The 120,252-nt window shown below is 52.7% G+C and overlaps 2 protein-coding genes across 3 annotated transcripts; both read right to left on the minus strand.

The window, feature by feature from the left end:
- Nucleotides 1-13,716: 13,716 nt before the first annotated feature.
- Nucleotides 13,717-31,035, minus strand: CACNG3 (calcium voltage-gated channel auxiliary subunit gamma 3). Its single transcript, XM_065733039.1, has 4 exons — nucleotides 30,634-31,035; nucleotides 16,669-16,752; nucleotides 15,735-15,875; nucleotides 13,717-15,075 (listed from the first exon to the last, which is right to left on the minus strand). Exons 1-4 carry the CDS (start codon nucleotides 30,842-30,844, stop codon nucleotides 14,564-14,566), a joined length of 948 nt encoding a protein of 315 aa, XP_065589111.1. The 5' UTR covers nucleotides 30,845-31,035; the 3' UTR covers nucleotides 13,717-14,563.
- A 6,369-nt stretch (nucleotides 31,036-37,404) lies between these two features.
- PRKCB (protein kinase C beta) lies at nucleotides 37,405-111,483 on the minus strand. 2 transcript variants are annotated; one of them, XM_065732736.1, is made up of 17 exons: nucleotides 111,241-111,483; nucleotides 111,057-111,088; nucleotides 79,416-79,498; nucleotides 72,671-72,782; nucleotides 71,778-71,906; nucleotides 68,422-68,578; nucleotides 68,052-68,186; nucleotides 66,565-66,661; nucleotides 62,569-62,715; nucleotides 57,560-57,733; nucleotides 55,983-56,074; nucleotides 55,279-55,341; nucleotides 53,550-53,688; nucleotides 52,445-52,525; nucleotides 51,992-52,099; nucleotides 47,921-48,061; nucleotides 37,405-38,913 (listed from the first exon to the last, which is right to left on the minus strand). In XM_065732736.1, exons 1-17 carry the CDS (start codon nucleotides 111,408-111,410, stop codon nucleotides 38,761-38,763), a joined length of 2,013 nt encoding a protein of 670 aa, XP_065588808.1. In that variant the 5' UTR covers nucleotides 111,411-111,483; the 3' UTR covers nucleotides 37,405-38,760. The 2 variants fall into 2 exon arrangements, with proteins under 2 accessions (XP_065588808.1, XP_065588807.1); XM_065732735.1 differs by lacking the exon at nucleotides 37,405-38,913 and adding an exon at nucleotides 41,387-42,743 and having other exon boundaries at nucleotides 111,241-111,482.
- Between the last annotated feature and the right edge of the window lie 8,769 nt (nucleotides 111,484-120,252).

Here is a 120,252-nt window from a genome sequence, read left to right on the forward strand (position 1 = left end):
AGATTACCTTCAGACATGTCATGCAGTCCAAGGGAAGGGACCTGCATGCAAAAAGGGGACTGCAAACTACATAGGCTATATGCAAAACAGTCTCCACTAAATTGCCTATTAGTTTTCAATAATTCCATTTAAGAGTGCCAGGCCTTCATGCTGCAGATCACCTGCCAGATAAATTGGTTGTGAAGCAAACATAAGAAGGACCGTACTCATTTTGGGTCACCCATGATACTGTTTTATGCTGCCCTTTGGCTTCTTGCTGGCTGTGGGAAGGCAGGTGATATCTGATCTGGACAAGGTATGCTGGGGCAAACTCACCTCTTCCATAAACTCTAGAGGAAATTTGAATCAGCAGAGTGTGTACTGGGTCAGTGCATTGCATCACGTTTTCCTGGCCCCCTGATCTGGTATTTGGTGTCCCAAAAGGAATGCAATGTCTCCAGCCAGGAGATACGTATCACAAATGGATGAAAGCACTCCCGGCTGCTCCCCAGTGCTGCCCTGCCCAGGCTGCTGCCCCTCCAGAGTCCAGCACAGCTTGTATGGCTGCTCCCTCAGCACATCTGACAGAACAGACTGAGTTGGTGAAAATCTGCAGCTCAGAGTGCTCGTTAGCAGGGCCTTCTTGGAGCAAAGCAGGATGAGGACTGCTCCCACGGGGAGGCTGCGAGGTCAGAGGAGAACCCTGAGGCAGACAGGTGAGACAGTCACAGCCACACTGCTGCACCCAGGAGATCTGCAACCAGATCTGTCTGTGTGTGCCGGTGCCACTGTGCTGTTACCTAGACAAACTCACCTTGCACAGAAGAGCTGACATGTCTGTTAAATGATGCTTACCAAACTCTACAGAAATATTCATGTCATAACAAACGATTAGCTTGTTGTGGCAGCACATGAGCAAGCATTCTCAGCTACTCATTTATAACTTCAAAAAACGTCATCCTAGGAGGATGAGAAAACACCGTGTGGCTTTCAGAGGGAGCTGGTTTAGGTTCTGAAAGGATGTGTATCTGAAAGTCTATATGCAAACTCAAGAGCAGTGTTAGGACTTGGTGTTCTCTGCACACCTGTTGGCATCTGGACTATTTCTGCAGCTTTAAGTTACTTCTGTCTTTTATAACCCTTGCTCTCAGATATGTTCAGCAGCCACTTGTCCTCTTAAGTTCTGCAAAGCAACCTACAGTGTTAGTTATATAAGTTTTGCTGTCATTGTCTGAGATCAGACTCACGGATTAGTTTTAAAAAGAGCAAGAACGTGTTCAATTTAAAGTGTAGTTTCAGTGTACTTTAAATTTAGCTGTGACTTCCGTGAAAGAGAAGAGGAACTTGCCTCACCACGAGCTCCTGGGGCTCCCAGCCCCCAAAGCACCACCCGTGAGCCCACAGGGCCAGTCCTGCTGGAATAACCACATGGCTCTGCAATGTCACAGTTTCACAGCTCAGTGTCATCAGCGCTGCTTTCGAGGTAACACAGCTGCTGTGAGCAGGCACTGGTGAGTGCTAAGCTTTAGTTAAGAGTGACACTCTCATTAGTGCACTAAAAATAACAACAAAATAACAACAACAACAAAAAAAAAACAACCAGTGAATGAACTCCCCACTGCCCACCCTGCTGGCTCAGTCCTAGGACAGTCCCTTATCTTTACCATTGTGAATAGAAGGAGCTTTGTGAGAAACAGAGCAGAGCTAATCAGAGCACATCCTCCTGTTTTTAATAAATGTCCTGTTTCATTGTTCTGAGTCCAAGACTGAAAAATGGTGATTTGGGCACTGTGTGACGAATGCATGAGACATGTGCTGGACTGATAGCCCAGCTGGGAGCTGTGAATCCTCCAGTTCTTCCCAGGACAATACGGGATGACTGTGGGATGAAGCAGCAGAAGTCTCTTGTTTTGTGCTTTGCCCACATCCCTAGCTGAATCACTGACACTTCTGCTGGCACAGATATGGAGGAGCTTTGTGATGACATTTGTAACTGTGCCTGGGAACTCCATAAAAATGGCAAATTCATTCATATAGTATCCCTACCTGTCTTGATATAAAACAGTCCCCCCAAAGGTGGAAGTTGGTAAAGCTCCCAGGAGTCTGTTAGAGTCTGCCTGCTCCCCTGTGAGCTGTCAAGTTACTTTTCCATTAAAAAATCCATCAGAGATCTGGGACAGTTCACTGAAGACTAGAGGCAACTCACTAAAGATAAGGACCCACATGACCACTGCACCCCATCATCACCACTTGTTTCCCCACAGTCATCACTGCTGCTGGACAGTGCCTGGAGTCAGGAAGAATGGGCTCCAGACAGACACAGGAGGGATTATTATCTTTAGTGCTAATAAATAATACAGAGGGCTGTAACAAATGTCCTGCAGTATGAAGTGAAAGGAAGGAAAAATAATTAACAGACAAAGGAGAGAGAGCTAAAGATACTGAGGGCAGTTTGACTTCACTAGAGGAACACTTCTAGGTTTTTTGCAATGCCACATATATTACATAGGATTTAACACCCCTAAAGATGTTAACTGCTCTTACACTGGTCTAAGTCACCAAAAGTGCTCAGAGGTCTTGGAACCACTTGTCCCTGTAGTTCCTTTGCAAAGCAGCATGTGACCAGCAGTGCTGCCATCCAGAATCCCTGGCAACAAGGAAGAAAACTGCGTGTGGCTTTTGTCCTGCTGCAGAGGCTCCCGGGCAGCAGTCTCTCCATCAGCTGTTCCTGCCAGGACTCAGCCCTGCTCAAGAACCCCTGCAACAGACACTTGTTTTCTAGCGAGTGAATACCTCCAGGAAACAGCAAAGCAACATTATAGGTCAGGCCTCTTCATAACCAACATACTTCTTGGGATTGTCGAATATATGCAGTTTTCCTCCATAACCTGCTTCTCAAACATTAATTAAGCCCAGAAGAGTGCTAGCAACAGGAAGGGCTGTAGCTGCAGTGTGAGATCACACAGACACACAGCCCAGAGAGCTCCCAGGATCCAAACATGATGGCAATCCCAAGGCCCACACTGCTGGACAGCTTTTCTTCCTGCTTTTGCTCCTTAAGCTTCAGCTCCTTACCAGAGCCCACGATTACTGCTCATTCTTGCCTATTCGTGCCCCAGCTTGAGCAAATTTGCAGAGAAAACTGTCAGGTGATGTGCACTGCAGCCCTGGTTACTCTCCTGGCCCCAGGAAGGGGTGGAGGGAGAAAAAATCCTATAAATATACCATAGCACACCCCAAATCTGCCTGACAGAGGAAACTTGACCACAACACCTCTGGGCGTGCGTGCCCTAGGAAGCGGAGGAATTCTTTCAGAGTGAGTCTGCAGGTGCCAGCACAGTTCATCTGCTTGTTTTCCAAAATCGATATCCGAGCTCCTCACCCAGTTTGCAATCCCGCTTCACATCTGGTGATGTTTTACCGTTCCCTCGGCCTTGAGGGACTTAGAGTTGGGGGAAAACACGCGAAAACCACGCCAAAACTCTGGGAACAAATCCACAACGCCGCTCCTACGTAGCGAGGAGCGATGAGCTCGAAGCTCAGCCTGCAGTTTGCAGCAGGGCCGGCAGGTGCCGGGCCCGCTCCCCGCACCTCGCTCCGTGAGCTCCGCTCTCAGCGCTGCGGGGCCGAGGTCGGGGCTGCGGGAGGGAGCCCGCCTGTTCCGGCAGTACAGCTCCTCACCGGGCTGTAGCAAAGGCATCAAAGCCGTAGGTGTGTGCCACGCTGCACACTCGCGTGAGCAGCTGCTGCGGCCATGAGTAGTTGTACGAGTATGGGAGAGCAGCCTGTGGCTGCTCCTGCTGCAAAGGGCAGGAAGCACGCGGTCTTTAACACACAAGGTCACCTTCAGCGGTATCATCAGTAACAGTTTTAGACAACTCAGCCCTGTACAAGTAGCTTTCCCCAGCTCAAGGCTGCTCGAAGGACAGAAAATTCCCCTCAGCTTAGAGCAGCCTTCTTTCTGAGCACCAGAGCCCTTTGCACAGACAGCAGTCGCTGTCCAGGTCTGGAACTGCATCTCCTACACCATTCTCAGTGTTCTTCCCCTTTGGGGATTCCAAGGGTAGCACCCAACTGCCTGTCCTGCTCAGTCTCCCCTCTGCATGCAGCCCCAGCTGCTCTGCAGCCTTTGCCCCCCCGCAGTCTCCTGTCCACATCCCCATGCACACATCAAAGCGGACCCAGCTTTCTCCTAATGCTCAGCTTCATAATGCATTTTAAATCAAAGTTAATTACGGGGATCAAAGGCCCCTTCTTTGCATCCTCCAGGGCCTTCCTCTCACAGCCCCGGCCGGGCTCTGCTGCTGTGCATGGCACTATCACATTGAACAGGCAGGGAGTTCCAGTGCCAAAACCAAGCACTTCTCCTCTGCAAGGTCCCCATGCAGTGCACTAATTACTCCAGAGATCGTGCTGGGTTGTGGAATTGGCTGACTGTGGGGCTGTGGCAGCTGACTTTATTCCTCGGATGCTGCCATTCTTTGAGTCATCTCAGTTCTGAGTCACTAGCAGCCACAAATTGCTGGGAGATAGCATCCTCAGCTAGTCCCTTCTGCACAGGAATAAATGCAGTTCATGATGAGTTCCTGCTTGGAGCTGTCCTGGACATGCTGCAGAGCCATTTCTGCACACTACACAGGTGGCCATGTGCTGCCAGGTGCCTGCCATATCCCCAAAGCCTTCTATAGAGCCACCATTTCTAGGCCACACTCCCACCTATGCCGGTGTGTGTGGCACTGCTCCCAAAACACTCATGTCCTATTTTCTTGTACCTGTGGTTACACACAAAGCATCCTGCTGTTTCCAGGAGAAGCATTGCCTTCCTCTCTCATCCAAGACACAGATGGAACAGAAGAGGCCATGTCCTCTTTCAATAAGGTACAACTGAGCACAGGGTGCTGCTGGACCCAAAACATCCAAGCTGCAGAGCTCTGCAGCCCCAGCAGGCTGGAGTGGGGCTGGGAGGTGCTGCCCTATATGGATGCCATACTTCATGGAGGTGCTGTTCTGCACGGCACTCAGCTGGGCTGCATCAGCCTCATCCTCTCCTTGCGATGCCTTCCTCCCCATGCATCATCTTCTGGTCCGGGGGGGGAAGAGCCACATTTGTATGCAAAGTGCAAGAGCTCCTCAGCAATTAAATTGAATTCTAATTATCATATATCACATATTAGCAATTTCTACCAAGATAATATTAATTGCTAACAAGATGATAAAGCATATCAAGTAGTTATGATAGAGCATTGCCTCTGCTTGCCTGGCAGAGACATGTGGCACTGAGGCATTGGGTATCTGGTGCAGAATCTGCTGTGGAAGTGAATGGCTGATGGCTGAAGGTGCAGGTTTCCCCTGCCCTGGGGTGTCTCCGCAGCTCCCATTGCACGTATAGAAAGCCCAGCTTATGAGACTGGCTCTGAACTCACCCAGCAGTGCAGGGGTGACCTAAAGATCCAGCTCACAGAAATGTGATGGTGTCCCAGGGGTTGTTTGTCTGTCTTCTGAAAAAAAAGTCCTATGTGAATCAGAGAGTCTGCACTATGAGCAGTGATACATTACAATTGGACATATGCTAAATGACATTTACCAATAAATTTATGCAGATTTCTCCTGTAATCCTTCTCCTCCATCAAAAGTAGTAATACTTTCTCTAATGCAAATGCACTGCTAAAGCCTCACCACATCAAACAGGAGCTGTGCAGAATTGTAAAGGAATCTGAATGATAATCTTCACTGTGCTCATGAATAGTCATTGGCTATAGATGATTATTTAACAATGCTTGGGAGAGCCCAGCAGCACATGCCCGGCTTCCTTCGAGGTGCGGCCCTTCCAGCTGCCCAGCTCTGACGAACCTTGCAATCAGATTTCATGCTCATTCCCATCTGGGTTCATGCATTGGTTGTGTGGCACAGGGCTCTGCTAATGAGCCCTGCAAGGGAGTGGCACCTCCTGGCTCTGCTGTGGGGCATGAACACCTCCATCCCTAAAGTTACTGAGGTCTGTGGGTGGGCAGAGCACAGGCCATGATGAAGCCCAGGTGCTGGAAGCGTGAGGCCCTCTGCCATGTTGGCCTCCATGAGTTTTGTTGGCCAGGCTTATGGCTTTAATCATTTTAAAAGATGATTACATTTTGAGCAGCTATGATCTAAGCTAATGAGCAGCCTGCCACATTGTGGCTCGGCAGGAAAAGTCGCATTGCTGGAGTCTTTTTTTCCCCTTGCAATCCAAAACACAGGCATTACGGAAATAAATGATTTCTTTTCACAGTTGTTTAATATAATTTTCTCTGTGCTGTGCTTTACGAGATGCTGCAGCTCATTAAAATAATGATCAGATCCAGGAGCAGAACACAGGCAATGAGCAGCAGCTGCGGCACGTCCTGCATTTGTCATGTCCCTTTTACAGGAAGACTTTGGCTCTCTCTGTGCTCGGTGTTACCACAACACTGCTGGCCCCCAACTGGTGTTGGGCACCGGCTCCATCCCCCTCAGTGCAATTGAAACAGAGAGGGATGAGCAGGAAGCCAGGCAGTGGTGGCTGTGAAGAGACAACAACGAGCTGGATGAATGGAAAACATGGATGAAGAAGAGCAAACGGTCACTGTGCTGAGGCCTGAAGCCAATTAGTGGGTGTCAGTGTTTGGAGAGTGAAAGAGCAGAACGAGCTGTAGTTCTGGCAGTGGAAGGAAGCAGGATGCTCGTGTTCCTTTGGTCTGCTTCTTGTCTTGTTTCCCTGGGAAACTGCTCTTTGTGGGAGAGTTCAGGGACCCACAGGCAGCAGTGTTCTGGACGGATGTTTGCCAGTGCCCTGAAGGGGAGCCTTAACAGAGTAATTAAAAGAAAAACATCAGAGATGGGCAGGCTGCAAAATGGCAGCTAGAAGAGCACTGTCAGGCTGTTGGTTGGTGGCCGTAAAGACATGGCCCATTATAGTCCATAGTACTTTTGGAGCTGGTACCTGTTGCCAGCAGAGCTCAAGCAGCACCTGTGGGGTAGGTGCACCTGCACCCCACTCCAGGCTGGGCCCCACTGGAGCTACTTGGGCCAGCTCCATCCGCTGCCCCCGCCCTGCTGCAGCCTGAATGCACCCGGTGCTGTTGACCAACTCCATGAGCAGGGCCAGGGGACACAGGGCTGTGAATCATGGAATCACTGAGGCTCAAAAAGCCCTCTCAGATCAGCAAGCAGAACCCCATCCCATCATGACCACCATGTCCCTTAGTGCCACATATCCAAGGTTCTTGAACATCTCCAGGGACAGCAACTCCATCATCTCTCCAGGCAGAAGTTCCAGTGCCTGACCACTCTTCCAGAGAGGAAATTGTTCCTAATATAATATCCAACTTGAACCTCTCCCAGTGTGACCTGAGGCCAGGGAGCTTAGGACATCGCAGTGCTGAGCAGTGATATCCCGCAGAGGGAACTGCAGCTCTCCCAGAGTGGGATAGAGGGGACAAGAGAAGACAGAGAATTCAAGGACAAAATCATTGCCACACATTCCAGGTGCTGCCTCAGATTAAGCAGTGCTGGAGGCAGAGGAGCAGGGTGATGTGTGGGCTGTGAGCAATGGAACTGCAGCCAGCACTGCACTGAATGCCCAATGGGCGACTGTCAGAGTGTGAGCCAGAGGAAGATCCGTGCATCTGACAAGGGCTTCTCATCAGGCCAAGCACTAAGTATGCCTGCCCAAACGTGCATTGTCACAGAGCAAACAGTGTCAGTACACCCCATGCAAGGAATTGGCCTCATGTTCAAAAAGAGAGTAAGGCAAGGACGTGATGCAAGAAGAATCACTGTTACTGCTGCAAACAGGGCCCAGTTCCTGCACGGTGCTGTGGCAATGCTGGGGTACATCATGACCATCCTGGACCTGGGGCTGAGGGCAGTGCCCTGGCATGGTCTAGGAAAAGAGAAGTGATGGGATGGTGTCCCCAAAGCCACCCGGAGCCCCCCACTTGCCCCACAGCAGTGCTCTGCAGAGCCAGACATGGAGTTCTGCCACAGGTATGAGGGCCATGATGGGGCCATGAGTGGGGCCCTCTCACCCTGCTGCCCTGTATACCCGGCAAGGTGGGGAACTAGCAATGAAAATCCAAAGGCAGCAAAAGGAGAATAATTACAAAAACAAACAAACAAACAAAAAAACCCAACAAAAAACCCAGAAGATAAAAATGCAGTGAAAGCAGCAAGACAGAATGCCTGCACAGGGGGAGAAGTACCGCAGTGAGTTCACAGAGAAGCAGAGCTTGCACAAATCAAAGCGGCACTCAGAGCACTTTGAGCCCTCCAAGTTCATGTTGTTGGCCTTCAGCCTGGCTCTGCCTCCCCTGGGACTCGTGGGACTGCTGCACTCACTGGGTGCTGTGTGACAATCCCCCGCTGTCCATTTCCTGCTGTTCACATGAGAGTTCCCTGGGTGCCCTCAAACATCCTGGCACTGGGCCCTGCCTGAGGCTGAGCTGCCCATCCCCAGTGTCCTCCTGGCTTTTAGAGAGACTTTGGGAGACTTGTGCAGCTCCACATTGGTGGGAGGAAGGTGTGACCCAGGGACATGTCAGCATCCCTCTAGAACGGGACACTGTTGCCCGTGGGTGATTTCTGTTTCCTAAAAGTAGGTTTGTAAAGATGCAGGCTCTGAAACCTTGGCCTTTATATAAACATTTCAATTTCAGAGCACAACCGCGCAGTGCGGATAGCAGCACAAAGCAATGAGCTGGCTGCACAGTGCTGACAAGAGGCAGGAAATAGAGGCTAATTAAGGCTGGGAAACAGAAGGAATCACCTATATACTTTGAGCTCCAGGACAAGAAAACGAAGGTCCACATTCATAAAAAAGTAAAAGCCTTCAGTATTAAGTATTTGCTATTTTCATTGAGGTTATGGGACACTCGTTAGGCTTCTCAATTATTTGTGCTGACTTGCTGCTAGGTGAACTGGTTTGAAACTCTCTGTGAAGATATACAGCACCTTGAAAGGCTCTGAGAAGCCACATGCCTGCACTGGGGGGAGCACAGTCCTTGCTCCTGGCCCCGTGATGGCACCATTTGCTGTGCTTGCTCCTTCTCCATTATTTTATAGTCTCAAATAGCAACAATTTACCTGCTGCCAATTCTTGCTTTCCCATTTTCTGTAAGCCTGAAAGAGACAAACGGAGCAGTTTTTGCTCAGCAACGTCCCTGGTGCCAGCAGCACTTGCAGAGCTCTCGGCAGCAATGGGCTCACCTGGCAATGGGAACAGCAGTTCCTGACACCCCGAGGATGCAGTGAGCTCCACCCAGCCCTGCAAGAGTGGAACAGACCACACAACCCCTGCCATGCTTGGTGCCCCTCAGCTCTCCACACCTTGGTGCGGCTGCAATCAGTGCCACCTCAATTAGCCCTGGTATAGCTGTGCTTTGTGCTCAGTGGCTCCTTGGAGAGCTCTTGTAGTGTCACGGTTTGGGGACAAGGGACAGAGAGTGCCATCACCTGGGGTCCCAGTGAGGTGGCCCCAGCCCTGCGATCCTTTGTCTTCTGCCACTTGAGTGCTGGGGTCTCTGCAGGAAACTTGCTGAGCATCGCAACTGCTGCACCATAAGAGCAGCATTTGGCCTAATTTTTTTTTTCCTTTGCTGTTGTTCCTCTCCTTCTCTCTTCAAATCTTCCTTTGAAACCAAAACTTCCTGTTGTCTGAAATGGACAATCAGAGCTCCAGCAGCTGCAGCCTGAGAGCTTTGGCTCTTGGCAGCAGGATGAGAACTGCAAAACTATTTCTTTGAGGCAAATTATGCATTCATCTTGCTCATTTAAAACAAAATATGATTTGCAATTTAACTTTCCATAATGAGCTCCTGCTATTATACGGTTTCCATAATGGCTGGTTTCATTGGAACAGATTGTTGGTGCACATGGTTTACAAAACATTTTCAATGCAAGCCCCGTTTTTTCTTATTTTAAATAGCAACAGCTGCTAAGCATGATAATTATTGTATTTCATCAAAATAAACGTACCAAGTTGCTTCTTAACACTACTTGGTGCAGTTTTCCAGCAGACCTGGTGGTTACTAAAGATGGGGAAAGTTGTGATGGAGCGACAGGAGATCGTCAGCAAGGAGATGTCACTGAGAAGGCAGGATGAGGGTTTGCTGCTCAGGCATTTCCTGGGGAAATTTAAGAGCTGGGCTTAGTGGCCATGGCTAGGCAAAGATTTATGGTTCACAGCACTCCCGGCAGCTGATAACAGTGCTGGAGGAGCTCTTGCAGCTGCTGAATGAAGGCTGCCCTTTGGAGCACCTCAGTGCTTGGATTTAGATGACATATAGTAATGGCACTGCAGAAGCCATTACTGTCCATCAAGGAAATAATAAACACGCACTATGAATTGCTTGGCCCTACCTGGGCTTTTGAGAGCTATTTCAAAAGGTAGAAAAAGAACAACAAACAAATCAAAGCAAGAGAGGTCAAAGTACAAAGTCAGGAAAGGAGCAGCCAAGGAGGCAGCTGCTGGGGCTGAGGAGCCCATCCTACAGCACAACATGGGATGTGGGTACCTCCGGAGCTGGGCTTGGGGAAGCATGGTGGGAAGGGAAGGGCAGCTCCATGCTGAGCCACGTGCAGGTGATGTTCCCTCTGTGTCTCTATGAATGACAACTTCTACTGGCTGATGCAGGCAGCTCTTAGTTGGAATTTCTGTCTACTACAACAGGATTACAGCAATTAAAGCACGCCCCAGAGATGCAAGCATCAGCAGGACCTGCAGTGGCCACAGCGCTGCAGCTCCCCACTGCCATCCCCATCCCAGGGCTGTGCTTCCTGCCCCATCCCACCGCCCTCTGCGTTCCCCCACTGCGTGGTCCCTCTGCAGCAGGATGGATGCAGTACCCACGGCAACACTCACTCCTGTGTTGACATTGGAACAACAGGCACTGACCTTGGTGGACACAGTTGTAATAGCAGTGTGACCAGAACAATGCTTGTTACTTTATCAGTGGGATCATTCCAAGGGCGATGACATTACCTGAAGTCTCCAGCTCAGGTGAGACAAGCCCACAGCTTGTGCTCATTTTGCAGTATTTTGCAGTGACCATGTGATGATCTAAAACCACAAAAAGGCTTTGCATGATAAATACAGAACTGTTCCTGAGCTCTGCAGCACCCTTAAATCAGGCTGCTCACACACCATGCAGGCTGGGGCTGGCTGGTGTGGGCTGGGAGAAGGAGCAGAAGGGACCCCTGCCCATGGTGGCACCAGTGGGGATGCGGTGTGCATCTGCACTTCTCCCTGGGGTTAGTAGCAAGAGAAGGAGGTAAGGAGGGGCAGCTGCTGATCCAGTTCCTTGAATTTGAACAGCTCTTTTAAACAGCTCTTTTTCCCCGAAGGGTTGAATGGTCAGGAAATAGGCAGAATGCAGACTTTCAGGTATTGAAATTAAACTTGTTAAGAAATCCATATTGATTCGTGCTTCTGTGAAAAATATTGAAGCCTCTTGATTTAGCCTGGGTATTGATTTTCTCTCTCAGGGCAAAGACAACAGCACGCAGGGCAGACATGGCACGTGGCACAGAGTACCTTCCAGCACCATCTGCCCGCATCCCTCTGCCACCACTCAGGGAGCAGCCACAGCTCATTTCAGTGTCATCATTTGCAAGGCTGTGCCACTGCTCTGCTCTGCACCCAGGTCTCCATCCTTGTCTCTCTTTGCTGCTACCATCTCCCAGCTCAGCCTTTGCTGGGCCACTACCACCACGTGCAGTGGCATTACCCATTTTCTCCCAGCCAGCAGCAGCGGTGCCACGTGCTGACCATGGCTGGGTGAGATAAAGGACAACAGTCAAAAAACCCAAAAGTACAATAACATTACAAAGAGCAGTAGCTGAAGGTGTTCTGCCTCAGAAATAAACAAATAAACAAATTTCAGATAGCAAGCCCAGCTTCCAGGAAAGCAAAGCAGAGATGTGCAGTCTGTTTTGCTGCAACACTGGAACCCCACAGAGGAACCACGTCCCGGGGCACCTCCTGCTCCTTGTCAGTGACTCAGGGATAACTCAGTTGTTACCTTTGGAAAATCAGTCCTCTGTCCTTTGCCATCTCCTGGCTCACTTCCCTCAAGGAAAACACCAGCAACATAAATTACCCCAAATGTGGCTCTAGGGCACTGAAGTAGCCTGTGCTGGTGCAGCACGTAGCACAGTAGCACCCCAGTTTGTGCCACACATTGCTCCCACAGGTGAACACAAAGGCAGTAATCACAAGACAGCAAGACAGCAGATGACATCATTGCAACAGTACTCTCAGTTACATCACCAACAATTGCCATGACACTGGAGTTTCTCTGCCTGCAGCAGACCCAGCATTTCCTGGCAATGAATGCCTCCTGCACTCGGGTAGCCCTGTAGCTGCTCCTCCTGCTGGAGGGGGGGGAGGGGGGTGCAGAGCAGCCCTGCTGCTAGGCTGTGCTGCTGGAGTTTGTTCCCAACTACTAGTGTGGCCTGCTCACACATCTTGCTGCTCCTGGTAAGTACAAACAGAGCTTCTTACCTGCAGTATTTGGTGAGTCAGCTGGAAGCTGCTTTCTGGAGATTTAGTGCTGAGGAAAACATCACTTTTACAGAAGCAGAGCTGTAGGTGTCAGAAAGGCACACTGGAGTTCCCCCAGTCCAACCCTCACAGCAGGTTTCCTACAGCAGGTTGCGCAGGATCACATCCAGGAGGTTCTCAGTTCTCCACTGAGCTCTCTCCAGCAGTTCCCCATCTGTCTGGAACTGGGGAGCCCAGCGCTGGGCACAATGCTGCAGGTGTGAACTCCCCAGGGCAGAGAAGAGGGGAAGAGCACCTTTCTCACCTGCTAGCCTCGCTGCGTAATGCAGACCAGGGTCCCATTTCCATTCTTGGCCACCAGGAAACTCTACTGGCTCATTGCCACCTTTGTGGTCAGGTACTGATCGACCATTGGCCAACCATAGGCTGAAAGGTCTTCTTGGCCACAAAAACACACTCCATGGTTGGCCTGTTGGCCATCAGGACACACTGGTGTTACTCAGTGCTGTTTTCTAAGGGCATCCACCTGGAGGAGGTGTGCTAGGAGCTGTAGAGCCCTGCAGGGCCGGTGATCACAACCCAGGTAAATTAAAACATTGCTGCTTCTGTGTTCTACACTGCAAGCCCTTTCACTACTTCGTGTTTAAATATTTCCCTAGGATCTGTGGTGCTTCACTTCCTCGGCTGTTCTTAATACACGCAATCAGCGACTGCTGCAATTAAGAGGCTTAATTAACATCTGAATAGGACTTCTTACCCACTCCTTACAACAGCAGCAAACAAGCCATGGACAGGACCTGCGCCGGGATCTTCCCTTGCACAGAGCAATTGGGTTTTTTCTGCTCCCTGCACCTGTGGTGCTGCCGTGGGAATCTGTCATTTTAGTCGGGAAGTTACGTGAGGCTTCCAGTAATTGCACAGCTCTAGGAGCAGCTTCAGGCCCTTCTCCCTCCAGGTGAGCCCTGCTCCGGCGAGGGACACGGCTCAGAGATCAAAGCCAACCCCTTGGCCTCTTGCAGAGCCCAGCAGCATAGGGACTCCCACTACACCCAGAAATACTTGGACCTGGTGAAGCCCCCTCCCCATGCAGTCCTCCCGGGCCCCTCAACTGCCCCATGGGAGAGCTTGAAGCTGCATGGGGTGCAGCTCCAGTGAGATGCTGTGTGTGATCCTTGGTGCTACAGCACACATCACCTATTCAGCCAAGGAACTTGCTTGCCAAACTAGATGACTTTATTGTTATTTTTCCCATTCATCTCCTGGTCATATTCATTGTAGAACCACACACCATCAGCACAGCCAAGGCCCAGTCATAATCCCAGATTCTTCTCACCGTGACCAGGTCAAGCATTGCCTCCTTGATTGTACCCAGACAGTAATCTGTGACTGTGAGGGTATTAATTTTCAGGAATTATTTCATTTTCTTGCAACGTTAGAGGTTAATTGAATGCTGGCTAATTGCTACCAGTCATTGGAGAAATTTTGCTCCTGAGTCCTTTCATGGTCTGAATGCACCAAAAGGAAGAAAGAAAGAATGGAGGAAAGAAAGAAGCCCTTTCAAGACCACAGAAAATTGCAAAAGGATGTTTCTTCCAACCTGACATGACAAAATTGAATTCCAAGCTATTTAATGCATGCACGAAACACCATAAAGAAGCCCATCCCGAGCACTCCACCCACCACAACGGGACGCGGTTTCAAGACCATGAGCAGCGCTGCCAGCTCGGGGCTCCAGGCGTTCCGCTGGGAGTAACGACCCGACGGGTTCTCACAGACAGGGCTGTCGCCAGCATTTCCAGTGGGACATACAGCTAAGGGAACACTGCGGTTATTATCAACATTAACGATGGTGGCTTTGGGAATCCCCCAACCTGCCCTTGGGGTGCTGGGGCTGTCCCCACCAGGACAGCGCGTCCCAGCCCGGCATCCCCCAGGATGGCACCTGGGGACAGGGGCACAGGGAGCTCGTTGGGGTGCCCTTAAAAATGGGGTTTCATGGGTTACACCGTCACGAGGATCATGTCATGCAGCCTGACAAAACACCTCTGTACACGTGCCCAGCGGCGGGGCTCAGACCGGCGTGGTTCGTCTGTTGGCCGGGTTGTTGTGCAAAGACTCCTTGAACTCTTTGGGGATGGAGTTGTGGACCTGTAAAAAACCGTGGTCCCGCTCTGAGTTGAGCAGCGTCCCCATGGTGACCTTGGACGGATCCCTGGAGAGGGTGAACATGGAGATGTCGGTGGAGGGGATGGTGCCGAAGCCCTTGCTGATGGGCGACATGTCCCGGGAGCGCGGCTCGGTGGAGCGCGAGCTGGACCGCCGGCGGAAGCGATACCGGTACGGGGGAAGGCGGGTGAATGCCGACCGCTTCAGCAGCTCCGAGTGGGATCTGGCACGGATCTGGCGGTGCTTCTCGATGTACATGTGCACGGCGATCACCCCCACCATCTCAGCGATGATGAAGGACAGCGCGCCAAAGTAGAAGGACCAGCCGTAGGAGTAGCTCTTCTTGGAGTCGCTCTGCCCCGGGTCCCCCGCATTGGCCGAGATGTAGACGATGATCCCGATGATGTTGCTGAGACCTGTGGGAGGAGGAGGGGGATGGGGCTGGCAGCATCCCCGCAGGGCCAGCCCCGGTCCCCTGGGATGAGAGCTGAACGAAGCAAAGCGACTCTGTCTCTCAATTCCTGGTGGAGCCCAAAGATTTTCTTTGGGATTTGGGCAATTTCTGCACTGCCGGCAGAGCTGCGGGGCTGGGAAGCTGCTGATACATTTCTGTATTTACTTAATGAATCGATTAAGTTTTTTCTGCTGTTTTCTCATCTGCATCAGCGGCTCCTTCCAGCCAGAGAGGGAAAGTAATTTGTCTCTTTGTGGGGAGAAGAAAAACACAAAATAGAGCAGTTCCTTGAGACAAAGACATTGTCATCAAACAATCAGTGGAAGTGCTGGGGAGCTGTGCACTGAGAGGAGCAGTCCTGACGGTGCTGCTCTGCAGGAAGAGTTGTTTCTCTTGCAGGACTGCAGCAGCTCCTCCACCTGCTGCCCAGCACTGTGGGCTTCACGGTGCTGAGGGCAGATCCTGCAAAACCTGCCCTGTGTTGGACTCTCGCTGGCACTGAGTGTGTTTTCCCAAATGCTCCTGGGACAGCTCCACAGCTGAGCTTCCTATGGTGTGGGTCGTGGGGACCCTGACCTGCCCCCAGCCCCTGTGCCCCCCAGCAAGCCCAGAGCCCCCCACCTGCTGAGACGAAGAAGATGCCAGCGCTGAGGATGACGTTGTGTTTGCTCTTGTAGAATTCACTGGCTGCCACGCACAGCCCCCCGAAGAAGAGCAGGCCCACGCTGAGGATGGGAAAGATGCTGGAGGCTCTGACAGCACCTGCGGGGTAAGGACAGGGCAGAGGCTGAGAGACTCTGGGCTCTGCTGGGCTCCGGCCCACACTGGGCTGGAACCCAGGCTGCTGCTATGGCCCTATGGATATCAGATCTCAGGAGTCACTACTCTGAGAGGGCTCCTTTCTGTTCACCCTTACAGAAGTTCAGCCTCCAAACTGTCTGCAAAGAGCAATTAATGCAGCAAATTCCTCCCTGCTTTTAAAGCAAAGGCACCTAAAATACACTGTGCCTTGATTTGGGCTCTCATGCCTTTCTCTTAGGGCCCATATTAAATGCACAGTAATACAGAGAAGCCCCATTAAAATGCCATTCTGGGGGCTTTAAAATAGACTTTTTTTGTTTTAACTGTGGGAGGGGGTGGGAGAAGAGCTTAAACGCTCATCCACTAAAATGGCAAACCAACTCCATTAGACACATCCTGCCTTAGATGGGTGTGCAGAGCGGTGCTCCCCGCAGAGCTGCAGCACTGCTGGGGGATCCCTGTGCCTGCAGTACCCACCCAATGTGCCAGGCAGACTTCTCAGCCTGACACGGGCATGTTTGCTGACGAGCTGGGTGTTGCACATTTGCACTCCCTGCTCTGCCAGGGTATGCCTTGTGTGCATTCACCTTCCCCCGGAGGCTGGCAGTTTGCACCTTTGTGCCCCACATTTGAGAAAAGGGCTCAGAAGGTGCTGGGGGGGATTGTTCTCACCCCAGCACTGGGGTCCCATGCCGTGACCCTAGGGCTGCACTGGCTGGGAGCTGTGGGATGCACTGGGGGAGCACAGACTCACGGAGGAGGTATTCAGCTGTGTCCTGCTCGTAGTCTGCATCCTCAGGAAAGTGGTCGATCTTCTTGCAGACTCCTCGGAAGGTTCCTGGGGAGACACAAGGTGGGGCCTTCAGACCTATACAGCTGCTAGGAGGGCCTGTGGCAGCAGATGCTCTGCAGCTGGTGGCCTCCCACTTAGCATTTGGGAAAGAAGGCTTTGTTTTTTTGGTCCTCTCCATTCCCTCCTGCCTCTGAAGCAAAACAAAAGCATTTCACCTCTAAGTGCTTGCCTGTTTGCTTTGGCTCCCTCCTTGCTGTGCTTCAGGGCCCAGCTCTCTCCTGTGCCAAAGTGATGTGGCTGTGCCACAGGATGAGGAAGCCAAGGATAAGCCCATTCCTGCCAGGTGATGTGCTGCAGAGTGGCCATGCTGCAGGGGGTGAGCATGGAGAGAGAGCCTGCAGGACCCACAGAGCTGCCACCCCCGAAGTGAGCAGCAAATGTTAGTGCAGGAATGTGCACAGATGTTGACAAGTGTTTTTCTTGATGTTACTCATGGGGAAACTGAGGCATGGAGCGTGTCTTCTCTGAAGTGAAAGTGCAGGGTAAGATGGGAGGGATCCATTTGGATTATGGCTCCTGTAATGCTCACACAGAGTTTGACCCAGTGCAGATAGTGGCACTGCAGGTCCTGGGGACCTGTCCCCGCCCATAAGGGTGCACCACGTGCTCCTGGCCTACCCAAAGCCATCACAAGGCATGCTACTCCCTGCCGTACCCCATCCCTATCAGCTCCAGCTCTGGGCTTGGGGGAGCTGAGCATCGTGACAGGCATCAATTAAAGCCTGGCGATGAAGCTCTGGAGGTGGCAAGCTGTCATCGGAGCAGAGACGCAGCATCGGAGGGAGAAGCGCCTGCTCCCGTTGCTTTGGGAACTGTGGGCACAGGGGGGGCTGAGAAGGGGTGGCACAAGTGTGGCAAGCAGCACCAGGCATGGCGAGGACAACGCATCTGGCACAGTCACCTCCTCCTCCTCCTCCCCAATTCTTGGCTTCCTGCATCTCCTTCTCCCTGTGCCCCCCATGCTGCCCCCTGTATTTCTCTCCTTCCTCCCCACCTGCCACCCAGCTGGAGAACCACACTGAATGCCAGCACCCTGACATCAGGTCCCACTATGATATATCACCACTCTCAATCAGGGATGGGTCAGCAGGTGGAAGAGCCAAAGTTCCAGCATAGGTTTTACTTCATATCTTGGTGCCTCCATACCAGTGAAGCCCCTGACCTGCTCTGCTCGTGCAGCTCTGCCTTCCCCAGCACACCCCAACAGATCAGCTCTGTCAGGAGTGGAGTCCTGAGCAGCAGCAGGACAGCACAGCAGGGCCACATTGCTCAGCCCAGGGAGCAGAGTGTGCACAGCTGTACTGCATCGACTCTCTTCCCAAGCTGGAAGTTGCAACCTCTCTGCTTCAGCACTGCCTGACCCACCAAAACACTTCATTTGCAACAGAGAATGGATTAAAAAATAATTAAACAAACAAACAAACCCAAAGAAGTGACTTTCCCAGTGCCAGCACAGAGCCTTTGTTCAGCTGCAGGACTGAGCTCCTGCCCACTGCCCATGCTTAGGAGCAGCACTCCCAGGGCCCCCACACTCCTCAGCCCTGGCTCTGATCCCCATCCCATGGGACATGGCACGTCGCACCCCACGCTGCCGCTCCACCGCATCTATTTCACGCACTGACATTTACGTCGGATCCTGTTCATTAACTGATGACTGTTACCATGGTGACCGTTTAGTCACCTGACACACCAAAAATGTCCCAAACTCCAAACAAATGCAATGCTGCGTGCCCCCGACTCCCAGTGCTCGTGGGGAGGAGCTGCCCTCACACTGCTGCTCGCTCCGGGTCCCTTTGCTCTGCCCTGCAGGATAGCACCGTGCTGCAGCAGAGCTGGACCACAAGCTGCAAAGACATCGGCCCACTGACTTGCTCTCATGGCAGTGCTGTCTGTGTGGAACAGCTAACCTGAAAGAGATGAACTCACAGAACACATTTTGCATTCAGCATTTTGGACTGTAGTCCCTCTGTGCTCCATGCAGTTCCTCAGCCCCATTCGCCCCCCATACCACAGCTCCCCACTGCACGCGCCCCTTGTGCTGCCCTCTGCTCCCCCTGCTCCTGGGGCGATGTTTCCTTTCAGCCTTCTGTTGCTGCTGGTTTAGTTCATTTGAATTTTGATGTAGGCACTCTCTGTGCTGCATTTATCAGAGAATGCAAAGGCAATTAATTGATTTTATCTCAGGTCTGTTTCCCCTCACAGCCCTTTCCCCAGGGAGGGCCACGCAGAGGGCTGGGAGAAGCACTGTTCTCACAGTGCTGGCAGCGTTAACACAGCCAGGGACACAGACCCTCACCTGGGCAGCCAGAAGAGTGAAGAGCTCTGGTTGCAATTTTAACACCTCATTACTTCTCATCCAGTGGAACAGCTTTCAGGAATCGCTGTGGCTGTTGCTGCTCAGTGTGCAAAGCACAATCTGGGCTTGGGAAGCCGAGTTAACACTGCTGTTCAATGAGAACAGTGCTCCCACCAGCACCCCAGCTTGATGGGCTCAGCCCAGCAGGAGCCACAGTCCTGCTGCCAGATCAGACCCAGCACTTGGCACTGTCCGGAGAGCTACAGACAGCCTGTCCAGCTGAATGGAGAACAGAGCCTGGAGCTCAGCTGCAGCGCGTGTGCTGTGCGCCTGTGGCAAACCTCAGAGATGCTGAGGCACACAGCTCCCAGCAAGATTCCAAAATATCTCCCAGGAATCCAAACTCCAGGGCTCTCATTTTATTTTTTTACCTCCCACCCACCACCCAGATGCTTGCAGAGTTGGAATGATTCGTTTTCTCCTTCCCTTTCCCAGCTTCACATGGTGCCACTGGGCTGAGAACTGCCTGCCCGAGAGCTGCACCCTGTGCACTCAGTGCAAAGCGATGAGGACACAGCAGGTTTAGGGCTGGTGTTTTCTCACCCTGAATCCGAATTGTGGTCCTTCAGACTGCAGCCTGACGCCTCCTCACAAGGTGTCTGCTTGCATGAACCCTGCTGGCGAGCTGCTGAACTAAGATTAGTGTGTGCAACGGTTGGGAAAAGCCCTCTGCTCCACGCTGCTCAGCTGAGATGGGTTCCCTGCAGCATGGCACACTGCTCTCCTAGCACCACAGCCCCCCCCCACATTTCTGCTCCCCACAGTGGCCCTGTGCCAGGTCCCCAGTCGGGTAATGGCATGGGATGTGGCTCCCCCTTCTTCACACCCTCTCCCCCTCTCCGGTGGTGGTTGATGTCTCAGCTGTCACCTACACAGCTATGTATTTTCTGAAGGTTTTCTGAACAGTGGAAAAACCCCAAGTCAAACTAACGGAGTGCAACAGCAAGGAGGTGGCAGAGGCAGCAGTGTGGTTGTGGTGCTGGATGGGCGGACTCTGGCTCAGGCAGGAGCTCAAATGTGGGCAACCAAAGCACTGCAACAGCCCCATGCCCAGCAGTGACCCCACATCTTGGGGCTGGGCAGTGACCAGTGGGCTCTGGGTGTCCCCATGGGCACTGCCAGGCTCTGGCATCATGGCTGCTGGGAGATGTTGCTGCTGCAGGGAGTGCCAGTGCCCGGGTGTCACAGACTTTATTCCCTCAGCATTGCTAAAAGGAAAAAAAAAAGAAAATCTACATTTTGACAGTGACTCATCATCTCCCATTCTGGAATCTGTGGGGTTGCTACAACCTACACAAGGCAGTTCAGAAAAGCAAAACAATTCTGATAATAGAGGAGGAAAAAAGTTTGAAAAGGATGGGTAATTTCTGGCACTCTTTGAGGGCTCAGATTCGGTGCTCTCACAATAGAAGCAATCAGGTAATGCTCCAGAGCAGCTTCTCAGGCCACCCCCCAGGTTTCCTTCTCCATCACTGGAGCTCATCAGGAACCAGAGAGGCCCTACAATGACATCGACCCCCTCAGCCCAGTTCTGCAGTGGGTGAGGATGGGGACGAGTGATGGGGGCAGGGACATGAAGGCCTTTTAGGGGACAGAGGGATGAGCTCAACCACCCCCCATGAGGCACATAGCAGCCACTACTGGGCTCTGTGGCATTTTGGAGGAAACCTTTTCTTGTTTCAACAGCAAATAAACATCGATTTTTATTTTAAAAAGTAATTGACGTTCATATGATAGCAAAGTAAGAGCTGAAGCAGCCAGAATCCATGTAAATGAGCCACGCGATGGAAAGTAATGAGCTTCACTGATTGAGTTTATCCTTTTAAATTAATACAACTGTAGGAATTTGAAAGAAAAAAATCACCAGCTCAGAGATGATGAGAGAGAGAGGCAGGAGGGAACTGGGGCTGAGCATGCCTGCAGCACACACACGCATCGGGACAGGGGCTGAGGCTCTTCCCCACCGTTTCTGCTGCCTTCTGCCAGCTTCCCAGCCAACCTGTTGCAACTCACGTCCTTTTCTGCTCTCTTACTCGTGCGCAACCTCCGTATGTCCGCAGTGCTTTTTTCTCTCCTTTGGTCTTTGCCCCCTGTGCATCTCTGCACAGCGGCTCCGGGAGCTGTCCCCAGGGGACAGCCAGGTTCGGGGGCACAGAGCTTCCCCGGCCCCACAGCCTGAAAACCTGCAGCAGAGCAGGGAAGAGGAGGCAAGGCACAGCAGAGCTCTCCTGCAGCACCACATCAAGGCGCGGGGGAGGGGAGGGGGCAGATGTGTCAGGGAGCAAAGGGCAGAGCTGTAATTGCCTGCACATCATGGCTACGAGGTAGGATAATGCACAAGAGGGACAGGACCGGCTCATTTATGGGAGTCCATCTGACCCACGGTGCATCTCTGAACCCTACGAGGCGAGCCGCGCGACCAGAATGCTAAAATCGGCGATAAAAGCCATCCAGAGAGGGCGAGCTGGGGAAAAAAAAAAGGGCCAGGAGTGCACAGACCTCCTGGGCATCGTCCGTGTGAATTAACGGCCACTTGTTTAACCAGAGATAACTCGGAGAGGGGGTAGGAGACGCGGTGCTCTGTGGCTGATGCAACCCCGGGGCTGAACCAGAGGACGGATCGTACCGGCGGCTTGCGAAGTGCCCGTTCACAGTAAGAGAGGAAGCTGTGTGATGATAGGGAACGGGAGGTTTCACTTCGCCGGTATTAAAGTGCCCTCTGAATTCCCCAAACCCCACAAATGCCGATTTCACAGCTCTGAACCGCGTCCCCTCCGCTCAGGGAGCGCTCCTTCGGGCTCTGCGCTGACGGCTGAAGAGGAGTGGATCAAGACATTAAGAATTACGGCTCAGGTCCCGGCTATCACGACTTGATTACACTTCCTATGGGCAAACAGAGCGAAGTTCAGGCACTATCGTATATTTGTGAGCTTTAACCGGCCAGTTCACAGGGAGGAAAACAATGATGATCCCAAGCAGAATGGACTTGAGCATAAAAGCACAGATGTGAATAGAGGATGATTTAAAAGTGTTTTACCCCCAGATTTCACAACTGAGACACGAGCTCGCACCAATCGGAAAGCTGCCCGGTTAGTATGCAAACAGCCACGAAAACAAAAGCGTGCCCAACAAAAGGGAGAGGGGATCCGCGCAACTCTGCATTTAAATCAGCAGCTCAGAACTGCGGAGTGCTGAGAGAGGACAGCAACAAAGAGCAGAGAAACCATCACAACGTCGTTCCCTGATGTGGGGAACACGGGGACTCACAGGGACCGAGGGCTGGAGGGCTGGGAGCCGGGGGGGGGGGGCACAAAAGGGGCTCCTCCACCTCTTTCTGAGGGCTGTGAGAAGTAAATCACTTCTCAGAGGAGCCACGCAGTGCAGAACATCAAGGCTAAAAATATGTAAATCGCCACGGAAAGCACTGCCAGAGCTTCAGCGAGGCCAGGAAGATGCCAAAAGGCAATTTAGAATTTCTGAGCTCGCTGCATGAGGCATTAAAAAGGTCACTATTTCTGAAAGAGGGATCTTTACAAATAAACACATTTGCTCAGGACTCGGTGAGTCATGCTGGAGCGGAGCACAGAGCATTTCCAACCTAATGCTTCTGACAGGCCACGAGCGGGGTGATCTTTTCATGTTTACAGTTCATCGATAGTTTTTACAGCTGCACAGTCAATCTCTGAAGAACATTTAGCCCGAGAGGAGGCTTGGCAGGCTGTTTTCCTTGCAAAAGTGATATTAAATTTCTTTTTTCTTTCTCTCATAGCACTGATTTGAAGCTAAGTACTTCAGCTTCAGATGTGGGAATGCCACTCGAACACCTCATTTTTTGAATTATTATTATACTCCTTCTCACATCTCCCTAACAACAGAATCATTCCAGGATTTCAGCTGAAGCATTGAAAGCGGCCGTGCCCATCCAAACCCGTTTGGTGCAGAGGGCAGCACTGCAGCCCCAGTGGGGATGAGCAGCTCTGCAGCTTCACTCCCCCATTATTGGGAGCATCCTACAGGCTGAGCACCAGGAGCAGGCTTCGCAGTGCTGAGCATAAAGCACTCTTCCCCTTACATCCAGTCTCAACCTCCTCTCTTCCAGTTTGAAACCATTTTTCTTGTCCTATCCCAACAGATCCTGCTACAGAGTCTAAGAGACCCCCTTCGGATGCTGAAAGAACACTGAAAGGTGGAAGGTCTGGGTCTCTATTCTTCTCTCCTCTCACACAGAGCAGGCAGCCAGGGCACAGCACACCCTGAATTGCTGTGTGCTGGCAGTTGTAATGCAACCACCGCTGCTGCATCAGAGCCCAGACAGCTGCCAGAGGTTGGGTGAGAGCAGCTGGGTGGCACAGAGTGCTCTGGGCTCCCTGCCCACCCCAAGGCAGCACTGGCACCGTGGGGCTGTGCAAGACATGAGGACATGGCAAAGGTCTCTCAGCACAAATTAAAGTCAGGAACACTTAAACAACAACGTTGGTAACCTCAGGGGGGTTGCTTTCCCCTCCCTTTACATATCCAGGCATGAACTAAGAGTAAAAGTACAACAGTGGGACAATTACTGAATCACCAAACAAACTGGAAGAGCGAGCATTTGTCAGGCACGAGCACAAATGTCATCCTCACACGCCGCCTTTTGTTTGTGCTGTGCTCAGGCTGAGTCACACATTGCTCCTTCCCACACTGCCCTGAGCTGTCACTCCACTCCTGCCCCACTGCCCAACACAGAACATGAACCACTCAACACCAAGTGATGCACGATGCCCTCCTGCTGCTGAGCTTAAGCTCCTATCCCTGCCTGCTACTTGTCCTGCCCGCTCCCTGCCTCACCCTGCCCACCTGACCCAGCTCTCTGCGTGATCCCCATCACCTGAGGTGGGGATGGCAGCAGCCCAACAGCTCCGGGTTTTGTCAGCAGGTTGTGGTGTCAGGAGATAAGGAGCACGCCGTATCTGGGAACACCATCATGCAGCATTACCTGCTCAGCAGCCATAATAATTCCTCCTGCCTCTGTGCACGATGACTGCGAACAAACCCTGATATTTTCAAGCCTGTCAAATGCAGTCAGCCAGTGCACGAGTGAATTCTGCAGGGGTTAGGGAGACAAGCACAGCCCAGCTGTCACAGCACACATTCCAGCAGGGAGCAAAACCCTGCTTTCATGACAGTCCACCCCCAGGAGCTCCAAAAGGAGCATGGGACACTGCAGCTCATACCACAAGCAGTGCTGGAGGGAAGGACCCTGCAGCTCTACCATTAACTTGCTGATGGTCACAGCCAGGTGTGCATCTTGATGAAGGTGCAGCAGCCTGGGACATGCAGAATGCCCATTAGCCATCAGAGCACCTGGTCACTGCAGCATTTGTTTCAATCAGTGCTGCATCACTTCCCCTCCTGCCCCCAACAGGCCCATAGTCATCACCCAGTAATTCTGCTGTGAAAATGCTGTGCCTGAATGTAGGGGCACTGCTGGACAGTATAAAGTATGGAGTGTTCCCTATCTTGAACTTCCTATTTTGGAAAATCTCTGCTCTATATCAGATAGTTGGAAAGAAATATAATCATCAAATAAGGAGATGCACAAAGCATCCCAGCCAGCCAGACTGGGCTCACACCCTGAGCAGCACTTGTGGGGAGATGCTGGAACATCCCCTCTGCAGAGCTCCAATGTGCACGAGCATGGAGCGAGGACAGCAATTGTCACCCCAGCACTGTCACTCCTTATCACAGTAGGGGTCTTCTTAATCAAAGGAACACCTCAGGATGCCCGCTGCTGCTCTCCCTGGAGCGAGCCGTGCCTCATTACAGTTGGAGGACTGCACGGCGTGATGTGCTCCCCGGCGTGCTCGTCCTTCAGTGAACAGCCACAACACCAGGAGGAGCGGAGCCTTGAGGAGAGGATGTGGGGACCTGCTCCCCAGCACCAAGCCCCAGGCCAAAATGCGGCCAATCACAGTCACAAGGAGTTCTCTTCCATGGGATTACAGCACATTTATAGAATTTTGAGAGCAATTTCGATCTTCATGAAAAAAGAAAGATGTCAATGCCTATTTACAAAATGCACCTCATGTGTTCATTAAAAATCCATGGTGAGATCCATGTGAACAGTCACCACTCGGCTGCCAGAAGCACCGAGCCAGTTGCACATCATGACTGTGTCACCTCGCCTCATCTCAGATAGAGTGGGCACTGCAGAGGGCTGTGGCTGTGCCAGGGGGTTGCAGCCCATGAAACAGAGCTGAGGGGCTGTGTGTCCCACTTAGGACCAACACCAGCGAACTCACCCAGACCGGATTCCAGGTGCACATTATGAAAGGCAGAAAGCTCATGGGAAGAGAAGTGATTCACCAGCAGCCATGTAACCCTGCATTGCACAGCAATGCTGCTCTCCTGCTGCCCAGCCAGTGCAGGGACACTGGGCATGGAGACCTGGCACCATCACGGTGGCTGCCCAAACACTTGGGCTGGCCGCCTCCATGAGCCATCGCCAGTTATTTACAGCCGTAATGGAGACAGTGACCTTGCAGGGAAAAAAAACACTTTGAGCCTCATTCAGATTCAGCCTTCCACCTCTATTAAACAGGAGCAGCTCTCGAGATGACAGACTCTGCACCACGCCTATGCAGCAATAAAACGCCTGCTCCCGAGCTGCTCATAGCATACATTCACTCCTCACGTGCTGCTCACAGCAATGTGGGAGCTGGCTCCCCACGCTGCCCTGGATGATGGGAGCAGTGTGCTGACAGCTGCTGCACGTCCCACGAGGTGAGTGCAGCACCCGCTGCTCCACACACCTGTCCCAGAGCAGAGCTAGGGCAGGAGCAGAGTGGGATCCTCTGACAACAGTGGGATGTTGTGGCTCAGCTCTGGCTAGAAGGGTTCCTATGGCTCTTGGCACAGGCACAGGGGTGTGCAGGAGGCTGGGGTCTGGCAGATTGATTGCCGTGTCTATTGGAGGAGCAAAATGAATGCTTCCGCAGTACAGCCTTCCACAAGACAAAAGTTAGAGATGCCCAAGTCAGGGTTCTGATCTGAGTCCTATGCTTAATGGTTTTGTCCAGTCCTGCTCAGCCCCCAGCACCATGTACAAGCCCAGCCTGTCCCCATGTGCCTGTTCCATGGGGGCAGAAGGGATGGGGTTAAACCTGCAGTGCATAAACCACATCAGGCGGTGTGCCATGTGCCCTCCTTGCCCTCATCCATTGCTCCATTTGAAGTGTACCTAATTCCTGTTGCACCACTGCAGCTCCCCGTCCTTGTAGTGCAGGCAGAGGCCATTGCTCCACTCACTCCCAGTGCAGGCAGCACAGCCACGTGGGGTTTAAGCACCACGGAGAGGTGTTAAATGGCAGCTGGAGTGTTGGTGAGAACCCATCACAGATGGCATCCAGACAGAGGAACAGGATGAGCGGCTCTTTAAATACCTGCTGGTAATGAATAGCACAAAAATGTGCTCCATCATGGCTGATTGCAATCTCACGGACGTTTGCTTGGCACTTTTAAAAATTAAAGATAATAACTTTCTAACAGAAACAATATTGCTGTCACCTTGGGGAAATTCTCTGCTTGGCCTCACTCAGAGGGCTTTGAGGCTCCAGGAGCTGGTGGGCAGCCAGCAGCAGCTGCTCACTGCCCACTGCCGCCTTCAGTGCGAGCAGCTCCGCTCTGCAGAGCCAAAAGGAGCTCTGGGTACAGGCAGGGGGGGGAGGAGAGTGCAGAGCCAACTCTGTGAGTGGGGAACCACGGCAGAAACTCCCTGCACCCCGAGCTGCTGCCAGAGAGAGGGACTCAGAATTGCAACTGGAAGAGTCCAAAACTGGGACTTGTGCTATTGGAAACAGCAGTTATCACATGCACATGGAGGATCATACAAGCTAACAGGATCGGTTGAAATAAACCTGCAGGGTTGAGTAATACAAGGATTGATTCTTCAGTCATGTCAGAAGAAAGGAGCTCCACATCACTGCTGGGTGGCAGCGGTACAGCTGTCAGTCACGAGCAGAAGTGACGCCCAATGATTTCTGCACTGGGTACTGTCGTGCTGTGCTGGGGATCCACCAGAGAGGATGCCGGCTAGCTGCCCTCAGATGTGCACCCAGAACTGGCAGGGCTAAAGGACTCTGTCCTGGGAGCACGGGGAGGACAGGCTAAGGAGTTTTCCAAGGTCTAAAAGGGATTTTCATTGATCTTGGCATGCTGGTGAGTTTCTGGAGGACAACAGCTGACTTTATGGTTAATCAGTCCCTGCAGATCCCCATGAGCAATGGCAGTGGAGGGGCTGTGTGGCACCAGGGCTGTGGAAACAGCCCCGTGGGGAGCAGAGCTGCATTGCTCCCAGTCCAGTATGGGCTGGGCTGCAAAGGAGGGCATTACCATAACATATTCAGAACTCCACAAGCTATTTGATTTGGCTGTCCTGAAGAAGTAAAAGAATGGTATTATGCTTAATTAAGCAAATTGTAGAGACTGTGAATTGCCTTCCGATGGGATGTTTCTCTGTGGGACCTGTTACTGAAACAGTACTGGGCTACAGCAGTGTCTTTGTGGGGGATATTAATGATGACATGAGTGAATTTTGGATAGAAGGTGTAAATGGCAGGGAAAAGACCAACTGCAATAGTCAGGAATGTCAGAGGAGGGTCGGGTGCTGGGGACGGGTGCAGAGGTGGGTTCAGTTACCCTCAGCCACTCTGCAGAGACATGGCCAAGGCTTTGCCTTCTGGAGCTGCAGTTGCCATACAGATGGCAGCACAGAAGGGATGTGGGAGGTGGTGGGCAGCCAGTAGGGTGCTGTCCCACAGGAGGAATTCCTGCTGATCGGAGTTAGAGTGCAAGAGGTGGAGCAGGAATCACACAATGTGACATACTGAAGAAGGGACTGAGTTTATTTCCTGCGCTGCAGTGGGATTGGGATGTGGGAGCAGTTTGGGCAGAGGGGCTGAGATGTGGGAGCAGTGGTTGGGCCCTGGCTGAAAGGGAACACAGCTCTGGGAATTGCTTGGGGCAGGCAGGTCCTAGCCCTCCCTCTGCTGCCCACTGACAACATCCAAAAGAAGGATTTTTACTCAAGTTTCCCTAAGAAAAAGAACAAACCCCAATAAAAGTTCTCAGTGTTCAGTGGGGATAAATGGGCACTGTCATGCACTGTGGCCCTGCTGCTGCTGTGGGACGTGAGGATTGGTCCAGGCAAGAGGGACACTGCATCTCCCACATCCACTCAAGCCTGGGACAAAGGACCAGCACACGGGGTAAAGAAATGTCCTGGCAGGACAGATGAGGAAAGCAGGATGGACAGACAGATAGGGCCAGTGGGATGGCAGTGCACCTGCTAGGCAGGAGCTGAGCGGCACTCAGGGTGCTCCAACAGCACCAAGCACTTCATTTCCCAGTTCCCACAGAGGAAGTAGGGGCAGCCCGCTCCCTGCACAGCCCTCCCCACCCCGTCACCTTTCACACCAGGGAGCCAGCCCTGACCCACAGCGTGCAACCCAAACACCGCAACGTACAGTACAGCAAAGGCTGCGCCAGCACAGCAGCTGTGAACGCTGCCCGGGCTCTCGCTGTCGAGGCAGCTGCTAATTTGTGTTTGCTGGCGTGGGTGTCTCACACGGCTCCGCTGCGGCTTCATTCAAGATTTATCCGCTCCTGCCACGGGCTCGGCGCAGCCACGTGACGCAGCTCCCACGCAGGGCTGTGTGCTGCTGCCACGGGCTCACACAGCACTGCGATGCCGCGCACCCAGCGCCGCTTCAGTCATTTCAATAATCTGCTGCGTGCATGCAGAGCAGGCGAGGAGTGGAGCGACGCTTCATTCCTCTGTCGCAGCGCGTGCTAAACCCCTGTCAGCAGAGGAAATCTCCAGGCCCAGGCGCTCCTCAAAGCGCAGAGCTCTGCTCGGTGCTGCGTGCTCCCAGCACCCCAGGTTCACCACCTCCTTATTTCACAAACCAGCTGTGAGGAATGCACAGAAGCAGAAGAATGCTGAGGCTCTGCCAGCAGGAGGGGATGCCCTGCCTCCCTCCCCCCTCCATCCCCTCACCCCCGTGCCCCTCCCTAATGCAGGAATGGCCCTGAGCAGGAGAACATGGCACATGGTGTTTCTGCACCCAGCACCAAAGTGTCCCTCAGCACCAGGGCATCCGAGCTCCATGTGCTGCCCTGATACAGGGTGGGATGGGACCCCCCAGTGGGACCTCCCTGCTCAGATTTCAGCTCAGTGCCCCCTGCCCACCCATGCCTCGCTCAGGCGAGGACCCGTGATTCAGCGCTGAGCCCTTTCCCGAGTGCGCTGTGCCCAAGAGACCAGGGTTGCACTGGCTCTTTCCAAAGCAGTGATTTATGGCATTGAGGGAAAAATAAAACATTCACTGAAGAAAACCACAGCCAGCAAAAATAAGAATTTTGGAAATTACTCATGCCTTCAGTGATCCCATCTCTCACAGCCCTGTCTGCTGCCTCCTCTGCTCCCTCAGCCTGAGAGGGGAGACAGATTATCGCCAATTATTTATTATGGAATTAGAGCATGATCCAAACCCTCCTTGAATCAATAGGAGAGCTCCGGCTGCCTACAGTGGGCCTAGGGCCGAGCACAGGAGCACGCAGAGTATTTCTGCAGCCATGGCTGTGACTCACCGAGAACTTTCCGAGGCGGTGGGCACAGCTTGGTGCCATGCTCGCCCGGGATCCTCTCCCGGGGCAGGGAGAGCTCAGCACCCCCAGAGCCGCAGGGCGGGGGGGGGCAGCCCATTAGCACTCAGGGCACCAGCTCCTGCCGTTCATTTTAAAAGTTCGGGTGATCCCATCGGCCATTTTTTTGCTGCACAGGTGCCAGCACCTGGGCTCTACTCAAGCTCGCGTTTGAGCACTGCCTGTTGGTGCTCACATAAATCTGAACCAGGAACTTCGGGATGACGGCACCCCCGGAGCAGAAGGAACGCGCTGCAGGACAACAGAGAGATGCAGCCGCTGCAGGGGCAGAGCTGCGAGGGCAGACGGGGTGACGGCCGTGGGGCGCGGTCCCCGTGGGACTCAGGGCCGAGCAGCGGCGGGGCAGCAGCAGCAGGACGCTGTTCTGCTCGGCGGGGAACGGCCGGCCCCGGTGCTGGGGGGCGGCTGCGGGCGCAGCGCGTTATCGATGCCCGCAGAGCCCCCGCGGGGGCGGCTCGGAGATAAGCTCACCGCTCGATGCCCATTAAAGCAGCCCCGGGGCCCGGAGAGAGAAAGGGACCTGTGGCCGCCCAACCCCAGCCCCGCCGCTCGGGGCACGCACCACGGCCGCTGGCAGCCGGCACCGCTTCCCGGCACGGGGGGGGGAACCCCCCCCCCCACCCGGCACCCCGCGTTCTGCTCGCGGGAGCCGCCCGCAAAGTTTCCCCCGCCCGCAGCGCGGCACCGCCGAGCGCATCGTCCCCGGGCGGGGGGGGTCCGACCGTGGGGCGGGGGTCCGGGGCACCCCTGCCTTCCCCCGAACTTCTGAGGCCGGGCCCCGGCGGGCGGCCGGGGGAGGTCGGTACCTTCCAGGCAGCACGTCCTCCAGAGCCCCGAGTGGGTCATCACCTCCTCGTTCTTGCGGCTCGTGTCGTTGTCACCGCCGGACTTAGTCCTGCACACGCCGCGCGAGTAGAGCCAGTAGTCGGTGCCCACGGCGATGGTCATCAGGCTGAAGGCTGCGAAGGCTCCCACCGTGGTGATGAGCATCTGGACGCCTCTGTCACACATCCTCATGCTGCTTCATCCTACGGCGGCGGCTCGCAGGGGAAGGGCCGGCGCCGCCGCCGCTCTCCGCGCCCGGCGCCTCATGCCCCCGCGGCCCGCGCCGAGCCGGGCCCCCGCGGCGGCGCATCGCGGGGCCGCAGAGCCCCGGGGCTCCCGGCCGGCATGGCCCGAGCGGCGGCGGCGGCGCGGAGCGGAGCGGCTCCGCCGTGCGCCCGCGGCTGGGAGCGCGGATCTCTCGCGGCGCCTCCCCCGCGCCGCCCGGCCCAAGGCAGCCGAGGGGGGCGGCGGGGGCGGGGGGCAGCGGAGGGCGGGCCGAGGGGGGAGGTGTGGGGGGGAGGGGGGGCACCGGGAAACCGCCCCCCGCGGGGGATAGCACCGGGGCGGGGTGGGGGGGAGTGGTGCCGGGGCGAAACCCGGCGGGGACTCCTCCGGCCCCGCTTCTCCCCGTCGCCGACGGGAGCCGCTGTCCCCCCCCCCCCCCCATCCTCCGGGATGTCGCCCCGAGCATCATCCTCGCACCCGCCGTGCGTGGCGGGGGCACCTCAGCGAGCCCCCGGTTCCCCCCCCCCCTCCCCGCCGAGGAGCAGCCTTCCCCACCCAGCGCAGCTGCCTGCCCCGGGAGAGCCCTGCCCATCAGCTGCCCGAGTGCCCGAGCAGAGCAGGGGGCCCAGAAACAGACATTGCACCCGGGGGAGTCTCCCACATCTCGCTCCTCATTGTTTGCCTGCAGTAAAACCCTCTCTCTCTCTCTGCTGTCTCCTCATCTCTCTCAAACATTTTTGCAGCCAGTTGGATGAGCTTATGACTCATGCGACCTTTTGAAGCAGCCCTATAACATACCCACCTCTTCAATTAATGGTCTGTGAGGGGCTGCGTGTGAGACAGGAGAACGCACGAGCTGCCCGACAGCGCGCTCCCCAGCTCCCATTCGTGCGCACCTCTGTGTAAACGCAAGTCATTCACTTCCAAAACGCAAACAGAAAATTAGGAAGGTTACCAAAAATGAAGTACCGAGAAATTAAGAAGTCTGAAAATTAAGTACCCTCCGCTACCCTAAATCACCTCCTTTATGCATATTCATTAGGTGGGGCATTCTAATTACGACGCCGCGTGTGGCTCCGATGGCTGTTGATCCGCTGCTCTGCCACGGACCGTGCTGCGTGTGCTGCCGTGCTCAGCAGGAAGGCTGCAGTGCAGCCGTGCCCCCCTGCACCTCCAGCAGCGGGAAGGGACGGTGGGCACTGGCCTCTGAAGAGGAGGGGGAGGAAGGCCCTTGGGGAGCTTGGTCGGAAGCATCCACCCAAGCGCTTGGTGTGTGCCGCTCGGGGATGCTGCCTCGGCAATGTGTCACACGTCCCGCCCCCCCCTCTGCCTGCAGCCCCGCAGCAGCGTCCTGCACAGCCCCCGTCCCGCACACGGGCAGATGTCCCGGGGGGGTGGGGGGGGAAAGGCAGCGAAAAGATCTCACACCGACAAAAGAAGGGGTTGCAAATTGCATTCCGAGTGGGGGATTTTGCAGCCTTAATTGTGTTATTTTAACATCGTGTGTGTAGGTGTGTGCAGGGTGCACATGTACCGTTTCCTAGGCTCTTAACAAAGCAAGTTCCAACAGAATCAAAGTCCACACTTCGAACTGCTGTGGTTCCTGAACGGGACCTCCCTGCCAAGCCCTGTATCCCTCACACCTCCCTGCATGGAGGAGCCAGGCCCAGGAGTGTGCCCGAAGCTTTGTTCCTAACAGCAATGCTGGGGGACCTAGAAAACGTGCAAGGGGCTGTGCAGCCAGCCAGGACCTGTGATCTTACTGTCCTGACACACAGCTTGGGCTCTGCAGGGCATTGCTATGATGGCACAGCCCATTCCCCCGCAGCTCCATTCCTGCAGCTCATTGCTGCATACATCAGCAGGCACCCGCTTGTAAGTCTGTACCCTTCTGAGCTGGGCAAAACAGAAATATATAACAGAAACCAGAGCCTGCTGCAAAGATTTAAGTTGTGCAGAAAAAAACAAGCTGTCCTTGCAGACTAAAATGTCCTAAACCAAGATCTGTTTGGCTTTGTCCTTCCAAATCCAGTGATGAAAGCTCTGTTGCTTTTGAACTGGCAAAGTGACAGAAAGAAGGTAGTCAGAAATAATCCCTCACTGGATTAGGTTTCTTTCCTTGAAGGAAAAGAGATGCTGATCCGAGCCGAGCTGAGGCTGTAAGCAATGCAGCACGTTGCTGAGCTCTGGCCTTGCCTGCACTGCACCTTCCTGCTCCTGGGGCTCCAAGGGAACAGGGCTTCAGACCCTTGGGCACATGGCTTCATCCTTCCCTTGCTATGAATGGGTTCATCCTTCCTCCTTCCTACACGTGGATTATTTATAACTGCACGTGCTTTGAGAACGCTGGGTGCAATCCCACACTAACAAGACCCAGCAGTGAGGTTGGCATGGCTCTATCCAGAGTGCAGCTGGGTTTGGGGTGCTTCTCTGTGCTGCAGCACAGGTGAGCAGTGCCCAGCTGTGGCCACCCCAGACACAGTGGGGAGACCTGAGATAAGGACCCATGCTGGAATGTATTCGTGGTGCAGCAGCCCCCTGCCCACTGCCTGCAGTGCGACCAGCTCATGCGGTGCCCGCCTGTGCAGCTGCCTACCAGCTCCACAGCTCCCTGCTGGGCTTCCTACGGTTTGATAGCAATAAAAATAGCAGGGGAGAGAAACTGAAATCTGCTCTTATTAAAGCTGCCTATCATGGGATCATGTACAGTCTACGCAGGAGCGGCCATGCATGGGCAAGCAAGAGGCATGTGGACTCTCCGGAGACGTGGGTGAATAGCTGTCAGCTGCTGCATGCTGAAGGCTGTGTTGCTTTGTCCACACCTCTGCTTTCCCAAGCACTGCTGGCATGCAGCACAATTGCACCTGTATTACCCCATTCTGATACACTGGAAGGACAAAATAAGCCTGGAACAGGGAAGGGGATGACACGGGGCCACAAACTCCATGCCAGTGCACAGAGTTCCCAGCTGCCCCATGCAGGCTTTGGGAATGGTGTACAGATTGGCTTCTTCCCATCACAGTATCACCAAAGGGGACAGCCTGGCCACAGCCCACGGGAATCCCATTCCCAAGGTCATAGGGAGAGCAGCATCCGTGTGGAGCATGGTGCACTGGGACGGGTGGGAAGGAGGGAGATCAAAGGGATTCTGTAAAGCAACTGTAGCACAGAAGTAACAAAGGAAAAAATAGTGTAGATTAAGAGATATTTTGCAGGCTGTATCCAGCTGGACCATGCTGAGCTCCCGTAGAAGGATTGCTGCTACTCCAACCCACTACAATTTAATTGATTTCATTTAAATTCTTTGAAGAAGAAGCGGATAACGAATAATGAGGCAAACAGGATTGTAATGCAAATGAAAGAGATGAAAGATGGCTTCAGGGAGACGGCTCTTGAAGGTCAGAGTCTGACGCGGAGCTGCTGCTGGTCACTCATTCAAACACTAATGAGGCTGTGTTCCCCCAGATGCCTTTGATGGATAGAAGAACGAGAGGCATTTGTCACCCTCGTGCTCATCCTTTCTTCTCCCTCCTCTGAGCGGATCGCCCCCTGGCCCTGGAAGGGATGGTTTCACCTGGGCTGTCGCAGGGACTGAGGTTTCTCCTGCCCACGTCACACTGGGTAAGCAGACTTCTTAATCGGGTTTTTCCAGATACTCTGATGGAGACTCTAACTTCAGAATTAATTAACTTCACTATCAAAAGCTGAGTCATTTGTCACAATGGTTTTGTCATTAGCTCCCATAATTAAGGAAAGTGTCACAAAACCAAATGTTTCACTTGCAGAAGCCAGAACAACTGAAGCTCGGGAGCGTTTCGGAAATGCCGGACAGGAGCGCACCACTGCAGGCACTGCACCCAAAGGAGCACAGCTGGACCTGCTGAGCTTGTGCACCGGCGTCACAGGGGAGAAGCCCAACCCTCAGCCACCCCATCCCACTACACTCACTTCTTTGAGCTGCCCTCTTGGTTTGAGGCAATGTTCCTATGCCATCCGGGGCAGCATCTAGTGGCCACGCATGCCTTCAAGACCACATGGGCAGGGATGGCCAGCAGAGCCCTGGTGGCTCCCATCTGTCCTTGTCCACACTCCTTGCTGCAATTGCACACCAGCTTTGCCCTTGGGTTGGCTTTAGCATTGCCAGTCACACTGGAGTGTTTTCCTAACCAGTCTCCACTCCAAGTGTTAGCCTTTTAGTATGCATGGAGGCAGCAAACCAGAATGAAGGAGCAAAGCCTGCTCAGGCCTCCTGCTGGGGAGCAGGGATAGATGGGAATAGCACTCGCATGCCCCGAGGTTGCCTCCCAACCCCCTGAATGCTACAATGCCACGGAGTGCTCACGGGGTGCTTGAAAGAGCACCTGCAGTACCGTTAGTTAACCTACTTTAATTAGAAAATAGTTGAAGAGCCAAACAACCAACACTTTCCCCACCTCGTGGTCTATGTGCATCCCTAAGTACAGTACCCACTGTACGTTTCCAGTCCTGGACTACACTCCTGTGTTTCTGGTGATGCCCTCTGTTTGTACAGACCTGCATTTTTGTTACAGAGATGCTGCAAGGTTTCTGCATCCACCCAGTGGGGCCATGCCAGAGGGCAGCAGCCGAAGCCATTCACCCCATGGGACTTGCCCATGCACCAACTGAGCCCTGCAGGCAAAGAAAGGCAACTGCACAAGGTTTCTTTAAAATTATATATTTTATTTTATTTTTTTCAAACATGCAGCAAATAGAATAAAGAGTATATGCCCATCTAAAAGGAGGTCTTTATGAGAATCCTTTGACAAACACACAGCAGGTAGTCTAGGATGTAGAAAAGTCATCAAATACTTGCAGTTGAAATCAAATTCACAAACACAAACTGTTTAACAATAAACATTTTTTTCTTTTTTTCTTTTTTCCTCCTTGTTTTAATTGCCATTTTGAATGTGATCAGAAATAAACAGCTTGGATGACACTTCCCTGCATGGAGCAAGACGCCTGTTGCTGCTTTTGCTGTTACAGGTTCCACAGATACCTGAGATGGCAAAAGCAGAGGAGCTGCAGCATGCTGAGCTCATATGGGTCAGCTCCATGCTCCAGATGTGACCCTGCAGCCTGGCACTCTGTGCTAGATATCATGGCTCTTCTTTTGTTTGTGGGACCAGACTGGGACCCAAAACAGACCCACTACTGCCTCTGCATGTGGGCAGTCTCTGCTGCCCTGCTCCGTGTCGCTTTCTCCTTCTCTTGTGCTCCCGTGTTTCCATGAGCCCACAGCCTTCTGCTCCATCTGCAGCTGTGCTTAGGGATGGTCTGTGAGACACAGCAGTGCAGGACAAGCAGCTGTAGCCCTTTGTCTTGCCTTAGGTGCACTTTCCAGGCAACAGAACCATAGAACCACAGCACTGTTGGGTTGGAAGGGACTTTATAGCCCCCCTAGCTCCACTCCCTGCTGTGGGCTGGTTGCCCCCCACCAGTTCAGGTTGCCCAGGGCCCCACCCATGGCCTTGTGTACCCTCAGGAATGGGGCACCCACAGCTTTCTGGGCAACAATACCCGTGCCTCACCACTCCGACATCACCGAGAACATGGCACACCAGATACACTTCACAGTGCTCACATCCTGGCCCTGTGCAACCCTTTCCTATTCCACAGCAGTGGTGGAGAAGATCAGCTACTGGAGATGGTTTTGTCTCCACTCCATGGTGACTCCCTCCAGGCAGCCTGCACTCCAGCTAGTGTCAGTGGTAGAACACCTGGTGCCTTGCAGCATCTCCTGAAAGCTCTTGGAACTGAGCCTCTTCCTGGAGTACTGCTTTCCCCATCCGGCACTAAAGATTAAATCATCAAATTATGGCAAGCAATGAGTCAGCCACTGTCACTCTACCCTTCCTTGGAGGAGTTCACACAGATCTCAGCATCTGTGCAGGGCAGATTCCATTTTACATTTCTGCACAGAGGAATCAGGTTATCTGGAAATAAACATTGAGTTAAGAGCTTTGCATGTAGCAGAGCGGACAGCGTCAGCAACGCTCACACCCTCCACCCTACCCTGGACATAGCACTGAAGCAAAGATCCTCTGTGGCTTCAGCAGGCACACAGCCCCAGATTGTGGGATCTCTCCCTCTGCAGCAGCCCCCATGGGGTCAGGTCCACAGCACCACATCATCCCTTAAGCGACTGCACCATGGGAGCATCCTCAGAACTGAAGGTACAGAAAATAGAAACGTTCACCATTGAAAGAATACTAATTCTGCAGCAACAGGCTTGAGAGTTACAGTAACATACATGCTCTGAACATCAACTGTGATCTGCAGAAGATGGTGAGATGTCTTCTGAGACGTGTGCTGGAGTTATGAGCACTCCCACCAGAAGCTACCTCCCACCACCCTGTTCATAGCCTGATGCATAGTTGCCCATAAGCTCCCTTGCGCATCTGGCACAATTTGCAGTTTTGCTGGTTGTGTTTTGTTGGTTTTCTTGAGCCCAGCTCAGCACCTGAACTCCGGACACAGCTCATGCACCCCAATGTGTGCAGCAGGGCCGGGCTGGGCTGCTCACAGCTCCAGCTTCCAGCGGCCTTTTCACTTCAAGAATCATTGGAAGAAAGAAATAATTCAAAACGGTAGAGTTGGATGTCTACAAAAGATCTACAAACCAGAATCTCCTCAGTCGGATTCCTCATGATTCATAAAATTCCACCCCCACTTTTCCCCTGTATTCATGAAGCAATGTGTATTTACATTAGAATTGGTCATGGTTTGAAAGAATATACATGCTTGGTTTGCAAACCAACCAAACTCGTGTGCACCAGGAAGGGAAAGAGGCAGTGCCACAGGAGATGTGTGTCTGCAGCACAGCGGTATCCTCTGGGCTGGGATTTTTGAAACGATGCAGAAGACCCTGGGTCACTGAACAAAGTCCCCAGGAATTTTGCCTGAAATCGGGTAAGCCGAGATGCTTGCAAAATTCATGATTTTGAGCCTTTAAGAGAGTAGCAGAGGGTATAAAGTATAAAAGTTACCTTTATAAATAGCCCTCAGTACAGCCCCTTTGTAGTGGGCGTGTTTTCAGTTGGTAAACGGAGAATATAAATGTGTTTTGTTTTGGTAGAATATTAATATCCTTTACAGAGCTGTTAAATTTTGACAGTGCCTGTGAAAAAAACAGGAGAAAGATTTATGGGAGTGCTGACAGAGTATATCAAAACTGCAAACTGTTCCAGATGTTAAAAAAAAAATCCCACCTTTCACTTAGAAAAAGATTTGCTCTGTTTTACAAGAACAGGAATGGAATTCATTTTGTAGTCTTAATGCCTGAGTAAGAGGAGGGGATGCGGTGGAACAAACGCTTACAGCAGGCTGGGGAGGAAGACAGCCTCGGTGAGCTGGTGTGACCGCATGTACAAGGCATTGAGAGATGTCTACAAGCAGAGGTTTCCACACTGATCAAATGTATCCATGTCTCGAACAAAAGGCTCTTCTAAGACACGTTCACAGTCATTGCAAGCTTCAGCACAATGGTTTAAAATATCAACCATGCTTAGCATTCAATGGCAACAATTTGTGAATACCTAAGTTCACTGGAATTTCAGCATCTGATTTCAAAAATTACAAAGACCGTAGCAATTTGGTATATTTCTGTTTAAAAACTCTATTAGTCACCACCAACTACAGTTCCTAGGAGTATTACTGCTTGTTAACTCAAAACCCCGCGGGCTTCCAGCAATGGCAACCAAGCTAGCGAGTGACACACACACACAGAGGCCTCCTACAACAAGCGCTCGTCACGTGCCGGGGTGTGGGTGTACGCACTGCTGATCCCGGAAGACTGGTGTGGTATTTACAGGGCGAGCTGGAGTTTGGGGCTGTGGGAGTGGGAGGCGGCGTCCGCGCCGCACCTACACGTTAATGACAAATTCCGGGTTGGTGTAAGAGAAGCCAGCGAACTCGTTCTGGTCCAAGTTCATGATGAAGAGTTTGTCGGTGGGCGTGAGCTCCACAGGCTGCCGGGTGAACTCTTTGTCGAAGTTGGAAGTGTCGCGTTTGTCCTTCTGTCAAACGGAAAGCACAGAGTTAAAGAGGGCAGCGCGGGCCGGGTATAGTGTGGCCTTCGGCGAAGGCGAGAGTGGGAGCGGGACCAACACGCGGAGGCGCTGCGGGAGGGATCAGCACCATGGACAGCGCCAAGGGAACGACCGGCACCATGGACAGCGCCGTCTCCGAATTTGCACAGAACCATCAGCTGCAAGGGGTCCTCTTGCTTTATTTTTCATCGTTATCATCATTATTTAACTTACTCTATGATATGATATGGTATTGATCAACACAACGTTTTACTGATTTAATGTGAGGATGTGATTTGCTCCAGGGCAGTATATAAGAAATAGACAGTAGTTCAAAACCTCAAAGTGTAAAAATTCCATATATGCAACCTTTTATCATTTTAATGTCGTAAAAAGAACAACTTTCCAGATGCATCTAAGCAAAACCAACCAACCAACCAAAAAAAAAAAACAACCCACCCAGAAATTATTGTCTTAATTAACACAGATAACCTGCTATAAGAACTGCAGTGCCATCGACAGGACTGTGTTGAGATACTTTGCAAGTCCTGCAGCCAGCACTTGCTAGGCTGAACCAGGGACTCTGCAGGTGATACATTTGATGCCACATAGGAACCTGCAAAATGCTTTTCTTTAGTCCGTCTTTCAGCACCAGGGTGCCAGCTCATGCCAAAGGCTCTGGAGGGCAGCACTGCTGTACTTGCACTGTTGCATCGTGGCTGGACACCAGTCACTGGTGGCTGTGGGAAGAAGGACCATGGGAGTTGCTTTCTGTCCCCCATTACAGCCACCCACCATCTCTCCTCACTGATGGAATACACAGGCAATGAACTGTGCCTTCACCACAGCTCCTCCTGGCCCACCTGCCACAGCCAGAACATGGCAAACCACCTAGCCCAGCTCCTCTGCAGTCACAGCTGGAGACCCTCTGGAGATGAATCCCACCTTGAGAGGTGGCCCAGGACCACAGTCCCCTTGTGGGGACAGTGCTCTGCAAGGAAAGAATCACGTGGGGATAGCTCCAGATCAGAAGGTAGAGAGAACCAGGGATATCCAAGAAGAGACAAAACAAGAACAACAGAGATGGAGCTCAAATTGCAAAGATGAAGCTGGAGAAAAGTCAGAAAGTCTAGTTAGTGCTGAGCCCTGCTGTCACAGTCCTGGCTGGGTTCTTCCCTTTGGACAAGAGGCAGTTGGGAAGTGTTGCAGCCCTGCACTCCCCTGCCAACACCACAGAAGGAGCAGAGGTGAATCCAGGGCATAGTACAGAAGTGGGGAGGGGGAGACTTCAGATGCAGACAAAGAGGAAGGCAGCAGAAACACAGATGTAGGGCAGACCTGGATAAAAGACAGCTCCTGGAAGAGTCAGTGTGGGGCCAGCAATGGGCAGAGGGCTCTGCACATTGGTACGTGGCCTATAGAGCTATCAAATGACTACTGAGCCAACAAGCACCGAGGTGGATTCTGTTCTACAGATTCTGCAGGAGAGTTGCAAAGGGGAATGCAAAGTGCACACCTAGTTTAGTCCTTGACCTTCCAGAGTGGTGCTGATGGCTCTGCGGCTGCATCCCCACAGCAGGTAACCAGCCCAGGAGTCTTTGGGGCAAATGGGACCTGTGGCTGAAGAAACGGATGTGCAGTGCAAGGTCAGGGCTGGGGCTGCTCCTACCTTGCCTCCTCCTCACGCTGTTCTGGGATCTTGGTACAGCCAGTGGTGCCCAGGTGTGAGCACAGTAAAGTGGCTTCTGCTGACTTCTTACCTTGAGCTCTGTCCAAAACTGCTTGCAAGTTGGCTTCTGCCAAAGATGATGAACATCCCATGAGCAGGTGGGGAACAGCTGTGCAGCGCTGGTGAACAGGGAGGAGGAGGAAGGGTGAGTTCACAGCTGAAAACACCCCAGGAGGGGTTCATGGACTCTGGGAGGTACAGGGAGGCAGAGCAAGGCAGAGAGCAGTGGGGAAGTGACTGTCCCTGTCCCCATGCTCCTGCTGTAACCAGCTCCTGCTGCTGCCATCCAGTGCTGTTTGGAAAGATCCTGCAGAGGTCCCAACTGCAGCAATCGAGCTAGAAGTGGGTTTCCAAAGACAGAAAGGAAATTCTGCACTCGTTTGGGAAGAGGGAGGATAGCAGGAGCCCTGTAATCCCTCTTTAGCTGAAACTGCCAATTGCTTTAACAACTGCTCCTTTGAGAGCGAGCAGGCAGGGCGATGAGTCACCGGCACAGCACACGCTGCCGCACTGAGATAGCCCCAGACGCAGCTTCCAGAAATCCTCAGTGTGCTCCACGGTTGTCTCCATTCGAGGCATTCAAAGAGCCTGAGAGGCAGCCCCCTCTGCTGCCTGCTGCCCCTCCTGAGGGGCTGGCAGAAGCCCCCCTCCCTGTGTGCAGAAGGAGAGATCCCACCAGGCTCAGTCGCTGTGTGCTGCGGTGCAGTCCTGCTGCATCCCTCCTGTATGCTGAGAGCAGTGGGCAGGTGCTGGGTGCTTCCACCCCAAGGCCAGGGCTGCACAGGTGCAGTGCTTCCAGACAAATGCAGGTTTCTGTTATTTCTCACATTTTTATTATTATTATTATCACTGGTATTGGGAAAAAAAATAAATTGGCACATTACAACTTAAAGCGAATCGATACACAGTGACAGCCCACGAGCATCTGCAGAACAGTAAAAAAGGAATCAGTGTGACTGTTATTGTTTCAAGAGAAATCTGTCCATCCTGAAACTTTGTCATTGATGCCAGAAACAAAATGGAGGCGATTTAAATATCCAGTGACATTTTTTTTTTTTAGAAAGTAGGGATATTAGTGGGAACACCTCTTCACAAGCTTCACAGCAGAATTCACAATACTGTTCAACATTAAATAGCATCTCATTTGCATTAATACTGTTTTTGACACATTTAAAGCTCTGGTAACAAACTCCATCCATTGCTTTGGCATTTGAAAAGAAAAAAACAAAAGAAGTTTTGCTATGAGAACCAACGTTGTGTGTTATTCACTAGGGTGACCACAGATTTGAAAGCATCTACAGCAGCTCTTTAAAATGTTCCTGTTTATAACCAGATATGTTTCATTTGATTTAAAAAATATATATATGCTACTTGGAAACTGCACGATCAGGAGAAATCTGTGCCGACAGCAGAGCTGCCTCCCCAGCAATTGACCACTGCTATTGAAGACCTGGCAGGGGGAGCCAGCTCTGCCCCCAGCTACCCCATAGCCCCCGGTGCCCCCACAGCCCCCAGCTCTACAGGGAGATCTCACTCTGCGCCAGGTCCGGTAGGGAACGCTTCCTCGCACTAAGATCAGAAGGCTGCAGATGGAAGAATGTTCATGATCTTACTAAAGGACTTGGAAGGAAAAGAGCAGGAATCAAAGAATGTGCTGAAGAGATTTCTCCCAGTTGTTGTGGCCCACACCTGTCCATTCTACCTGGTAGCCAATAAACCGTTTCCATTTTCTACAAATAAAAATTCATAAAAACGTTGTTTTTACTTACTGCACATCACTTACACTTCAGGCATGCCCAAAATTATGTGAAGACACTTCTGGCTTTGAAATATGGTCACTCTAGTAGTATTACTAAAGAAAAACCATGAATGCAATGTCACCACAGCAGCAGTTGGGACTGGATGATGAAGATGAGATCTACACAGCTACTTAGCTCTTGGCTTCAGGTTTAAAAAACTCAGAGTTAAAAAAGGAAAATCCTTCGAATTCTGACTGGTCAATGTTCCTGATGACTTCCTGGTCAGGAGGTGTTAACACAGGTGGATGACGAGTGAAAAACCGGTCGAAGTTTTCAGCATTGCGTCCACACTATGAGAGGGGAAGAAAAGAACGTATGGTGGGTGGAGAAACAAAGCAAACGGGATGCGGTGTGCAGCAACCCCTCCCAGCACACCTCGCAGAGAGGGTTATTTCAATGCAGCAATGGCAGAAAAGAAAAAGGTGCAAAACATGTATGAGCTCTGTTAGTCATCAGGTGATGTTATTGCATGAGATAGCCAGAGACAGGCAAGGCCCGCTGGCTGCACCACGGCAAGGAATTGCAGGGAGCAATGAGATGGGAGTGCAATTCCTTGCTGCCTTCCCCTGCCTGCCTGCAGTCCTGCACCGCCTCACACTGTGCCACACACACGCCCTTTTTCTGCTGAAGACCATGACAGTTCCAGGTCCAACCACACACACGTCCATGCTCAGGTCCTCCTCCTGTCCCTGGCATAGGAAGTTCTCACTCTGTGCTGTTGAGATGCTTCTCCCTTCTCCTGCTCAAGGAGGAGGCTCTCACTGCCTGTAAAGCCTCCTGGCTATGGCACTGCCTCCTGCAAGCTGTGCTGCTGGAGCTGCCCACTCCCTGCACATGCTCTGCCTGGCACAGCAGAGCCCCTGCAGCCAGCACTGTTCTGGGCTGCCCCAGGGCTATTGTGTAGCAGAAGCTGAGGACCCATCAGTGCATCTCCACCTGCAGCAATCAGGGAGGCTGGGAACAGGCAACATGCCAGAGACTTTATTTAATTTCCTTAGCAATCACAACAAGGGTCCTGTAACTTCCCGTGCTGCAATTATTTAATGTATTAATAATAGTGATAGCTATAAACAGGTGGAGGTTGGGTTCCTGCAGCAGCTACAAATTGCACTCGGTTGCCACCCAACACACGTGTGTCACATCCTGATGAGCTACAGCTGATGACTTTGCTTTCTGGCTGCCAAACTCCCTCACACACAGTGCTGCCCTGGCCCTGCTCCCCAGGAGAGCTGCAGGAACAGCACCTCCCAGCCCTCACCTCTCCCCCTCCATCTCCCTATGGAGAACACACGCTCCAAGTGCTGGGACGCTTCTCCTGGTATTTAACTTACATTCGCTGAGGAAACAGATTTACATTTTTAATAAACATCAGACTAAATGTAATGAAATATTAAAGCAAATACATGTAAACTTCAACATCTCCCAGTGCCTGGTGCTGTCAGGGAGGAGGCTTCAGGGCACACAGCAGCCGGATCCCGCAGCCTCTGCTGCTGTGCTCTCCGGGCAGCCCTCACCACATTCCTACAGTGAACCACCCCTTATTCCCACCTCTCTTTAAAAAGGTCCAACAGGTGACAACAGAGTCCATTTAACCCCAGCTACAGACATTTCCCACAGCGCTGTGCTCCCCCGTCATGTGCCCGTGTCCCCAGTGCACTCTTGTGCAGCTCCAGCTCTGCACTCCAGGCCACGCAGCCCAGCACGGCTCAGGATCCCTGCAAAGCTCTGGATGTCTGACATGCCAGCATCAGCCCAGTGCCTTCCTGAAAGCCATCGTCTTAACATCAAACTAAAAAATAAATTCCCCAAATTGAAGTTGCCGGCAGCACAAAGCCTGGGAGCTAACATCAGGAAACAAAGCGACAGGGGCTTTTCTAGGCCACACTGTCACCAGCCTTCAGCTCTGAGATAAAGCACAGTGTGAGCGAGATTACTGCCGAGTCTGCAGTGCTCCGGGTTATCAGCGCGGGAACACGCGGCAGCGCGGGGTTCACCTGCTAATAAGCAGCTCACCTGCAGATCCTATCAACTGCCAATGCACACTGGAAGCTTTGCAGAGCTTTGACAATACAGAGCCCCTCAAGATGTGGGGGAGACATGGGGCAGGCCCCGTGCTGCAAGGCAATGCACGTCTGAACAGCAACAATCAAATCAATGACTTAAAAACGCGTCCTTGGGCAGCACGGCCAGTTTTGGGATGGAGGGCACCAATATACTTTTAATACACATGTTGGCAAACAGTAATTCCCACCACAATGCAATAAGGCAAGAACACGTAGATGGGAAACTGTTGGATTTGCATCTATCCACAGTGTTCCATGGGTGCAGAGGGCAGCATTCCCATAGCTCTGACCACACAACATCTGCCAGCCCCATCCTTCACGGCTCCTGAAATTAAGTTCCTCTTCAAAAGATGGAGACGTGTCAATCTTACATTTATCCAACACCACGTCATGAAAAAATATCATTAGCACCATATTAATGTACAGGCATCACTCCATCCTGAATGGAGAAAAGGGGGAGGGTGGGAGTTTATCTTACATAAATCTCCAACGTGTCCTGCCTAATATTTATAGCCAGCACCAAATGACTTTTTTTTTCTGGCTGCAGAAATAAACCTGTCAGTTTCAAAGATAGCTTTTTTATTTTATCAGCTTCAGCTTGATTTCAAATAGAGACAAAAGGCACCATAAAATGTTCTCCATTGATCCCTGAGATGCAGTCAAGGAGGCTGAGTGGGCCGCTGCCACGTTGCAGCCGCTCTCTGGATGTTCTCCTTTTTTGGGGCCCCCATTGAGCAGTGCTGGGAGGAGACAGGGCAGGGCTGTGCCCATGCAGGCTGGGAGCTCCTTGAAGGAGCATGAGATTGGTTAATGATCCCAGCTCAGCATGCTTTATGCAAGGGCTCAGAGCAGCAGCTGAGACAGTTTGCTGCTGTAGGGCTGGCTGCCATCCTCCCCCATTAACAGCGACAAGTCTCTTCCCAACGCTCTGAGGACACCACTGAGTGATGGGGGGAAGTCTCAGAGGGCCCTCAGAACTGGAGCTTTTACAAATCCAGGTCTGTAAATGGCAGCTCACTATCAATTAAGTCAAAATAATTAGAGCAATAGTAATTTATGCTATTAAAATTATTAGATTAAAAGCCATTTTTTAGAACCATTGTCCTGTTGTGAGCGATGCTGTGCTATGCCATGGGATTTCAGTGCTTTCAGCATGAGGAGACTTCTCAAATCACCAGGCGTTATGAAAAGTAAGGGAGTAATTAGGTTCCAAAAACAATAATTATCTCAATGAGAGATGGAGAGAGCAGGCGAGTGGAAGCACACTTCCCAGGGCAACCGCAGATCTGGGGACGGAATTGTTATGCACAAGCCCAGCGCAGGAGCAGCCAAGCACAGCCCCATGTCAGAACTGCCTCATTTCTGCACACCACAGACAGCTCAGGCCCTGATCTGTCTCGTTACCATCTCTGTGATAAAGGTTAATCAAGCACAAAGCACGAAGCAGCGCATGAGGTCCTGAGGATTGATTTCCAGCTCAGGGCACAGGCTGCGTGCTGTCCTGCTGCAGGTTACGGTGCTGCAGCTCTGAGGGGGGAGCAGAGCCCACTGCAGGGTGTGCTCAGTGCTGCACAAGCAGCTCGAGGTCCTCGCAGAGCCTTTCCCACCCAAATGCATCCCAGCATCACCCAAACCCCCATTTCCCCTCTGTGCTGCTCTGATTGCACTCACAGATGGTATGAACGAAGCAGCGCTTTGCAGCACAGATGCATTGCTCTGAAATATCAGCTATCAGCAGGTACCTGGCTTGGCTTAATCCTACCTAAATCCTGAACCAGCTGTGCTACCTTCCCATTAATCTCCCTGCTACCCAACGCTGCATTCCCCCCGCCAGCAGCCGGTACGTGCGCAGTGACAGGCAGCAGCTTATGGTCCCCGTTCCGCGGTCCGTGATCAAAAGGATTTTTAAAGAAATAAGACATTTAAAACAGGACAAAATCTGCATATTTTAAAACATAAGAACAGTAAGAAAGCACTTTAGGCAGAATTAAATTGTTTTCGGCTGCGACAAGACAAACAAACGGTATCACCATGTCACAGCACATGGAAAACAGCACTGCAGGAAGGGGCAGGCAGCAGGGAGGGAGCATGGAGCCAAAAGCAGCTGCCAACCTCGGGAACAACTCCTGCAGAGCAGGGAATGCCCGGCACCCTGCATCCCAAGAAGGCAGCTCAGCCTCACTCTCCTCCCAGCTCTGCACCATTTGCACAAAGGCGGGGTCCCACCTTAAGCCAGAACATCGCGGTGTGTGCGCACAGCCCAGTGCCTTCTGTACTGCTGTGCTTTGGTAGCAGTCGATGCCACTCCCTGTGTTCTCCAAGGGCAGGGGGCTGCAGAGCCTGCGCTGATGAGAGCAGAGCAGCGGCACACCCTGCATGCACCAGCTGCATCCCACGGCCCTCATTTCTGGTTTCAAGGCAAAGAGGTGAGGGCATTTTTCTCTTTGCTGAAACTGTGGGCAATGTAGCAGAAGGCTCTGAGGTCAGCAGGCCCCCAGCCCTGTGCAAAGGCATCACTACACGGGGGCTGAGTTTGCAAACACATCTGTGACATAAAAATGTGCAGAGCACCCTGACACTGCTCAGTCAAACATGGGAACCACCTCAGGGCACTGAGATGCGGACTAGGATGGTGCATTAAGAGAGCCAGCAATGCCTCCACCTCCATTGCTGGGGATGCCCGTCAGTCTCAGCCTTGACAATAAGAGTTAACTCTGGATTTGCTCTTTTCTGTACAGCTTCAGCTCCCAGCAAGGGCACAGAGCCAACGGGCACACAGGGGCTCTGCATCTCCTGTCTGCCCCTCGCAGCACTGACAGCCTCATCCTTCCTTACCCACGGCTCTGTACGAGTTGCTCCCCCACCCTGCTGTTCAGGCTGACAGCCCCTGCCCTACAGCACACACAGCCCCACTGCTGAGCACACCCAATGCAGAACTGCAGCTCTGAGCTCTGCTCACACCCACGTCAGCTGTGGCCTTCCAGAGTTCACCTGGGAAAGAAGCTGCAGAGGGAAACACAGCTGCAGTGCCACCAGGGGCAGACGGCGCTGCTGAGGTGGATGGTCAAGTTCAGATTGAGGGAAAACAAGAGAGACCGGTGCAGCTTGAGAGAGAAAACAGAAAGGCTGAGCCCTGAGACAGCACATCGAGGAGTAAATTGAGCAATTATATCCAGGAGCGATGCACACCGTGCTGCCACCCCTGTAAGAGCAAGACTGAGCACCCAACAGCAGCAGAGTGCTGCTCTCACCACAGTGGTGCCAAACCTCAGGGTGACCCGAACAGATGTGGAGGGGGTCCCTGCACGCTGCAGGGGGATGAGCAGCAGCTGCACAAGGGCACGATGAGTGGGGCTGGGGGCTGTGCAGTGGGCAGGAGGGGGAACGCAGGGCACGGCACTTACAGCCTTTGGCTTGAAGGGGGGCTGGATCTCCTTGCGCTCCAGCTTGTCCCAGTCGATGTAGCGGAAGAAGGCATGCTCCTTGATGTCACGCTCCCCCTCTGGGCCGCAGCCCAGCCGCTTGGCAGGGTGCTTGGTCATGAGCTGTGGGGAGAAAAAGCAGTGTCTGTCACACACCGAGCACCACCAAGTGTCCCCAGAGCTGGCAGAGGGAGGTGATGTCCCCACGACGCTGCAGTGCCCAGGGTGCAGGTGTAGGTAACCCAGTGCAGGGCTGCTTGAGTGCTGAGTGCTCGGCTCTGCAGCATGGTTCATGTTTAAGGCCACCATCCATTTCAGGAGAACAATATGCTCTAAATGCTTCCATCAGCCCCAGGGGACACCACAGAGCCAGGGCTGCACAGGTGGGGATGTGCTGTTAATGAAAGAGTCAACATGGAGAAAAGGGAGCACACTACTCAATAAGAAGAGTGATGGGGGGCTGTGGGAACCAAGGGCAGCAGTGCAAACATTCATGTCCTGGGGCACTGCTGGAGCTGCATCAGGAGGCACAAGGAGAGTCCAGAGACTTATCAAGCACTGAAGGCATGGAGCATGCCCAACAAATGGGAAAGAGGAATGGAGCTGACAGCCACCCTGCTGGAAAACAGGGCTCCATCCATGGCTGACCCACTGACATGGGTTCCACGAAACAGAAGGAACTCATCCTCCCCCCCGCAGGCTCTGGACAGCATTCTGACAGTTCAGTCTGATCCACCTCACTGTGCTGAAGCAGGAACATAAAAAGCCGCCTGTGATTCAATAAGGTTTTCCTACAGCAAGGCTCTGACAACAATGTGAGAGCCTGGAATGTGCTAATAAACTGATGGAGTGATTTGGCTGTCGCTGCAAATGGCTTTGTTTGCATTCAGCCAGCGTGGAAAGAAGTCTGTCCTCTGGTCTTTGATGCTGCATGCTGGTCTGGAAACAGCACAGGGAGCAGCTCTATGCCCACAGCCTCTGTGGAGCAGTGGGGCTGCCCCCAGCACTGCTCTGTTCTGCAGCTGCTCCATGCACGACCGATGTTCAGGTACCAATTGGCTGCTCCCAGCCAGAACCCCACTTCCTACCTGCTGCTCTGGGCTGGAAGTGGTTTTGTACACACACTGCCCACTCCAGTGGAAGTGTCAGTGTTAAACCTGTGGTTTCCTCCTTGCACCACCAATGCACACTGCAAGCAGAATGGCTCAGCCTGATTAATGAACCACGTGGGATTTTCTACTCCATGTACCTGCTGTGAAGCTGAGCAGAGCTGTACTGCAGCACACAGATCCAATATTTTCAATACACGCATCCAGAAATTAAATTTCCTTATTTTCCTATTGTGCTTTTATGCATGTGAGCATGGAGGCACCATCTGTTATTGATATATAGGACCCATAAACATGCAGACTGATTCTCCTGGCTTACGTGGGGTAATCATTGAGCTTTGTTTGTATTGAACAGGAACAAGTTGATTTAATCCCCATCCCTGAGACCCTTTGAGGCCCTGCAGGTGAGGAAGGAGGCTGATGGACACCTGTGACAGTGTCTGTGGCTGAGGTATGGGAAGGTCTCCAAGACCTAAGGGCTTTGCTCAGCTGCAGCTGTGATTTTCAGCTCCTGAAGGTGGCAGGTGCCATGGCTCAGCCTTCCATCTGCCCACTGTGCGCTGCAGCTCACAGGAACATCGTGACACCTGGGTGGCTCTGCAGGCACTGAGTGCTTCACTCAGGGAGCATCAGCAGTGGGAATGCCACTCAGAATACATCTCCTTGCACACCTCAGGCAGGAAAACATGTCATGCTACGCCTCTGCTCCCAGCAGTCAGAGGGAGCGTGCTCACAGCAATCTGTGCACCTGGAAAGGGCTGCTTTGCTCAGGCACAGTGAAGCCCTCCATATGGGAAGGAAAAGGGCTGCAATCTATGCCAAGGCTCTGTGCACACACACATGATGCTCCGCAAGCTACAAGGGTGTGATGGGAGCTGGCTGCTGTAACCATGCAGGGGTCGGTGCAAGGGCAAGTGCCTGCACCACTGGGACAGCAGCTCCCACATCAGCCCTCAGCCCAAACCTGAGCTGACAGCCAAGAAGGAAAATACTCCATTTGATCTCCTAATTGGTGCTGCCCGCAGCCAGGGAGCTGTGTCCTGTTAGCTCAGCACCCTGCTTGCTGGGCAGACAAATACTTGCTCCTTGACTCACACTGACACACAGCTCTCAGCATCAGATGCTCTTCATCTCAGAGCTGAACAACAGCACGCCTGAACCGACAGCGGGTGGTGACCAGCACCTGCATGCTGTGGAACTGCAGGAGCAGAAATATTCCTCTGCAATGGGTGAGCATGGCAGGGGAACACTGGGCCCTTTGCATCCACACAGAGCATCCTCTGGCTGCTTTGTCCCTGGGCTGACACAAGGCTGGTTCTGCCCCTCCAAAAGACTCACCAGCAGCACTGTTTCAATGTGGTGAACTCAGGAGTAATTCGCTGTCTTTGAGGGGAAAAGGTAAATACTTTGTTTCCAGCTTAATGATGGTTTATGAATATTTTGGTGATGGCAAAAAACATCACAAGATTTGCACATCTCCCCACAGCAGTAGCTGCGCACAGGGAACCACCGCGTGGCCCAAACCCAAGGATTACCAAGCAACAATCCTCCTATGCATGGCTGAATTTCTTCCCATGCAGCTTCACATTTCCAGAAGTGAGAAAAGCCTTTGCAGCTACACCCAGCAGACGTTCCAATTACAGTTCCTCCTTATCTCTTTCCAGCATTCAGGTTGTGACTGGTGCCACGCAAAGCAAAGCAGACAGCGCGATCCATCCCCGCTGCAGCCCTGCTCGTTCCCTAGGGCTCTGCAGGATGATCTCAGCATCACACAGCATCCTTCCACCCCACACAGCCACAGAGCTGTGGGCTGTTCCCTCGTGCCCCAACCCCAACACTAGGAGGAATGAGAGAGCCTGAGGAAGTTTGGGGTAACACTTTGGTCACTGCTGTGGTTCCTAAATTCAGGTGTGGGTTTTACTGTGTTCTGCTGGAGGGGACTGCACAGTGCCCTTTATTCCTCAGGATACCTCAGACTCAGAACTCCTCCAGCAGCACCTCCCTGTGGAGGAGCAATGTCCTGTTTGTGGCACGGCTCTGAACTCTGGCAAAACCAGAGAGGGACTTGGAAACGCGGTGGCAGCGCTGAACACAAGATGTGATGTTTGTAGATAGAAACCCTATTTTGAGATATAGAACATTCAGATGTTTTTAAAGTATTAACTATTAAAAGCTAACATTTTTTAAATTCCTACACAAACACGTATTTATAGCCCTGCTTGACACTGGCTGGCTGAGATGAGGCTCAGTGCCAAGCACCAACCACGCACACAGCACAGGACCGAGGCACCACTCTCCATCACATCCAAAGGGAACACAGGGCACAGCCACGTCCACTGCCCACGCCTGGCAGGACAGGGCACTGCAGGTCAGGAGATCTGAGAACAGAACTGCCCTCATGCAAAGGAGAAGCCCACCAATGCTGAACTTCAGCTCCACGTGACAGACTTGTCATACCTGAAGTCAGTATCTGCAGGATGGAGGCTTTGTGTCTGAACTTGGGAAAACTAAAAATGACATTCGTCTCATTTCTGATCAATGCAAAGCTGCATAGCCTTGCCCTGCAGCCAGCCAGCAGGCTCTGTGGGAAGATGTCCTCATGTTCCAAGTGCCATCCAGACACTGCAGTTCCCTTGTCACCTTCATCCCAGGAAGGAGAGGTGAGCCCTCATATGACAGAATTATAGAATCACTGAAGCTGAAGAAAACCTCTGCGATCCCCAAAAGCCCAACCCCAGCCCATCCCACCATACCCATTAACCATGTCCCTCAGTGCCACAACTTCACAGTTCTGGAACACTTTCAGGGATGGTGACTCCAGCACCCCTCAGGGCAGCAGTACCAGTGCTGACCACTCTTTCAGAGAATAAGCGTACGTAATATTGACCCTGGGAATGCCAGGCAGAGCAGTTTGCTCCCTGCAGACACAGCATCCAGCTCTTACCCCCTTGCAGATTGCCACCGCCTCCTTGGACATGGACTTGGGGTAGGCCACATTGTGCTCCATGATGGACTGGAAGAGTTCGTCTTCATCTTCTCCCTCAAAGGGAGCCTGGGGCAAAGCAAGCAGAGGTTAAGTGCCATTCATAACATCACAGCTCAGGCTGCCCAGGGCCCATTCATGGCCTTGGCCACCTCCAGGGATGGGGCCCCTGCATTTCTCTGGGCAGCCCATGTTCACGTACTGGAGCTCCCACTGCTCCTGCGATGTGCAGCCAGGAGTGCAGCCCACACCCTCCCATCCTCCTATCACCTGTCCCCTGCCTCCCATCCCACAGCTCCATCTCCCACACAGAGCAGAGCCCCGCTGCTTCTCAGTGACAAAACAAATTATATCAGCATATTTTCACAATGGAATTTAGCACCTTCCCATAGGAATCAATTACAATTCAATTACCTGGCCAGCCAACATTTCATAGAGCAGGACTCCAAATGCCCACCAGTCCACTGACTTCCCATAGGGCTGATAAGCAATTATCTGAAAACAACACAAACATGGGATTACACTTCCAATTTTTATCCTGTTGGCACAACTCAACCTGATTTCACGCTGTAGGCCAGGTCAGAAGGACAAGTTATTTACCGAGACTCCAAAATGGTGAAGAACTGCAATTAAAAACAGAGCACTTGATAGTCAAAGAGTGAAAAAAGATAATAATCAGCCCTCAGCTGTGCAAAAAAAAAAACCAACAACCCAGAATATTCACTTGGCTTGGGCTATGCCCTGCTGAGGTCAGACCTCAGAGATATCCCCACTGAGAGCTCTCAAAGTTCCTCTCTGCTGCACTCCAGCTGCCCTGAAAGGAGAGCACTTAAAGACCCCCAAAGCTCCCTTCTACTGAAAGCAGCCTCCAGTGTGATCCCCACACACTCTAATGATTTGCATCCCCATTTCTCATTTTCTGTTTCTCTTTTAGGAAAAAATAAATAAATAGAGCAAGTAGAAGAAAATAAGAGTGCAAGTGATAATGGCCAGGCAAATACTGAGAGAACTGGTGATTTGTCCTGCTTTGAAAGAGTATTAATCACAGCAAATGACGGAGGCAATACGACACCAGTATTAACCTTGGTGGGATGAGGATATGAAATGCACATTGGAACTGGTAATTAAAAGCCTCTCTGGCTGCAGCAGAACACAGGGTGGTGTGGCACACGGGTGCACCTCACCATCCTAGCAAGGAGATCCTCTTCTCTCAATTATTTAAATGAGTAAATATTAATCTCATTACTGAAAATTCTGCAGAACGAGAGGATTTCAGAAGGATGCTTTTATTTTAAGGCATCTGGGGATGACTGCCAGCCTGAATGTCACAGATCCCGCAGTACCTTATACCCATGTGGTGCTGCACTGTCACACGCTCCATCCCATTTTTAATAAGCCAACAATCAGTCATTTCTGAGCATTTCTGAGCTGTGGACATGAAGCACATCCTCACCACACACCCCAGCACTGCCACTTTCCAGGGACCACCCCCTCCCCACCCCGTGCCTTCTTCCCCCACCTCAGGTGCAATGTAGTCGGGGGTGCCACAGAAGGTCTTGGTGGTCACCCCATCCCAGATGTTCTCCTTGCACATGCCAAAGTCTGCAATCTTGATGTGCCCCTCGCTGTCCAGCATCACATTGTCCAGCTTCAGGTCTCTGCAAGCAGAGCAAAGCTGTGATTCAGACAGCCCCACATGAAGCCACGCAGCACAGCAACAGCTCTGAGTGCTGTCCCGTGGCCCCGTGCCCAGGATCATGTTTAGGAGCTGAGTGCAGAGAAGCCAGAGCTGGCAACATGAAGTGCTTATTTTACTTTTTCATTTTACTTTTAACCCATGGGAACACCACGCTGGGCAAATCGCTTTTAAGTATATGACAGAAAGTACTCTCGCATAGCAGTGAGACAGACTTCACAGAGCTTTTGCTGCACTTATGAAAAAATCAAAGTCTGCTTAAGGCTCAGCAGCAACAAAGCAGGCACCTACTCAGCAAAACTCCTTGCATCACCTGTGCTTTCTCCCCCATGAAAATACAAATCAGCTGCTTCCAATCCCCATCCCCAGGCTGTTTGTGTTAGCTCTACTGCCCCTGCCAGAGCTCAGCACAGCTGAGGCCGCTTCAGCTACAGAGATTCCTGGCCCAGCTCCCAGCACTGCCCAGGATGTGAACCCCCAGGCTGCAGGGTGATTCTGCAGCAGCAGCCACGTGACATTTTGGGCACCATCTGCACCTCACCAGGCAGGCATCACCATGCAGTGCAGCGTTCTGTGCCTCGCCGGCTCTGAGCAGGGAGGCATCGCTCAGAGGGCTGCACGTGCCTGCAGGATGTGCCCTGCCTGGGGGCTGCATTAAGGCCATGAGGGCAGCACCAGGGCTGGTGCATTTCAGCTTGGTTTGCTTAAGTAAGAGCACGATAGAAGGAACAGCAACAAAAGGAACAGCCCAATTTACAACTTCTTACTGTTTTATAAGATAACTTTTTTTTCTAGACAGTGCTTGATGGGCCAAAGCCAGCTGCACACGTGTCAGCATTCAGGGTTGGAGGAGGAGATGGGCACTGGGGACTGGCAGACCCAGAATCTCTTCAACAGCTGATGGCAAAAACCATCCCTCGTGTCAGCTTTGCTCCACTTCTTTCATCTTCAGAGCACTCTCAGCAGCACGGCCCAGCAGCACAGCTGTTCCCTTCCTGCAGAGCAGAGCAGGCGGTGCCTGACACTGACACTCATTAGGATGCTCTGCCCTGTGCTGGGGATGCTCTGGGCAGGGAAGCACAGCAGCACTGAGTACCAGCACTTAACCCAGCCCCTGGGCACAGCCCCCACTCAGCAGCCACCCCACTGACCCCAGGGACTGCACATTGTATTGTGAACAGGAGGGAAGTGTCTGAGTTGGAAGTGACAGACTTGCACGTGTCTCACAACAAGCCATTTGTGAGCCTTTACTTTAATGTTGATAACAAGAAACCAGTGCCCTGCAGCAAAGCACACAGCTCAGAATCAGTCCCTGCTGCTGTTGTACAGGGATAAATGTGTGAGACAGAGGTGAGAGAAGCACCAGAACTGCTCTGCTGAGCTCTCTGTCCTATAAAGCTGGGACAAAGCTGAGCACCACTCAGATCCCGGTGGCACAGCATGGCTTCTGTTCCCTTTGGGACACACACTTGGAACAGGGCTGCAACCCCCCTGGCATGGAGCAGGGCACTGCTCTTGCAGCCCATGGTGCCCCGAGGACTTGCTCACCTACCGGTAAATGATGCCTTTGCTCTGCAGGAAGAAGAGGCCAATGGCTATTTCTGCTGCGTAGAATCTGCAGTGAAAGATTTAGAAGGAAGACCGGTAATTAAAGGAGATGAATAAAAAAGAAAACCTTTCACATCCAATCGGACCACAGGAAACACACAGGACACGCATGGCCAAAGGATAACGACAGCCACTAGAGGAAGATACCATGCCCATGTCAGGTTGGGATGCAGTCAGGCTGCTGGGGGCTGGCAGGGGTCTGTCACTCCTCGTTACACAGATTCTCATTAATGGAGAGCTGGGATCTACAGCTGTTTGTTACTGCGTGCTGACAATGCAGTTTGAAAAGCTCTATCTGTCATCATAGGGGATAACAGAAGCAGCTGCTGCTTCCTTTAGAGAATACCCAGGGTCTGCCGTGCCAGAGCTGCAGGGCACCCTGAGCACTGCACTGCTTAAACCCACTTGAGTTCTGCTCGTTGCCTCAGGCACTTAAAGATGCCACATGTCCCAAAGAAGAGCTGCAGACACAGCATCCTCAGCACCAGAAAAGGAATCACCTCACCTCTTCCACTCCAGCTGCCCTTCCTTTCCCCTCCCGTTCTGCTCAGGATGTGAATTTGAGAAGCCTCGGGCTATGTTACATGGATATGACATGAGCACACAAATACCCACCCTTAAGGCACCACACCTGGGCACCAAACTTACACGGCATGTGGCTCCTTAAACCTCCCAACCTGCTGGATCTGGTACATCAGGTCTCCACCGTTCACATATTCCATCACAAAGTACAAGCGATCCTAGAGGAAAAAGCAAATAATTAGCAGCAGAATTCTTAGAGTAGGAACGCTGCACAGGTCACAAACATTGGCCGAAGCAAATGACAGCTCCAATTTTTCACAGCAATACAATTATCCTGTTCGCCCTTCCCATGGAGTGCAGGTGGAGCTCGTGTGCACATGGAGCTGCAGCCATTCCCCCTGATGCTCTGGACTCGACCATCACACTCCTTTGCAGACTCAAGAGCAGCCATATAGGTGCAGGTCTGAGAAATTCCCATTTTTATTACTTTTCCCTGCAGCCCTCTGTCCCAGTGCAAGGCACAGCTCTGCCCCGTGAGGTACTGCATCTCCCCAGCAGCACAGCTCCCATGCTCCCTGCTAACAGCACTCCTGCTGGATGGAAGCCCAGTCCTTCAACACTGTGAGAAATCTGACAAGTGTGGGCCATAAGCAAAGCCCTGAAGAGAGCAGCGTGGTAAGAAACAAGACCTGAGTATTCCCACAAAGCTCGGAAGTGCAGATTAAAAAACCAAGAGTGGCTGCATCCCATCTTGCAGCATCTTGCAAGGAGTGCCAGCACAGCACCAGAAGGTGGGAGCAGCCACACAGCTGCATGGTGACCCCCAGGGCAAGGCAGAGCATGCTGTGATGTCTGCAGCTGCTTCCTAAACAAACCTCAGTTTCAAGAAGGAAGGATATTAAAAGGACGGTCTCTTGAAACAGCCAGCTGAGCTCTAAAAGCAGAATTAGAGCTTTCCTCATTTGGGCGGTGAAGGGAATGCTGCTGCTTCAGGAAAAAAACACCCTGAACTGAACAGGCAGATGGTGGCCAGCCCACGGCTGGGATGGGGACATGTGGACTGGTGCTGGTTGCAGCCGTGGGAGGGGGATGGCCCCAGGGGACTGGAGCATCACCTAGCAGCAGCACAAGAATACCCCAAGACCTGTGGGGAGCTGGCACGGGTCCCTCCTTGGGGCTCCTTCCAATGTCTTCTTTCTTCTAATTAATCCTTCATTTAGACCCTCCTACTCTGCTCTTAACTGTGCAGCCCAGGCTGGGAGGGATGCCCTAGACAGAAATCCAAGTGCTCTGTGCAGCATTTGGTAACACACCCCACTGTACATTTTGATTACGTTACAAACATGATTACCTCAAAGCCACTATGGGTCCACCAGGAGCAATCCCGGTGCTGATTCATTTCAGATGCCACAGGGATGCTGTGCAAAACAGCTTCCCCTTCCTTGCCACATTTTCATGACTGCTGCAAAGCCAGCCTGCACTCTTTAAGCAAATTGAATGCGTTCAGTAAACGAAAATTCTGGGATAATATTAAATGTAATCCTCCTGGACAACACTGTCACCACTCCAATGAGCTGCACTGGAAGGCATGAGCCCCAGTACCTGTGATGCTGGGTCTCCAGAAGGGGCTTCTGCCCACAGTGATGGGTGACACCTTGGGACTCCAATGTGCACAGCACAACACAGGGCATCTCAGCACTCACCATGGTCTGGAAGCAGGAGTGGAGCTGGGTCAGGAATGGGGGCTTCCCAGAGAGTGCCAGCACCCGCTTCTCAACCATGGTGCACTCCACGTCGTCGTCCTGGATGACCACGTCCTTCTTTAGGATCTTCACAGCATAGAGCTCGTCTGTGCCCTTCCTCTCAGCCAGCATCACCTGCATGGGGCAGATGACAGCAGATACAGGTAAATGTGTACCTGTCTCATTCCCAGCCTGCCACTGCCTGCAGTCAGAAACCCACAGCCTGGTTGTCATCGTACAGCTCTCGCTGCAATCGTGAAAAGAGATTCAGATGCCAAAGAGATCAGAAAGCTCCCGGTGGTACTTCCAAAAGCACTGGGAATGCCTCATCCAACAACCCTAATAAATAACACGCTGATGTGCCCAGTGCCCAGACCTGAGCCCTCCCCATGGGGATTGGCACCTGAAGGTGTGGAGAGCACAGGGGAATGCACACAGAGTGCAAGCAGAGCCCATCAGATCACAGAATGGCAAAAACATGCAGCAGGAGTTAATGCATGGCCAGTGGCATGCAAAACCCAGCGAGCTCTCCCTTGCCTCGCACAAAAACCTCCCATGAGCCAGCACACCGCTCAGCCAAGACTCCATTCAATCTCACATTTTACACTGTTTTCACCCATTTGTGCCTTCATTTACTGCAAGAAACGGGCTGTGCTGTGGGTCCTGGCACAGCACGGGGCCCTGAGAGTCCTGCTGCTGCCCACCTCCCAGAGCTGAGCTGCAGCCCCGTGGAGCAGCACTCTCTGAACGCGTGCGGCTGCTCCTTGGCTCACTGCACGCGCTCTGCTCCGGCTCAGAGCCAGGAGGGTGTCCTTGCCATGCTGCTTGTCATGAGCTGAAGAAGGCATCAGGGCTGCTCAACGCCAAGTGCTTTGGAAAAGCCACTGACATTTCCATTTCCATCGAGGGGGGGAGGATAGGATTGCAGCGAACACGCACGGCCGCCATCCGTCGGCAGCACTCAAAGCAGGCTGACAGCACAGCAGCGCTTCGAGATCGGATTTATTTTCTCACGGATGCTCAAAGGGAGTGGAGATTCTGCAGCGTGGAGTGATGCTGCTGTGCTGCACCCAGCAAGGCACAGGGCCCGGGACCACAGCAGTGCTCCATTCCTCTAGCCCTCAGCCCCGTGGTGCTTTGCAGCAGCCCTTGTGCTGAGTCCTTTGCACTGAGCACACCGCCAGACCCATGTCCTGCATTAAGCCAGAGGCAGGGGGGTGCCTCCTCTGTAGGTCTCTCCTGTTACCTTCACAGACTGTATGAGAGTTGAGACAGGACACAGTGCACAGTGAAACAAAGTGGGGCTGATTTTTACTTGACAAAGGCAGTCCGAAGCTGGCAAAGGGAAGCAGCCCCTCCAAGAGCAGTTTAAGAGAAAATGAAGTGTTACGTGGCCATAAGTGGATCCCACATGGCACTGTCAGTACCTTGAAATCCATAATCCCCTTTCAAGAAAAATAAAACTAGGACTCTGAGCCCAGTGTCTGTTACCAGCAGGGATGGACCTGTAGGGAGACCCGCAGGAGAAGGACAGGAACAGCAGAACACATTGGGGCTGGGAGGCATCCTGCTGCTTTCCCAGACATTTTGCTTGGAGAACATCAGGGGAGAGAGTACGTTGTTGTTGGTAACGGGCTGTGTTTGAGGATGAGCGCATCAGAACATTTCCCAGGAGGTGAAAAAGATCAAATATACGGCCAAAAGCAGCTCCTGGAAAACAGGCTTGAAGCAGGGAATGGCACTGTGGGGCACTGGACGACACCTTGACATCCCCACGTGCTCAGGACACAGCTCCCAGCCCAGAGCAGTGGCTGCTGCTAATGCAAAGAACTGCCCGCGGCCTTACAGGGCTGTGAATGTTTTGTGTCATGTTCCAATGAGAGTGGTGTGCCAGCTGAGCCAGCCCTGACATGGGAAGGGCAAAAGGGCTTCTGTGCAGCTGCCAGCACTCAGCTGTGCTGCATGCTGCCCAGAGGCACCCAGTGGATTGAGTGTGAGTGTGCACATGTGCATGTGGCAGGAGGGATGCGGAGCATCACATTACTGCACCACCTCTGCACATCTGGGCTGGCACAGCGAGCAGCACCAGAGGGGTAAGTCGAGGCTGGTGCTGCCCAGAGTGCTGTCACCCCTACAGATCTGCACATGCATGCAGAAGAGACTGCCCATTGAGAGAATAACTTCCACACCCGATCACCACACACCGTGCCTACCTGGAGCAGCTGCAGACTGTGGCTGCTTCCAAGCAGCAGACGGGCAGCAGGGCTGCAGGGGCTACCAGCCTGCACCAAACTACCCAAGGCAGCCTGCACTGAGCCGTACCAGGCTGACTCCAGTGTGCTGGCATCGCAGTTCCTATGGCGACTGCAGCACAGATACAGCTGAAGTCTCAAGAGAAGAGCAGCCGCTGATGAGCAGGCTTCAACAACGCTGCTAATGACAGCACAGATTTGTATCCATTGCATTGCAAATACATGAAGATTAGGACGAGTGCGTTCACCCAGTATGGTTTGCTAATGCCTTGAGCAGAGCTGCTCAGGGCACGCAGGTTTGCAGAGCAGCAGGCATGCAAGCAAAGCTCACTGCTGCAGGTGCCCAGGAGCTGGAGTACCACTGTGAGGCAAAGCCAAGTCTTGGCCCGTGCTGTGCCCACATGTGCCAGCTGCTGGCTCTCAGCCACATCCCACACTGGGACAAAAGAGCACCTCACAAATGGAAGATGTTCACGGGACATGAAAATTGTCTCCTCTCACACTCTAATCCATAACTGCATAGGCAAACTTATCAGAAAAAAAAACCCCAAAAAACTCTAAAATCCCCAGAAACAACTGACAGCTTGATAGCACGACAGATTGATTAGCTGCAAAAATATGAGCAAGCCACATAATTCAGCTCCTCTCTATTTATATTACAGCAAAGCAAACCCAGGGCGAGCTGTGCCAAGCGCCGTGTTCCTCAGTCAGGAACAGCTCCCGTCCCCATGCCAAGCTGGGGGCAGCTCTGGCACCACTCACAGCCCTGGGGACAGGGACACCCGTGGGAGCCACGTGCCCAGGGGCCGGTCCCATCTACGAGAGTGCAACAAGACCTGAGCTAAGCCTCCATCCCCCAGCACTTCTGCCTGGCTCGGGGGGGACTTCCATCTGGCAGCTCACTCTCTGGGAAGTAGACTGCTTGTGTTGGTTCTTTTTTTTGGGGGGAGGGGGGGTGCTAATACTGCACTTGGTTTATTTCTGTAATATATAGTATTTATTTGGGAATGCTCCAGCGTAATAATTGGAGATTTTCTGATGCTGAGTGCAGAGGAAGGGAGGCCAATGTGTGGCTACTGCTCACCTTGCACAGCTGTGGCAGAGCAGTGAGGAAAGTAGGATGCAGTAGCCACAGAGCCATTGAATCACAGCACCATAGAATGATTTGGGTCAAAAGGAATCTCTAAAGGGCATCAGGTCCCACTCCCTGCACCGAGCAGGGACAACCACAGCTCCATCAATGATCAGAGCCCCGTCCAGCCTGACCGTGGGTGTCTGCAGAGACATGGCACTGCCACCTCTGTGGGCACCCTGTGCCACTGCCCCACCGACCTTAGCACTAACAACTTCCTTCTGTCCAACCTAAATGCCCCCTCTTTTAGTCTGAAACCATTTCTCCTCATCCCTTTTGGCAGAGCTGTGCTCAAAGTTGGTAGTGGTGCCTGGGGGCAGTGAGCTGCTGCTGCTGCCCTTCTGTCAGACCCAGCAGAGCACTGGGGCTGTGGGACCGGTGGTGCCTTTGGGGCCCTGAGCGCAGTGCATGGCTCCTGTGGAGTGCAGGCACACGTGAGGCTGAGGCTGCATCTCCCAACATTCAGTTTTAATAAGCACTAATTAGCATATTTATAACATTCTGTTCCAGGGAACAGTTTCTGTCACACATTCCCTTATATAAGCCGTGATGCCGACTGAAGGGTTCGTTAATGTTTCTCAAATTAAAAGAAGGAAGAAGGGGGAATAAAAACAACGACAGCTTCCAGATGCCAAGCAGTAGACTTTAGAAGATTATTTGCTAGGAGAGCAGGAGAGAGAAGCAAAGGCTGCTGCTCAGAGCCAGGATTTCAGCTCTGTGGGAACAGGGCACTCTGCACGCCTGGTACCTACATGCCAACCCTGGGCAGAGGGCTGATGCTGCATTCTGTGCTGTGGCTGCAAGTGGCTGAGCTGCACCAGTGAGCTGGGAGCAGCACAGGTGCACACACAGCACCTGCTGCTTGTCCAGCTCACTCACCTGCAGCAAGCACACAGCACAGAGCAATGCAGCAGCATTCTTTCACTAAAGAAGTGCCACACTGCTCATCTCCAGTGGGGCTGCACGCACTGGGCAGGGAGGATGGGGAGGGATGCAGTGCCACAGTGCTTTGCTCCACGCAGGTGAGTCGGCATCGCTTCCCCTGTGCTTCCACCCACCTCCACCCAGAAGGTTTACATGTCACATTCCCTGCAATTACAGCACTTTGCTAATCAGAGCGGGTTAGCCTGGCTGTCCCCGCAGTGGCCATGGAGCACACGGCAGCACAGCACTGCCCGGCCCACACGGAACTCACAGCAGCAACCCGAGGGCTGGGATTTCTCATGGAAATCATGGCAACGTTGGCAAGATCCCAAGAAAAATGAAGGCTCCAACTCACATAATTACTGGAAGAATGACATTCTGTTACCGCTCGTAGCCAGCTCGGAAAATTAATTAAAATGTTCGTGTATATTTGTAATTAATAAAGGGGAAAAAAGGCCAAATAAAAGAGCTTCAAAGGCAGAGGACAAAATCTGCTTCCTGAGGACAGTGTCTCATTTGTGGTGGCCAAATCCAGCACCTCCAGAGCTAACCCCAACTCAGCGCAGCCCACAGAGCTCCCGTCCTGGCTGCAGCTGCATACCACTCACTGCAATGCAAAACCTTTAAGTGCAGGGTGTGCAAATGCACATGTCCTACCGCACCTTCCCAAAGCTTCCTTTTCCCAGAACCATCAAGAAATTGAAATCCGAGAGCTTCATCCGATCTCTGCTCCCGTTGTTATCGAACTTGGAAATGGCATTTGTCGTCTTCTCATCCACAGCCTTGGAGCCCGTGCCAATCTTGGCTCTCTGTAAAAACAGAGACAAAAATTAATGAGAACAGCATAGAGGGGTCATTATAAAAACACTGCACTGCCCTTAGACCCCCACAGATGTCCTCAGATCTTCATAGATGCCCTCAGAGCCAAACCACACATCACTGCTGAGGAGCACTTAATGTTCTGAAGCCCCATTGCTGCCCCAACAGCATGCTCAGGGCCACCCAAAGGTGCAGTGCTTCAACGAACTTCATCCTCACAGAGCTGACTGCTGTTTCTCACCTCCTGAGAGAAGGACAGGTGAATACAAATATTTTAATGTAAAATGCAGGAATTTTTACAGAGCTCCAATGTGGTTACTATCTGCTATCAGAGAGAACTGCCCTCCTGTGCCAGCTCAGGCTGAACACAGGAAGCAACATATTTGTTTTGAAAAGACAGAATAGAAAGCACTTTTGCATCCCCCAGCAATCACAGGAGCCGGTTCAATCACAATCGCTTATTAAGGAGCCCTCACAAACCCCCATATTTTTTAACCACAAAATCTCATCAGTTGCTTGGCACCTCCTCATTGGTCCAGGGGCTATCTCATTTGCCGAGCCACCATTTGTAAAAGCTATCTCACAATTTCTTCGGTTTTAATTTTTAGAAATATGCCACCGTGTAGGGCTTGCATTGAGCTCAGTCTAGCATGAAATTCCATTAACCCGATTCCAGCAGTTCAATTTGGCTGCTGCTCGCAGCTCCTCCTGATAGCAGCCTCACCAGCCGGCTCTCAGCCTCTGCTGCTGCTAATTGGTTATTGCAAGGTTCTCCTCGCTGTAAAATCCCCCATTCAAGGTCACCTGCAGCACCTACAAACATCTGAAAAACCCCTGCGCTGAAAACTAAAGGAACTGTTTCAAGGATTTGCAGACATCGTAACTGCTAATGCTGCTCCAAACAAGTGCCCCAGGGAGGCAGCTGAAAGCATCCAACAGACTGAGACCTGCAAGTGCTGCAAGCAGAGCAGCACGCACAGCTTTCAGATGGGGGGAAGAAAAAAGAGTTTGGACACAGAAATGAAACACAGTCACCGCTCTGGGAGGACAAAGCTTTACAACCTTATGGCTTTCACAGTGTCCCAGCAGCACTGCCTGCCCCTGTCCCAGCAGTGGGACCTCTCACATCTCCCCCAGCTCACAGCAATTCATGATTCTGGCCAGAAGAGCACAGAGCCTCAGAGGCTCCCAATTCACCCTTCCCTGCTGGTGCAGGAGGAGGCACCGCATGCACCCCAGCTGTGAGCTGCTCCTGGGATGTGGTTGGAGCTAGGTGCAGGCATGGAGCCGAGCAGCAGCAGCCCTGCCACCATCAGCAGCCCGCCCTGCCGTGTAACTTTGCCTTCAGCAATCCTTACCCTATTGTATTCCAAAGCGATCTCTAAAAGAAACGTGTACTTATCAGCAGGCAAAACAGTCATGTTCTGTGAAAGCTTTCCTAAACACTCCATCACGGTTTAAAAACAATCTTGTCAGATCAAATTTGACACTAAATTAACCTCTGTGAAAACAAGCTTTAATGAGATTCAAGGGCAGTCATTATGTTCCCATTAAATCACACCCAGGAGCACACCCCCCCAGCTGCACCACGCACACCTGCCCCACCCCGTGTGCAGCCCCAGCCCTGCAGCAGTGGGGCAGAAGGGCAGCAAGAGGTGGGGCAGAGAAGGGGTGTCCATCTCATCATCCTGCAGTGCTTGAGCAACCCTAGACTGCCCCTCCAGCAGCTCCTTGGTGCCAGACAGGAGATGGGGATCCACCTGAAAACCAGGCTAAGGATGGAGCTGGGCCAAGAGGGAAAAGGTCTTCCAGCAAAGCACCTGCTCAGAGAGAAGGTGCATATCTCTGCTTCGCCCGAAACCAGCTTTTAATGCACTCTGAATGCTGACACAATTTGGAAACCTCTACGGCGTACAGCTGAAGCACATCAAGTTCTGAGCACAAGAAAAAAAAAACACACACAAAAAAAAAAAAAACGCTTGACCTTCGTTATCCAGCTCCATTTGTCACAGTTAATTTACTACATCAGAATTTATGCAATAGCAGCTGACGTTCGCATCTATCAAGCTGTCCCGGGAAGTGGCTGATAAGGGCCGAGCAGAACTGGCAGTGAGTGCTGCAGGCATCCCGCTGGGCTTCGGGCAGCACAATGCAGGCAGAGTGGGAGCAGTGCTGCCAGCACTGGGCACTGCTGCCTTTCTGGGGCTTTGCAATGCAAAGTCTGCTGGAAATACAAACCTGTCATACACATCTCAGCGCTGTCCTTTCGATTCGTGCTGCCCAGGAACAGGCAGGATCAAGCAGTACTGATACAGATCGATCAAAGGGCTCTTTTCAGTCCCCATCAGCCAAAGCGTGTGGCAGCACCCTGGGTGTTACAAGCAGACCCTGCTGCGTTCTTCTCACCTCTCAGCACTGACAGGCACGAGCCATTGCTGAGCCAATTGTGGGTCTCTCCCTTTGCAATATCCGCCTGACCGTGATGGAGGAAGCCACCAGGGGAAAATGCAGCAGGGGATGTAGACACAGTACGGCCATGTGAGCTCACCTCTGGATGCTGCATTCTCCAACCTGCAGCCAACCCAGCATCTACAGCACCCAACACACCATCCTAACACTGCTGGAACATCACAGAGAGCAAGAATTCTTCACAGAGCCGACAACCGCAGCATATGGCTTTATGTCAACTGTTGCATTAGAACTGTCTTATTTTCTTTGATATTCAGGCAAGTTATATATAAATGAGACATATGTGAAATCGAAGAAAGGAGGAGCTTGAGAAAAAGGAACTGAATCCCCAGACCCATGCTGCAGGTATGGAGCTGACACTGGAATGACAAGCATGTCATTTGGTGCGTGGCTCATTCCAGGTTGGACTCCTGCATGCATACCCAGGGTACTGGGAAGGTATGAGCCCTACTGAAAAATGGCCAAGATCCATTGTCTGAAACAACGCATGTGAAAGGGCAATGGTTGCTGTGCTGCTTTCCTTGCAACAGGGAGAAATGACTTCTTAAAAAATCATGAGATTGCAGGTAGAGACATGGGAACAAGCACAGACACTAGCAGTGCACAAAGCAAATGCTAACACAGAGCGGTGTGCTGTGCACTATTCTCTGTTGTATTTTCAGATTGATATGAGCACCAAAGCACTATTCTCCTCTCATCTCCTCCTCCACTGACTGTTCCCTTTCCCTGCTCATCCTCTGACTGCTGCCACCGCCCGCTGAGCTGCAGACATGCACAGGGAGGTCACTGCATCTCCAAATTGGAATAAAGCACTCCAGGAAGAAGACAGCTCGCTCAGTATACTGCAATTAAAACCATCCTGTCAATCCCTGGAGAAGACTGAACGAACCCTTCCTCCCAGCCCCTGCTTCATCTGAATCCTTGTGCTTTAATTTGTGCTCAGCGGACTCTGCGATGCACTCACTGCAGCCCCTCCCTGCAGCCCAGCAGTGCAAGGAGCACTCTGCAAAGAGCTTGCTGCACCAACGCCACGTTCCAGCTCTATTTCATGCACACATGCAGAAACATACAGGATTTCACCGTGCCTGTAGACATGAATTGAGCGGTGACCACAATACAAAGCGTGTCAGCCCTCTGTGGAGATCCAAGCAAGCCATAGGCATGGCAGGAAAAGGGAAGGAAATAAAATCTGGACTCTCGAGCACTGAAGGACTCAGAATGGGCCAGGTGTGCACAGTCAGCCTGCAGCACATCGCTGACTCCCTGACCACCTTTATCTAAACCTTGCCAACCCCAGCCCAGCACAGCCACACGCTATGAGCTATGAGCTGCAGCCCTGTGACCCCCCCAGAGTTCCCAACTCAATTCACCTCAAATTTCTGCCGCAGTTCCTCGTTCCCTTCTTCACCCTCAGGAGGCACCGGGACATTAAAGTACTCCCCCTCCTCCTGGCTCAGCAGCTTGAACCTGGAAGGAGACAACCAGGGGGTCAGGGCAGGAGGTGGGGAGAGGTGCTGACCCTCCCTGTCCAGGTCACTCTTCCCCAAGAGAAGGTGGGAAGGACCCCAGAGCTTACACCCCCAGACCCCTTATCAACAGAGCTTACAGACACGTACCCGAGCAGGGCTGTGTCCATGGCGGGGCTGGATGCTGGCCAGCACCCCTCTGCCCTGCAGGAGAGAGCTCTGATGCCACCTCCAGTGTGTCAGCCTACTCCAAGCCCCCAGAAGAGGCAGGGTGTGGGATCCTGCCCTCCTGGCCAGGGCAGAGCACTGCTCTGTGGGGACAGGCTGCATTCCTTAGGGACAGGGAACAATCCCATAGGAGAGTGGGGGCATCCCGTGGCACTGGCAGCATTCAGCATGCAGCCAGGGCTCTTGCTGGAAAAAGAAGACTTTAACCAGCAATTATCAGAATTCATGGAAGTGTCGTTCAGATCTGAGGCATTTCACACAGCCGCGGGCGAAGCTTTGGCTCTGTCAGCCCTCTCCTCCAGCAGCAGAGCCGAGCGGAGCAGTTATCAGCCGGGTGTTATCTACAGAGGCTGCGGCTGCACCGCACGAACAAAGTGCCATTTGCATAACACAGGGACAGACTCATTCTTTGAGCTCGTTTTCTCCATTAACTGCCGTTGTTTAGATATGAAATATACATCAGAGCTCCTTTTAGAGTTTATTCTCGCGAAATACTGTGACAAGGAAAATCACTTAGATCTCCACTTACATGGTTTCTAAAAGGCTGGGAAAGCCGTGGCTGTGCTGCATGGGGAGCAGGAGGTGCACTGGCCCTGGCTGAGGCAGCCCCACAGGTGATGGTACATTAAGGAGGGAGGGATGTCTATTTTTCTCCAGCAGAATTTCTGCCTCCATCCAGGTCTGTAGGGCAGAATGCAGCCTGGGGCTGCTGCTCCTGCTGACCCAGCCCTGACATCCCAGCCTCATGCCATGTGTGTTTCCAAAAGCTACATGCAATGTCTGTTTTCAATTGCTGTGCTTCACATGCTAAGCATGGAGTGTAGCACAGCTCTCAGGCACCAGTGACGGGGTAAAATCAGAGAAAGGGAACAAGAGGGCACGTATCCTGCTGGAGGAGATGAAATGGAAAGGAGAAGACCAGACTCATTCTCAGTGACAGTGCACACCCAGTGTTCCTCTTTGGTATGGTAATGAGGACAGCAATGCCAATACTGGGCAGTGCTCCTGGTCCATGGAGTGCCCATCTTCATGGTCCCACTGCCCACAGGGAGCTGCAGAAGCCCCACAGAAGGGACCATGGACACCACTGTCCCTACAGGAGCTACACTCCCTGTAGTTGCTGTGCCCAGAGCTCTGCTGCTCTGAAACAACCCTGCTCTCACCATCCATCAACTCCAGACTTCTGCAGCTCGGAGATGCCGAAGGACAAGGAGCCCATGAAGTCGTTCCTGCTGGTCAGGTCCCAGTCCCAGATCTCCACTGACAACCGCCTGTCCTTGTCCGCCTCCTTCAGCTGACTGCAGCAGAGCAGAGAAAAGGGCGTGTCATTGGGGATACCATGGCTGCATCCCTCCAGCTCTGAGATGTAGCTAGGAGCAGCATGGAGCACTTCCCAGCCACAGGTACAGGGTAAAGGAATCACTTCTCAGCAAAATCAGCTTAATATCTCCAAGAAATTAAATCAGAGCAAATGCAATCACATTCATTCTTAGGAGACTCAAAAAATTACAAGTTAAAGCATACTGTACTCACAATCTGAACGTCTCATTCCACTCAGGATTCAGGGAGCACTTGATGGTTTTGGTCTTCTGTTTGCTTTCATTTTTGGGGTCAGGAATTAGTTTAAGCTTCACATAGGGGTCTGACAAGCCATTGGGATCCATGGGAACTAGGTTTTTAGCATCTCTTACTAGGGAAGAAAAAAGGGATTATTTTCAATATTCAAACGGTAAAAACACCTAAAAGCTGTCCCACATGGGATCCTGCCAAGCCACTGCCTGATGAGCCTGTCACCTCCTGGGTCTGGGCACCAGCAGTGGGAGCAGCCATGCATCCCAGTGCAGGGAAACAGCCCTGTGCCACACCAAGGCTCTGGGCTCAGCCCATCTCCCACTGTCTGGGCAGTTGTGGCACCGTGCTTTGCTCCAGGGACACTCCTGAGGAACATACCAGGCCATTGCTCAGTTCTTCACAGCACAGAAAAATACCTCCTGACCCTCAGAGTTAATCAGTTGATGCCCTGAAGCATGAGATTTGATTACCCCACGTTATTATCTCAGCATGCAGACCTAGACATTCTGTTAATGAAAATAATAATACCTATTCATTAAAAAAAAACAGAATGCTTCTGCTTGACCTCAAGTCACTTTCTGATTTTTCAAGCAGAAATCAACAATTCAGTGAAAGAAAACTAAAGAGTTTAAGAAATCTGAGCTGGTTTCCTAGGCTCAGTGATGGCTGCACATTCTCTGCTCCTTTACTTCCCAGAATCAAATATCAATAACCAAATATCAATGCCTCTTCATACTGCAGTCTCAATCTGCATTGGAAAGCGTTTCCATTATGGAAGCAAAAATGTGCAACACCTTGATGACATTTTAATTTGCTACAATTTCCCACTTCACCCAGCAGTCTTTTTCTGCTAATAAGATACTAGATGAAAGCCCAGAGAACACATGCTGTGTTGTGCAGACTTCTGTAACTCTGGTGTGCAGCTCTTGTCCATCACTGGCAAATACACACACAATTAATGATGGCAACTACGCTGCAAAATAGTGTTTTGTAGCTGAGAGTTTGCTGTATCCAACAGTGCTATTGTGCTCTTTGTAACTGTTGTGGTTTCCATGGAAATAAATAGGAGGCATTACTTTCAGAGCAACCTCCTGCACCCAGAGCGGATGCAATGCTGTGGGTCACCTGCTGACCAAAGCCCTTCAAGTTAAACAACACGTGCTGTTGAACTAAAAAGCCATGCTCTCCCAGTGGGAGGAAAAAATATATATCATTACGGAGAAAAAGAAGCTGAGAAATAGAGGAGAAAATAAAAGCACGCTACTAAAATAATTCCTCAAAGCCCTGTGCGCATAAATCGATGCAAAACCAGAAGCAGGAGCTCCTCAGCTCCAGTGACGTGCCCATGCTGCCACCTGCAGGCACACACTGCTGCCCAGATACACGCAGGGGGACCTGAGCTTCCTACTCCATTTGCAGCGCTCCGGGCCACGCAGCCACTGCATCTGTGCACGCCCCGCACAGCTGCCAGGGCAGGGATCTGGCCCCAGCAGCCAGACTGCGTCGTGCCATGCAGTCAGGGAGCAAAAGGTGCTCAGGCATCACCCCAAACTGGAAAACAGCTGATGCCCACATAGCACAGCATTCTTTCTGGGGGGCGTGGGGGAAGAAGGAAGGGAACAGATTCCATAGCATGATCTGTTGTGATGGAAGGAGGGGAAATGGTTTCAAACTAAATGAGGGGGCATTTAGGCTGGATATAAGGAAGAAGCTCTTTATGCTAAGGGAGGTGAGGCAGCAGCACAGGGTGCCCAGAGAGGTGGCGGTGCTCCATCCCTGCAGGCACCCACAGTCAGGCTGGATGGGACTCTGAGCACTGATGGAGCTGTGGGTGTCACTGCTCAGCGCACGGAGCGGGACCAGATGGCATTTAGAGGTCCCTTCCAACTCAAATAAATGATTTTATAACCCTGATGCCCACTGCCATGATGGGCAGTGTTGCTGCCTCCAGCTGCTTTTCTGCTTCAGGACCTTTGGTGCTCTGAGCTGAGGACAAAGGTGGCAGTGGGGTGTACGTGTGGGGTTGGGAAATGGGAATCTCTGAGGCTAGCCAGCAGGGGGGTCTTTAGACTTATTGCCATGGAAAAAAATAGCTTTGGGGAGGCCGCCTCCAGCTGCACTCACTGCATTCCGAGAGGAGCCATGCTCTGCTCATGCCCAATTTTTCAGAGTCTGCCCTCTCCCCACCAGAAACATAGAACAAACCCAACCATAATCTGAAGGCTGTGTCTTCTTTAAGCAGTCACTGAGGGAATGGAAATCTCTGCTGACTCCCTGGAAGTGACTCACACAGGCACCAGCTCTGGGGTTCCCAGGGGCTCCCAGAGACTGGGGATGCATTTGCATGGGTCTGAGCAAACATTTCCATTTCCCCCTCAGATTTAGGACTGAGAATCTCAAGGCCTCACCTGCCTGGGCGGGGAGGAGGGAGCATAGCAGGGAGCGCACAGAGTCTCTCCTCTCTCAAAGTGCTCCCACTCCTTCATTAGCTATGCAGCAGAGCTGGGGAGCACAGTACATTTCCCTGCCTTTCTGGAAAAGCCAACAGATGACATGTTTTCACCAACACCTCCATAATGGGCCAGAAATAAAACAGTCTTTCAAATCCAACTGAAGAAAAGAAATTCCAGCTGCACAGAAGAAGCTGAGGGAGTTTTCTGCCCTGCTTCCAGCACCATGGGAATGGCACCCCACACCAGGAGCTCCTGTGCTTGTGGGGCTATGAGCTCCATCTGCCCAAGCCCAGGTGTGACATTGGGTTGGGTCAGCCCTGCCTCTGTCTGGAAATGAAGTGCCTGGAAGTTCTGTTTGGGTATTAGGAAGCATTTTTTATCCAAAAGAGCAGTCAGGCACTGGCACTGCTGCCCAGGGGGTGATGAGGTCACCATCCCTAGAGGTGTTCAGGAACGATGGTGATGTGGCACCGAGGGATATGATTAGTGGCCACGGTAGGATGGGTTGGGTTGGATTTGGTGATCTTAGAGGTCTTTTCCAACCTTAATCATTCTCTAATTCTGTGAAACATTGGCGGCCAAAGCCCTCTGAGCAGGAACAGCCCTGTTCCCGTTACGAAGTAGCCGGTAGGGGGCACGGAGCCCGGCAGAGGGCAGCGGAGCACCGCGCTGAGCACCGGCAGCGGACTCCGGGAGCGGGGCGCTGGGGGCCGCTGTTTCTGCAGCACCGTTAACGGCACCAGGAGATCGTGGGAAGGATGCTCCGTTATCTCACGGACGGCACGAACCAAGCAACGCGTTTTCACGGTGCTGATCGGAGGGACTTCCCAGCCTCCATCCGGCTCATCCCCGCGCCGCACCTACCCACAACAGTCAGCACGTCCTTCTCGATGTCGGCCCTGATGTATATCCGGCCCCGGCGCTCGGTGTGGTCAGTCCCGCACAGGCTGGGGACGTTCATCACGCAGCGTTTGTGCACGTTCATCATGCAGGCTGCAGGCGAGAGGAGGAGAGGTTTGCTTGGTTCCCCTTTCGGGACAAACATAGCAAACAGACCCCAAAACCAACCGGAGTTCTGGGGTTGTGGGTGCTGCACAGACAATGCCCCCCACTTCCAATGCCTACATGGGCTGCAGGGCTTCTAGTCCTCACTCCCGTTACCCAGGGTGCCCAGAGAGGTGGTGGAGCCCCAGCCCTGCAGACACTGGCTGGGGTTCGGAGCACATGATGGTGCTGTGGGTGTCCCTGTTCAGTGCAGGGCAGTGGGATCAGATGGCCATTTTACAGTTCCCTTCCAATGCAAACAATTCTTTGATTCTATTTCTCTTCCACCCCACCACCTGGGAATTCAGCCAGATTCACCAGGACTACAAAAAGAGCACCAAAGACCCCTGTGGCTTTACCTGTACACAGATCGTTTAAACCAGTTCCTTTCTACTTGGTAACATTTTAAAGGTGATAATGAATACGCTGTTCCCATAACAGACAGTAAGCTTCTATATTTATGAGGATGCCAGCACATGGAAAGCACCGGGGCGTGCTGCTTCCCGCAGACGGCGTAAGCAGACACTGTATGTTCGCAGTCATTTTAAATAGGACTGTACAAGACTGACTCGGAAAATAACCAGTCTCTCTCCTACTCTCCTCCCTCTCTTTTCACCCCGTCTCCTCCCTGTACAGCTCCCCCAGCTCCCTGCACCCTACAGATCCGTGTTGCCCCTCTCTGGGAGTGCTGTCCCCACTGCACCACCACTTACTGTCGCATTTCATCCCCTGGTGGATGAGGCCGTACAGCAATGAGCCGCAGTGGTCACAGAAGGTGGGGCTGGAGTACGTGTGGATTTTAAACTTGTGTTTGCTCCGGGGATCCTAAGGGGGGAAGAGAAGACAAAGATTATAAGCCTGCGCCAAAGATCAGTCAGCACCACACACACCACAGTGACCTGATTTCTGTCTATATTAGGATATCTTAGCCACTGTATCTGTGACAGCCCCACTACTCTGGGGGTCAGTGAGACCCCCCTTGCCCTGAGGGCACCAAGTTCAGAAATCTCCCTTCTGAGGGTGAAGGCAGAGTGAGGCCATGGCAGGCAGTGCCCAGCTTAATTCCATCTCAGGTTAATTGCTTGGGGTTACAGATGAGGCACGACTCCTGGCTCGGCCATCTGAGCTGATGGCCTGGAGAGGTGCCCAGGCACCAGGACAGAGTTTGGCAGGGCACTGTAAGGTATGTAAATAAATAAAGAGTGGAGGCAGAACAGAGCTATGGCACAGCTATACAGCACCCTCCTCTTAAATGAATTGTCCTAGCACTCCAGCACTGAAGCTTTCTGCTGCACAAACCACTGAGATTCTCTGTTCTTTCTCAGTGTCGCAGATAACTTGAGTGATACCAGAAGGACGGACTGGTAATTGAGCTGCATTTAATTCCACCCGCTAAGTGTGAGGGATTAGGTACACGCTCCAGCAAACCCATTGTACTGGGAGCTGGAAGCATCCCACATGCTGCTCCAACTGAACCTCCTGCTGGTACAGAGCATCAGGTGCTCCCGCAGTGCAGCACGGAACAGTGACCCTCAGAGATATGGGCACAATGCACCCAAAAACCTCCAGCTACCACACACCAATGGGGAACAGCCCGCAGGCAGAAACATTCTGCACCCCCAGAGCTCCAAGTCAGCACAGAGCTGAGCCATGGTGCCAGGGCCCCATGCTGCCCCTGGCTGTACCCTGCAGGGTGCCCAGCGTGGGCTCTGGGATTATGGCAGCGGGAGCTGTGTGTCACTGAGCCCCAGAGTGTGGCATGGGGAAGAACCACCCCCAAGTGCCCTGGTTCCTGTGTTCCCTTCTGGAAAGAGACATTCCTGTTTAGGCAACTGAAAGCTTTAGTCATTCATAAAATAAGACACAAGCTCATTGCAAAGTGAGGCAGCTTCCACCTCATGCAAACGGTTTTAAATTCCCTCTGGAAGTGGGAGTTTCAAAGAAGTCAGAGGTGGAAAACACAAGCACACAGCACGCAGGGATGTGCAGGCATGCTCCCAGCAGCTTCCACGTGTCCCCTGCTCAGGGCAAACCAGGTCCATCCCCAGGTGCTGGGGGGCTCCTCCACAGTTGCCAGCCTGGGGGGGCTTACAGGGAGGCAGCTGGGGCTGAGCCCCCACAGCACTGTGGGTGATGAATAGAGCAGCTCAGAGCTGTGTAGTTGAGCCCTGAGTGCACAGAGCAGGAGGGACCACAGCCCCTTCCCTGTGCTGTGAAACACGCCAGAACCATGTGTTCTGGGAACATTTTCGAGCAGGGCTGAAGTCTCTGCACAGAGAGACTATTTTTGCACCATGGAGACAGAGATGACGAGATCCCTGCGCATGCAGATGCTGAGAGACTTCAAGCAAGAATGGTTACAACGAAGTTTGCCAAGAAAAGAAAATCTGCTCCTCCTTCCCTCCCACCAGAGCAGAGCAGGCCCTGAAGGACAGGGCAGAAAATGTTTCTTTGGGAGCATTGAGAAATGCCACCACGGTGTCACCAAGAGGCTGAGAACTCTCTTGCAGTGCTGCCCACAGGTCCCGACCCAGCCAGGATGGCACAGACTTGGAGACAGGCACTGTGGCACCTCAACTGTTAATTTCCAGCTCCTTGGAGCCCTGCTTCAGCATGCTGCATTGAGATGGTTCCATGCACTCATGAGTGACCCCAGAAGTCCCTCGCTGCGCAGGGCAGATGCAAGCATGGAGTCCCCAGGCGTGCCCATGGCACCAAGCAGGCAGAGCTTGCCCTCAGCAGTGATCCTCGGCAGCTCAGAGCAGAGCTGCTCAAACTGCAGGGCTGGAGCCATGTGCGGATGGCAGACGGGTGAGCTCAGCTCCACAGAGCCAGGGAAGCAGCAGAAGGTGCTGGGAGGGAGCAGTGCGGATACATCTTCATCCTGCAGGAGCTGTCACCGGCCGTCTGCGCCCGCCGGAGCTGCATGTGCCCTCACACGAGGGGCAGATGGCACCCGCCGGGAGCTGGAGAAGTTAATTAGCGGGAGAAAAGCAAGCAGTGAGCTGCAGCAAGGCTGGAGGAGCACGGGGCTGCCAGAGGGGCAGGGTGCTGCTGATGGCCGTGCATTGAGTGCTGGGGGGTGATAAACACTTTGGGAAGGGGACTCCCTGCACCTTGCTGCAGTGTGGCACCCAGCAAGGTGCTGTGGGCAGGGCAATGTGCACACACCAATGCTATTGAGAGTTTCTGCTGCTAAAACACCTGTGGGACCCACAGCTCTCATGTTCCCATGAAGCTTCTCGCTTGTAAAAGCAAACAGCATCAGCCCTTTATGCAGTACAAACAATTGCAAAGCTCTTCAGGATGGAGGAGCCCAAGACAAAGACGAAGTGGTGCTGCCTGCAGCCAGCAGTGAGCACAGGCACACAGCAGTGTCACAGAAACCCTTTCCCAAAGCTATGAGAGCTGGGAACATAAAATGCAAGATCAAAATGAACCTACGGTGGCCTGCTATATTCCTGGAGCAACTCTGATATTTATGAATGCATCGTGATTAGATGACCTTTAGCAGGATAATGCAAAGAAGGCCATTTTAATGATTATATTGTCTACAATTTAAATAATTATGCATTCTACTAATAGCTCCAGCTATAATTAGGTTTGCCAACTGCATTACATTATACATGCCTGACTTCAGCTCCTGGAGACCTTGCCATATTTCAGAGAACTTCAGCCTGAATGGGCACGCGAGTTCTGCCAGCTACAAACAGAGCACCAGAGCTTGTAATGAGGAGCAGCATGCTTCAGTACCACGGTGTGATAAGGGCTTCAACAGCATTAACATGAAAACCATGGCAAGGCCAAACCCTTCCACAGGGCTGCAGGGCTGGATAGTGTGGTTGCAATCCCAGCGGCCCAAAGCTCAGTGCTGCACACAGTTGGACCCAGTTGGTGAAGTAAATGGCAAAAATGCCACTGTCCTCAGCTAACCAATGCTGCAGAATTAATGCACAGCAGTGCTGATGGGTAAAACACACCACTGTCACATCCTCAGACATCAAAAGCACAAGTGCCTGGTCGTGACTTCAGTACAATGCAGCATGAAAACAGCCACACAACCTCAGTCTGCATCACAAGGAGCAATTACATCCCTTCACTTAATGCACCCCATCATCTCCGTGCAATTAGTGCTCCTCTCCTGGATGGAGGACTCGCAACCATTGGCTTTGCAAGGTTAAGTACACACGTTCCTTGGGAGGTTCAACCACCACCAGATCAAACTTGCTCCTGGCTGACACTGTGTGCTCCCAGCTCAGCACACCGCCCTGCAGCCACTGCAGATGGGGACAAGGATGTCACCCTCAGTGCCACCGCAGGGAGAGGACCTCTTTCCTCTCCAGCTCAGCAGCAGCCACGTGGCCCACTGTAACGAAGAACACTCTGTGAGGTTTAAACAACTGCAATAATTTAAACTCATTCTTTCTGCAAGACTTAATTGGGTATTAGTATTTGTCAAAGAAATGACAGTTACCAGATTGCTCCGCGGACTAAAAAAAGCATAGCTAAAATTGTTACAACCTAGATCCTATCAGTGTTTGGCATAACTATAGGTCGTGCTGGATTCATGCCATGGCTGTTAGCAACAGTGCAGAGGAAAGCTCAGCTCAAGCATCACAGCAGCTCGCAGCAAAGCCCCCATCCCCAGCCGATCCCACTGCAGGCAGGGCACTGCTGCCTGCTGGACTAGTTTGTCGTCTCCCCGTTCAAAGCTCCTTAAGGATTAGGTTGCTGTAAGCAGACTGATTCCCCATGCAGAACGAACAGAGTTTGCCCTGCAAAAACCCCCTCTTAAATCCTAGCTGACAGTCATCCAGGGGTACAAACCAAAGCTCTACTAAATGGCAAAAAAAAAAAAACCAACCCAAAAAAAACAACAACCAAACCAACAAACTTAAAAAAGGCCATTCTTGCTGCCTGTCTTAAGCTCTGAGCATCTGCACTCTCTCTCCATTTTCAGAAATAATGCCTTTACCTGTCTGCCTGAGTAGCACAGCAGCAGCACTCATGTGGCAGTAATGGTAAGCAGCAGATGATCTGATCAAGGGCCTTTGTGCACATCCCTGTACCAAGTGGTGCCTCTCACAAAGGGACAATTTGGATTTCATTCAGACCTTCCCCTTGGCAGGCAGAGGATGCCAACTGATAACCACTGGGCAGGCAGAAGGCAGCACAGGAGAACCGCATGCCGGGAGCAGGATCAGGCATTGAATGCTCCCTGTTCATCCTTCTCACTCCAGCTAGGACAGAGCTGCTGGGGAAAAAGCACAGCAACAGCCCACGACCAGAACTGTGCAGAAATGAGAACAGCACTTCCCAGCACCTGATGCTCTCCTGCTCGCTGCTGGCCAGCTGCTGGGTGAGGATGTGCACAGCACCCAGCCGGGCAGGCTGCCCGCGCCCAGAACCGGGCAGGAGGGGTACCTGGAGCACAGCCCATCCTGCTCTGCCTCTGCCAAGCCTCATTTTCCTTGAGCAAGGTTAAGTGCTTTCAGCATGTCAGGGTCCCTCATTCCAGCTCTGCAGCAATCACATTCGCTGGCACCTTCCTGCTGTTTTTTCATTGTGACGGGCACGGTTTGCAACTCTGCCACCTGCGAGCAGTGCTGCAGAGCCGTGCCCAGCTGCACCCCCAGCTTGTGCTGCCTGGCTTTTACCTGCAGCCCCCAGCACTAAAGAAAATGGCACAAATGGCAGCACCTGGATCCTGATGAGTTTGAGGTTTGCTTGGGAGAAAGAAAACAAGCAGCTCCATCCAGCACCAGCTCCCACTCTCCATACCCCCAGCACCCCTCAGCACAGGAGGAGAGGGTAGGAACATCCAGAGCCTGCAGCATCCTGCTCCAGCTGCAGCAGCCTCGAAAGGTTTCAACTCCCTATGCACAAATATCTGAATATGTTCCTAAATGTATATACTTTTAGATCTATGACACATATCTTTTATAGCCTGAGCCATGTCTGCAGGGTGCAAGCGGGTCTCTCTGCCATCTTTATGAGTTCCAGATGACAGAGAATAGGAAACGTGATGTTGGAGCTCAGCCACGTGGCCGGAGGCACCTCACAGTGTGACACTGCTCAGCAGCAGTGGTGCTGCAGAGCCACCCCGGGAGCACAGCAGCTGCATGGTGACATTGTGCAGAGGAACCCAGCTGTGGGTGTGCACACAGGACAGCTTGCTAGCCCGCCTGGTTGAGCCAAGGGCAAAGTGTAAACGATACCAGGGTCAGATAGAATACAGCAGCCCCTGTGCAGCTCCAGCACCATACAGAAGGGTCAGGGACCAATAGGGAATTTGGGGATGCATTTGCACCCCTTTGGTTGGCGTCTGTACTGAATCTCCTTTTCCCTTCCACTAACTCATTTGTAAGGTTCAATAGCTTCCAATACACTGCAATTAGCAGCAGTCCCTGCAGAGCAGAAAGCCTTCAGCGGGAAAAGTGATATGCACATGCAGAGTGCTGGTGGGGAATTAAAAAAAAAACCAAAAACACAACAGAAGATCTTGACTAATTGTCTGGTGGGAAGTGGAGATAAAACTGGGCTTATCAAATTGCACATGACAACTGTGCAGCCCTGAGAGCTGCCAGCCCCTAGGAGAGGTGTGAGGAACACCTTGCTACACACACAGGTTTAACTCCCCACTGGGACCTGGGCTGGCTGCAAAAGCAAGACCACCTTCCGCTGTGCGCTGCACTTCCCGCTCCCACTGGTTCTATTTATAAGGGTGAGAGTTCTGGTGCACCGTAGTTTCCTCAATTTGCTCTCCTCCTTGCAGTTCCCCAAATTAGCCAGTTTCCACAGTAAAACACAAATGCTGACAGACAGACCAGGAATGCGCTGGCAGAGCTGCACAGATCAGCTCAAATGAGTCCTGGTCTGCTGAAAGCACGGGGATGCACAAGGAGCTGAGCACTTTGGATAGCCACAGCACCACAGGATGGTTTGAGTTGGAAGGCACTTCTAAAGGCCATTGGGTCCCACTCCCTGCACTGAGCAGGGACACCCACAGCTCCATCAGTGCTCAGAGCTCCATCCACCTGACTGTTGGTGTCTTCAGGGACGGGGCACCACCACTTCTCTGGGCACCCTGTGCCATTCCTCACATCCCTTAGCATAAAGACCTTCTTCCTTATATCCAGCCTAAATGCCTCCTCATTTAGTTTGAAACCATTTCCCCTTGTCCTATCACAACAGCCCTTGCTGAACTTGTCCCTTTCTTTCTTACAGGCCCCTGAAAGTAAGGAGGGATATTCAAAGTCAGGTGGAACATGAGGGCAGGGAATGCTCTTCCAGCTCACACATGGACTGGGTTCATTAAGCCTGCAGGACGACACGAAGCACATCCTTGGAAGAACAACACCTGCTGTCCCTATGGGATGTATACCATCCCACAGAACTGTGTGGGAGCTGGCCCACACAGAGCAGTGACACTGACATAACACCAGGGCAAATACTTACATCAGAAGCGGGACCCTTGTCTGCGCCGGGGCAGGAGAAGGTGACGAACTCATGGCACCGCTTATGCACCACGAAGCAGCAAACTGCAGAGAGAAGAGAGGGACAGCATCAGAGCTCTGTGACAGAACCTGAACCATGGGCACACAGAGTGAAACGTGGTTATAGTCTGATCTGCGGGATGAGGCACCTGGGACACTGAGCAGGATTCACTGAGATTTAACATTCTGCTACAGATGTCCTTATCGACAACTGTCAGGTACTAAAAGCAGAAGGAAAACACAGAACAAACGTCAGCGAGGGGCTGTGTGCCCCCACGTGCACTTGGAGCTTGCTGAAGTCACCCATGTACGAAAGAGGCAGCGCCCAGCGTACATGGACATCTGTGCTGCAGAGTGCGTGCACCCCAAAATGGAACGTCACACCAAAGGGAACAGGTGGGCAATGTTCCTCCCACAGCTCTGCTTTTCTTTAGCAGCTCCCCATCCTCCATTTGCCAGACCAGAAGACACATACTCCTCCCTCCTCTCTCCTCGCACGCACATAGATGACAAAGTCGGTGTTCTGGGAGCAGTGCAGGAAATTTGTCCCCGCGTGCCACCTCCCTGGCTGCACCTCCTGCAGCACTGACCCTGCTCAGCACAGAATAGCAAAGGTTGGGAAAGACCTCAGTGCCTGCTCCTTCCCCATTCCAGAGCAGCAGAGAGGAGCTGCATGTGGAGAAAGGGCTCTGAGCACTGGAGCATGGGGAGCAGACGGAGATGTGCAGAAGCGAAGCTGGCTTCCATTGCACCCACATGGGACTTTCCTTAAGGAACAAAGAGAAGGTGAGTGAAGTTTCCCATTAAGCTCACAATCCCCTCATTGTGCCCTGCTCCATCCAGCTTCAAATGCATTTCCCTTTTCACATTTTTCATTATGCAAAGAACAAACAAAGTTTGGGAGGCACAACAGCTGCCAACAACTCCTTCCTCTGAAAAGCCGCTTCTCTGAGCCAAACAAACATTTTCTTGAAAACATTGTTCACCATTTCTGTCATTAGTACACACAGACAGAAGCATCTGGGAAGCAGGAAGGAAGAAATTAGAACTCTATTAGCAAAGATTTGTCCTGAAGTGTGTGCACAACCCCAGCAGCCCCACGGAGCACACACTGCAGCAGTGCTGTGGCTCAGGCTCAGCCAAAGGGGTGGGATTGTTGCTGGGCTGCACTTGTATGGCATTCCCCTGCACCACATAAATGAGCCACTGGATGCAAACCTGATGGACGAGTGGGAAAGGAGAGAAAAGCAAATCCTGGGGTGCTCCATCCCCCCCCAGCTCCTATGAAGTTTTGCACTCTGGGTTCAACGTTATCTGCTCCTGCTTGGGGAAGGCAAACCAGGCCAGCTGAGACTGCAGGAGGGAGCAGCAGCTGTGCCTGTGAGTCCTTCCCTACAGCTAAGAACCACCTAGAGGCACTGCTGGGTGGAATGCCCATTTCTGGTGGCAGGAAACCAGAAAGCCACCACCTGGGAAGCTCAGAAGCATGCCAGGTTTTTATTACAGTCATATTCTTTTAAGGTTTTATCAGAGGGTTTAATTATTCAAGAAGGCACGAAATATATGTGCCCACTTAACACCTCCTGCCCTTTGAGCAGGGACCCAGCAAACAGCAGACACGTGGTATCAGCACTCCGAGTGGAAAAACGATCGCAGTGTCCACAAAGCATTCCACACTACCATTCAATTAAGTAAATGGTACCTTGGCCACTGCGGGCCACCTCTGCGGCCACCAAGTGTTCAGCGAGAGCAGCAGGTTCTCCAGCAATCGATATTAATATGGATTGTAAGGAAAATCCATTTGATGATGATGAAGCGGAACGCTCGCCTACGCATCCAAAGCGAGCAGGAGCACTCACTGCAGTGGTGGGGGATTTGCATCCAACACTTCAAACGAAGCTCTGCAAGCCTTGAAAAGGTCCGTGCAAACATCTCATGCACGCTTAGGGGAATACTCAATCTCTGCAGAAAAACAGCCCAGAGAATTGATCAGGTACAGCAGCTTATGCTGTAATTCTGCCTCAATGCCATGTGTGCACCCTACCTAGGGGCACAGGGATGGGAGGTGCTCCTTCCACGGCCGATGCAGTGCACCATGCTGCAGGGCACCCCACCCCACTCCATAGCTGCAGTTTTAGGACTGCATCTTCATCACTTTAGAAACTACAGCACAAGCAGCAGCTTTCCCAGGTTGCTAATTAGACAGCTAATTTGTAAATCTTATTACATGATAATAAAGTTATCAAATCCCATTGGTGAGTTGCGAACGTCCTGAGTCATTTATACACAACAAAAATGAAACATTAACCTTTATCATTTGTTGCTGTGTAACGTATGGCTGCTTGCTGGCCCTAAGTTCTTCTTCAGTGCCATCTCCATTACACGGGCATTTGGGGAGAGATCACCGTCTCGGGGGAGGTGAGGAACACAGAAGCCCACACAAGGCAGCGTGCTGCTGCTCTGCAGGTTTGGGACTCACCAGCAGCTGCAGGCATGGGGCTACCCTAGCTCAGTGGTATAGGATATTTTCAGATCTCTGAGAAGAGCCTTATTTTAACAGGTGGGAGGACAGAAAACACTAAAGGTGTTATTAAGGTTGGGGGGTAGAAAAAACCCAAAGCTACTGGGAGGCTTCTTTGTCTAAGCCACAGCTCAGAAATCCTCAAGAAAACTATAAAGCAGCTTCACACACAGATCACAGAACTTGACAGCCAGAAAAAATGCATTAAGAATTGTTCCGAGAGCACTAACATTGCACAGCATGTGTCTGGCTGCACTTCCACCATGGGAGGTACCCCTGGGCTCAGGGTGGGCAGCAGCATGCAAGGAGGCAGACAGAAAACCACAGCTTTGTACAACAGCAAGCAGCTAGGAGCAGTTATAGGTTTGCGTGCTTTACAATGATGCTGTAAGATACTGAAGCAAAGAGGAGCCCTCAGCAGCAGCAGGAGGGATGAGCACAATGACCACCTTGTGCGGGAGTGCTGCCATGAGCTGCATGTAGAAGCACCTTGTTGTTGGGGACCTCTGGCATCACAGACACCAGTGTGCTCCAAAGCAGGGTGTGTGTGAGAGAAATGGTTTCAAAATAAGAGGGGAGATTTAGACTGGATATAAGGAAGAAGCTCTTTATGCTAAGGGAGGTGAGGCAGTGGCACAGGTGAGGTGGTGGTGCCCTGTCCCTGCAGACACCCACAGTCAGGTTGGATGGGGCTCTGAGCACTGATGGAGCTGTGGGGGTCCCTGCTCAGTGCAGGGAGTGGGATCATACAGCCATCAGAGGACCCTTCCAACTCAAATCATATGGTTCTACAATCCAGTTGTCCTTTGGGTCAACAGGAGAAAACTAAAGCAGATATTTCCATCAGAAGTAAAAACAGGAAGGCACAGCCCTTGACACTCCCTGAAGTGAAGTGAGAGGGGCAGGACACTCCCACATCCTGGCCCTAGGAGCAGGAGCGTTAAGTTGCAGTGACTTTACATTAAGGTGCAGTGACATCACGGTGTGGGGATCCCAGCAGAGCTCTGGCACATGCAGCCACGACTGCAAGAGCTGCTCGATGACAAGGGGCTGCTCTCAGGGACCCTTGCCAGCAGGGAGCAGGCAAGATGCCAACACAAAGCACTGCCCTGCTGCAGCCCCATGCAGCCCTGGCAGCTGCTGACTGCACCCTGCTAAGAAGTGGGTCAGGATCACAACTGTCACCCAGATTTGGTCACAGTGAACAGAGGGCTCCTGAGCTCCGTGTCCCTGCATCCACATCTTCCTGCTCGTGTGGGGTATTTTCTTCTGTTTACAAAATGTAAACAAATGCAAATGAATTCCCCCGCCATATGCAACATCCCTCACCTCACACGCTCTGTCTCCATTCAGATGCGCTTCCAACTGCAGACAGTTGGGCATCTTGCCCAAAGACACAACAATGCTGAAACATTTGCTCTTAGAATACAAAATCCTTCCTCGGCCCAACGACTTCTGCCCAGGAGATGCCCGTTATTGCAGTATTAAGCTCCTTAGCCTGGCATTCAGACTGCCAAGGGAGCCAGCCCAGACGCGTGGAACCCAGGAATATGAAAGCCCCGAAAGGGAAGGATCCTGCCAGCACCACGGAGAGCAGCTTTCCTCAGGCCAATCTCGCCCATTGCTAGAGGTGTCTGCTAGCTCTCAGAGTCCAGGCTTTCACTCTCAGCTTCATCACAGAAGGGCTTAGTTTGGAGACCTCAAAGATCATCCAGTTCCAATCCCCTTGCCAAGTTCAGGGTTGCCAACCACTAGATCAGGCTACCCAGGGCCCCATCCAACCCGGCCTTGAATGCCTTCAGAGATAAGTTCATAAGTTCATAAGTTCATAAGGTTGGAAAGGACCTATAAGATCATCTAGTCCAACCATCCTCCTATCACTATCTCTACCCAACTACTAATGGGGCATGATCTTCAAGGAGCTGCTTTGGCAGCCTATTTCTCCAGGCTGGCTTTTTGGGACATGGTGCTGGCAACAGCTAGGGGTCACCGAGGCAGCACAAGGACCCGCAGCACACTGGGCATGCCATACATCAGCCCCTGAGCCCGCACACTGTTGGCTGAGAGCCTGCCACATGGGATCTGATTAGCCTCATCTCCCACACAAAATGCAGTTAGCTGGCAGGAAGGTAGCCAGCCCTCCTCAAAACCCAGACACCATGACAAACGGCTTCCTGCAAGAATGAACCCTGCCTAGCAACTGGATGCCACATAAAGCAGCGCTGCCTTTATTTGATCTCCATTTGTTTCTAATTTCATTGTACAGACTCCTTGTTCTGAAGAAGGGGCTAATCAATTCTCCCCAAGTCCTTCAAGAAATGAATAATTCAGGGAAGTCACCTCGATGCTCCCCTCTGAGAACATTTCTCCCAGAACACGTGTCCCCGCCAAAGAGAAGCCCTTTGTCATTCTCCTCTGGGCAGAGCAAGAAGGCACACAGGACAGCACCAGATGCAGAATGTCAAATAAGGCAGACAGATGGAGAGTTAAGAGAGGCAGAACAAGGACCCACCAAGACTCATCTCCAAATGAGCCCCAGCAAGGAGATAAGGACCTCCCCGGAGAGCTGACAGATCCTCACTTGGGCAGATGGTTCTAATAGCACGAAACTCAAAGATTATTTTGAGCTTGTCTCAGTGCGTAGCTGCTCCCCTGCAACCTGATGGAAGCTCTCATTTGGATAATGCCTCCACTTCGTAAATAACGAGAGATCCGGGGAACGGGCTGCAGTTCTGATTATCGGAGCTGGAGAGAACAAAATAGCACACACACAAAAAATATATTTTTAAAGGCGCTTTGTGCTTATCCACCTACGCTAGGCCAACTGTGAGGTCAGATGCATTAGCCCAGCTTTGCCTGCACCACGCACCCAAGTGTACAGCAGCAGCCCACCATTTCCCATTCCCGCACTCAGAACTACGGCTTGGTACATCAAACAAGTCAGTGAAGCGTGGTAATTGTAAAATAAGGGGAAAGAAGGCTTCCAGGAAGGGAAGTCCTAAATTTCTGACAGCGCTTTACAGCTTTTAATCACTTACAGCACATAAGGAGAAGCTGAGCTAAAATTTGTGCTGTTTGGATTTAATCCCCAGCTTTGGTTAAAAGCTTTCTGGAGTCCTTACAACACAACAGAAATCTTTAATTCCCCATTAGACTTCAGCAGTTTTTCCCTTGCCAGCCCCAGAGACAGCGGACGTGCTCTGGGAGTGCTGGATTTGGTGCTGCAGAGAGCTGCCAGGAGGGCACACATGGGGGTGGGGACAGGGACACCACCACCCCTGCTCTGAGCCCCAGGTCTGCAGTGAGACCCTCACGAGTCACAGGGCAGAGCTGCCCAGCTGCTGCATCTGAGCTTTTCATGTTTTGAACAATTCTCCTCATTTTTCGACTCGTTTTGCTTTGCTACTACATCCGTGTTGCATTTTTGTTTTTCTGCTCCAGGACGAGCCCCACAAGCCCAATCTTTCTACACCAGCATGCAGCCACCCCAGCAGGGCAGCCCTCCCTCACTGGGTTTCTGCCTGCCCACAGCAAGGAACCACGAGCAGCTCCCACCCTTGGCAGATACCAGGGCTTCAGGGTGCCGAGGGCAAGCAGTGCATGGGGAGGGGGTGGGGACATCACCAACCCAAGGTGATGAGAGGCAAAGGAGGTAGGGAGCAGGAAAAGGCATTTCTGTGCGGTTTCAGCTGCTTACAGAAAAGAACAGGTTTTGTTTTTGTTTTTCTTAAGGAAAGGGAAAGAAAAGAACAAGACCGCCAGCTTCTCTCCTGAGAGACCTCACCAGCTTTATATCCCTGGAAGGCTCCAATTGCCCAAGCAGTTACAAGGGTTTTTCAATCCAAGAAAGCAATTCTTAATCAGCCCAGTTAATTCCACGCTAACGGTACAAAGAAGCCTTCACTACAGATTTGAAGAGGCCCATCCTTTCGAATCAGCTCTGAGAAAGCTGTCATTCAGTGCCAAAAAGATAAAACTGCTTTCCGTCAGAAATATCAGGCTCTGCAATGTGATACTTCATTTTTTTTTTAGCCATGCTGTCTCCCAGCCATTACGAAACCAACCAACACTGCTTGTTGTCCTATCCAGCAGTCACGGGAGTGGGGACCACATACCTCCGGCTGCAGGACCCAACAGTGTCTAGGACAATGCAGCCAGCAGTGTGTCCTGGTGGCCAAGAAGGCCAGAGGGACCCTGTGCTGCATTGCACAGTGAGGCCAGTGGGTGACAGAGGTGCTCCTGCCCCCTGCTCTGCCCTGGGGAGACCACACCAGGAGCACTGCACCCAATGCTGGGCTCCCCAAGCAGAGACAGACAGGGACTTGCTGGAGAGAGCAGAGGGCTGCAACCTACCTGGACACATTCTAATGCAACCACCTGCAGGGAACGAGCTGGGGGGAGGGATCCCAGAGTACCATATACCAGATACCATGCTATGATCTCAGAGTTGAAGGAAGACCCCAGCACCAGGACCCAGCTCCCGCAACCCGGTCAGCAGCACCACCCGCTGCACTGGCAGCTCCTTCCAGAGGCACAGAGACATGAATTTTACATTACAGAGCTCAGAATTTAAATACTTCATCAACATCTCTCACATACCAAGCTGTAACAGAGATTCACTTTCAGGCTGAATAATTCAGCCTCCTTTGCTCCTGCCTGGCACACGCCGCAGCTGCTGGCACTGCCGAAGTGAGCAGCTCTGTACAGGGCACTATGGGCAGCACCGGGTGCCCTCCCCAGCACCAAGCTCTCTGCAGCACTACAAGAGACTGCACCAGGAGCATGCCTGTGTTGCTGATGCCTGGGAGTGGGGAGGAAAACACATGCAGATCCTGAGAGGTTGTGTGGGCAGGATCCATGCTGCTCCATTGCCGCTGGCTCTTCTGGAAGGCTCTTACAAACACTGTGATCTCCTCCTCGTCCTTCAATCGCCACGTGGCTGAGTTCCTAAACGAGGACACCTGCTGCCTGTCACTATGTGGGTGCTGAACCGGGTGCAGCAGCATTTCCAGCTTGCAGGGGCAGCAGCTTGCCACCAGGATGGAGCTAGCACACACCTGCTGTGCTCTGCACACACAGGCAGCCGTGGTGAAGTGCAGGGGGAAGGCCACTCTCTGCTCATTACTAAAGCAGACATTTTTAATATTCTTTTTTTATTATTATTATTTAAAGGGGTTAAATATTTTGAGCCCAGCCATGCACTGTTAGAAGGATTTGAGTACGTTTGAACAAAACATTAAAAAAAAAAAGTCTGCAGCTCTTATATGAAATACCAGGCGTGAACTGACAACATACTCTGCATGACAATGAACGTAATGAAGCCAGGCGGGATGAGGAACATCAATCATCCACGGCAATAGGATAGGTGTGGGCGGGGAAGGGGCCGATGACTGCATTAGAGCTCAGGTTGGGAAGAGATCTCCATTCTCCCGCTGCATGAGACATAAACACCTGGAGCCACACTCTGGTTGTGAGCAGGAGCACAGCTCAGGCAGCTCCCACACCAGGGGCATGGGAACGAGCTCCTGCATGCTCCCTGAGCCTCCACTGCCATAAAAGCTGTGGGGGCACATGCATCGCTCCCAGCAGTCTCACCCCAGCACCCCAAGGAGTGTTCAGAAGCCCCTCATGGAGTGGGGAACCCACACCCAGTGCCCACTGAGGAGCTCAGAGCAACGAGGACCGTGTCGCCCACGTGTTCCCCGTGCACCCCATGTGCTCCCCCCACGCTCCCCGTGCCGGTGCTGTTTCAGAGACCCACGCACAGAGCAGGGGGAACTGAGCCCGCAGCACAGCTGCCCACGCGCGGGCCCCGACAGATGCCCTGAATGAACGGGAGGGAAACACGCTCCACTCCGCTCTTTAATTATAGCCAGGTGGCACGGTGCTGCAACACTAACAGGTAATTTTTCAAGCTGGAATTTGTTTCTTTCAACATTAACATCCCCTTAACCTGTTTCTCAAGGCACAGGCTGAGAGCTGCCATCGCTGCGGTGCAGCATGGCACAGCCTCATCCTGTGGGGTTGCAAGGAGCAGAGCTGTGCACAAGGACAAGGGGACAGGGACACCCTGGCTGCTCCCTGGGGTCACAGGCTGTGGTGGGAAAGCACGCAGGTGCCAGATGGGGCTAAGCTTTGAGCAGCTTCAGGATCACAGAACTGTAGGGCTTGGAAGGGATCTCTGGAGCTCCCCCAGTCCAACCCTCACAGTAGGTTGCACAGGAACACATCCAGGAGGGGGTGCAGTCCTCAGCTAGGCTCTCTCTGGCAGGTCCCTGTCTGTCTCTACCTGGGGAGCCCAGCACTAGGCGCACTGCTGCAGAAGTTAACTCCCCAGGGTAGATAGAGTAAAGGGCAGGGGCACCTCTCTCACCCACTGGCCTCACTGTGCAATGCAGCCCAGGGTCCCACTGGCCGCCTTGGCCAGCAGGGCACACCGTTGGCACATGGTCACCATTGTGGTCAATTGGGACACCATTAATCCTCCTCGGCCACCAGAACACCCAGCTCCTTCTCCACGAATTATTTTCCAGCAGCTCAGCCCCTACTCTGTACTGATGCATGTGACTATTCCTCCCCAGCTGTAGGACACTTGCCCTTGGTGAACCTCCTCAGGTTCCTTTCTTCCCCCCTCCCAGCTCTCAGCCTGGTGCAGTCTCACTGGAAGGCAGCTGTGTGATCAATCGTGGCCCTGGAGGACCAGATTAAACCATCTGAGAAAGGAGTTCTGGGTTTGGTACGGAGGTGTTGGGAGCTGCAGCAGCCCCAGAGGATCGGCACTGAGCCCACTGCAAAGCCTGGCCTGGGGCACACTTACACAGTTGCACGGGTGCTGCACAGCGCTGCCATGTGTTGGGTTACAGATGGGCTCAATTAGATGCACAGAGACAGAAAGGAGGCTTGGAAAAAAAAACTGAAAAAAAAAACCCAAAACCCTAAAAAAGCCCAGCACATGACAAGAGAGAGAAGATCATTAAAAACTTGGCAGCCTACTTTAACGGCAGTGACCTGGTAATTTGATATCGTAATTGAAACGCCAGGCTGGGCTCTGGGGAGGAGGCAGAAATATGGCAAGGTGTCCCTGCAGGGTGGGAGCAGGCACTGAGAAGAGGGCGGTCCTGGTGCATCCCTGTCACCACACACACACAGCCCTGGGAGATGGCTGCTGGATGGCTTTGAAGCCTTGTTTCTTGCTGTAAGAGCACATTAATCCTGCTCAAGGAAGATAAAAACCCGGTCCCCAAAGTGCTAATAATAATATAACTCAGTTTAAACTGAATTTTGTCACTTATCTCCAAAGCAGAGAGGAAAACGTCAGTTGCCTTTTTCTGCCTCTTATTCCCCTCTTAAATTTGAGATACTCTGAACATTGTCTGGCATTCAACACCAGAGAGAGCAGGGTCATTAAGTAGCAGTGCTCAGATAGCACTGCTGTCACTGCAGGCAGGGAGGTGCAGAGGCAGCAGCTGCTCACGGATCTGTCCCCATCCAGGCACTGGGGTGTATCTGCCTGAAAGAGTTGGTGCTATGTGAGCCTGTCCCAGACGCACTGCGGTACCTTCCTGAACTGGGAGCACAACTGAAGCCTGCCCGAGCACAGAGCTTTCTCATGCCCATGGACACTAGCCAACAGCGTTCACAGCTCTGATCCTAAAATTCATCTTTCAAGGCACTGGAGATTCAGAGACGGAGCTGCTTTTTGCTTCTGAATGCCAAAGCAAGAAGAATTTATGCTGAGCACATGCTGCACGATAAAGAAGTCATTTCCTTCAGATATTCTATTTAGGGTACAGAGCTCATACACAAATGAGCCGTTTCCCAGACGCCCTCGACCAGAAGTGCTGCTTCATTCTCTGCTGACCCCCAGGAGCCCTGGGGTCACTCTCTGGTACTTCTCAGTCAGGTGGCTTATAGGCAGGAGTCTGAAATTGGTCCTAAAAGTGTAAAGGGATCTTCAACCAAGACTAGCACTGTGATTGGAGTAGTCTGATTAGTTTAAAGCTTGGTGATTGTTTTTTTTATTGTTTTTATTAGAAATACAGGGGACTGAGAAGATGCTCACAGACCACGCTGTCTCCTTAGCAGTATGTAAATGCAGTATGTAAATGCCACTCAAACTTCACTGCACAGCAGCTCTGTGTTCATGGTCTAGTCTTGGTTGAAGACCCTTTTCCCGAGGTAAATTTACCTAAAACAACAGAACAGCACAGGTGAGTACTATTTCTCACCTCACTTGAGTATATTTTCCCTCTGATAACAACACAAACCATTTAGCACTTGGGTCCCACGTGCTCCCACGGCACATGCATGGATTTCATTTCACATCACATAACAGTACTTCCACATGAGCAAGCTCCTGCTTCACCTAGCCAGCCCCGGGCTCAGCCACGAGGCCAGCATCCACAGGGCACTCCCTGGCAGTAGGGCTGTGCCTCTGGATGCTGCTCCTCTGCAGGTTTGGGAAGCCCTTCCCAGAGCAGCTCTTCGGAAACCAATGAGGCACCAAGGCGGCCCTTGCTTAACCAAGGGACTTGTTTGGCAGTGCCAGAGGTGCTGCACAGTCCTTTTGCTTTTCAGGAAGTGCAGAAATCACCATCATAAACACAACAGCAAAATATTTTTTTGTCCGATGTAAAGATGAACGACTTCCCCGCTGCTGCCTGTGGCTAATGCCAAGAGTGCTGTGTTTTGCAAGGTTCTCTTTTCTCCATACTAAAAAACGTCCGAAGGGTTTCTTGTACCCCCAGAAACGGCGGGTCAGTTTAAGTACTGCTGAGAGCAGCAGCCAGACGGGGTCCCCTTAACGCAAAGCTTCCTACAGAGGCTCTGTGAAATGCTGCAATCATGTTGTGCGATGGTGCCACAGCCCTTCCTGCAGCACTCCCCGACCCCACTCCCTGCCGGCCCCACACGCTGCACCTCCCCGCGTAACCCAGTGCCTGCCAGCAGGAACACACCGCACTTATTTACCCTGGCAGCCTTGTGAGGTGCAGACGCAAACGTCTCCCGACACGAACAAAGCTCCCCTGCTCAGTGCTATGTAGCAGGAACATGCAAGACGCTTCCAAGATCCCTTCCAGCGGATCCCTGCACACAGCAGCGTGCCATTCTGCACACATCAGCAGCCCCCTGGAGTGGGAAGGCTTGCAGGGGGCTGCTGCACCAAACCAAATGCATCCTTCAGCCCTTCCACCTCCCCCTGCCCCACACCAACCCACCCCATGCTGTGGAGCTCCCAGTCCCATGGAACAGCACAGGACTGGATGATAAAGCCCCTTCCTGCTGCTGCCAGCCCAGGGCATTGTGATACTGCCCCAAACCCACAGCCCCACTGCTCCATCCCTTCCTCTCTCCCCAGCCGAGGTGAGAAAAGCACTGGACTCTATCTTGTTATTTCAACCACTTCCTCCTGCCATGCAGGTGTTTCTTTTGGTGTCTAATTCTTCAGCCTTGATAACACCAGGTGGTCCCATCGGGGAGCGTGGGGCCCAAAGCCCTGTGGCTTCAGCTTCCTCCCAGCACCGCCCATGCCCCACACCATTCCCTATGCCCCACAAGCACCCCAGGTGAGTAGGGAGCAGGTTTCGGGGTTCAGCAGCCAACAACAGGCTCAACAACGTTCAGCAAATCCATTTTGAAAAGAGGAAAAATGATACATTAAAGCAGAGAGCCAACAAGATGCAAATACAAAGGCCACGGCTCTGCTGAACAAGAGCTCCAGACGCCTCAATGAGCTGCCAGGCACCCCCAGGCAGGGGGGACAGCTCTGCCCCCAGCCCCCCAAAGCCCCGCTCCATGGCTCACAGCCCCATCCCAGCTGGGAGAACAACTGCCACCGTAGCCTGATTGAGCCCCATTTCACACTGCTACACGCAGAAACTCCCACACGTTCCGTACTTGGACAGCTGATTTCCTTGGAAAGTCTGCAGGGCGCCGTGACATGGAGAACCCTTCCTCCCACCAGAAGGGGAGAGGGAAAGCTGAGGAGGGGGCAGGCAAAAAAAAAAAAAAAAACCCCGAGCTAACAATTTGGAGATTGTCCAATCAACGGAGAAGAAAAAAAGAGTAATTTATCAATCACAACCATGTCATGGTGGAACACAGGCAGGGGAATAACAGAGCCCAGCACAGGGACACCCAAACTTCATGGGGCAGTGTCAGGGGGTCACAGGTCCCTTGGCAGGAGGAGGCTCACAGCAGCAAGATCCCCTAGCACTGACCCTCCAGAGACAAGTGCTCCTGCACAGCATCCCCACATACCCCAGCGACACTGCTGCAGGAAGGGATGCAGATTACAGTTTTTTGTTGGTTTTCCTCCCTTGAAAACAGGCCATTATCTCATGACAGTTCAGAGCGCTGTGTGTTATTACACAGCAACACGACTGCCTTTAAGACACTCAAAGGGCTGCAGCTGGCAGGATCTCTCGTGCACTTGGCACTCCTTTTGATGCTATACAAATAAAGTATTAAAACACCATTTCCAGCATGAAGGTTTGCCATGTCTGCTCACTGCTCTCCCTCCAGCCAGAGCTGCACAGCACAGAGCTCTATGGGTGCTGCAGGAAGCACCAGAATTCAGCACCAGAGCCTAACCCCATGAGGTGCAGTGGCTGCAGCACAACAGTACAGGGGTGTGCAAGCATGGCACGAGGTCGGCAGAGCCAGCAGCTATCAGACACTGCGGTATCACATTAAGGGAAGCACCTACAGCATGCTACTGTGGGGGAGGGAAATTAGACCAGAGGGGGTTTTTGTTTTGTTTGTGCTTTGCCAGTTGAGGTGAGTTTTGCTGTAGCTCTCAATGGCCAGGTTGTTCAGAACCTACTTTACAAATAAGACTTCTCCAAGTGATGGATTGGAGCTGCTCTTCTTGGGCAGCGGTCCTACACGATTACATGGCACTGTGCTCAATGAGAGTGTTATCTGGGCTGCCAGCTTTTGGACGGGAGAGGAGAGTCCTCTTATTTACATGGAGCTCTGCAAAGAGCCTTCCTGGCTCACTTTCCACATCCACGTCCCCACCGGCCAATAGGACTATATTAATGTTTATGATATGGCCTACTTTTTAATGCGGCTCTGTCCCGGTGAAAGAAGCCATTTGCATTTTTAATGGGATTTGGATAAGCAATTCCACCCATCCACAGAGCACGAGCCCCTCCAACCCCCATCCAACCTTAGTGCTGCCGGGGGCAGCCCCACACCAGGGGGTGCAGCCCCATGTGGCCATGCACTGCTGCAGTGCGCAGTGCCCACGTTGTGCTCAGCACCATCCCTGCACCCACACCACTCTCAGCATGATGAACACTGCCCTTCCCTGCCAGCCCAAAGGCAGCTTAACAGCCATTGGTTTTATTAAAGTAAAGCAATGAAGGAGAGAAAACCATACACGTGAACCTAAAGGGAATCATAAAAGTATTTAAGCTTGCCTAAAATTTCTTTTGGCTGCTACAAAGCACTCCATATAAATGAGGTAAGGCCTATCAATGATAAGCATGGAGCCTGGCTTTGATAGTTCCCCTGCAGTGGGTCCCTTCCATACCACTCTCAGCTGTGCCATTCCTGCACCACCACCCGAGCTGTGCAGGGCACCCCACCACACAGCCCCACACCCACACTGCAGGAAAGCCACAAACCTCCCCAATGCTGCCTCGTGCAGCAGCCTCCTGGGTATCCCCATGTGAGGAACGATGCTTCTGGGAGCAGAGGGTTGCACACAACTGCTGGTGCTTTGCAGACAAGGGGCACTAAGGTACTTGCAGGGGCAAATCCTGCTGCAAACACATAGCTGTGTGTACTGGGAGGGCTCTGGGTCCTTCCAATCAGACTGTGTTTGAGCCATCCAGCCCTACCCATGCCAAACAGTACCAGCCCTGCCCATGGCCTCATCCCACAGCCTGCTTGCTGTAGGGCCAGGCTGTGGCCCCAGCATCCCACAGCACCCCCAGCACCGCGGTGCCAGCTCTGCCCTGCAGATGGGTCTCGGGCTCAGCCTCAGAGATCGGCAGCTGCCTGGGGGCGGCTTTCCATATCTGATGCAGTAATAAATATTTGGAAGGATTTGTTATTCTGTATAAACAGTAGCAGCATATTGCAGAGGCTCAGCTGAAGAGCTGCTCCTTGCTGCCAGGCTCCCGGATACCACCCGGCCCCAGCACTCAGATCGCCGCTGGTGATGCCACACTCAGCCCGGACTACACATCATTCCTGGTTCACAAGGGACCCTGCACACAGCTTTCCAAGCCAGAAGCAGCACGGTCCCTCAGCATCATGCTGCACAGCACACAGGCTATTTATCTTGGAACTGATGCAAGCTGAAGCTACAGAAAAGGAAACAGGTTCAGCCCAGGACAGCAGATTCATTTGCCAGCCACCCCCAGGGAAGCACTTCTCTGCCCTTCAGACTCCGGAGCATAAAACACACACCCACCAAAAGGTGTTTCCCCAAAAAAATTTGTCTGTTCTACACTCTGCCAGGATTTTAATCCACTGCAAATGCAGTTCTCATGCAGAGTTTATGTAGATGGCTGAGTCCATTCTTGGTTGCGCATCCTTCTGTTACACCACCACTCCACTCAGCACCTCTAAGATCTTCCTCCTCCTCCATCACCGGCAGGCAGTGCTGCTCAGCAGCAGCCCAAAATCAGCCCCACCAACATCCATAAAAATTAGGTTAAAACTCTATTTCATTACAGCATTGTTCTGGATGGCAAAGGCTGAACTCAGGATATCCATATGACGGATGGGATGCTTTCTCCTGCAGCATCTCCAGGTGGGTGGCTGCCACCAGGGGGATGGGGCTGCAGGGCTCCAGCAGTGCCTGGGCACTGCCTGGCCACACCACTGCCGTGGGGTGGGAAAGCAAGAGTCAGCTCCCAGGAGCAAAGCACTGCAAGTTCTCGGAACTGAAGATGAATCCCTCTTCCAGCATTATTCCTCTGAAGTTGTAATACCCACTCAAGCGTGCCAAGTTCAAGAAGCCAAATTATTTTCAGTTTGGCTGATGTATCTGAGGAACGATTCCTGTGAAGCTGCTCGCTCCATTATCAGAGCAGAATTTGGCCTACATAGAATCCCTCTGCTCCTAGCACAAGCTGCTGACAGTCCCTCTTGGGAGCAAGGAACATTCTGGACAACGCATGTAATGTAAGGGAACAGCCAGACCTGTGATCACCATCTCCACTTTCATCCAACCTTAGGTCTAAGCCATTATTTCACTTCGTTCAGAGTGCCATGCCCCCACACAGAACACAGGCACTGCCTCTACATCGGCCCAGAGCTTCTCCACCTCCCACACCACCTGCTGGGCACCACCACAGGAGCCTGCAGAGCCCCAGTGCATTACACAGCTCCATAGGGTGCAGGGCCCAGGGAGTGCCCCACCTCAGCTTGGGTACTGGGAACAATTTCTTCCCTGAAACAACAGTCAGGCAGTGGCACTGCTGCCCAGGGAAGTAGTGGGGTCACTACCCAAGGAGGTGCTCCAGAGTCTCAGAGATGTGGCACTGAGGGATGTGGTCAGTGGGCGCGGTGGGATGGGGTGGGGTTGTGCTGGAGGGTCTCAGAGGTCTTTTCCAACCTTCATGGTTCTGTGATTCTGTACTTGTCACCTGTGTGCTACAAAGGAAGCACTCCCAGCTCTGGTGGTTCTAAAGAAAACCATCCCAAATGGCAATTGACGCGAGATTGGAAGCCAAAGCGCTCTCTATGGCAACCGGAAAGGTCTCAATTATCCATGCAGGTGGCATTGAGAGCAGCCCTGAGGCACAGGGCTGGTAAACTCGGCTGTTGATAGGAGGTATTGAGGAAGAATTCTCATTCAACCCTCAAGAGCTCAGGCAGCTCTTTCATTAGTGAAAGATATTCTTGAGCTCCCTGCACAATCGGAAGGACCATTATATGCGCAACTTAAACCCATCTGAGTGTCTTAACTGGTGGGGAGCGGGGAGGAGAAGAAAGAAAGAAATCCGCATTCAAACACAAGAAAACCCGTTCCCGTAGCAACAGCAGCATTTGCGGAGGGCTCTCAGACACAGAGGTATTTGGCACGTGGATTTCTGCCCATCTCTATCGCTCTGCAGGACACGGCAAGGAGAGGTGTGGGCAGAGCATGCCCACATTGCCCTGCATCTTGAGGTGGCTGGGAACCAGAGCAGAGCTCCAAAGGTGGGCCCCATAGATAACCACGTGCTGAGCTCCCCTGACAGAACTGCCTGTCCCACAGCAGCACTACACACACAGCCCATGTCCTCATGGCATTGCATCCACCTGAAACCACTACCGAGCACGTGTGTGTCTTCTCTTGCATGTCACTACATGGCTCTGCAGCACGGCAGCCTCAGAGCATTGGGGAAATTAAGGGTCTTGTAGGGCACTGCCAGACTGCAGGGAGAAGCTCTGTACAGCCCCAACCTGGGGGATATCTACCCACGCACCACCAAAACCTACAAAAAAGCCTTCTGCATGCTTTACTGTTGGCCTCCAGCAGTGAGTCTGCAATGAGGACTTCTTTAAGCAAGGGAAAAAAAAATACTTGAAAGAGCAAGCGGGAGGGAAAGCTGCCATACTGTGGGCTGCACCAAAACTTCCTCTCCACAGCAGCACAGCAACCTGCCTGCCCTAATGGGGTCCCCCAGGAGCAACTGCTCAGCTCATGCACAGAAGCTCCACAGAGCCAGTTTCTTACCTGGTGCAGAGCTGCTCCACAGCCAGCACCTGGGGCTGCACCAGAGCATCACTGGGAGGGCACAGCCCCAGGGGAGCACTGCAAACCTGAACAGCTGAGGGAAACTGGCACAGGTGAAAGAAGGGGAAACAGAAGAGACTGGCAGAGCCCCGGCTGCTGCTCAGCTGCCACGGGGCTGCAGAGCACTGCAGGGCTGTACCTGCTGCACCTGCTCAACAGCAGCAGGATGGTGGACCAAGGCTGTGCGTGGAGCGTGGCAGTGCCTAAGCAGTGTCTTCTGCTGGGACAAGCGGCAGATGGGCTGCTCTCATGTCCAAGGGAAGATGGACCAAGCAGAGCAAAGGACAGGAGTGCACGCTGGGTACCAAGGAGCAGGCAGCATTCCTGGAGATGCAGCTGTAGACAGATAAGTGTGAGCTCAGGTACAGAAGTGAGAGAGCAACAAGGAGCAGCAGCAGCATCCCCATCTGCAGCCTTCAAGAACAAAGATCAGAGCACAGCTCTAGCCAGGAACCCTGTGCTATAGCATGGCACCGAGGGCCTCTGCCAAGGGAGAAATCCTGGCTTCTTGGCAAAGGAAAAGCTAGGGGTGACACTCACAGAGAGCCTCCAAAGACTGAGTGTATGCCAGCTGCTCCCTCTCACTCCAGGAGCAGAGTGTCTAGGGTACCCTGGCTCCATAAGCTGTCCACAGCACAGTGACAGGTGGCACAGCCCCTTGGTGCCAGGACGAGCAGGACACACTGCCACCCACAAGCACTGCTCGGGTTCACAGCGGTGAGAGAAAACCTTTGGACTTCAGAAATAACTTGGGGAAACGATACTACAGATCATGCCCAGGCACACACTGCACTCACTGCTCTCCCATGAGAAGAAAAAAAGGGTCTGTGGTCTGTGCTGGAGGACTGCTGGAGCCCTTTCCTGCACTGTTGTGTACACCCCAGAGCAGAAGCTGCTGTCGGTGAGCTCCCTTCACACTCCCCAAGCACAGCCTGGCCTCAGCTTCCCCAGAAAGGCTACCCTGAAGCTGAACACAGTCACTACAGGAACAAACTGCACCAGGGCTGGGCACTGCCATCTTCCCTCAGTTTATTTTCTGTTCTTCTGCCTTGATATGAAGTCATGTGTTTGAGTTATCAGAGAGCTGGAAGTGAGTCAGCACAGAAAACCATAGCCTAAGAATGTAACTAATTAAAACTATTCACTCAAGCCAGCATGCTCCAAATTACTCAAGACCCTAAACAAAGCCAAATGCATCAGTGGGATGCAGCAAGAAGCCCTGGTACACAGCTCCTGCCCTCTGCAGCGTGTTGCTGTGGGAAGCAGCCTCACTTCAGTACAACACCCAGGGCTTTGCTATGGTGGACCACATTCCTCACTGGAGCCTGCATAACTCAACACAACGCATGGAAATGGACCAAATTTGCTGCCCAAATCCAGAGGCCAGAACAGGGCATGTTACTCCTCAAATCCATCAGATACGGGACAGGGCAGCAGAGGGAAGCAGTAGCTTTTCACTGCTTATGCAAAAAGGATTTAGTTTTAAAAGCCCTCTCCAGCACAGAACACTTTCTTTACACAATGCAGATTAAGTATGAGAGCGCAAAGCAAGCCCAGCAACAGACAGACAGGGCTGCAGCAGTGCAGGATGGTGACAGCCTCCAGCACAGCCCCACAGGGCAGATGCTATCTGACCCCCACATACGTGATAACAGGGAGCAATACAGACTTGTGAGAATGGAATTCTAACAGCAAAGAAATGCCACACACAGATGCTGACTGCTCCCACACCATTCATCCCCCTCCCAATCAAGGGAGGGAGCGAGAGATCCAAGGCTCTATAATAAATCTATTATTTAAGCATGCAGTAAGACTTGGGTTATGGTAATAAACTTTGACAGTAGCTAACTAACCATCCAGCAATGAGCATTGCAAAAATAACATCAGACAATTAAACAGGACTTCTAAAAATAGCCCACTCGACCTGCCGCCACCACCAGCCCCAGCTTTCCCCAGCAGAGGAGCTGCTGAAGTGGTGTCAAACCTCAAAACATTTCAGCTTACAACTGAAGCAGTGCAGTTTCTTCAGGTGACCCACCCCTTCCTCAATCCAGATCACTCAAATCTTCACAGAGAGAGATCTCACCACGTGGCAGGCCAGAAACAGAGAGAGATGGATATTGATTGCAATAACAACAGAAGTGCTGGGAAAGGCTGCAACGAGAACAGGGCTGCAGCAGCTGGAGCCTGCACACAAGATGTGCTCACCCCAGGGAAGAGCTGCAACAGGACGAGGAGCTGGAAGCCTCTGGGGTTGAGTTGCCAGTGTTCCTCATCAAACCCTGCAGCACTAAGCATGCCTGGTGCAACCTGAACTAGGCTGCAGGACAGCTGAGCTCCACGGTGTTCATTGCTGTCACTTGTCAGGATGCTGAGAGTCAGCACTGCCCCTGGGAGCCCTGTTGCCTTGGGTTTTGCAACCTGTGCACTGCGTTGCTTCAGGCAGGAGGCAGCGAGCAGGACTCTGGGCTCATGCCAAAAGGAAGGTGAGCTCTGAGCCTGGTGCTACACGGGTGCTGCTGGATTGTAAGGGCCGATGGAGCACTGCGTGCAGCATGGACGGGATCGCACTGAATTAGAGCAGGCAGACAAGTGCTCAGTACTACAGAAGGGCACCATAGTCGATAAGAGCAGAAGTGAAAGCCCAGGTTCTGAGCAGGGCTCAGAACACAGCGATGCAGCAGGATGGGAGTTGACATGGGCCAGTCAAGCTGTGCAGCCAGGGGATGAGCTGGAAAATCTGTCCAGTATCAGATGCAAGGGCAGCACACTCCATTGGTGCTGCAGGAAGAAGGCAGAAAGGTATGCCTTGCCTGAGGAGAGGGACAGCAGTGGTGAATGGCTGAAGACTAACAATGCTATGGAGAACAGTATAGCAACTAGAGACCTCGCAGGGGACAGCAGCAGCACCCTGTGCTCCTCCCTCAGCTCCTTCATGCAAGCAGGGTAACATCACCACCTTCTTCTCCCACCGAAATCACCAATATGACAACGGTGGTACATTATGTGACAGCCCAGTTGAGATCTGTGCCTCAGAAATGGGACACTGCAGGAGCAGCAGGCAGATGGCACCGGGATCAGGCTCACCCCTGAGCTATCGGGGATGCCAGGCACGAGGCTCCCCAATGGAACAGCTCCTCTCCAGGCAGTGGGTTGGCAGCTCCCATACAGCAGGGCTGGACAGCAAATAAAACCCAAACAGGACAAGAGCTGAATGTGCAATGACAAAATCGATGGGAACAGCTGGCCTGAAAGGCAGCAGTCTGCACAAGGCCATTGCAGACCCCACAGTCTCTACAGGGATGGGAAGCAAGAAGTACATTCTTTATCAGCATCCATCAACCCTCATGTAGCAGAGGAAAAGCACATCAAAACCAACAAGAGATAAAATTAAACACAAGCAACAGGGGGGCATTGCAGACACCTCCTTCACTAAAACCCAGCAGCTGTGCAGCAGCCACCCCAGCACAGACTCACTGTGACCTCTGCTGCCCTGCAGGGCCACTTGCTCGTCCCAAAGGCTTTGTGAACAATGAAAAGCATGACCCAGCACTCCTGGAAGGTCCCCTGAGTCCTTTGCTAAACAGGTGGGCAATAGCAGTTGCACAAGAACATGGGCCATCCCCATAGCCAGGTCACAGACCTGAGAGCAACTGCCTCACAGCACTGCTCCATGGGATACAGCCCCATGGCGTGCTCACTCTGTCACTCCTAAAGGCAAAAGCTTTAGCGCCCCATACAAGTCAGCAGTGAGCTGACAGCTATTATTTTAGGAGTCTCCATCTGGACCCATTGCAGCATCTTGCAGCTCTAATTTAGGGCACAGAAGGACGCAGGAATGGCTGCGCCTCCATCCCGGCCCCACAGAGCACGCACGTGGCTGCGGGAGGGCGGAAAGCAACACGCCGCCTGAGAGCACATGTCCCCACAGCACCCTCGGGGAATTGGCTGCTTTAGAAGTGGTGGGAAAAGCACTTTGTGCAAAGAGAGGAGCACCCTGGGGAGATGCCTTCAGCCACTGCAGCGGGAGAAAGTGCCTCATGCTGCGAGGCCATGCAGCACCCACAGCTGTATCTTAGAGGTGAGCAGCACAAGAAGAGAGCATTGGGCACAGAGCTCCTATCCCACCAAAGCAGCTGTACCCACTGCTCCAGGCACACCATATCCAACAGCCCAGAGCAGCTTTGTCCCCATGCAGGACTATGGCTGCATCCCTCCTGCACCCCTGCACAAGGACGAATGCAGAACTTCCCTTGTGCTTTGCACCCCTCCACTTCCCCCTCGGGAAGTTACCAGCCCAACCATGTTATTTTGAACCTCTCTAAGTGCTGTCAGAACACTGGTCGCTCACATGATTCTCCTCTGGCGTTTTCAAGAAGTACTCTTGTTTCGCTCTGACATGGTGGAAGAGAAATTGCAGCTGAGTGGTGAGGAGCGAGGAACTTGCAGCAGAGCTGCCAGGGCAACGGGTGCAGGAATGGGATGGGCAGCGAGTCCCCACCAGCCCCAGGGCTGCCCTGCGGGTGGACAGCACCCTTCCAACCCCTCCAGCTGGGCCCAGGGAAAGGGGAAGAAGATTCAAGTTACAGGATTGTTAACTTAAAGGGGATTACCGAGAGGAACCCTGCAACTCAAAGGACACAACAGAGCTGACATGGAAGGGGTGGGCGGCGACTGATCCGATTCTGGCTGCTCTGCATCAAGAGACAGAGGCAGGGACAACACACAGGACTGAGCCACCCTCAGCCAGGAACATTGCACCAGCACATGGCTACACAGCTCCTTTTGCTGGCTCTACAGAGAAGCATCTAATGGCAATTCATAAGTAACTGCTGGATTCAGTATTCCTTTACAAGAATCACAGCCTTATAATTTCTGCAATTAGAAAGGGAGTTCTTCTTCAGTGATCTAAAATAGAAGTTTTTGTCACAAATTACTGGCTTTCACTCCCCTCATACCTGAGCTTAAACTGAAACTTAAATGGAAATTTACAGGAGAAGCAGAAAGTGAGTCAGTCTGCCCTTCGCAACGATCATTTATTTTCACCTTCCTGGACTCAGATAATAGTATCAGCAGAGATAATCACTTTCTTCAGAACTCCCTGTGAGATGGGGAGTGGGCTCTACACGTGCTGTGCATCAGCGCTGCCCTGGGATGCTGCAGGAAGGGCACTTTCCTGCAGGCACTGCATGCTCACACTGCTGCTACCCCACAACTCCTACCCATACAGCAGCTCAGCAGAGGCAGCTAAGGCAGATCCCAAAGTTCCCCTCCCAGAGCCATCAGCCCGCAGCCACGAGCTCTGCTCTTTGTGCTGTCAGCGCTCTGAGCAGACGGCACAGCAGGAATGGGTTCACAGAGCGCAGCTCAAGGTGCTTTGCTGTCACCCAGCAGCAGAGCTGGGATTCAGGACCACACTGCAAAGCCTCCCCCTGCCCCAGTACATATCTGTGAGCATTCGGGTCAATAGGGGACTGCTGGAAGGGTAAGAAATGCTTTTAGGTATATAATAAGGGAGAATTAAATTCTGCTCCAAGGTTGGGAGAAGAAAGCCATTTATCACACAGCTTCTGATGACAGCACTTGTCCACAGCCTGGATGAGAGCTCTCTTCCCTTACAGCAGAGAGAGAATGGCAAAACAAAAAAAATCAGGCTCTGAATTGTTGGGCATTGACACACGCATTCTGATAGTTCCAGGGAAGGAAGAAATTTGAACTGCAGAGTTTGAAGTTACTTTAGCAAAGATTCTCCACCAGGGTTTGGTACTTGATAAAAAATGCACATTGCCATCATGGTTTCCTAAGCAAATGAGCTATTGTTACTTCTTTTTCCAGTCCAGCAGCATCCTGCTCTGAAGATCTAACAGCAGCCCTACTGAGCAGCTGCTAATTACAGCCTCTCCTCCTGCCAAAAGCCCAGTCCCAGAGCCTCTAAACGATCCAAGGGGAGAAACTTCATCCACCCCAGAAGGCACCGGGTCAGAGGTTCTGCCCTAACCTCTGCCATGGCCACACAGCTGCCCACGCTGTGCCCACTGCAGGCTGCTGCCCTGGCACAAACCCCACTGCCCTCAGCCACACGGCACAAGGACAGGCTCAAGGACACCTCTCCCACCAGCATCCCCCTTCTGCAGGCTCTGTACTGCAGCACCTGGCTCTGCCTCCACTGCGCAGCCACCTGCAAAATGGGATGTCACTGCAGCGGGAGGGGATGGCATCAAGGAAGTCACACAGTGGCAGGAGGCTCTGGGATGCAGTGCCAGGATGTTGGCAGCTCTCAGGACGGCTGCTGGGCTACGAGCACGTGCTGACGACTGTGTCTGAGGCAGGGAGAGCCCCAGCAGAAGCGTTGCACTCGGCTCCTCGCTGCCATGAAGGTCACTTTGTCTCACCCGGGAGTGCTGCACGCTGCTGCCACAGCCCTACAAGCCTCATTTCCAGGAGCCTTTGGCCCTGAGGCACTTCTCCGTCAAAGACGGATGAATAAGATACATTTGAAAGTTAATGGGCCAAGCTATTGGGGTTGGCCCACGATCACAACATGGGGGAGCTCAGCTCTATGGCTGCTGCCCCTGTCAGGCGGGGGTGCAGGGGGCTCTGCTCCAGCCCCCAGCTCCCCTTGCACAAAGACAGCTCCCCACTGCAATGCCAGCTGCTGCATGGAGCTCTGAGCTCCAACCTGCCCCCAAGCCACTGCTCCATTGGGCTCACCATGCACTGCTGGAGCAGATAACCCCTCCTATGAGGGCATGCTCCCGAGCAAGGAACTGAAAGGTGGCAGTGAAGCACTAACCCTGCAGCAAAGCTAACCTCCATCATGATGGGGCAGAGGTTGCATCACAGCACAAACAGCTTCCAGAGCTCACACCAGCTATAAACCGCAGCTCAAAGGGTTCTTTCAAGCCATGCATGAACGTCCCATCAGGAGAAGTGACAGTGTACCAACAGACAGCACCGGAGCCACAGGGTCCGCGCTGCATGGCACTGCTGCAGCCCCACCTCTCCCAGCTGGGGAGGGATACAGACACACCCAGGACTCACCCCCCCCCCCCCCACTTCACCACCTGAGCCATCCTCTGCTCACCTGCCTCAAAGCAGCAGCATGTTACAGAGCATTTCCAAGTATACTTGACCTAAGCAAAAGCATTTAGCGTAACAAATGCAAAGAAAGAATAAAGCCTAAAAACAAATTACTCAGCCTCTTCAGGGAGGCACAATATTAACGATCTTGACAAGCCCCATCATTTTGCTTACGAGGCAATGCTAGAGGTCCCAGCCAAGCAGCACACAAAGATGGAAAGAGCTCTGAATCAGCCTCTCCCCAAACCACGGCGCTGATAAAGGCGGCAGAGCTGGAGACGCGGTAAATAATGACTTTGCACTGCGTCAGGAGCTAATCCACTCAGTGATGCAAATTTCATCCGTGGGCCACATCCCCCTCACTCCGGCTCCTCACTGATCTTCCAGAACAGCCTTCGGATGACTCCTGCCTTCGCGGCGATGTCACCAAGTTGCACTGAGCCATTCACCAGCACCAGGACGACTTTCCCACCTCTTCACAGCCGCACGCTCTCATTCTTTGGCTATAATTAGAAACCGTGAAAACGCATTGTTCACGCACTGAGGGTGGCAGCCCGGCGATGTGCTGGCTGCTCGGCCGACTGCTCATTGTTCTCTCTGAAGGTGAAGCAATTCCTGCGTGGCAACAGAGGGACCGAGGGGCACAGAGGCTGAGGCAACACAGTGTGATGAGGACAACTGAGGTTCATACATAACACGATTCCCAGCCATCCCGAGCAGCCAGCAGTTGCCATTACCTAGAAGCCCATCTTGCTCAGAAGATCCTTTGCAGATCACCTAGTATTTGACTTTACTTCCCCAACCATCCCATCAAAGTAATCCATTTTTTTCCTCCTGTTTGGAACATGAAAGAGTTTAGTCCTCTGAGGAATCAGCACTTCCACACAAAGAGGAAAGCTCACAGGTAGACTGCATCTCTGGAAAACCGACATCAGCTGGGTGTAATGGGAGCTGCACTGCAGTGCACCTGAGGGCAGTGAGCCCCAGACCTGCAGGTGCTGTGATGTGTCACTGCTGGGCAAGCACAGCCTGCACAGCCAGGGTCAGCAGCAAGCATCCCCTGCCTGGCACATCTTTTTTAAACCTAGCACAAAAGCCAGACCAAATACAGAAGCAAATTAAGCCAACGAGATGCAGCTCCAATGCATCTGATGCCCAACTGCAGCAGAAGGGCTTGGGTCACACTACCACTCATCCTATGCCACAGACATTAAATTCTAGAAGAAGAGGTTTAACAAGTTACAGGTGCTCGTCTCAAAGCACATGGACTCAGAACAGCTCTGGATGCACAGGACAGGCGGGGCAGCTCTGAGCAGTGCAGGAAGCAGCCCAGTTCTTAGAAGCCCTGAGCATGGCTGCAGCCAGGTCCTTTTCAGATCAGCCACAGAGCCTCGCCCAGACAGAGCCACGTGGCTAATGCCTGCATGCTGCCCATCAGCTGCAAGCATCCCACCTGGGCTGAACACTCCTGCAGATCCATGCACGGGGCAGCTCAGCTCAAGCGTGCCCAGCAGTGAGAGAAAGCATCGTGTCCTCATTAGCAGCAATTATCAGCACCAAACAGGAGAGTGGCAATTGCTGCACCTCACGCCTGCCCAACCTTGGGCAGCTTCCAGGAGAGAGGCACTCAGTAAGCAAGAAGAGGAGCTAACTGCCTTCCAGGAACCGCTTCCCAGGAAGAAGAGCACCAAATTGCAGCTGAGGTGGCTGCAGGAACAGCCCCAAGGAGGTACGCACCGCAGACCCACGTGCAGGCAGCAGCCACCCACCCCCCAGCACCCCCACACCACGAGGCTGAGCTCGGGGAGCTGCAGGAAGACAGCTGCCACAGCTTCATGTGTGTGTTTCCCTCGGAGGGAAGCGGGATCAGCTGTCGGAAGCAACGGGAGAGCGGAGTCACCGTGCTGACCCCATCCGCGCCGTTCGTGCTTCCTCTTGCAGCAACGAACGGCAAAATAACCCTCAGAAGGAAAAAGACAGCTGCTGGTGAGTTAGTGGTTTCACTACACAGAATTCAGGTGGCCAACACAGAATATGTTGAGCTTATTTTACTTTCTGATGGAGAGCAAGGCCGAGAAAAGCTTGCAGACCAGAGGAGAGCCTAGCAGCAGTAACCCAGAGCAGCCACTGCCCATGGAGCCCCCAGAGTAACTGCTCATCACCTCTACTCATTGCCCAGCAACACATAGCTCTGGGCCTCCTTCCTTCCTGTGCCCTCACTCCTCTCTCCCAGGGCTCTGTGGAGCAGCTCAAGGGATGAGATGACAGCACAGTGTGGGCCAAACAAGCCGCTGCCCGCTTTGTTCCTTGCAGCACCACTTGGAACAGGTCTGCCCTGCCCTCACCTCCCTCCTGCTGCAGGCAGCATGCCAAAGACCATCAGACACCAGTGAAGGATTTTGGTACTGGCAACACAGTGACACCAGAACATGGCGATGAGATCCCAAGGTTGCACACAGCAGGACGGCTGTGCACAGAGCCCAGCAGCTGTGAGCACATTTGTTGCCTTTCTCAGGCTGTTTGTTCCCAGCACTCTGCCTTCCATCACAGCTCTTGAAGAAAACAGGGAACACACTGCCCAGAAAGCCCACTGCCACTCCTCTCCTGCACGGAATTCATTACTCACCTTTTCTAAATGGCTCTAATTGATGGACTTTCAGAATAATGATTCATGGAATCATGCTGGAGGAATTAATTGCACAGCACCACACACCCCCTCTGCTCTATGCTGCCCTTCAGCCTGCAGCCCCATGCCATGCAGCAGTGGGAGCAGCCCACAGCCAGGCTCTGGCAGGTCCAGGGCCCTGCTGAGGGCAATGCACAGGGCTAATACCCTACAAAGACACTTTCTGCAGGAAAAGTCCACCCAGACACTTCTCCTGGGCAAAATCCCATCCCCCCCTACCCTCACAAGCAACCCTCCTCACTGCCACGCACATCTGAGGCAGAACAGAAGACAGCACTCCAACATTTCCCTTCTGATTGTGCACTTTTTAATTATGTGTTGCAGGTAGTTCTGCCCTGAACTAAATAACGGGCACAGTCAGAAGTTAATTTCTTAGTCATGGTGCTCACGCAACTTATTTGCTGATAAATCCAAAGGGGGGGCTGGACAGCATTGATGAGTGTACTCAGCTTGATATTTTGGTCTGTTAAATGCCTTCAGAGAAGCAAGAGCCCTGCTTGCTAGCTGGGAGGGCAGCAGCAGTGCAGAAGGGATGGTAGGACTCCTCCAACTTGAGCTCCACTCCTGCACTAACAGAACCCACACTGAAGTTTGTGAGATTTTAGAGGAGCAGTACCTCCTGCCTTATGCCAGAAATCCAACATACATGGTCTTACTCTGCTTTGAGGCCCTGGTGCTTTCCACTCAGGGATCCATCTGCAGAAACGAGGGCCCAGCAAAAACCTGTAGCTCCCTAGGAGGTGTTCTTGGGACAGGGGACCCACGCACAGCCCTACATGGCCACATGCTCAGCACCTCCTCCAGGCACCAGCGCCCCATGAGCCTGTTGGGCTGGAAGAATTCACAGCATCGTGTGCAAATGAACCAGCAGGCACACAGCAGAGCTGATGCCATCTGCTGCGGGTTTCCTTAGGGACTGCCCAGGCACTCAACTCCCCTGGGAGGCTCAATTGCTGGAGCAGTACCATCAAAGAGACTCAAATCCTGTGCCAGAGCCCTGGGACCAACAGCTCTGCTGGCTGCAAACCTATGTTGCGTGGATCCACACCCATCCCCAGTCAGCAGAGATACCCCAGGAAGGAAGCTGACCACTTTGTCATCAAACTTTAAAGATCGCTGTAGGATGACGGTTACCTTGGGAGATAAAGAAAAATCTACCATTCTAACTGCTAAGGGGGAGGGCAGAGAGAAACCACATCTACTGAGCAACAAAAAATGAACCCTTCAGCACTGTAAGGAGACACTGACATGGCTGAAGGTATCAGTGATCCCTGCTGAACCTGATAGCCGTGGGCCAGGCTCTGCGAGAGGCCTCTGCCAGCCCAGATTTCCTGCCCAAACAACTCCAAAAAGCAGCTGAGGAAGGAGATATCCAGCACAGGAAAGAGCAGGATTAGGGAAACCAGCTCCATTCAGACTGTAACACCCATCTTAGAAGGAGCTCCGGTCACACAGCCACAATGTGAAGGGGCACGTGCCTCCTATTGTCCCTGCCAGCTCAGTTTGATGCAGCCCTGCAGCAGCACCAACCACCTGGCACAGCATGGGGGACCAGCCCCACTTCCCCATCCCCATACTACACTACTGCCTGCAGCCACAGAGCAGTCCCTGCACCACAGACCACACTGCCTTGAGCTGAGAATTGTACTACCACCACGAGACACACGGAAACCCTCCAAAATTATGTTTCCAATTTCTGCTGCATTATATAATTAGCACCATTTGTGTCGCAAAAGTAATTGCAGTAACATTTTTAATTAGTCTATTTGAACACTAACATTTCTCCACTGTGCATAATATGTTGACACGAAATTACTGGGTTTGAGGCAACTCTGAATGATTGGAGTTTGTTTTGCTTTTGTTTCTCCCTTGCTTCACGCAGTCAATAGCAGCACACGGCCCATGCGACGAACACAGCCCTGAGCTGTGCTGGCTTTCACTGCAGTGGGTTTCACTTCCGTCTGGAGGGCAGTGAGGTGGGGGGAGGAAGGGGGGTTGTGACAGCAGAGAAATACATGAGAAACACTCAGGGAGGAGGTGAGCCCCGCCTGACACCCTCAGCCACAGCCTTTATAGTGAGGGCTGTACCGAGAGCACAACAAGTGAGAGCATTGGCGCTGGAGGGTTGGGAGAAGCCATGGAAGAAAGATGTGTGTGTTTGGGACCAGGTTTGGAAAGATTAAATTTGAAGGGTATCTTTGCTTAGTGCATCACTACTGGGGTAGGTAGCAAACAACGTAACCAGAAAAGTCACTGCAGGAGATACAAGCACTCATCACTGAATGATGCCCAAGATCTTTCTTTCCAAGGCCTTTGCTACTTTGTACACGTGAAAGCAATAACAGATGCAGGTTATTTTTGCTTGTAACTGAGAATCACATTACATGGCTCCTCACCTCCCCACAAGCACAGCTTCCCAGGCTCCGGGTTAAGCACAGCCAGGCTCTGACTGCAGCTGAGCAGACCCTGATGGCAGCACAGGTGCACTCTTAACACCTCCAGCACAGCCAGCACCCCGACCTGCAGAGCCTGAGAGCTGCTGGCCTGCAGGAGAAAGATGTCCCAACAATGTTAAACAGGAATATTAACAGAAAAGGAAATGCTAGCAGAGATGGCAGCTCCCAGAAGCAGAGCAGCGAGGAGGAGACCAAGAGCTCCATTCTTGACAGCTTCCAGAGGTGCTCCCTTCAGATATATGCAAGGATAAGAAGGAGATTGTATACAAGGATAAGGAGATTAGCAAGCAGATGAGTGGCATTTGCAGTATCCATTAGTATTTCAAGCTACAATGAGTCAGTTTCTGCAAACTTCCTGCCAAAAGTCACAAGTAATGAGCTAATTAACAATCTAATTATTGCAAATGCTCTAGAAAGAAATCAGGGCACAGGTGAAAACCTACTTAAGCATGGCAATAGGAAACAGCTTAGAAACAAGACAGGCATGTGCCTTAGCTACATTCCCAGCCATCCCCGCTAACAGCAGGATACAACAGTCGGGAGATTATTAAAGTTGAATTAAAGCTGTTGTCATGTCTGTCATACCAGAATAACCTGGAAAGTGGTTTCTATGACAGAAGGGCGTTACAGACCGGCCACACACTTTTGGCAGCATCACTGAGCACAGCACAGCAATGGGAATCCTATGGTGCAACCGCAGCCCTGCAGCCTCTAGGAGGGCACAGGAGCTCTGCTCTGCCCCATGGCTGGGCAGTCAGGTGGTGGACAACAGCTGTACATCAGTACCTCCAAGGTGCCCTTATGGGTCCATTTACTGTCTCTGCTCTAGAGAGGGATTCAGTATCAAAAGCCTTAAGGGTTAAGCCTCAAAGCAAGCACACAATGACACGTTTCAACAACAGTTCTCAACAGTTGGAAGACACCTGAAAGTGATCTGACATCAAATACTACAGGTGAACTGAGCAAACAACCATGAATTACGCAGGAGGAAAGAACAAGCGTTGCCTCACCTGCAGATGACCCCCTCACCCCTCAGCCTTCCCTAGGGCACAACAGATTTCAGAGCTGCTGTGTCTGTACAAACGTACCCCACCACCATGCTGCACGCACCACAAGGAAAGGCAGAATTAACAGCTAAGGAAGACTAGGAAGGCCCACAGAGGTATAAGGTGCACAGAACTCCTCCACGTAGCACAGCTTCACTGCCCACATACAGAGCCTCAGGTGGAGAGGAGCACTGCCCTGAGGAGCAGCACCAGGACAGGTTGCAGCTCCCATACTGCATTCTTCTGCCCCCAGCACCAGCATTTGGGGGGCTGAGGCAGACAGCAGCCTTGGGAGGTTACCCAGTTCACTCAGGACCACTAAGCACAAGTGAGGTGCACCAAGATGAGCTGTTCCTGTACCACTGAGTTACACAGACGTTTTACTCCTTAGCTTGGCATTCGGCCACCTGCCAAAATAAAGCTTTACCCCACATCCTCACTAGAGCAAGACATCAGTGCCAGCAATTACAAGGCTGAGCCACAAGCCCAGGGCTGTAACCCCACGCTGCTGGAACCTGCATCCCCCTCTCCTCCTCTCCTTTACCAGGGACCTCACAGCCACACAGCAAGAACAGCACCCAGCAGCAGCCAGGCAGAGGAGGGTTATGGCAGCTTGGCATACAAGGGCACCCCAGAGAGCCCCTCCCAACCCCAACACCATCAGAACTAGGAATTTCACCTGCAGTAACCCAGAAGCTCTCCCAGCACGTTTTGCTATAACGCCTCATTTTTCCCCAGCAACACAACGGAGCCATTGAAGTTCCTCAGCCCGCACAGCCACGGCCGCCTGCCCGCCGTTAACGAACCTCTTCACATTGAATGCATTAAAACATCAACTTCCCCTGCCTTTTTATTTATTTATTTGGTTGTTGGTTTTTTTTGGGGGGGGAGGGGGGGGGGGGGCTATGCAGCCTTCCGCGCTCATTTTGGGGTACCAAAACCCTATCCACGAGCAGCACTAACAGCATCTCGTCTGCCCCGCGGGGCGGAGGGGGGGGGGGGGGAATGAAATGACGAAGCTGCTTCTCAGCTCTGTCCCTGTGCCCCGCGGCCCCGATGCGCGACACTCACCTTGACACTGGAAGCCTTGCTTGCCGAAACCCCTGCGGGGAGAGAGAGAGAGCTGAACCCCGGCACCGGGAGAGGGGGAGAGCGAGCGGGGTCCGGGCCGGAGAAAGGGGTCGCGGGGCGGGGGGTTCGGCAGGGAATCGGAGATAACGGGGTGGGGGGGAGGAAGCGCGGAGCGAGCGCTCACCAGATGAAGTCGGTGCAGTGGCTGCAGAAGGTGGGCTGCTTGAAGAAGCGCGCCGTGAACTTGTGGTTCTTCACCTCGTGCACGTTTTTCTGCCGCAGGGCTCCCTTACGGGCGAAGCGCACCGGGCCCTCCTCGCCCTCGGGGCCCGGCGCCGCCGGCGGCTCGGCCATGCTGCGCTCCGGGCGCCGGGCTCGGCTCGGCTGGGCTCGGCTCCGCTGCGGGGCTCAGCGACGCTCAGCACCTCTGGCTGCAGCTGTGGCGGGAGGCAGCAACACACACCCGGCAGCGCCCCGCCCCCCTCATCTACATATCACCGCGGCACCGCTCCTCATCTGCATATCAAGCCCCGCCCCTCCATCGACAGACCCCCGCCTCTCAATTCAAGCCACACCCATCTGCTTTGCATGCTGATTTGCATAGAGAGGGGCTGATGCGCGAGTGGGCGTGGTCTGAAGGGGCTCCGCCCGTGCGCTGATTTGCATACAGCACCTGCATCCCGGCGCGCCGTGCCGCGGTCCCACGGGCGCATCTTCGGCCCCTGCTGTGCTGAGGGCGGGGCCGGGGCTGTGGGCACACCATAGCGGTGGTGGGGGTAGCTGGGGTGTAAGCACCCACAGGGAAACCCTGGCGGCAGGCACCAACCCTCAGTGATGAACGCCGCAGGGCTGGCGGGGAGAGCACTGCTCCCAAACTCTGAAACTTTACAGCACTACAGCCAGGGTCGTTTGTTCTGCCCTGATTTCCTGCACTGTGTGAGCCAGCAGCAGCCCGGGGAGGGGAGATGAAAAGCTCAGAGATGCACCTAGGGTGATTTCGGGACTTACAGTTCAAACAATGGCAGTTCATAAAATTACAGTGCAATCACAGCTCAAACAACAGCCTCTTTTCCCCATCTCACTGAAGCCTCCAGGTCAGCCCCATCCTGTACCATCCATCCTCCTCACTCCCTGCCCACAGCACTGCAGAGAGCTCTCCCTACCCAAATTACTCCCTCCCAGCTCCCCTCATGCCAGCCCCATGTCCTACACCTGCTCTGGGAGCATTACATCCGAATGGAAGACAGCTTTACCAAAACATAGCCATGACTGTGACTGTTCCTGCCTTGCCTCAGCTCTTCTGCCCACGGGCTCTTGCTCCAAATAATGCCTCTTGAGCTCCACGGAATTTGGTGCCCAGGAGGGTACCAGAAATAGGCCCCGAGCTGCTATTACACAGCTGTTTAAAAAGCTCCATTATAGTCATTAACCCAGAGCTGACCTGTCCTGCTGGCAGTGTCTTTCCGTAAGCAGACAGCTTGTTACTAACACCCAGCACCCTGCAATCTTAATGCTAAGGAGGGGAGACAAATTGCAGGCATCCCTCCTCACACTGCGCTTTTGTCCCGAGGAGGTTCCAGGCTGCTGGCTGGAGGCGGTGCAGCTGCGGGGCCCCTGCCTGAGGCCTGGGCCCATTCATGGAGCTTTGCACATAGAAATCTTCGCAACAGAAATAGCTCTTTATGCATGCAAAGGAATGGGAGGAATAAGAAAATGTAATAACAGGCCATTTTGATGCCTTTCCTGTGTACTTTTGCAAAGGAAACTGGTATATAATCCTAAGTGCATGCTGCACTTAGCATGTCGCCATGCCAAGCTGAATTCTGCTCATTTTAACTGTGCTTTGCTATTTCTTCTTTGTTGTTCTTTTAATGCATGTACCCATTTTCCAAACACAGCCCTCGTAGCTGTTGCATATGAAATCCAGCAGCAGCAGGAACCACAGAGATGTCTTTAATTTCCTCATACAAGCATTGATAATCATGTCAGTATTCACATTCAAGCTTTCCTCCCTCTGCTGGACCACGAAGCACAAAAGCCAGGTACGGTTCCTGCTTTCAGGACGTTGCTTTCTTTTTTCTTGTTTTCCCTCAATTTGCTGTTTTCATTATTTAACACAGTGGGACTCATGTTATATTAAAGGTGGGACTTCCAAAGCCATGCTGATTTCCATGGGAGCTGGGTACTCAGATCCCCCACGCACCGAGAACATGTCAGGCTGAGCATCCACACAGCTCCTTCATAAGAAAATTATGGTATTTATTAAAGCAAGTAAAGTCCTCATAGGTACAAGGAGAGGACAAGCACATGAGTAGATCATAACCAGTGCTTTCACAGTAGTTCACTGCATGGAGCAGAGGCAAACTCAGCACAGTTCGTTCCTGTTCCCATAAACCAGCAATATTACAGAACCTCCCAGGCAGAGCAGAGCCAACAATGCAGCCCTACGTCTCCCTGTGCTGCAGCTCAGTGCTCCCCAAAGGACTGTGCACACAGGAGGCAGATGAGGTCCTGATCAACCCTGATGGCATGGGGACACTGCTCCAGCTGTGCTCAGATCAGCTCCCTCTGAGCAGTTCCAATAAGGCTGGCAGCAGGTTTTCTCTTTTTTCTCAGGGTGTGTTTCTTAGGGACTGAAATCCCCACAGGAAGCAGGTGGAGGAAGAGTGGAGCTCTAATGAGATATAAAGGTGTCTCAGCAGCCCCTGCACGCTGTGCGGATGCTGTCTCACCCTGCACTGTGTCAGGAAACCCAGCACAGGGATGTGCTCCAGGTGCCTGTGAGTAAGCTGAGTTTTAAAAGCTCTCACTTCAAATTGTCCATGCAGACACCCCTCCCTCCACCCCCACACTGAGCTCTTTCTTAGGACCCCATCACCCTTCAGAAGTGCCTCCCATTGCTCACAGTCACAGGGCTGCAGGGGGTTTTGCTCTGGTAGCTGGGGCCATGTGCCTGCAGCAGTGCTGTGGTGTTGGTGCTGTCCCCACCAAGGATCCCTGTCCTGCCCCAGTGACACAGGGGGTGAATGGGGGGCTTCCCAGTGCCCAGGGCTGTGTCAGCTGCTCTGGGGTTTCCCTTTCTACTCTCATCATTTTTGCATGTTTCACATCTTGAGGACAGAGAGCAGAGAGAGAAGTGGCATTCAAGTGGGGAGAGCCCAGCTTGCACACCCACTGTGGAGACAGCATCCTCAGCAGCAGCACAAAGCCAAGTGGACCCAGTGCCAGGACAGAGGCGTTATATAAACCTTCACAGGGCCAGCAGCAATGGGAGAGCCATGCAGCCACCTCCACTGCTCCAATTCCAGACCCCAGTGGCAGTCACCTCGCATTCACTTCCAGCCCACATTACAGCGGGGCAGGCGCAGAATCGCAGCCTCCTTGGGACCTGCACACGTAGACATGCAGGAGAGGCCCTCTCTGGGATGCAGTGAGGGGCTGCCGAGGGGGTGCAGCCAGATCTGCGCAGAGGAGGGGGCTTCAAATGCTCCTCCCCAACCACAACACACTCTCAGCAGCTTGTGCTCCATTTCCAGGCTCTCCCATCAGTCCGTGTTGCTCTACTGGGACTCACAGCACCCACCAGCGTACAGGGCAGGGGATACAGAGCTGCTGGGCTGCACACAGTGAGCTGCTTCTCGATGTGCAACATTCCTCCCATCACTGCTCCAGGCAGAGCACAGCATGTTAGAGATGAATAAATGCAGCGAGGAAAGCCTGCAAATCTCTTCCTTTCCTTGGGCCTCCCATTCAGGAAGGGGCAGGGGCAGCAGAGCTGCAGTGGGAGTGCTCCAGACCTCCGTGCATGGGAAGTGCCATTGCCCACTGGGACCGTGGTGCATCACAGCCACAGTTGGGCGGTTTAAATATTTCATATTCCTCTCTGCTGGGTTTTCAGGGAGAACAAATTTATTCTGTTTCATGTACCCAAAAGTGGCCCACATCAAACCGCCCTCCTGCACCACTGCTAAAACAAAGTTAGTGGTAAAGTCCTCGGGGTTTTGCTGCCTATTTCCAAATCTGTTTGATCAATAACTGGCTTTCATATCCTCTGACTGTAAGAGGGGAAGCGGGCACCGCTCCTTGCCATCGATCCAAACTGTGAGTGGGGTGAGCACACAAGTGAACGATGGGAGCCCTCCTGCTTCCCGGTGTGCCAAGGGGAACAGGGCAGACCCACAGACCCGGCGTGCTGCTGCCTTTGGGGCTGCTCACTGCTGCTGCCCCACGACACGGGCTCCTCCCCGCCGTGCTGCCTGGCTCTGTGTGCGTGGTTCATCGCATCGCTCAGAAAAACTGTCTGATCGTGAGTTATTCTCCCAGCCCTGCCAGGAGCCCAATTTAAATAACAATGAGGCTCGCTTACAGGCGGCAGGTCTGATCCCATTGCACGCCGACTTCTTCATTAAGCTTCGCCTCGCGAGGGCTTTCCCTGCAGCCGAGCCATTAACTGCGAGCGTCGCTCACAGCCGCTGTGCCGGTGCTCCCTGCCCTGAGCCACAGTACCGTGCTGCAGAGCTTGGTGCCAGCCTCGGGGAAAGCCTTAAACCCATAGGATGGAAACTCTGAGACGTTCTTATCGTGGCCTTGGCCCTGATCCATCCTCTATTTTCCACGGGAAATTCCTACAGCATGAAGGTGAGGGTGTAGACCCAGCTTTGATGTCCCCTTGGATGTCCTGTGCTGGAGAGTGATCCCACCATGGCACAGCTGCGAGCACAGAGCTTCTGAGGCAGCACCACGCAGAGCTGGCTCTGGGATGTGGACCCCAAGGCTAAAGTGTCACCAATACCCTTTACACCCACTGCTGGTGGGAGCTGGGCAGGAGTGCGTCGCTCTCCACTGGGGGACCTGACAGCAACACCCAGGCCATGAATGTACAGTCAGACAAAAGCTGTGGAAGAAAAGCAATGAAAAATCTGTGAAAACATAACAATTTACCTGTTGGTGAATTTCCAGAAATATTTGAACTGTTTCACCAAAAGAAAACAACAACAACAACAAAAACAAAAAACCAAGGACCCCACCAAAACAACCCAGAAAGAACTGCTTTCCTGATTTAGAAATGAAAAGATTTTTTGAATGGAAAACATTTGCATGGGGCTTCCACTGCACTCACACTAAATGACTCTGTCTGGGTTTGGATGGGAGCACCCTGCTTATCTGGCTGCTTTCTGGTCTCGTTTGCCCCAGGCAGCACTCTGGGCAGGCACAGAGCACCCCAAGCTCCTGACTTTGGTTTCTGCCCCAACCATGCGCTCATTGCACCCAGACTGTGTGGCAATGACTCCCAGCCCCACAGCTCTCAGTGACAGCCCAGAGCTGGCCATCTTCTCCAGCTGCCCTTTCTCTCTCCTCCCCCCTCCCACAGCCCCCCACACTCCCACACGCTGTGCCTCAAGCACAGCCCAGGAAATCCCTTCCCTGGCAGGGTAAGATCCATCCTGACATGATTTCCCCTGATCCATTTGAGGTGGAATTTCCTCCTCTGAATGCTGGACTGTCAGCGGGTATCAGAACATAATTAAATCCTGCTGCTTCTTCAGATGTCCTTGGAAGTCGTATGCCTGACCTATTTCTGATGCATCTCTGTAGCTGTCCTCCAAGCCTCGCCAGCCACGCAGCAAACGAGCCCTGCCTTTGCCGGGGCTCTGTCACTGTTTGACGTTCTCTCTGGTTTAATGACCAAACAGTAAAAGCTATTGACACAAGCTGTAATTAATACACCCGGTGGGAAAAGCAAAGGGCAACGCGTGTGGTGAGGAGGAATGATGCCCAGGCAGGGCTGCACAGAGCTGGTTCCCTCCTGCCTGCCTCTGCCTTGGTTGGTGTAAACACACATCCCAGCACCCCATGCATCCCTGCACCCCCTGCATCCCTGAACCCCATGCATCTCTGCACCCTGTGCTTCCCTCTACTCTGTGCATCCCTGCACCCTGTGCATCCCGGCACCTTGCACATCTCTGCACCTGTCAGTCCCTGCACCAGGTGGGTGGGAGGCACAGAAGGGTGCAGGGCAGGGTCCCCTGCCAGTGCCTCACCCCACTGTGTGCCCAGACAGGAGCAGGGGCCCTGCGCTCGTTACATAAATGGGCTTTTGCTGTGCTCATCAATGTCACAAAGCCCCACCCCGATTACTGATATCACAGTTCCCATGGCAACAGAAGCACTGCAAAAAAAGGAAGAATGGAGATGAAGAAAGGCACGGGGAGGGGGAAGGAAAAGGGCAGCCTGGAGAGTGGCTGCAATGCCCAGAGAGACCACACCACTCTGGGACAGTCCCCATGGGTTGGAGCAGACTGGTGGGATGCTCATTGGTGGGGGGACCACCATGGCAATGCCTCCATGGGGACTGCAGCACAAGCCCACTTCCCTTAGTTCCAGCATGGCTTTATCTCAGAAACTCACTATCATCCAGTCCATCCCCCCTTCCTGTCTGTGGCTATATTCTGAGACATTTTCTCCATGTCCAGGATGGCTGGAGAAGACTTTTTTTCTTAAGCCTGAGTCCCCCAGATCTTCACATGATCACAAGACCTGGGAATAACATCAAGAGAGGGACAGCAAGACAGACAGAACTGGGTCCTACAGCCATCAGCTCCTGGAGTAACAGCGGGACAGACAGACAGAGACAGAGGCAGCCAGCAGAGCCCCGCCACGGTGAATGAGGGTTGTACAGCTCAGCATCCCCTACCCATCCTTCCCACATCCTGTTTTTGCAAAGCCTCAGTGGGGCTGGGACCCCATTATGGGGACGGCTGTCTGTGTCCCCCTCCAGTGCCACCTGCCTGGGGCTGCCCTGTGCCATCATTCATGCTGTGGTTGTACAGAGAAGAAAGAAGCCACGCCAGCACCAAGGTGCCAATTACTCTTTCATTAACAGCCGATGTATTTCTCTATCAGCCCTCTGCTTCTCTGTACAATGTTGATCATTTTGATGGAGCATTTGTTTTAATTTCCCAAATGAGGAAGCAATCTTGTAAATATTGTGCGGTAATTAAAATGGCTATTTATTGTGCAGCATTCTGCCTGCTGCCAGCACACACTCTGATTAGCATTCCCCTTCCACCAAGCCTCTGCTCCCACCCATCCTCAGCTCTGGGGAGCCCCACGGGCAGCAACCTGCAGACAAGCACCACCATGTCCATCCGTCCATCCATCCATCCATCTGTCTGGCTGCACTCATTGCTTGCTGCTGAGACACAGCCAGAAGTTTCACACCCTCCAAAAGCCAACCCAGCAGCAGCAAACAGCAACAGCAACCCTTGCTTCTGCAAACCCATTCCTGAGGTTGGAGGTTGACAGTGGGAATGTCTGCTATGGGCAAATCTCTACTCTGGGGGCAAATAAGGAACGTGGTCTGGAAGAGAGGGAGGCAGTGATTTCTGTCATCTGAGGGGCCCTGTGCCATCCATCCCATGGTCTGGGATGAGGGTGGGGTGCATGGTCACACAGACAGCTCTGCAGCCCAACCCATGGCTATGCAACACCTGGGGAATTGCCAAAATTTCTCTGAGATGGTTGAACATCCTCCTCCTGGGTCTCCATGGTGACCAGGAGCGAGGGTTGGCTCCAAGTGCTGGGTGCTCCGAGGCAGTGTATGTGCCCCAGAGAGGTCAGGGGGCTGAGGATGGGCTGGGGGTGCCAGGGGCATTGAGACCCACACTACTGGGGTCATGCATGTGCCACCAGCCATGTGCCAGGCTGTTTTGTGCCTGATCTTCATCACATCTGCATAAGTGCAAATTAGTAGCTGAGGCTTTGCCTGGTGTGGTTTCTGTTTATTATTTCCTCCCTGCAAACAATCACACTGACAAAAGCTGGAATTAAAAAATATATATTACTTGGAAATAAACCTCTATCAGAAACCTTTTTAAAACCCCTGCAGAATGGAAATCCTCCCAGCTTGAGTGATACTGGGCAGAGAAACACCTCGGGGCCGGGGAGTGGGGCTGGAGGCAGTGTGCAGGTGGGAAGAGGGGCTCAGGGTGGGGTTCGGTCCCACAGTGATGTGCTCATGTGCGGAGGAGACCCCGGCCCCCGTTCGCCCCGGGAGACTGCTGCCGGCTGCTCCCCGGGGAGCCCGAGTGGGCTGCGATGACAGAAAGCGAAAAGGAATTGAAGATCAATAGAATGAGGAGGAGAAAAAGCAGAAGTGGGGGTGGGAAGCAGAGCAGTAGCCTCCCCCCAGCCCCGCTCCCTTCCATCTAGGGCCTCTCGTGTGCCCTGACATGGGCTCCTGAGACAGATACCCCAGCTCTGGGCTGGGGATGTCACTGCTGTCCTGAGCAGATACCCCCATGCCCCACACTCAGTGCCCACATTCAATGCCCTGCACTCAGCTGCGAGCTCCCGTAGAGCTCTGTGCACGATGCTGAAGCTTGTTAGGGTTCTTTGCATAGATGCTAATCACCAGGGAGCCTGCTCTGGCATTTGTGCCCTGGTCCCTGGCTACAGAGCAGATAGAGCAGCCCCAAACAGACAAAGCAGCAAGGGGCACCAGCCCACCCCTGCCCCGCCAGGACCTGCTGTGTGAGATCCCCAGAGCAAACTACAGACTCCCACTCTCTTTCCCATCACCTCTCTCCCCAGCTCCTACATACAGATGCCAGCTCACGCACAGTGACAGCCCCACACGTCATCACCCACCTCCGCTGTCCCCTGTGTCCCCATGCTGATGCCCACGCAGCCACTGCCATCCTCAGCCCCGGTGTGGCCCGGCCCAGCAGCCAGCACCCATGGGTGCTCTCCAGCTCCCAGGAGCTGAGTGCTGACGGGGATGTGCCAGCTGATTACCAGCAGTTACAGCTCCTTGCAGCGCTCTGCCCACTGCAGCAGCAGTGCAGGATGAGCAACCGTGGGGCGCTCATTAAAGCCCTCTGTCCTAGTCAGCAGATGGAGATGTGTTGGCTGCAAGGAGAGAAGCCCTGTCAGAAGTGGACACAACAGCCAAACAGATCTGCTTGGTCCTGACTCAAGGACAAAGGGCAGCTGCCCCGACCCCACTGCCAGCCCCCATCCCTGCTGCACAACCTCGGCGCCATGTGTTGGTTTGCAGCACGGGCATCAACACTGGGGTCTGAACTAGGAGTTCAGAGAGAAGGTCAATACTAAAAAGCAAATGTTGTCCTTAATGGGAGAGCTGCGGTGCTGGGGAGCAGTGTGGGGACAGCCTGGGGACGTCCTCCTGATGGGC

Source organism: Cyrtonyx montezumae, unplaced genomic scaffold, assembly GCF_038088225.1.
Source record: "Cyrtonyx montezumae isolate F1298 unplaced genomic scaffold, pur_monq_1.0 scaffold_16, whole genome shotgun sequence".
NCBI classification, from domain to species: domain Eukaryota; kingdom Metazoa; phylum Chordata; class Aves; order Galliformes; family Odontophoridae; genus Cyrtonyx; species Cyrtonyx montezumae.

What these genes read in the sequence shown, in the direction of transcription:
- CACNG3 (XM_065733039.1), bottom strand. Translation starts at nt 30,844, where the DNA reads ATGAGGATGTGTGACAGAGGCGTCCAGATGCTCATCACCACGGTGGGA. An exon ending in CACAGCTGAATACCTCCTCC is followed by an intron (nt 15,876 to 16,668) that starts GTGAGTCTGTGC and finishes CTTACCCCGCAG; the next exon opens with GTGCTGTCAGAGCCTCCAGC. An exon ending in CATCTTCTTCGTCTCAGCAG is followed by an intron (nt 15,076 to 15,734) that starts GTGGGGGGCTCT and finishes CTCCTCCCACAG; the next exon opens with GTCTCAGCAACATCATCGGG.
- PRKCB (XM_065732735.1), bottom strand. Translation starts at nt 111,410, where the DNA reads ATGGCCGAGCCGCCGGCGGCGCCGGGCCCCGAGGGCGAGGAGGGCCCG. An exon ending in GAAAAGGAAGCTTTGGGAAG is followed by an intron (nt 57,734 to 62,568) that starts GTGCGGTAGGAC and finishes TGCCCCATGCAG; the next exon opens with GTGATGCTGGCTGAGAGGAA. An exon ending in AGCAAAGGCATCATTTACCG is followed by an intron (nt 53,689 to 55,278) that starts GTAGGTGAGCAA and finishes CTCTGCTTGCAG; the next exon opens with AGACCTGAAGCTGGACAATG.